This window comes from Lepidochelys kempii, chromosome 2 (assembly GCF_965140285.1).
Source record: "Lepidochelys kempii isolate rLepKem1 chromosome 2, rLepKem1.hap1, whole genome shotgun sequence".
In the NCBI taxonomy this organism is placed as follows: Eukaryota; Metazoa; Chordata; order Testudines; family Cheloniidae; genus Lepidochelys; species Lepidochelys kempii.
Genome location: NC_136381.1, coordinates 209,807,562 through 209,951,740, shown reverse-complemented (window position 1 = coordinate 209,951,740; position 144,179 = coordinate 209,807,562). Strand labels below are relative to the sequence as shown.

At 42.5% G+C, this 144,179-nt stretch overlaps 3 protein-coding genes across 9 annotated transcripts in view; all 3 read left to right on the top strand.

Annotated features, from left to right (window-relative positions):
* The window catches only part of CCDC126 (coiled-coil domain containing 126), an 11,913-nt gene extending 439 nt beyond the window's left edge, over positions 1 to 11,474 (top strand). For 3 of the 6 annotated variants that reach the window (XM_073333719.2, XM_073333715.2, XM_073333720.2), the window contains exons 2-4: positions 7,164 to 7,304; positions 7,887 to 8,282; positions 9,832 to 11,474. In XM_073333719.2, coding sequence (XP_073189820.1) covers positions 8,045 to 8,282; positions 9,832 to 10,016 — 423 coding nt within the window. In that variant the 5' untranslated portion in view covers positions 7,164 to 7,304; positions 7,887 to 8,044 and the 3' untranslated portion in view covers positions 10,017 to 11,474. The other 3 variants (XM_073333717.2, XM_073333718.2, XM_073333716.2) reach the window with 3 other exon arrangements.
* A 12,391-nt stretch (positions 11,475 to 23,865) lies between these two features.
* FAM221A (family with sequence similarity 221 member A) lies at positions 23,866 to 49,317 on the top strand. Of its 2 annotated transcripts, XR_012157515.2 has the most exons (8): positions 23,866 to 24,059; positions 28,192 to 28,365; positions 29,052 to 29,242; positions 33,481 to 33,687; positions 38,288 to 38,401; positions 39,143 to 39,231; positions 41,388 to 41,472; positions 49,133 to 49,317. XR_012157515.2 is itself a non-coding variant. In XM_073333711.2 (7 exons), exons 1-7 carry the CDS (start codon positions 23,995 to 23,997, stop codon positions 49,193 to 49,195), a joined length of 903 nt encoding a protein of 300 aa, XP_073189812.1. In that variant the 5' UTR covers positions 23,873 to 23,994; the 3' UTR covers positions 49,196 to 49,317. The 2 variants fall into 2 exon arrangements, 1 of the variants encoding a protein (XP_073189812.1); XM_073333711.2 differs by lacking the exon at positions 41,388 to 41,472 and having other exon boundaries at positions 23,873 to 24,059.
* STK31 (serine/threonine kinase 31) lies at positions 41,492 to 136,457 on the top strand. The gene is made up of 24 exons (XM_073333714.1): positions 41,492 to 42,125; positions 58,540 to 58,578; positions 58,658 to 58,710; positions 60,543 to 60,641; positions 61,439 to 61,513; positions 64,759 to 64,917; positions 66,459 to 66,817; positions 69,440 to 69,635; positions 73,745 to 73,860; positions 75,046 to 75,205; positions 85,165 to 85,287; positions 91,653 to 91,832; positions 96,614 to 96,730; positions 97,842 to 97,961; positions 98,420 to 98,551; positions 108,403 to 108,504; positions 113,265 to 113,345; positions 114,175 to 114,300; positions 115,430 to 115,555; positions 115,820 to 115,906; positions 116,649 to 116,798; positions 118,185 to 118,310; positions 130,358 to 130,426; positions 134,735 to 136,457. The coding sequence occupies exons 2-24, from the start codon at positions 58,551 to 58,553 to the stop codon at positions 134,960 to 134,962; spliced, it is 3,012 nt and encodes a 1,003-aa protein (XP_073189815.1). The 5' UTR covers positions 41,492 to 42,125; positions 58,540 to 58,550; the 3' UTR covers positions 134,963 to 136,457.
* Positions 136,458 to 144,179: the final 7,722 nt, after the last annotated feature.

Genomic DNA, 144,179 nt, shown 5'->3' with positions numbered 1-144,179 from the left:
GCAGGGATGGGGAGTGGCAGGGCCGGCCTCGGGGCGGGGGGGTTGTTTGAGAGGGGGCAGGGATGGAGAGTAGCAGGGCCGGGGTGGCGGGGGGGGTGTTTGAGAGGGGGCAGGGATGGGGCGTAGCAGGGCCGGCCCCGTTCCCCGGGGCGGGGGGTGTTTGAGAGGGGGCAGGGATGGGGAGTAGCAGGGCCGGCCCCGTTTCCCAGGGCGGGGGGGTGTTTGAGAGGGGGCAGGGATGGGGCGTAGCAGGGCCGGCCCCGTTTCCCAGGGCGGGGGGGTTTTGAGAGGGGGCAGGGATGGGGAGTGTCAGGGCCGGCCTCGGGGCGGGGGGGTGTTTGAGAGGGGGCAGGGATGGGGAGTGGCAGGGCCGGCCTCGGGGCGGGGGGGTGTTTGAGAGGGGGCAGGGATGGGGAGTGGCAGGGCCGGCCTCGGGGCGGGGGGGTGTTTGAGAGGGGGCAGGGATGGGGCGTAGCAGGGCCGGCCCCGTTCCCCGGGGCGGGGGGTGTTTGAGAGGGGGCAGGGATGGGGCGTAGCAGGGCCGGCCCCGTTTCCCAGGGCGGGGGGGGTGTTTGAGAGGGGGCAGGGATGGGGCGTAGCAGGGCCGGCCCCGTTTCCCAGGGCGGGGGGGTTTTGAGAGGGGGCAGGGATGGGGAGTGTCAGGGCCGGCCTCGGGGCGGGGGGGTGTTTGAGAGGGGGCAGGGATGGGGAGTAGCAGGGCCGGCCCCGGGGCGGGGGGGTGTTTGAGAGGGGGCAGGGATGGGGAGTGGCAGGGCCGGCCTCGGGGCGGGGGGGTGTTTGAGAGGGGGCAGGGATGGGGAGTGGCAGGGCCGGCCTCGGGGCGGGGGGGGTGTTTGAGAGGGGGCAGGGATGGGGAGTGGCAGGGCCGGCCTCGGGGCGGGGGGGTGTTTGAGAGGGGGCAGGGATGGGGCGTAGCAGGGCTGGCCCCGTTCCCCGGGGCGGGGGGTGTTTGAGAGGGGGCAGGGATGGGGAGTAGCAGGGCTGGCCCCGTTCCCCGGGGCGGGGGGTGTTTGAGAGGGGGCAGGGATGGGGAGTAGCAGGGCCGGCCCCGTTCCCCGGGGCGGGGGGGTGTTTGAGAGGGGGCAGGGATGGGGAGTAGCAGGGCCGGCCCCGTTCCCTGGGGCGGGGGGTGTTTGAGAGGGGGCAGGGATGGGGAGTAGCAGGGCCGGCCCCGTTCCCTGTGGCGGGGGGTGTTTGAGAGGGGGCAGGGATGGGGAGTGGCAGGGCCGGCCCCGGGGTGGGGGGGGTGTTTGAGAGGGGGCAGGGATGGGGAGTGGCAGGGCCGGCCTCGGGGCGGGGGGTGTTTGAGAGGGGGCAGGGATGGGGAGTAGCAGGGCCGGCCCCGTTCCCCCGGGGTGTCTGTGAGTGCTAGAGTGGGACAGGGATCGAGGGATGAGAGCTGGACTGCCCTGTGCCGGGATATGAGGCGATATAGGGGCTTCGGTAATTGCAGGTCGGTCTGAGATAGGGATTAGGTCATTGTGTGTGTTCTGTGAACTGGGACAGATATAAGTGTGAGTTTGAGAATGCGTACGGGATGGAGTTTGTTATACTAGGTGTTGGGGGTGGTCGCCGTTGTTGAGCAAAGTGAGGTTATTACCTCATTATCATCAGCATTTTATTTGGATTCTTCTTTATAGATGTCTCCTTGGTCCAGGTCATGCTCTTTTCTCTTTTCCTTCCTCCCCTCCCTGCTCCTGCCCACCCAATCTGTACATGCAATGATTTGCTTTTGCTCTGGTTTGTCCTGTTGCAGCAGTTCCTGGTGCTGGACTGTATGAGCACTTGGATTCTGATGGCAGGAGCAATCCCTTTTTACCCTCTCAAATCCCTGTTGTTAATACCAATGTAATGTTCCCTGTGTGCTTGTAAGGGAGTTGTTGCTGACCTCTCTTATCAGTGCCTCTGTGCAGTGTTCTATGGGAGCTAGCTTCCGTGACTCAGCCTTATTCTAGCATGGATCACCCAACTGCACATCTGTGCTGCAATGACCCTGAGTTGTCTTGGAGTGAGTCGGGGTTTTACTATGTGTTGTGCACTGTTAATAATGTATACTTTCCTAAATTGTCCTCTTAGGGATCGCAAGATCTGAGGATTACCAATTTTAGGTATATATACAATTTTAGGTATATATAGAGCCCTTGTTATCATAGAACCTGAGAATGTCACAATCTTTAAATGTATTTATCCTCACAACACCTCTGTGAGGTAAGGAAGTGCTATCACTCTTCTGTGGCTAAGTCCAAATATAACAAGTTATATGAATTATTGTTTGTTTTGGGGAGAACAAGGGATATATTGAGGGAATGATGCATCAAATAGTCAAGTCTTCTCTTACTACCCAAATCTAGAATTTACTCAGGGCGCTAGATTGGTGCTTCCTTAAAAGTAGTTTTGTGTTTCCTTCTGCATTTGCTATAGAATCACAATTTTACCCCATATAATTCCTAAACTTTAAGAACTGTACTATGGCTGCTGTGACTCTGAAAAACTAATGTGTTTGCTGTACTGTAAGGACCCAATCTAACTTTCATAGGGTCCAAGCATGTCACTTGCCAGAAAATCAAAGCAATGAGTCTTCTGTTACTGCTTAGTATGCTATTCCACAGCCTACCATACCACACTGTCATCTGTCTGTCTTTATTGTATGTAAACTTTCACGTATAAAATATAATTCAGTTACTTCTAGTGACAATCTCTTATACCTCCTTTAAATAACATTTTTCTTTCCTTGGAGTTTAACCTTTCAGATATTTATAGATTATTATCATGTCTCCTGTTTAAACAAGCTATATATATTTACCTTTTATTAAACTTTCTCTATAAATCATTCACTCCAACGTTAAACTCCTTTTTTGTACCTCATTATTGGAAAGATACAGATAACTAGAATGGAATGTACTTTTCCAGGTGTGATATAAAGAAGGATTTTCTCTCTGTTCTGTGATAATGACCTGGGGCCTACTTAGGCTAGTTTGCAGCAATTTAGTAATCTGATGCTTTTTCTTGGTGGCTCCAATCTTTGCTCCATAATCCAGGTTACTGTTTGTAAAATAAGCCCCTTAGGTGTTATATTTACCAACACAACCTTCCGAATGTGAACAGATTGTAAACTGATGAAGTTTTAGTTCACAGTTCTGAGAGGCGAGTTGTTCCAGTTAATCTCAATGTAGTATTACCTCTGGATCTAAAATATGATTTAAATATCACTTTTGTTGCTACTAGAGCTGTCAAGCAATTAAAAAAATGAATTGCGATTAATTGTGCTATTAAACAATAATAGAATACCATTTATTTAAATATTTTTGGATGTTTTCTACATTTTCAAATATATTGATTTCAATTACAAGACAGAATACAAAGTGTACAGTTCTCACTTTATATTTATTTTTATTACAAATATTTGCACTATAAAAAACAAAAGAAATAGTATTTTTCAATTCACCTAATACAAGTACTGTAGTGCAATCTCTTTATCATGAAAGTTCAACTTACAAATATAGAATTATGTACAAAAAATAACTGCATTTAAAAAAAATAAAACAATGTAAAACTTTAGAGCCTACATGTCCACTCAGTCCTGCTTCAGCCAATCACTCAGGCAGACACGTTTGGTTACATATACGGGAGATACTGCGGCCTGCTTTTTATTTACAATGTCACCTGAAAGTGAGAACAGGCATTCGCATGGCACTTTTGTAGCTGGTGTTGCAAGATATTTATGTGCCAGAAATGCTAAACATTCGTATGCCCCTTCATGCTTCGGCCGCCATTCCACAGGACATGCTTCCAGATTGATGATGCTCATTTAAAAAAAAAAGTGTTAATTAAATTTGTGACTGAACTCCTTGGGGGAGAACTGTATGTCTCCTGTTCTGTTTTACCCGCATTCTTCCATATATTTCATGTTATAGCAGTCTCGGATGATGACCCAGCACATGTTCATTTTAATAACACTTTCAAAGCGGATTTGACAAAACTCAAAGAAGGTACCAATGTGAGATTTCTAAAAATAGCTACAGCACTCAACTCAAGGTTTAAGAATCTGAAGTGCTGTCCAAAATCTGAGAGGGACGAGGTGTGGAGCATACTTTCAGAAGTCTTAAAAGAGCAACACTCAGATGTGGAAACTACAGAACCTGAACCACCAAAAAATAAAATCAGCCTTCTGCTGGTGGCATCTGACTCAGATGATGAAAACGAACATGCGTCGGTCTGCTGTGCTTTGGATCGTTATCGAGCAGAACCCGTCATCAGCATGGACACATGTCCTCTGGAATGGTGGTTGAAGCAGGAAGGGACATATGAATATCTAGCGCATCTGCCATGTGAATATATTGCAATGCCGGCTACAACAGTGCCATGAGAATGCCTGTTCTCATTTTCATGTGACATTGTAAACAAGAAGCAGGCAGCATTATCTCCTGAAAATTGTAACCAAACTAGTTTGTCTGAGTGATTGGCTGAAATAGGACTGAGTGGATGTGTAGGCTCTAAAGTTTTACATTTTGTTTTTGAGTACAGTTATGCAACACAAAAATCTACATTTGTAAGTTATACTTTCACGATAAAGAGATTGGACTACAGTACTTGTATGAGGTGAATTGAAAAATACTATTTCTTTTATCACTTTTACAGTGCAAATATTTGTAATAAAAATAATATAAAGTGAGCACTGTACACTTTGTATTCTGTGTAAAAAAACATCCAAAATATTTAATACATTTCAATTGGTATTCTATTAACAGTGTGATTAATCGCAATTAATTTTTTTTTGAGTTAAGTGCGTTTAATCGACAGTCCTAGTTTCTACTTCATTTCTGAGTAAAGTATAGAAGAAACAAGAGGAACAATATGAAGATAAGCACAATCCACTTGGAGTGGTATCTCCTCTTGGTGTCATGAGCCTGTGGGTTTTGGTTTGTAGGTAGAACGTGGAAAATTACCACTACTCTTGTCCCATTTTGACCCTCAGGATGTGATCCCCCTGTGTACACAGCGCATTGGCCCCGTGCCTTCTTATTTCTTGTATTGTGTATTCATGTCTAATTTGTTAATAATTTATTTACAGTTATTTTACAGCTCCTGGGAATTATGCAATGGTTTCTGAGTTCTCTAATCTAGTAAACAGGGATATTCCCCAAAACCTTAGTAGATAAGTGCATTTAAACTGCACTCTTATTGTTAGGCCCTTGTGTTCCCTTTCCTCAAAGAAAACTCTTCTTATCTTCTAACTGGTTGGTGATTCAATGAGAGGCTGTGGTATTCCTTCTGAGCTAATTCTGATCAAATGGTTCAGTAAGGTATTGAAGGTCACTCTGCAGCAAAAGATGTCACTTCTAGTAGAAGAGAGATACTGAGGTCATGATCACACGTATTAAAAATCCCATAACACTTTTCACAAGATTTAGGGGTGTTAATCCTTGTATCCTGTCTAAGTTATAACTTGAGTCATTATATGTTGTCTACTGTAATTGCTATAGGCCTGGTCTAAAATATCTGAAGACTAATGGGTACTGGAGATAGTCAGCAAAGAGTTTACAATAGAATTTATCAGGGCTTCTTGGGGTTTAATACTTAGCTGGTGATGCTGAACAAAATTAGCCCTGGTCTAAACTGACTGCTAAAATGTATTCAGCATTGTATAAGTTAGCATGGACAACCCTGTTCAGATGTGGGTGAAATCTAAGTGTGGTGTAGGCCGTATCTTTTCATTTGGATGTGAAGAGGAGTCTTCACTTCCTCTTCTAAACTTTCTCGTTAGGGCTGTTCACTGTTAAACAGCTGCTATATTCCTTCCAAGTGTAGAGGAAGTGATTCTCATACGTAATATTTTTGAAGGACTTTGGAATCCTTTGAGATTAATACTGCTTTGTAAATGTAATACTGCTTTGTAAATGTAAGGTGTGGTTATTAATTTGTCTAAAATAGTGCCAAATCATCTATTTAAGTTTTCAAACATTTTGTCATTGAAACAATCTGTTTTGTCCTTATGGTAGGGGGAAAGGGGCAGGCTTTATCTTGATTATATTCCTGAGCCTTGCATGTGTTACGAACAACAAAATACTTTGTCACTCAAACCACTATGGTCCCCATATTTAGCTCCTTTTTAATGTGATCACGGCTTTACTAAGATACATTGACTACTTCACCTAGTCAAGCTAGCAAGGATAATCCCAGAGGAACCGAAAGCACTGTCTTTGCCTACTGTGTGATTTTTTTATATTATTTTTTAAAATCTTCTGTTGGGTCAGTACGCTGTGTCAGAAGTAAAACACATTGGAAAGAGAAATTTTAACTACTTGTACACTTTAGAGGATTCTAAATTAACTTTGTTAACTCAAGAAAGGTACCTAGACATTGCTGTGGGCAGCCCAATGAAGACCTTGACTTAATGTGCAGCTATGGTCCAGAAAGCCAAGATGTTAGGATGCCAAAGGAACATGATAGAGAAGAATATGGAAAATACAATGCCATTATATAAATCAATGCTGAAGCCTCACCTAGAATATTATGTGCAGTACTGTTTACCTAATCTCAAATGGGATATTGCAGAATTGGAAGAGGTCCAGAGAAGGATAACACCTGATTAGAGGCATGAGGAAAAACTCATTTAAAGAAAGACTGAAAAAATTGGGTTTGTTTACCTTAGAAAGGAGACAAATAAGAGGGGATATGATAAAAATATGTCAAAGGTTGATCCAGAGTTTCTGTTCTCCCTGACATGACACAAAACAAGGGGATGTTTTAATGAAATTAAAAGATGGAAGATGCAAAACTTATAGAAGGAAATATTTTTTTCACACATTATTAAGCAGTAGAAGTCATTGCCACAGGATACTGTAGAGGCCAAATACTGAGTAAGATTGTAAACAAGGATTTTAAAAGGCAAAGTAGCTGCTTAAAAGAAGAAATCTTTGCCTGCCTTTCAAACAGAAGAAGTGACTTTATGTATGTGAAATTTGTGTTTGTATGTATGCTAAGCCACAGTATCCAGTTCCAATCGTTATTTTAGTAATTTTGGGCTTTCAGACATAGTTGCTTACGATTAGGCACTGCTCAACGTGAGGCTCCTCCTTGAAAATGTTGGTCTTAACATAATATGCAGAACTTTATTTGAATAAACTTTGCTTGACATGCAGAGCTTTCTTTGAAGATGTATGGCCGATACTACTCCATACCCTCAGAAGCTGGATATTTGGTTTATAAATACTGATATGTTCCTGCTGATCACTTCCCACCTGAAGTCATAATCTGTAGTGGCATCAAAATTGGTTGCTACGGTAAGGATTATATAACTAATGGATGATTATTAGCCAAAGTGCTATAAGGAGGTGTAACTTCATTATGTTTTATTAAGACACTGACTGTGTTTGATCCTGTACAAAAGCAAATGAGGACCTTACCAAAGAAACTTAGTCTAAATAAATTTTATGTTTAAGTTTCACCATAGCCTTGTGACTTTCAGTGGGGAATAAGCAACAGCTGCAGATGAATTTGCAAGGACTTTTTTTGTGAAAATATGGCATTATAAACAACCCAAACATATTGCTTACAAACTGAATAGTTTCTAAAGGGAAGAGTTTTTTACAGGTTTCTATAAGATTGAACGCAAATGCACTTTAAAAAGTTAATTACAATTACAGTAATTTAAAACTGAAGCAATGATGGTGGCATTGAAGTTTTGACTTGATGCAGAAAAGCTAAAAGACAAAGCTGTAGAAATAAGTGAGGTGGACAGTTATGTTTCTGCACAGATATGAATCCACAAAGAATTTCTAGAATATCTAATAACTTGAAAACTTTTTTGTTCTTTTTCCTAGTGAATGAGCATTTTGACTAATCTTGTAATACTTCAAATTTAGGAATCAGTTGACGTGGAGAAAATGTGTTTAAGATGGTCCACCCAGAAGATTTGTTACTTTGTGAAGATCTTGCTTTTGACGAATATGTAAATACCATGACAACTTCAAATTGAATTATTTTTTGTGAAATCAAGACTCATCTGTTGCCTTCATCAGAAATGTTTTTAACATTTTCAAGAAAAAACATGTCCCAGAAACTGAGTTTGTTGTTGCTGGTGTTTGGATTCATTTGGGGCTTGATGTTGCTGCGCTATACTTTTCAGCATCCAAGGCACCAAACCAGTGCTGAATTGCGTGAACAGATACTAGACTTAAGTAAAAGATATGTGAAAGCACTGGCAGAAGAAAATAAGAACATAATGAATGGTGGTAATGGAGCCTCAATGGCAGGATATGGTAAGATTAAATAAACCTGGCTACACAAACTGTTTTGTTCTAAACTGCCTTTGGTACAGCTTTTAAATCTTATTTTAAATGGTACATGGAACTCTTCAAAGTAATTTTGTATGTGCTGACTGTGTGTTTGCTCATTGATAGGGCTTAATTTTAAGGCATAACTTCTTTTAACACTTGTTCTTTAAACATAGTTGTATGTATTATAGTAATTTGACTGTCAGAATCAATACTAGGTTGTCTTGTTTCTCCACCAATTGGAAATAGAGCTCTGGGGGGTTTTCTCCACAGTAACATGAAGGACTACATTCATAATGTAGGAATTAAATGTAAAATTAAAACACTTCACTACCCAAACACTGTCACTTTGTGTTATTTCTACCTTTTTATTGCTTTTATCTCCCCCCCCCTTAATTTTCTTCTCTTCTACTATTAACAAACAATGAGAAGCAATCATGATGGTAGAATGGGAGAGATGGGGGAATGATTATGTATTTAGCAGAATCTGACCCTTATTTTACAGATGGCAGTAGAGTGCTCCAAATCTTGAGCCTCCATTGTGTTTGCATCAGCATATTCCCCTCTGACTTGACACCACTGTGCCCTGTTACCTGTGCACCCGCTATATGTCTATAGCCTATGCTCATCTAAAATGCAAGAGAGATCTGTGTGTGGTTTACTTATTGAGATCTGTTTAACGTAAACATTGAAAATTTCTCATTTCTGAAAGAATACGTACAGCAAAGTGAATTTTTTTGTTGAATTATGTTGATTACTGCATTGTTTGCTTAGTAGTCTTGCCCATTTGTGTTCTTCCTTCCCACACCGTGATTAACTGTCCTCTTCCACCCTGCTTTTTTTTCTCGATATATAGATAAGTTGATCTAAAAAGAACCTAAGTCTAAATCTTTACATCCAAGAATTTTAAAATAAGAAAGAAACTGTATTCCTTTTTTCTGCTTTAAGAATTACATTGTGTATTACAAAAGTGCTCTACCTTGTCCTGTGGCAGACAGCACGTTCTGAACTTGGAGAATAATTGGAAAGGAACTACAGAAGGAAATAATTAAGATCCATCTTATCTAGGGTGGAAAAACTAAGTGCTTTCTAATGCTGCCAAGTGCCAGAAGCTGTTATACAGGTTGAATTTATTTTGCCTCTACTGCTGCTGTGGGTTAAAGTCCAAAATATTACCCTTAAATAGTCACTTATCTTTTAAAAAAAAAATTGGGGGAGGACTAGGGGAGACTAATGTTATTTTATATTCTATGATTCAATTGGCCAATTCTCAGTTTGCTATTGTGGTAGTATCTTCAAGTATGCAAAAAATAAGAAATAGTACTTTTTAAACATATGGACAGCTAGAATCCATATGTTGGAGAATTAAAGCACACTCTACCTTTTCTCTATCTTCTCCAAACAAATCCAGGAAAAAAGAAAAGCAACCTTTGGAGACATAAGTTAGATGTCCAAATCTGCAAATTTCTCACACACTGCTGATAATGTAAATGAACAGTATTCAATGCTACTTTCTTTGTTTTGTTTTCTTCAGCTGATCTCAAAAGAACGATTGCTGTTCTTCTGGATGACATCTTACAACGTCTGGTGAAACTGGAAAACAAAGTTGACTACATTGTTGTGAATGGCTCAGCAACAAATACCACCAATGGAACTAGTGGTAATCTGGTGCCAGTAACTACAAGTAAACGTGTAAATGCAGCAAGCAATATTAGATAACATACAAGATCACCTTATATTTCTTTATCATCGATTTGATTGGATTCAAGAAAAGCTTTTTACCTCTGGCTAGGCAAAGCAATAGTTGACACTAACATATCGTACACTGTTCTGCTATAGAATGTGCTGAGTACATGCAGTCCCAACTTCTGTACATAAGGTTCTCAGAGGATTAATTTGTTGCTTTCAGAAAGTTCTGTTAAAGCAGTGCTGTACAATATCGTATTTAAAGATATTCTGGTAACTTGGTTGATGTAGTATGCCAAATGGGTGATACTTTATAATATTTGAAGTTAAACTAAAATGGAAAAATATATATTCACTTGTAAAATATATTTATTTAAATAAAAATGTAACATATCTTTTGGATAGATTGATTATATAGCTTAATCATTGTTTGTGTGATTGGTTTTAAACAGGTAACTAAGGATAATGTAATGTTAGAAGATGTGCATTTACAGTACAGTATTTTGTTACTTATTAATTTGCTAGTGATATGTTGAAGATAACATTGAGATGTTTTAAAAATTGCAACCCAAAGAATGTCTTTATTTGCACTACCTGCTAGAATAGCTAGAGAGAATTTATTGTATATTTAAAAAAATCAATTATAATGAAAATCTTAGGTAGCAACACTGTCCAGATATCTTTGCTCCAGAAATAGGTCAGTTAAATTATCAAAGGCAAAACAATCTCTGATATCTTTCTATGAAATAGCTATGTATGATATTTGTGTGTGTATTTTGTAACTTCAGATAAGTTATTTAAGAGATGGAAGTCAGTTTTCAGATATGTGAATATTTGTATTCATTGCTGTTTCTTTTCAATATTTTAGTATCTTGCAGTGTGTGACAAATATAGCACATCATCTTCTTAAGTTACTTTTTTAAACAGGAGGGAGTAGGTAAACGAAGTTGAAGGGAAGCAGAGCATCTTGGCATATACTAAAGAGAAGCATGTGCTAATGGTGTTTTATGAGGGACATAGGTGGGAGCTGAGGTTACGTTGCCTTATATCCACGTTAGCCTTACAGAAATGAAAATTGTAGTGAGGGTGCACTATATTTAAAAATGTGCTTTCTGCATCATGAATGCTAAAATGAAAGTGCCATTCAGTCCTATGTTTTTTAAAACTATATTGAGTGGTTGGGGTTTTGGTTTTTTTTTTTTTTTTAGAATTATGTTCAGGAATTTTTGCTTGAAATATGCTGTGTAATAGCTTTTCAATATTTTATTAAAAAACAAACAAACTGAATAAGACCAGAAGTGCTGGATGACATATGGTCTCACGGTTTTCTGCTTTTCTCCCCGATGATAGTCTGGACTGGTCTAGAGGAAAGTAGAATATATAAATAAAACTTGAGTTAGTGTCCAACTGTTTCTTATTTTGTGTTTGAGATGCTGAGTGTAAACTTTTTTTTCCAGGAAGAAAGAAAATAAAATTGTATTTGTGAAAGTTTTTTGTTTTGTTTTTTAATTAAGTGATTCACTTTTTCCTGTTTTCTACATGTAGTCTCTCTACGTACCTTGAGACTTTAAACTATTGATCTTTGTAGTTTATCACTAATTCTAAAGTCTGCTATTTATCTCATAGGCTATATAAGTAGAAGAATGGGTATAATTCATTTGGTTTTGAAACCCCAATATTTCTCAAAAACTTTTGCCTAGGTTGGAGGGGAGAGAAGAAAATATGACTGTGCAATAGTTTGGGGGGGGGGGGGGAGTTTTCGAAGGCACAGAAGACAGCTAGACACATAACTCCTGTTGATGCATTTGAAAAATCTCCGACTAATCTGAAGGTACGCTGTTTTTCTGGATACTGGTTGATTTCACCAGGCAAGTTTTAGTAATATTTAGTAATGCATATATAAACTGGTCGTTGATTACTCCTCTTGAGGAGCATAAAGTCCAAAAGAAAATTGTCAAGGACTACTAGACATGAGTGGTAAAAGTTTCAAAAGTAGGCAGATGGATCTCTTAGGACATAAGAACGGCCATACTGGGTCAGACCAAAGGTCCATCTAGCCCAGTATCCTGTCTTCTGACAGTGGCCAATGCCAGGTGCCCCAGAGGGAATGAAAAGAACAGGTAATCATCAAGTGATCCTCCCCTGTCACGCAGTCCCAGCTTCTGGCAAACAGAGGCTGGGGGCACCATCCCTGCCCATCCTGGCTAATAGCCATTGATGGACCTATCCTTCATGAATTTATTTAGTTCTTTTTTGAAACCTGTTATAGTCTTGGCCTTCACAACATCCTCTGGCAAGGAGTTCCACAGGTTGACTGTGTTGTGTGGAATAAATACTTCCTTTTGTTAGTTTTTAACCTGCTACCTATTAATTTCATTTGGTGGCCCCTAGTTCTTGTGTTATGAAAAGGAGTAAATAACACTTCCTAATTTACTTTCTCCACACCAGTCATGATTTTATAGACCTCTATCATATCCCCCCTTAGTCGTCTCTATTCCAACCTGAAAAGTCCCAATATTATTAATCTCTCCTAATACGGCAGCTGTTCCATACCCCTAATAATTTTTGTTGCCCTTTTCTGAACCTTTTCCAAGTCCAATATATCTTTTTTGAGATGGGGCAAGCACGTCTGTACGCAGTATTCAAGATTTGGGCATACCATGGATTTATATAGAGGCAATGTGATATTTTCTGTCTTATTATCTATCCCTTAATGATTCCAAACATTCTGTTCCCTTTTTTGACTGCCGCTGCACATTGAGTGGATGTTTTCAGAGAACTATCCACAATGACTCCAAGGTCTGTTTCTTGAATGGTAACAGCTAATTTAGACCCCATCATTTTATATGTATAGTTGGGATTATGTTTTCCAATGTGCATTACTTTTCATTTATTAACATGGAATTTCATGTGCCATTTTGTTGCCCAGTCACCCAGTTTTGAGAGATCCTTTGTAGTTCTTTGCAGTCTGCCTGGGGCTGAACTATCTTGAGTAGTTTTGTATCCTCTGCAAATTTTGCCACCTCACTATTTACCCCTTTTTCCAGATCATTTATGAATATGTTAAATAGGACTGGGACCAGTATAGACCCCTGGGGACACTACTGTTTACCTCACTCCATTCTGAAAACTGACCATTTATTCCTAGTCTTTGTTTCCTATCTCTTAACCAGTTACCAATCTATGAGAGAACCTTCCCTCTTATCCCATGACTGCTTACTTTGCTTAAGAGCCTTTGGCGAGGGACCTTGTCAAAGGCTTTCTAAAAATCTAAATACACTATATCCACTGGATCCCCTTTGTCTACGTGCTTTTTGAGCCCCTCAAAGAATTCTATTAGATTGGTGAGACATGATTTCTTTATACAAAAACCATGTTGACTATTCCCCAACAAATTATGTTCATCTAGTGTCTGACAATTTTGTTCTTTACTATAGTTTCAACCAGTTTGCCCGGTACTGGAGTCAGGCTTAGTGTCCTGTAATTGCCGAGGTTTCCTCTGGAGCCCTTTTTAAAGATTGGCATCTCATTAGCTATCCTCCAGTCATTTGGTACAGATGACAGTTAGTAGTCCTCCAATTTCACATTTGAGTTATTTCAGAACTCTTGGGTGAATACCATCTGGTCCTGGTAACTTATTACTGTTTTTAGTTTATCAGTTTGTTCCAAAACCACCTCTAATGACAGCTTGATCTGGGACAGTTCCTCAGATTTGTCACCTAAAAAGAATGGTTCAGGTTTGGGAATCTCCCTCACATTCTCAGCCATGAAGATTGATGCAAAGAATTCATTTAGTTTCTCTGCAATGGCCTTATCCTCCTTGAGTGCTCCTTTATCATCTTGATTGTTCAGTGGCCCCACTGGTTGTTTAGCTGGCTTCCTGCTTCTGATGTACTTAAAATTTTTTTTGCTATTACTTTTTGAGACTTTGGCAAGAAGCAGTCATTTAAAGTGCCAAGAAACTTTATCTCTGCATCCCTTCATAAGGTGATAAGTACGCAGTCAATATGGGGATAGTTGAAATCCCACATTATTATTGAGTTTTTTACTGTAATAGCCTCTCTAATCTTCCTGAGCATTTCAGTCACGATCACCATCCTAGTCACGTGGTCTGTAATATATCCCTACAGTTATATTCTTATTATTCAAGCATGGAATTACTATCCATAGAGATTCTATGGTGCTGTGTGGTTCATTTAAGGTTTTTACTTCATTTGATTCTCTGCTTTCTTTCACATACAGTGCCACTTCCCCACCAGCATGACCTGTTCTGTCCTTCTGATATATTTTGTACCCTGGTATTACTGTCCCATTGATTATCCTCATTCCACCAAGTTTCTGTGATGCCTATTATATCAATATCCTCATTTAATACGAGGCACTCTAGTTCACGCATCTTATTATTTAGACTTCTAGCACTGGTATATAAGCACTTTAAAAACTTGTCACTGTTTAGCTGCCTGCCATTACATGATGTAACTGAATGGGACTTTTTTTCAGTTGACTGTTTCTCCTCAGATTCCACCTGTATTTTATCATCTTCCATCCTCTCTTCCTTATTAGGACATAGAGAATCTCAATCGGTAGATCCTTCCCTAAGGGATTTCTGAACCACGTGCTCCTCTGCACCTGTCAGCTTTCCCCCCAGCCCTTAGTTTAAAAACTGCTCTATGACCTTTTTAATTATAAGTGCCAGCAATCTGGTTCCATTTTGGTTTAGGTGGAGTCCATCCTTCCTGTATAGGCTCCCCCTTTCCAAAAATTTCCCTAGTTCCTAATAAATCTAAACCCCTCCTCCCTACACCATCGTCTCATCCATGCATTGAGACCTTGCAGTTCTGCTTGTCTAACTGGGCCCTCAGTGTGGAACTGGAAGCATTTCAGAGAGTGCTACCATGAGGTCCTGGACTTAAATCTCTTACCTAGCAGCCTAAATTTGGCTTCCAGGACCTCTCCCCTATGTTTCGCTATGTCATTGGCACCTCCATGTACCATGACCACTGGCTCCTCCCCCGCACTACACATAAGCCTATCTAGATGTCCCGAGAAATCCGCAACCTTCGCACAGCGTAGGCAAGTCACCATGCAGTTCTCCCGGTCATCGCAAACCCATCTATTTATGTTTCTAATGATCAAATCGCCCATAACTAATACTTGTCTCTTTCTAACAACTGGAGTTCCCTCCCCTGGAGAGGTATCCTCAGTTCAACAGGATACCACAACATCATCTGGAAGTAGGGTCTCAACTATGGGATCGCTTCCCTCTGCTCCAGTTGGATATTCTCCTTCCCTGAGACTTTTATCCTCCTCAACAGCACAGGTTGTCAGACCGGGGGTGGGACCATTCCAGTGTCCTGAAAAGTCTTATCTGTGTATCTCTCTGTCTCCCTTAACTCCTCCAGCTCAGTCACCCTGCTTACAAAGCCCGTACACCGTCTCTGAGGGCTAGGAGTTCCTTGCACTAAATGCATATGTCACAGCATCACTGGGCGATGCTCTGGAACTACTCCATACGAAGCCAGTCAGGACTCTGGGGGCACCTCCTCTCCGTGAGCATACTGTCTCCAGGGCAAGAAGCTTACACAACTTCGGACTTCCTGGGGTTGACCTCAGAGCATTCAGCATCCCCTTTTCACACCGTGCACTTCCCACATCAAGTCCGCACTGGCAGGGCTTCTGGGGAAGCCAGAGGGCCCTGCACCCCAGCTCCGCAGTCAGACGTGACTCTCAGCCAACCAGTAAAACAGAAGGTTTATTAGACGACAGGAACATGGTCTAAAACAGAGCTTGTAGGTACAGAGAACAGGACCCCTCAGTCAGGTCTGTCTTGGGGGGCAGGGAGCCCAGAGCCCCCTCTGGGCATCCTTCCATTTCCCCAGCCAGCTCCAAACTGAAACCCTCCTGCCCCTCCTCTGGCCTTTGTCTCTTTCCCAGGCCAGGAGGCCACCTGATCTCTTTGTTCTCCAGCACCTTCAGTTGGCACCTTTGCAGAGGAGGGGCCCAGGCCATCAGTTGCCAGGAGACAGGGTGTCGGCCATTCTCTGTGCAGACAGCATCACACTGGCACTCTAGGGCTCTGCAACAATCACACACCCTAGATACTTAAGAAATGCGAAGGGGAAACGAAGGCACCCACACAGTATTCAGAGAAAACATTAAGAATATTCCCAGTTCATCACAGCACACATACGCCACCTGCCCATAGGGCAGGTAATCATACATGCTGCATTGGGTGCAATAAACTGGGTAGCCCCCACTTTGTTGCTGGACTTCTGCCTGCATTCTCTTTTTACTCCTGTCGCTGGTTCCTTTGTTGTTGTTTTGTTTTTATCACGGGATGTTTTTTAGCTTAAGTTTAAAGAAGTTTAGGGAATGTGAAGTGTATGTAGCCACCCACCCCACATTCCCCCTGTAAACTCCCTTGCAAAACTCCCCTGTTAACCACTCCTGTTCACTGGATCCTTGGGGCCAGGGGTGGCCAACCTGTGCCTGAGAAGGAGCTAGAATTTGCCAATGTATATTGCCAAAGAGCCACAGTATTATCTCATCAGCCTCCATCAGCTCCCCTGCCAGCTGCCCTGCCAATCAGCGCCTCCCCTCCCTCCCTGTACCTCACGCAGGATGCAGGAGGATCTGGGAGGCGAGGAGAAGAGCGAGGGTGCAGCAAGCTTCGGGGACAGGGCCTTGGGGAAAGGGGTGAAGTGGGGGCAGGGCCAGTGACAGAGGCAGGGGTTGAGCAGTGAGCATTGGAAAGTTGGTACCTGTAGCTCCAGCCCTGGAGCCCGTGTCTATGCAAGGAGCCGCATATTAACTTCTGAAGAGCCATATGCAGCTCCGGAGCCACAGGTTGGCCACCCCTGCTCTGGTCGCTTAGGAGCAGGCTTTTTAAAGCCCTGGTCTTCCTGAGTAGCCCCGCCCCCTGGTTAAGGGTTGATGGGTGCTAAAGGGACCAAAGCCTTGTTAAGAAGCTCTCAGCCTTGCCTAGCAGGCCGCTAGGCTCAGCACCCATACGGTCAGCACACAGTCCAGACCACAAACAGACCACACGGTACGTTTCAGTCCAGCAGCAAGCACACCACACCACACCACACCAAACAAACACACACACAACAGACAACAAACTTACCCCAAGGGTCATGTAAGCACTCCTCCTTTACCCGGAGAAGTCCCTCGCAAAACTTCCCTGTTCACTAGCTCTTTGCCCAGGCACTGTCGATAAGGGATTTTGATGACTGATGAGCTTGTGTAGATTTGTGTGCAATCATACAACTATTACAAAGCAGTTCTGTACTTTTGTAGTAAACAGTTGCACTGTCTTTCAGCTTTATGTAATACACGTACTCACTGGATATAGCTTATAAAAATACTAAATATTTAAGGAGAACTTGTAGATAATATATATAACAAATATTAAATTACTTTTGTGGATGGAACAGATGTCTCACTACTGTTTTAACAATACAGTGTTATACTTCTAATTTCAGGTTATGTCAGAAACCACAAAAGAATTGGGCTGTTTCAAACTGGTACAACACAGAATTTATTGATAAATAATTTTTTTAGCTGGTAACTACTCTGAAACCAACTGACTTTTTTTTTTAAATTTTACTGTGGTTTTCTAATGGACCTGAATTTTCTCAATCACAATCTGTTTCATGCCCCTTTTGGGCATAAAGTAATTCACGTATTCTTGCACTTCAATGATTGGCTAACTTGGGCAAGGAAAGCTAGTGAATTCAACACCCAAAATAAAGGTCATAACTTGCTAGGTAGGAATAGATGAAGGAGGAAAAAGTAGTCTTGGCAACTGCTACCTGGAGAGCCAGAAGCACCTGGGAATCCAACACAATCCCCAATATGTTCCAGACCTGATTACTATAGCAAGCACACATGTCCAATCAAGGCAACTGAAATAATCTCTCATTTTCCTCAGTTGCCTTCTCCAATCTGTGAATTACTTCAGTTTTATCCTGTTTGAGTCCGAGCCTGCTAGCCCTCATCTAAGATCCAATCTCAGCAAGCCCATGGGTCATTTGCTCAGTTGTGCTGTCCGTCATCTGAAATGGAGACTTTAACAAACTGCAGCCGCAATGCAACCACCTCTAACAGCTTTATGTAGGTGTGCATAGCACAATGGAGCCCTGAGCAAAAGTTGGGGCCTCCAGCTGTTGTTGTAATCCAAATAATATATGTTGAACAGGAGCAGTGGCAGAGCCTTGTGAAGCCCCATATTAGAGAATCATTGGAGCATACAAAATGTCCCCCTGCCCCCCACCAAAAAAAAGCCCCTCTGGGACCTGTCATGAAGAATCCCACCAACTGCTACTAGGTCACAGATGCGTGCGGATCTATTTTTATTTTTTTTAATAAAGACAAGGATGTAGACCTAAAAGTAAATGTAGCAGAACATCAGTCTCCTGGGCATCCAGTCATGTGCTTTAGCACTACTTTCTCCCTCTTTAATTGGCTCATTTTTTCTTGGGTACAATCCTCTTGTTTCTACAGCTGTTGTTTGCCAGAATCTTTAACAGGGAAAAATATATTAGTTCACCCTGAAAGTACTTGCTAATGGAGAAAACTATGATTTTTTTTAAATAAATGAGAGGCTTAAATTCTATTGCATAACCCAAAACACTCCCCAAAATCAGAATACTCCATGCTACAAGATGGAGATGAACTGAATAAATGAGGTCATTAATACATGAAGTCATTTCAACTGTTCTTTAAATAAGCAGACATGACCTTAGTACAGTTTTCAGTCTGCATCTTTAGGTGCCTAAATACCTTCGAAAAATCTGGCCCTGTGTCCTTCATCAGTCTCATCCTTTTCCTCCTGGTTTGTATTCATAAGCTTTTCTGCTTTATCAGCTTCCAGTTGGTTTCTCAACTTTGAACTAGTTCAAATTAAGAAAATATTGTTTCTGAACCTAGGAGAAATATTGTTTCTGAACCAAGGAGAAAGTCTGGGATACACACTAAAGCTATACACTATAGCTTAATTGAAACTAAAAGCTTTGGGCAAGAGCTTTTCTACACAACAGAACTAAGAAAGTATTTACATTTGCAAAAATGTAAATACCATAATTTGCTCCATTGTACAGATTGAAAATATAGATACTTAATGTAGTACATGATATTGTGACCTTTATAAAACTTGAGTTGACCTCAAAAGTTAAACATGTTTTCTCCCTGACCTATGCAGAAAGGCTAAAAGAAATCGGGCTTGTTTAATTCTGAGAAAAGAGTGGGTGGGACCTGAAACTAGTCTTCAAATATATTAAGGGCTGTTAGTAAGAGGATGTTCTCTATGTCCACTGAAGGGAGGACAAGAAGTAATCTGCTTACTCTGCAACAAGGGAGATATAGGTTTATATATTAGGAAAAACTTTCTAACTATCACAATAGCGAAGTACTGGAATAGGCTTCCAGAGTTCCAAGGGAGGTTGTGAAATTCCTGATGCTGGAAGGTTTAAGAACATGTTGGGTTCTCAGAACATTTTTGCATTTTTTGTGTCAAAATGCAGCCACCAACCCTTGCTGGTGGCAGCTCTGAAAATTTTTCCAAGCCCAAACCTTGCTGGCCCGGGCTGAAGCTCAAAGCCCATTGATCACACACATTGGCCCCATGTGTCTGGTAAGGCACTGCCCAGAGCCCCCATGAGGGTGCACTGTGCAGTGTACTGATCCTCTGCTGGCGGTGCCAGCAAACAAGGCAGCCAGGAGCAACAGCTGGGTACTGCAGGGAGGGACTGCTGCTTTGCCCCTCCCCCCCATTTCTGCCCAGGAGGCTGATGTGGCCACAGAAAAATCTGGTGGCCACATTTGAGAAACGCTGGGATAGACAAACACCTGTCAGCCATAGTCTAGGTATACTTGGTTCTGCCTCAGCCCTGGGGGATGGACTTGATCTCTTGATGTCCTTTCCTGCCCTACATTTTTATGATTCTGTGAAGCAGGCCATGCTGACTATTGAAAAGACTACACACAAAGCAAGCACACCGTAAAAAGTGTTTTTCCCATTGAAACTTGATTATAGTAATCTTAGGGTTATCTGTAAGTGCACTCAAAAATAAAATAACTTCACAAAGAACTATGCAGTTATGTACCCATGGTGGTCCCAGGATATTAGAGAGACAACAACCATAGGTATTAGGATGACTCCTCAGTATGCCAACCTCTTCATGGGCCACCTTGGAAAAGAATTTCTGGACAAATGCACCATGAAACTAATGGAATACCTGAGATACATCAATGATATTTTCATCCTCTAGTCTGGACAGATGACCTAAACTCCCTCATAGATTTCCACTACAACTTCAACCACCACTACCACCCATCTATTAAACTCTCTATAGAACATTCCGACAACAGCATCAACTTCCTGGACACCATGATCAGCTTCAATAATGGAACCCTACAGACAATTTTATATACAAGAAATCCATGTATCACCACACCTACCTTCTTAGATCCAGTAATCACCCCAAACACACCAAGAAATCTGTTCTCTACAGCCAGGGACACACGATACCGTAGAATATACTCCAAGGAGAAGGTCTGGGATATACAGCTTAACACACTCAAAACCACCTTCACCAAACAAGGCTACTCCACCAGAGAAGTAAATCGCACCATGGAATGGGCCACCCAAATACCCCCAAAGAATCTTCTTCGGCACAGAAATAAAACCAGCTCCGACCATACGCCCCTAGTTGTCATCTACCACTCCACACTGGAATCCATATGGGGCATTATCAGACTACAACCCATGCTCACTTGGGACACCATCCTGAAATAAATCTTTCATAAGCCCCCACTTTTGGCCTTCAAACAACCCCCCCAGCTTCTCCAAGTTCATCATCACAAGCAAGCTGCCCACTGACCAGGATGCACCAACTCGAAGTAGCACCAGACCCAGCCAGAAAAACAGATGCAAAACCTGCAGATGTATCTCCACCGCTACAATGGTCAACATCCCCCACAACACATCTTTCAAAATCCATGGGTCCTACACTTGCCTATCATAACATGTGGTGTACCTCATTCAGTGCACTAAATGCCCCAGTAGCAACTATGTGGGTGAAACAAGACAATCACTACACTCTCGAATGAACTCACACAGAATAATGATAAAAGACAAAACCACCATATCATCTTTATATCTGACCTATTACTCCTCATCCTCAAAGAAAATCTGCACAATACTTTCAACAGACAAGTCTGGGAGCTTAAATTCATAACTTTGCTAGACACTAAAAATCATGGACTGAAAAATGACCCTGGATTTATGGTTTATTACAATAATCTGCAACCCACTCTCCTGCTGGTAATAGCTTATCTAAAGTGATCACTCTCCTTACGATATCATACTCTCCTAGGATATCACACACATTGTAAGGAGAGTGATCACTTTACATAAGCTATTACCAGCAGGAGAGTGGGGTGGGGGGAGGTATTTTTTCATGCTTTGTGTGTATAAAAAGATCTTCTACACTTTCCACAGGATGCATCCGATGAAGTGAGCTGTAGCTCATGAAAGCTTATGCTCAAATAAATTTTTTAGTCTCTAAGGTGCCACAAGTACTCCTTTTCTTTTTGCGAATACAGACTAACACGGCTGTTACTCTGAAACCTATTATTATTTAGGTTAGTCTTTCTATCTACTCAATTGGACTCAGTGCTCAGTCTAGAACAGTCATCTCCAAAGTAGGGGGTGCGCAAGACCAACCCTGGGGGTGCATGGCAGGAGGAGCGCCACTGAAGGAGCGCTGCCGGCATGGTTTGATTTGATTCTTTGGTGGCACGCTGGCGGCAGCTCGGCTCTCCCTGCTCTGTCTTCGGCGGCACGCCAGCGGCAGCTCTTCTTCTTCTTCTTTCTTTCTTTTTTTTTTTTTGCTTCCCTAGAGCTGGCCCTGGGGGTGCCTGATCCAAAAAGTTTGGAGACCACTGGTCTAGAAGATACCATCAGAGATGCTTAGTTTTGCAGTTCTCAAACTGTGGATTTGTGTCTCCAGAGGTAACATGCTTGTTAACAAAGGCCACATCTGCAGAAGCACAAGAAACAACAAGCAGAAGCATGATTGTTAGTGCACTACCTGCATCAAATCATTATAGTAAAATACATCTCTTTCTGGGACAGGAATGGGCTCAAGATGATGCAAAGGGTCTAGGTGATTTTTTTAATGGGATCACTGCAAGCAACTAGGGACAAAATTGTAAATTCTGCCACCGTTTTCCACAGGCAGGGGTCATTGAAGCCAATATCTCACTCCTGAGCGTAACCAAGGTTGCAAGGGTGCATCTCCTGCATCCAGGCAGTTTCAGACTCAGTCCCTATGCTGCTTGCTTATGTGCTGTTTTGGTCCCTGCACAAGTGATTGCCGATTGGCACAGGAAAGTTTCCTACAACGGGGAAGGAAAAAAGTAGCTCTGCAAAGGAACCTTTGGCAGAGGATTGGCAAGTACCTTCTGGAGATCTCTCTGGAGGAGTCCCATGAAATCTCAGTGTGTATTAACACACTATTCCACCCCACTGCATAGTTGCACAGGGGAATGACAAGCTCATGCAAACACAACAAGTCTTGTACATTTCTATCTCTTAACCCACTTCTAGCATATAACAAAGCAAAGGACAGCTCTATTTCATAGAGCCCAGCAGGATCGATTCAAAAAGATCACTTACTTCCTCTCTGCAACACACATGTCAGAGACAGAGTGCTGGGACTGGCTTGAACCCTCCTTGGTTGAGAAGAGGTCCTGGCTTGCCATGGTACTAGATGAGACTGTTGCTTGTCCGATCTTGTCCTCCAACTCAACCTCCTTGTCCACCACTTTGTCCTTGGGGTTGAGTCTGCTCTCTCCCCTCCCCTCCCGAAGTATCCACAGGGCTCTTCATGGTGGAGGTGGGATCGCTGCCGAGGATGGCGTCCAGCTCCTTATAGAAGCAGCAGGTCTTCAGCACAGCACCAGAGCAACAGTTTGACTCCCTTGCCTTCTGGTACGCCTACCTCTGCTCCTTGATCTTCTCATGGCACTGATGCATGTCCCGTTTGTAGCCCTTATCCAAGAGGCCATAAGAAATCTGCCCATAAGTATCGAAGTTCCTACTGGAGTGGAGCTGGGACTGCACAGCCTCCTCTCCCCACAGAGCCAGCAGATCCAACAATTCAGGTGTGCTCCAAGCGGGAGAGCATTTGCTGTATGGCTGGCTGGGAAGATGCGATGTGAGCTGTCCACAGGGAGCAAACAGAAAGTGGAATTTCAAAAATTCATGGGCCTTTAAAGGAGGGAGGGGCAGAAGCCTGTGTTCCTGGGCGCGGGGCAGCAGAGTTCAGAGGGGTTAGGATGGACACCTCCTAGAGACCATTTACAGGGACATAACTAAGTGCAGTGTCTACCACTGACACTCTGTCAATATAACTTTGCTGCAAAAAGCTCTACCCCTCTGAGGAAGGTGGTTCTGTTATGTCGGCATAGCCGGGGAGTTCCATGGGCGGGAGGAGCCTTCCAGTGTGTACACCTCCACCCTTTTGTCCACGGAAGCTGATGGTTGTCCATACAACTCTGTAAGGTAGCTAAGCCCCTAGTGCGGCCCTGGCCTTATACCAGTATAAAGGCAATGAAAGCCTTGTCTGCACTAGAAACCTCTCGCTGGCAAAGCTACACACCCCTGTGGCTATATCACCAGCCCTTCTACCCCGCTGATTCCTCTCCCGCCGCAGAAAGACCAGGGGGATAAAACTGCCCCGGGGGGCGGGCTGGACTGAGGCGCCGGCCGCGCTGGGGGGATACTGCGGAGACTGGGCGGGCGCAGTCGGCCAGTCCCCGCTGGAGACCCGTTGAACCGGCGCCAGCCGAGCAACGGCCCAGCCGCGCGAAGGGCGGGGGCAAGCGCTCGTCTCCCGCCGGAGCCGCCTTCCCCCTCGGCTGGGAGGGCGGCGCTTCCGAGCGGGCAGCCGGCGCTGCGAGGCGCTCCCCCCCGTCCCGCCCCGGGCCTGGGAGACCGGCGCGGATGGAGCGGCTGCGGGTGCAGGCCGGGGGCGCGGCGGCGGTGGACGAGTACCTGGAGTACCGGAGGTGAGGGGCCGCCTGCCCCGGGACGGGACCGCCCTGAGTTTCAGAGGGCTGCGGATAATGTTAAGGCCCTTCCTGGTGTGTCACGGTCTCACCTGGCCCCGGGGTCGGTCCCCGTCCCCGCTCGGCTGGGGCTGGGGCGTGGGTCGCCGCCCCTCTCCTGGGGATGGGGGCGCAGGTGCCTGGGGTGTAGTTCGCAGGCTCTTTCTCCTGCCCCGCTTGGGGGTGGGCTGCGGGGGTCAGGCTCCCTATCCCCTGGGCTGGAGATGGCGGGTGCTGGTTGAAGAAGCAGGAGTGACTCTCCTCGGGGAACACTTTAATAAAGCTGAAATACCGTTTTACGAGGGAATAAACGGGAATCCCTGGCGGGGGTGGTTTGGAGCATCCAGGTAGGGGAATCCTCTAAATTAGAAGGGTTGGACACTGGGTAATTTCTCAGCCAAGTCAGCCTCTGCTGTTAGACTCGGGGAGGCGCTCTGCCAGAGTATAGAGAGAGGTTCCCCTGGAGGCAGGGTAGATAAAAATCAATGATTTAAAAAAAAAAATCAGATATTTGTATTTAAATGGGATTTTTTTAATAAAATGCTTTTTTTGAGGAAAAGACCTATCTAAAGATAGTTTTAATTAAGATACATTATAGCTCAAAGATATCTCCTCATGGAATAGGGATTATAAATTCTAATTCTGTAGTATGAGATGATATATTCATGTAATGTTTAAGAAAAGTTTTGTAAATGAGTTCCAATAGTTCATGGATTAGGGACCTAATTTTATGGGGTTCCACAGGCTTCTGGAGAGATTATTATTTAGGTTAATCTTTCTATCTACCCAATGGGACTCAGTGCTCAGTCTAGAACAGTGGTCTCCAAAGTGGAGTGCGCACCCCACGGGGTACGCAAGACCATCCCTGGGGTTGCGCGGCAGGAGGAGCGCCAGTGAAGGAGCACCGCCGGCATGGCGGCAGCAGCGCTCCTGGACCTTTGATTCTTCGGAGGCATGCCGGCGGCAGCTCGGTTCTTCCTGCTCCGTCTTCAGTGACACGCTGGCAGCAGCTCTTTTTTTTTTTTTTCGCTTCCCTAGAGCTGGCCCTGGGGGTGCGTGATCCAAAAAGTTTGGAGACCACTGGTCTAGAAGATACCATCAGGGATGCTTAGTTTTGCAGTTTTCAAACTGTGGATTTGTGTCTCCAGAGGTAACATGCTTGTTAACAAAGGCCACATCTGCAGAACCTGATGTCACATGGCAAATTATACCAGTATATTTTATCTGACAAGGTTCTCTTCTCATGCAAATCTGTCCCCATCCAAATATCTTTAGGAACCTGGAATCTTTTTTGTTTTGTTTTGTTTTTTTGAGACATGGGAAGAACGCTTTTTTCCTCCATGGAAACACCAAAGCAACAAAGCTTCTTGCTTAGCAACGGGAAGCAGTGTTTTGTAAATAAAAATGTTATTTAATACTCCACCTGAGGTTATAATCCTGGTGTTATCTACGTTTTGGTGTTAGACTTCTTTCTTTTCTTGCTGTGCGATATGCTACAGCTGATTTTTAAGTTATCATTGATTGAAATTCTGGATAGGAGAGCTCAGCAAAATTTAGGATTCACCAGGACTCTAGAATGTTTTAATGAGTTCTGTGGATACATCAGAACACTTCAGAACTTTAAAAAATGTTTCTTTTTCAAAGGCAGGGAGAGGGAAATCTTCCAACTACCCCATGCAATGCCTTTATCTCTGGTATTATGGCTCTATTAATATTTGTCTCATTGAGCTTTGTCTGTGAATATTTTGACATGCAAGTACCTTTTCTGTTGACATATATAAACTCATCTTTTAGATATATCTCAGTTGAAATATGAGAATGGAAATTATGTTTATGTTCCCCATGCCCAGGCGTGCTTGTATGCCTGCCATCTGCCCATGAGTAAACTTTTGTGAAATAGTTTGGGAGGACAGTAAGCCAGTTCAACTATTTTTTTCAGGAAATACAAATTGACACACATTTTATTTTGACAATTATAAAAATGTCCCCATTTGTAAGAATCTCTAGGTGCATCTTATTAAAATAATAACTTTTAAAAAACCGCAAAAGTGAATTAGCTCCTGTTTTACTTACCCTACGTGATGCAATACCTTGCACACTATTTTTAGCTTAAGAAAACATTCAGTAAAATATGAAAGATGCAGGTAATCATACTTTTTATCCATATATGTTCAAAATGCTTTAAAAAGGAGGGTAAATTTCAATAAATTGTTATATCAGGTGTTGATGAAATATATTAGCGCACATTATGTGATATTGTATGTTACTGATATATTGTGAATTTGCATATGTATATCCACACTGTAGCTTACTGAAAAACAGGCCTATGTTATATCTATTTGTAGAAAGTCTTAACACATGCAACTTACAATAATACTATAAATTTTTATAGCATTTTATAAACATGAATGAATGAAGTTTAACAACTCCATGAGGCAGGTAAGTATTATTTCTGTTTTACAAATGAGGAAACCGAAGGCCTTTTAGGGCTTGTCCTTATTGCAGAGTTAACTAGAATTATAACTTGAGTGTTGCCCCTTGAGTCCTGTCCACATACACAAATCTTGAGCATAGTTAATTCAAGTTGGCTGGCCTGTTGGGATGTAGGTTATTGCTCTGGTTAGCATGGCTCATCAGCTGCTTATAGCAGTGGTTCTCAACTGGGTTTCGCGTACCTTTGGGGGTACGCAGAGGTTTTCCAAGGGGTACATCAACTCATCTTGATATTTGCCTAGTTTTAAAACAGGCTGCATAAAAAGCACTGTCGAAGTCAGTACAAACTAAAATTTAATATAGTCAAAATGAGAAAATAAGCAATTTTTCAGTCGTATGCTGTGACACTTTTGTATTTTTATGTCTGATTTTGTACGCAAGTAGTTTTTAAGTGAGGTGAAACTTGGGGTACGCAAGGCAAATCAAGACTTCTGAAAGGGGTACAGTAGTTTGGAAAGGTTGAAACCTACTGGCTTACACAATCACTTTGCGCTGCTAATATACCATTCAATACATCTTGAGTGTTATTTCATGGTGTAGCAGCTGTGATTCAAGCTGGGTTAACTTCAGAAGAGTTAACTCAAGAATAGATAACTGGAGCGAAGACATAACCATACAGCAGTGGCCCCTGAACATTTTAGGGTCATGCCCCCCGCCCCTGAGCCAAGGATGGGAGTAGGGTCACAGCTCCTGGGGCAGGTGGGGAGACGTGGATAGGGGTAAGGGAGCAAGACTTAGAGTGGGGCTGGGGCTGGGAGCAGAGCCAGGGCTGGGGCCAGGAACAAAGTCGCGGCCAGGGGCCCAGGCTGGGGTGGAGCCACAGCTGGGCTGCAGTGGGTGCAGAGCTGCAGTGAGGCTGAGGCTAGGGCCAGGGCCAGAACAGAGTTGGGAGGGGGGGCTGGGTGGCACTTCCTCTCCACCCCCTGTGGGGGCTGGCCTGGTCACCACCACACCCCACCAAACATTCCTCCATACTCCCCTAGGGGGTCGTGCCCCACAGTTTGCGGACCTCTGCAATAGAGAGATGACGTGGCTTATTAGTGGTCATGCAGGAAATCTGCGTCAGAGCTAGGAAGACCTCAGAACTCCTGACTTGCAGTCCATTTTCTTCAACGTAAAAAGGAACTTGGTAGCTTGCCGCTCCACTCCATCCTTCCCTAGCCCTTCTTTACACACTTTTCATACCATCTTAATTAATTAGCCTCTTACAGTTGGTATGGCTACTTCCACCTTTTCATGTTCTCTGTATGTATATATATATCTTCTTACTATATGCATATTCTATGCATCCGATGCAGGGGGCTGTAGCCCACAAAAGCTTATGCTCAAATAAATTTGTTAGTCTCTAAAGTGCACAAGTACTCCTGTTCTTTTTTCCATACCGTTAAAGCCAGTTTATAAGCATTTGTTTAAAAACTTGAGTACAGTTCCTTACAAAGGCTATCTCTAGGGTACTATTATGGAAGATAAAATAATATTCAGTGTTGTTTACTGGTGTATCATTATATATTTTCAGAATTGCAATCTACCTTTGCCTCCCTCAATTTTACTGAAAGTTAAATGTAATTAAAATATTATGAAACACAATTATATGTTGCAGAATTGTAGGTGATGATGATAGAGGGAAACTCTTTACCCCTGAGCAATATGAAGAATACAAAAGAAAAATGTTACCAATACGATTACAGAACAGATTGTACGTGAGCTGGAGATCACCAACTGGGATGGACTGTAAACTTGTGGGCCCGGAAACACTCTGTTTTTGTACCCATAGGTGAGTTTTGTTTTGTTTTTCTTCTTGCTGCTGAACTTTGTTTTTACTTAGAAAATGTAAAATGTTTATAAAACGCAGTGTCATAGCAGTAGTTAACTCGAGAATCTGGGGTGAAAAGAGTGATGTAATTTAAGGAAGCATTTTTGAGACGAATGAAATCATTCTATAGTGATCTATAAATGCAATTTATGCTTGGAACTGTGAGTCTACCAGAGATTGAAGTAGTCAGAGATAAATTCAAGAGTTCAGAGCTTTGAATTTACTGATATATTTACACTTATTGTGTGGATCTATGACCATTTGATTCCATCACCACATACTGCTTTGAAAATATATACTTGAAATGGTGCCAAAGGCAAATTTAAAGGTCTGCCATATTTTTTCACTAGAGTATAACTTAAAAAGCACTTGAAACCCCACACAGCAACGAAACCTACCTTTTGTGAGAATGAGCACATTTTTTGTTTGTAGAAGAACTAAATGTATCTCTGCATTAAACTTGAAATCTAAATTATAAATTCCTTAAAGAAATTTTTAATGGTAAATGCTGAATGACTTTGAGCTATAATTGTTTGCAGTGTTGTTGCAGCCATGTTGGTACCTCAGTGACTTGGTCTCTTTGAACTATTAGGGTATTGTTATAGCCCATATGCATATGTACTAATTTATTTTTTTTCTGTTTTTAGGTATAAACAACACAAAACAGATTATGAAGAGATTCCAAAAAATCGTCCTATTTGTGTACCCTGTCGAGTGAGCCGTTGCCAGTGCAAATCCTATCACTATGTCCCTCTTAATGGCACTCAGCCCATTCGTTGTAGATGCAAGCATTTTGCTGATCAGCACAGTGCAGCACCTGGATTTTCCTGTAACTCCTGTAAGTTAGTTTCTTATAAATACACATGCAGTATTCGTTACTACTAACTTAAGCAGCATAGGCTTTAAATATAGGTATATTTTCTAAACTTAGCAGGAAATAGCACTTCATGCCCATGCAAGATTATTGGTAACACTAATTTAATATACTAATGGTTAAATTCAGGTATCACTCAGTTCAGTTGAAGTTTTGCTATTGACTTTAGTGGGACTAGGATTTGGCCCTAAAACAGGAATTATTATCAGCAGTTAAACTATGTACTCAAGTATCAGAGGGGTAGCTGTGTTAGTCTCTATCCACAAAAACAACAAGGAATCCGGTGGCACCTTAAAGACTAACGGATTTATTAAGGCATAAGCTTTCATGGGTAAAAAACCCACTTCTTCAGATGATTTTCTGTCTTTTAGAGCTCTTCAAATGATATATTGATGGATATTTTTAGCTAGATTTCTAGATTGCTAGTAAATTACTTGCATGAAGTATGAGAAATAATTTATAGAGGAAGGATCTCATAAACCAGTTTTGCTTGCAGCATGGGGAATAATATCTAACAGAATAATATACAACATTGATATAACAGCCTTTCAAGAATTAACTCTAAATCATATGTAGCAAATTAGTTTAAGTGTAACTGGATTGTTTCATACTGAATCTTTAAACTACAAACGAATATAATATTTTTGAATGACAGGTCATATTATGCTTAATAAATTTTCTAATGCTTCAAGTATATATGATAGTTAAGAGGCCTGGCTGTGTTTGAAAATTCTGTAGAAGATGTCAGGAATTGACCCCTCTCTTGAAAATTGTAGATTTTTATTATACTGGAGTTAGTTTACACAATCTTGGCTCTCAGTCTCCTTTGCCTTGTGACTAGAATATTTGGAACCCTGGCTTTTGTTTTTATACAAATCAGGGTACTTCCTTTTCTTTAAACAAATAAATAAAACCATCCTGGTTGCAAGCAATGGCTGTGATCGGTGAGGAACAGGATCAATACCGGAATAGTGTTGATGGATTTTTTGTTTTCTGTAGGAGTATATATCCACTGGGTTTATCCTATATACTCTTATAAGCTGTAGTATATATGTGTATAGAAATATAGAGTGAAGTGATTTCTTTGCTCCCAAAGATGGGACTAAGTCATCACAGTGCTCTTGATTCAATCATAAAGAAGTAACCGTGGTAGTAGTTTTTCAGATATTTCATTCTGTGGTCTACTTTGTAATAGAGACTCTTCGTAGCCTCTCTCCTGTTCCCAGCTTTACAGTCCCCCATTTCTTGTATCGCAAGTGTTCCATTTTGTAGAGCACCAAGAAGAATTTTGGGAGTCTTGAATCACAGTTTGAGTACCACTGTGAAGGTCCAAAACATGGCAGTGTTCTAATAAAATTTGTGGATGACAAAGTTGGGAGGTACTGCCAAAACAGGGGAGGACTGGAATATCACACAAGAAAATCTGGAGAACCTTAAAAATTGGAATAGAAATGGGATGAAATTTAATAGTTCAAGGTCATGCACTTAAAGACTAATAAGAATTTTTGCTATAAGCTGTGGATGAACCTGTGGAAAGGAACAGAGGAGGAGAAAGACCTAGGTTTGTTGATGACAGGATGACTATGAGCTGCTAATGTGATACAGCGGTGAAAAAGGTTAAATGCAATCCTAGGATGCATCAGGTGAGGTATTTCCAGTAGAGATAGGGAAGTGTTATTACCATTATACAAGGCACTGGTGAGACCTCATCTGGAATACTGTGTGCAGTTCTGGTCTCCCATGTATAAGAAAGATGAATTCAGACTGGAACAGGTGCAGAGAATGGTTACTATAATGATCAAAGGAATGGAAAACCTCCCTTATGAGAGGAGACTCAAGGGGTTTGGCTTGTTTACCCTAACCCAATGAAGCCTGTAGAGAGGTGTATGTTCTCTCTCTCACTCACACACCCCAGAGATGAAATGGAGTTATTTAAGTTAAGCACCGATGTTGAAACAAGAACAAATTGATATAAACTAGCCATAAATAGGTTTAGGTTTGAAATTAGTTGAAGGTTTCTAACCATTAGAGGAGGCAAGGTCTGGGACAGCCTTCCAAGGAGAGCAGTGGGGGCAAAAAACTTAACTGGTTTTAGTTTATGGAGGGGATGGTATAATGAGACTGCCTAAAATGGTGTATGACCCATCAGTCACTGCTAGTACAAATATTCCCAGTGGCTGTAGTGGGGACATCAGAGTGGGAGGCTGAGTTGCTACAGAGAATTTTTTCTCAGGTGTCTGGCTGGTGGGTCTTGCTGACATGCTCAGAGTCCAACTGATTGCCAATTTGGGGGTTAGGAAAAGGTTTCACCCCAGGGGGTTTTCCACTTTCCTCTGCAGTATGGGCGCAGGTCACTTGCAGGTTTAAAGTAGAGTAAGTGGTGGATTCTCTGTAACTGGAAGCCTTTAAATCATGATTTGAAGACTTCAGTAACTCAGCCAGAGGTTATGGGTCTACTACAGGAGTAGGTGAATGAGGTTCTGTGGCCTGCAGTATGCAGGAGGTCAGACTAGGTGATCACAATGGTCCCTTCTGGCTTAAAAGTCTATGCCTGTAAATAACTTTCCCAAGGTCACACAGGGAGTCCATGGCAGATCTGGGAAGTGAACTCAGGTTGCTAGAATCCCAGACTTGTGACTGATCAGTTGGACCATTCTGTGCCCTGATTTAGGTCCATGAATCCTTCTTGGCTGGGCATATGTTGGGCTACATGCTGCTGCTGGGTGTGACTGTGCCCATTCTACAGAACAGCTAGAGCCAATTGGCAAGGGAGGTGAAGAAGTCAGAACTATTGCTGCTATCCAGTGGCGTAGCCAGGTGGAGAAAACAAGAGGAGCGGAGATAAAAAAAAAGGCGCCACCCGCAGCGGCGCTTGAGGTCTTCGGCATCGGGTCCTTCGCTCGCTCTGGGTCTTCTGCAGCATTTTGGTGGTGGTGGTGGTGTTGGGGTCCTTCAGTGCCGCCGAAGACCCGGAGCGAGAGAAGGACCCAATGCTGAAAGACACGGAGCGCTGCCAGGTGAGTAAAAATTAAAGGCGCCAAAAAATTAAAAAGGTGCCACTTCTGCTCAGTGGGAGAGCGGCCGTTGCCCTGCTCCTCCACTAGCTACGCTACTGATGCCATCTGGGGGAGCATAACAACAGTGGATCTCACTCACTAGTTGTTACCTTAGCTCAGGGGTGGGCAAACTTTTTGACTTGAGGGCCACATCTGGGTATGGAAATTGTGTGGTGGGCTATGAATGCTCATGAAATTGCAGGTTGGGGTGCAGGCTCCAGCTGTGGGCTCTGGGGTGGGGCCAGAAATGAGTTCAGGGTGCAGGAGGGGGCTCTGGGCTGAGGTAGGGGGTTGGGGTGGGTGTGGGAGGGGGTACAGGTTCCAGGGTGAGGGCTGGGGTAGGGGCCCAGGAGGAGGTCAGGGGTGCAGGCTCTGGGCAGCGCTTACCTCAAGCAGCTCCCGGAAGCCGCAACATGTCCCCCCTCTGAGTCCGGCTCCTATGCGGCGGCGCGGCCAGGTGGGTCTGCGAGCTGCCCCATCTGCAGGTGCTGCCTCTGCAGCTCTCAGAAGCAGTAGTAGCAGCAGCATGTCCCCCCCCCGGCTTTTACACAGAGGCACAGCCCTGGCCAGGCAGCTCTGCGTTCTGCCCTGTCTGCAGGCACCCATTCCAGCCAATGGGAGCTGCAGAGCCAGTGCTTGGGGCAGGCGTAGTGTGTGGAGCCCCCCTGGTTGCTCTTACATGTAGGAGCTGGAGGTGGGGGACATGCCACTGCTTTCGGGAGCCACATGGAGCTATGGCACAAGCAGGGCAAGCCCCTGATCCTGCTCCCTGGTAAGAGATAGAGGGCTGGATTAAAAGGTTTGATGGTCTGGATGCAGCCTGCAGGCTGTAGTTTGCCCACCCCTGCCTTAGCTGAAGCAGCCTCCACCTCGTTTAAATTGTTGGACAAATTGTAGGAGCACGTGCACAATCAATCCTTCGATTTGCCTGGGACTGATTCCAGGAATAGAACTCAGATTCCCATGATTTAAGCACATGTTCATCCTTTTTCTTATAGAGCATCCAAATGGAAAGTGTGGTTGGGTACTTATGCATGGAAAGAAACCAGCAGTGCTTGGGAAAGCAACAATTTAGGGAAACTGTAGTGTGTGAGAGATAATAAATGAATAGACTCCATTATCTCACTCTGAATACTTTTTATTTAGGTTCTAAATGTTCAGGATTTCACAGCTGCTTTACCTGTGGGTGTGGTCAGCCAACATATGCTCATGAAACGGTTGTGGAAACTAAACAAGAGCGCTTAGCCCAGGGAAAACCTGTGGGGCAGGATGTTCCTTATGCTGCAATGGGAGGATTAACTGGCTTTAGTTCACTGGCCGAAGGCTACATGAGACTTGATGACAGCGGAGTCGGTAAGTGCAGGAGACTTGAGATAATATTTTGATCCTTTGTCTATTTAATTTTCTTATATGAAAGTCTCTTGAAATATGAAGTTTCAGGGCAAGTTAGACTTTCCAATAGGATGGGGACTCCCAATTCCTGATTTTTTTTTTTTTTATAGATTTAAAGGCAAGAGATGATCATCTTCTGACTTCTTGTAGAAAAGAAGCTATAGAAATTAGAAGATATGACATAGTTGGCATCATGGAGACTTGGTGGAATAATATGCATGACTGGAATATTGGTATAAAAGGATACAGCTTGCTCAGGAAGGATGGCAGGGAAAAAAGGGAGGAGGTATTGCCTTAAACAGGGCCGGCTCCAGGCTCCAGCTTTCCAAACAGGTGCCAGGGGCGGCAGTCCATGCATCATTAGGGCTGCATGGGTTTTTTCACCGCCATGACAATTTGGCATCAGCTTGTATCTTCACAGTTCCACGGTAGCAATTCGGCGGCAGCTCCCTTTTTCAGGTGGCAATTCGGCATGCTGCTTGGGGCAGCAAAAACAGTAGAGCCAGCCCTGGCCTTATGTATTAAAAATGTATACACTTGGACTGAGGTTGAGATAGAAATAAGAAACAGACTTGTTGAAAGTCTCTGGGTAAGAACAAAAAGGGATAAAAACAAAAAGGTGATGTAGTGGTAGGGGTCTACTGCAGACCACCAAACCAGGAAGAGGTGGAGGCGGCTTCTTTTAAACTAACAAAATCATCCAAAGCACAGGACTTGGTGGTGATGGGCGACTTCAAGTACCCAGACATCTGTTGGGAAAACACAGGAGGGCATAGATTATCCAACAAGTTCTTGGAATGTATTGGAGACAATTTTTTATTTCAGAAAGTGGAGAAAACTACTACGGGGAAGGCTCTTCTACATTTGATTTTGACAAACAGGGAGGAACTGGTTGAGAATTTGAAAGTGGAAGGCAACTTGGGTAAAAGTGATCATGAAATGGTAGAGTTCATGATTCTAAGGAATGGTAGGAGGGAGAACAGCACAATAAAGACAATGGATTTCAAGAAGGCAGACTTTAGCAAACTCAGGAAGCTGGTCGGTAAAATCCCATGGGAAGCAAATCTAAGGGGAAAAACAATTGATGACTGTTGGCAGTTTTTCCAAAGAGACATTATTAAGGGCACAAGAACAAACTATTCCACTGTTTAGGAAAGAGTCACTATGGCAAGAGACCACTCTGGCTTAACCAGGAGATCTTCAATGATAAAAAAAAAAAGTCCTGCAAAAAGTGGAAACTTGGTCAAATTACAAAGGATGAATATAAACATATGTATGTAGGGACAAAATTGGAAAAGCCAAGGCACAAAACAAGATCAAACTAGCTAGGGACATAAAAGGAAACAAGAAAACATGCTACGAATACGTTAGAAGCAAGAGGAAGACCAAGGGCAGAATAGGCCCATTACTCAATGTGGGGGGAGGGAGGGAGAGAGAGACTAACAGAAAATGTGGAAATGGCAGAGGTGCTTAATGACTTGATTTCGGTTTTCACCAAGAAGGTTGGTGGCAATTGGACATCTAACAGTGAATGCCAGTGAAAATGAGGTAGGATCAGAGTCTAAAATAGGGAAAGAACAAGTCAAAAATTACTTAGACAAATTAGAGGTCTTCAAATCACCATGGCCTGATGAATTGCATCCTAGAATACACAAGGAGTTGACTGAGGAGATATCTGACCCATTAGCAATTATCTTTGAGAAGTCATGGAATAGATTCCAGAAGACTGGAAAAGGGCAAATACAGTGCCCATCTATAAAAAAGGGAAATAAGGATAACCTGGGGAATTACAGAACAGTCAGCTTAACTTCTGTACCTGGAAAGATAATGGAGCAAATAATTAAGCAATCAATTTAAAAACACCTAGAAGAGAAGAAGGTGATAAACAACAGTCAGCATGGATTTGTCAAGAACAAATCATGTGAAACAAACCTGATAGCCTTCTTTGACAGGGTAACAAGCCTTGTGGATAAGGGGGAAGTGGTAGATGTTGTCTATCTTGATGTTAGTAAGGCTTTTGATACTGTCTTGCATGACCTTCTCATTAACAAGCTAGGGAACTACAACCTAGATGGAGCTACTGTAAGGTGAATGTATAACTGGTTGGAAAATCATTCCCAGAGAGTAGTTATCAGTGGTTCAGTCATGCTGGAAGAGCATAACGAGTGGGGTCCTGCAGAGGTTGGTTCTGGGTCTGGTTTTGTTCAATATCTTCATCAATGATTTAGGATCAGGGATCAGCAACCTTTGGCATGTGTCTCGTCAGGGAAATCTGCTGGCGGGCTGGGACGGTTTCTTTATCTGCAGCATCCGTAGGTTCTGCTGATTGCAGCTCACACTGACTGCGGTTTGCTATTCCAGGCCAATGGGGGCTGCGGGAAGCTGTGCGGGCTGAGGGATGTGCTGGCTGCCACTTCCAGGTCAACAGGGGCTGTGGGAACAGCGAACCACGCCCAGTAGGAGCTGCAATCAGCCGAACCTGCAGATGCTACAGGGAAAGAAACCGTCCCAGCCTGCCAGCGGTTTTCCCTGACTGGCTGCATGCCAAGGGTTGCTGATCCCTGATTTAGATAATAGCAGAGAGTACAGTAAAAGTTTGCAGACAATACCAAGCTGGGAGGGGTTGCAAGTGCTTTGGAGGATAGGATTAAAATTCAAAATGATCTGGACAAACTAGAGAAATGGTCTGAAGTAAATAGAATGAAATTCAATAAAGACAAATGCAAAGTGCTCCACTTAGGAAGGGGACAATGTTGCACACATACAAAATGGGAAATGACTGTCTAGGAAGGAGTACTGTGGAAAGGGATCTGGGGGTCATAGTGGATCACAAGCTAACTTTGAGTCAACAATATAACGCTGTTGCAAAAAAGGTAAACATAAGCAAGAGTATTGTAATCAAGACATGAGAAGTAATTCTTCTGCTCTACTCTGCACTGATTAGGCCTCAACTGGAGTATTGTGTCCAGTTCTGGATGCCACATTTCAGGAAAGATGTGGACAAATTGAAGAAGTCCAGAGAAGAGCAACGAAAATGATTAAAGGTTTAGAAAACATGGCCTATGAGGGAAGATTGAAAAAAGTGGATTTGTTTAGTCTGGAGAAGAGAAGACCGAGGGGACATAATAGTTTTCAAGTACATAAAAAGGTTGTTACAAGGAAGAGGGAGAAAAATTGTTCTTAACCCCTGAGGATCGGACAAGAAGCAATGGGCTTAAATTGCACCAAGGGCAGTTTAGATTGGACATTAGGAAAAACTTCTTAACTGTCAGGGTGGTTAAGCACTGAAATAAATTGCCTCGGGACATTATGGAATCTCCATCACTGGGGATTTTGGAAGCAGGTTGGACAGACACCTGTCAGGTATGGTCTAGATAATACTTAGTCCTGCCTTGAGTGTCAGGGACTGGACTCAATGATCTCTTGAGGTCCCTTCCAGTTCTATGAAATTCATTCATTTCTGTATCCAGAAGATTACATTCTGGTTGAAGGATATTGACATTCAATGAAGACATTGAAATGCCTACTTGATATTCCCCTGTTTATATATTAAAGAACTGAATTGGCCCTCTTATCCCAATATAGCTCTGTGGCTCTCATGTGCCACTTGGTCATCTAACCCATAAGGGTAAGTCCTCATTAGAAGCACTTCTTCCCAAGATACAGTCCCCATCCCGCATGTGTGATCTAATTCTTTGTTCTTTAGATGTATGATTTTGCATTTGGCCATACTGAAATGCATATTATTTGAATGAGCCCAGTTTACCAAATGATTCAGATCACTCTGCATAACTGACTTATCCTTATCACTGTTTACCATTCCACCAATTTTTGTGTCATCTGCAAACTTTACTAGCCATGATTTTATATTTTTTTCCAGGTCACCCGTACAGATGTTGAATGACATTGGGCTAAGAACAGATGCCCGTTAGAAACACTCCCATTCATTGATGATTCCCCATTAACAGTTACATGTTGGGGTATCTTTGTTTTCTCTTATTATTCATTTTAAGTTTTCAGCCTGACACATGCAGATAAATGATTTTTTTCCCCAGTGTAAGGCACAATTCATAGTGGGATTTCAAGCTGATTTGTATACTGAGTATTAATTGTAATCTTGTAACAAAATTGGGCATATGTAGAACTGGGTTATCATCTTACACCCCTGGTTCTTAGAGAACTTCTACATTCAAAACTACATTACAGGGGAGTAAAGAGAATCAGGAGTCTTTATTTTGAAACACTGTTGGTATTTGATTATATTTTAAAATCTGGGTCTGGTCTCCACGATCTTTCTGCAATGTAGTTCCCGTATAGTACAGTCACAGCAACAGGAGGAGAAGAGCTCAGCCATTTAATTTCTTTTCAAGCCATACTTTGGTTCTTTTACCACACCTACTTTGTTCTAGTGTTCTGGATGATACACAATGCATAATTTTTTCATGCTGTTTACTAAGTATCAGCATTATTTATTTTAACTGGTAAGTATGTTTGGTTTCCATCATGTATGATTAACTCTTCTTGTGAAGCTAATTTTTCCCCCCAATATGTTTTCTATTAGGGGCACCCTCTGCTGAATTTCTAGAGTCACCTAGTAGTGGCATGGACCATCCATTTCTAAAAGCATTCCAAGGCCCATCCAGTTCTGCACAAGCCAGCTCACAATTAACAAGTGGTAATGAAATGAACTACCATGCTTTTTTTTTTTTTTTTTAAATTGTTGTGTATTAATGTCAGATTGCCTTGATACTGAGTACACTGTATAATGTTGACTTTTTGATGTTAGGGAAAGCTTAAAGGTGTACATTAGAGTTCAAAACTAAAGCAAATATTTAAGACATTTCCTCTAAGAGGGGTGTATGTAATTAATATACAAACTTTTCTGTAATCAAGATTTTCAAAACAAGGGTTTTTTCATTGTTTTAGAGAATCTCTCTCATTAGTTTAATGTTTTAGAGAAACTAAATGATTAGTTTAAGAACTAGATTTTCTTGCTTTTGATGCCCTCCCCCGCACCTGTTTCCTTTAATAATGGAATCCTCTATTCACTGGAGTACTGTCTCTCCATTTTTGTTTCCAGTAAGAGAACACACTGTATGTATTTACTCAGTGTAATACTGGGCTATGACTTTCTGCCTATATCGACATAGCTGTAACGTCACTTCTGTCCCATGGCTAGTAAGATGGTAGTTACAATGTAGCTCCTCTGAGGCCTCTCATAGAGACTACTGGTCTTTTCATTCCAGACCTAGTTAACAGTGCTGCTTACTTGGCTGAAGGTATTGCTTTTAAGTAAAATAGGGCACTTCTCCCTTGTGCAGACTGAAATTTTCGTTTGAAAATCTTTTTCCAAATATAAAGCATATTGAAATAAAAACAAGTATTTTTAATAGACATTTGTTTTGTGTTTCTTCAGGTGGCTCTAGTGCAGCAAAGCAAGTTTCTAATTTAAGGAGTTCTGAAGAAGAGGACATGGCTTACTTTGAAAAACAGTACCAGCAACGGGCAAGTCATTGTATTTAGGTTTAATACAAACATGTTCCTTAAAAGTAAAGAGGCTCAATTTAAGGTGGATAAACTTAAAATTGAACTTGCCTACAATGGTGCACATTGCTTTAACTGGTATTCTGATCCTGAAAAATGTATTAGCATTTCAAAATGAGGGTTACAACATAAAGAACGAGGAATACTAATGGCACCTTAGAGACTAACAAATTTATTTAGCATAAGCTTTCATGGGCTAAAACTCACTTCATCAGATGCATGGAGTGGAAAATACAGTAGGAAGATTATATATATATATATATATATATATATATATATATATATATATATATATATATATATATATATATACACACATACACACACACACCCCCAACATGAAAAAATGGGGGTTGCCATACCAACTCTAACGAGACAAATCAATCAATGCCCCTCTGCCATGTACATTGGCCAAACCGGACAGTCTCTACGCAGAAGCATCAATGGACACAAATCAGACGTCAAGAATTATAACACTTCAACCTCTCTGGACACTCAATTACAGACCTAAAAGTTGCAATTCAACAAAAAAACCCTACAAAAACAGACTCCAACGAGAAACTGCAGAACTGGAATTAATTTGCAAACTGGACACCATTAAATTAGGCTTGAATAAAGACTAATGACCCATCCACTCCCAAACTAAAAACTATTTCCCCAGGCTAATTTTTCCCCCTACTGTTACTCACACCTTCTTGTCTACCTTTGAAATGGGCCATCCTGATTATCACTACAAAAGTTTTTTCTTCCTCCTACTGATAATAGCCCACCTTAATTGATCTCTCTCATATAGATATATCTACTGTATTTTCCACTCCATGCATGGTGATGAAGTGGGGTTTACTCCACAAAAGCTTATGCCCAAATACATTTGTTAGTCTGAAGTGCCACTAGTACCCTCGTTCTTTTTCCCCGATACAGAGTAAACATGGCTACCATTCTGAAAATGGTTATGACATAGTGTAGGTCCATAGGCCAATCATATCTGGAATAGTTCAGTGACCTTCTCACCGAGATCAGGCATATTTAATTTAAAAACTTAACTTGCTTTGGCCAGAGGAAAGCCAAAGCATAACTGCACCAAAATACCAAACAATCACAGAAACAAAAATATCAGTAATTGTTTTGGACAACTAGGAGAAACTGTAAAAACAAAATAAACCCACAAACCTCCTTCGGATACCCAGAAAAACATGGACTGCCATTCTCAGGCACAAAACTGCTTAATACCTCTTTAATTTATATGTAGTCATTCAGATTCTGGTTTAACTCCACCATCTTAGCCGGAAGTGAATTCTACCCATTCCTCTATAAAGTAATATTTCACTTAACTAGTTTTGATAAAGCCTAATGTTATGCTTGTTTCCCGCATCAGGTAGCGTTTGTTTCTGTGAGAACTGGTCTTTGAAATTGAATCTTTTCTTGAGAAACATTACAAAAAAAGAAAAGTGCTACAGATTTTGCAAATGTAACAGTTTATAGATATAGCATTACTACTAAGTCTCAAGACATTTTCAAGTATTTTCTTTTCCTTGGTGAAGAGGTAAGAATTTCAGATATTTGATTCAATTCTGCAAAGACTGAGGCATTTTCTTTTTCTTGAGCAAATGAGTAGTCCCACAGCAGGACTTAGCCGTGTGCATAACTTTAGGCATGTATGTCAAAAAAGTGAGTAAGACCCTGACCCTGCAAAGAATCTTCCCAATGGGGACCTAGCACCAGTGGCAGCAGCAGGGTCCATCTCTCGCTGGCCCCACACAACCAGCACCAGCTCTGGTCACTTACTATTTTTCAGAAAATTTCCTTTAATTTTCAAAAGATTAAAGTGGGGCTGTGATTCCTCTCCCAGTCACTCCCTCAGCTCAGGAACCATCCACAACCATCCTAAGGGCTGTGTTCTTTTAAAAGGAAGGTTTCAGAGTAACAGCCGTGTTAGTCTGTATTCGCAAAAAGAAAAGGAGTACTTGTGGCACCTTAGAGACTAACCAATTTATTTGAGCATAAGCTTTCGTGAGCTATAGTTCACTTCATCAGATCTGTAGCTCATGAAAGCTTATGCTCAAATAAATTGGTTAGTCTCTAAGGTGCCACAAGTACGCCTTTTCTTTTTTTAAAAGGAAGGAGACCCAGCCCTGCTCCTCTAGATACCTCTCCACCTGCTGGCAGGCTACTTTTCAGCTCTTACTCAGACAAGACTAAAAGGTAAGTGCCATTTCTCACCCTCTACATCTCCCTCCCAAAGCAGGTAAGAGCAACAGGGGTGTCATGACAGACAGTTTATTTAAAGGAAATGGATGTCTGATGCCATTGACACTTCCTCTTGCTGGACTCAGCCCTATTATTGTCATTTATTACAGTTTTCATTCCTGTTATGCCACCTTGCTTCCAGCATACCCATCACTGCTCCAGGGAAACACTGCTCTGCCTCTTCCCAAGACTCAGCCAAGTTACAGATCCAAAATATATCCAACAGAGCTGCCTTTCCTATGGCAACTGGTAAACCAGACAACCCGTTCCTGCACTTGGAACATCCCATGGCAACATGTACTTCATTACCTATCACAGTTCAAATTGGGAGGACCGGTCCAAGAAAACAGGAAAGCAAAAAGAAGCTAGCTGCCAGACATAACACACCTGTATGATGCACAGGTCCACTACATAGTCCACAGGTCAGAAACAGACAGCACAAGGCATCACAAACTAAAGCGGATGTTGATCAATGCAAGACCTACTGCTAACGAACAATACACAACCACATCAGTGATGAGGCTCCTGATATAGCCTGCATCACCAAGACCTGGCTGGATGACAGAGCAAGTTCTGTAGTAGCCAATCGCATTCTCCCAGGATACTTGGTACGCCCCGACCTAGAAATGACAAAAAGCCAATTGGTACTCCATTCATTTTCTTTGAAAACAGACCACCACAGAAAAGGATTCATGAAGGAGCTCACTGGCATGCGGTTGGCAATGGTGGTAAAATACCCCAGTTGTCCTGGGAGATTTCTATATTGATACTAACAAGACCACAGATACAACCCCCGCAAAACCCATCTCCTCACTTGTCTCCCTAGGACTTTCACAGATCATGTCTGGCCTTTTTGTTTTCATTTTTAACCAAAAAATTCCTAGGTTTTATAAAAGCAATTATTTTTCCCCACCCAAATATTGGAAGGGCCAGAACTTCCCACCTCCCCTCTCTCGAAGGTGAGATGGTGGCTCAGTAACCTGGGTGGCCCTAGTTTCTGATCCACCATCTCTTTTTCCAGAGTGGGGATGGGGATGGATCAGAAGTACTGGAATGACTTGAGCGCTGATGTGTTCTGCTGTCAATCCCACGCCCATCCCATACTTATTACCTGTTCTACCGATAGAATGGATGTTTATAGCATTCAAAGCAAATAAGTTAGTGAACTACTTTTCATACCAAAAGTAGTCAAAAATGAAAAATTAGGGCTGTTTTGAAAGTTAAAAAAACAAAAACAGGAAAGAGGAGAGTGAAATTTATACAGAAAACTGCAAAGTTCATTTTTTGCACTGATTTTTCACCCCTTTTTATTTTTTGTAACAAATGTGGATAAATTTCCAGAAAATTTAAACAAAATCAGAAAATGCAGGGCCTTACCCACATAGCTGACTCGTACTCCAACAAATTCCAAAGCCTGCTGAAGGAGAACAGCACCCCGCCCACGGGGTGAGGAATCAAGGACCTGGTGAATCATTCTACACTGGCCTCTGCCATTGACGTGTTTGCCCCCAAATGACCCCTTCTCCCCATTGGCCACACAGATTATCTTGATTTTCTGACACCCTGTGCTGGATGAAGAGAGAGGGTGGAAATACAAAGACTGATTCCGACAGGATGAAACAAATTCCTCAAAGCCTATACTGAGGCTGTATTTCAAGCCAAGAGCTTTCCTATCAGCCTTCTTTGAGGCTGCCAAATCCCACGCCAAGGAACTAGCCAGAGTGGTAAATTCCTTCAATCCTGAATGCCTACAACCTGTAGCAGAGCCAAGAACACCAAGCACCACAAAAAACTATCCTACTTCACTAAAACAATCACACACATTCAGGAAGTCTTCTCAAACAGCATGGATCTGCTTTGCCTGCACTCACTAACTAAGAACCAACTGCATTCTCAGAATTCAGTACATTGACTCATCGAGAAGTTTTGGACACCCTAAAGGAGTCCTGATCCAAGACTTGTTCATGACTTTCACAAGCCAGGAAGGGCATAGGTCAGATTCACAACTAGTGCCACTCCTGAGTGAAATAGCCAATGCTTTGGTCATGCTGTCTAGAGTGGTTCACAACTGAGTGCCAGTCTCAGAGCAGACAAACTGATAAAGGCAGGGCAGATATCCCAAACTAGTGGTATGTATCATAATTAGATTTTACCAACCCAGTAACAAATGTGAACTTCTGGATCACTGTAACAGTCTTACTATGTAGTCACAGACCATCCCCTTGGGCTCACCAATCTATATTGCCACCCAGGCAAGCTGGATTTAGTGATAAATGGTCACTTACACCAGAAATCATAAAACATTTAGGTTGTGACCAGTCACTTTCCTCAGATCAATTTGTACCGTAGATCTCACACCAAAGACAATGCTGGTAGCCAATCCCATAGTAAATTAACAGAGGATTTATTAACTAGGAAAAAGAAATGAGATAATTTACAGGTTAAATGAGTTCAGCCTATGGTTCCATGTCAACTATCTTTATTTCCCTCTTGCAGCATTCCAACTCACGGGATGAGACCCTCTACATGTACTTCTCCATGGGTGGATGGGGCAATTAAAGCTTTTGTCCTACAATGGCTCACAACTTTGATAGCCCTCCTGGATGAGCCACTCTTCCCTTCCCAGTTCACAAGTTTGGAGCAGGCATTTTTAAACTTATATTTTACCTTGTAACATGGTATACAAACATTACAATTATAATGTTAATGCATGCAGCAACTTAGTCTTTTTATAGCACCTAAACACATCCTTACAAGTCTAACACTTATCTAGAACAATATTAACATATAGGTGAGCTGGTTTGGTTTCCAGCTATGAATTTCACAGTATTCAGCAGACATCTACAGACTCTGCAAGAGCTGGCACTTGGTTTACCAGCATCACAGCCTCATTCAGAGAAGGAATCTTCCCTTCCTCCTTCAAACACAGAATAGTTGGACTAAACATTGAAGAAACCCATGCTGGCTAACCCAATACTAGCCAACTATCACAGAGCGTCAAACCTCCCGTTCCTGAGCAAACTCGGGGTACGTCTACACTACAAAATTAGGTCGAATTAATAGAAGTCGGTTTTGTAGAAAGCATTTTTATACAGTTGATTGTGTGTCCCCCCACACAAATGCTCTAAGTGCATGTAGTCGGCGGAGTGTGTCCACAGTACCGAGGCAACCGTCGACTTCCGGAGTGTTGCACTGTGGGTGGCTATCCCACAGTTCCCGCAGTCTCCGCCGCCCATTTGAATTCTGGGTAGAAATCCCAGTGCCTGATGAGGCTAAAACATTGTCGCGGGTGGTTCTGGGTACATATCATCAGGCCCCCGTTCCCTCCCTCCCTCCGTGAAAGCAAGGGCAGACAATCGTTTTGCGCTTTTTTTCTTGAGTTACCTGTGCAGACACCATACCACGGCAAGCATGGAGCCCGCTCAGCTAACCATCACCGTATGTCTCCTGGGTGCTGGCAGACGTGGTACTGAATTGCTACACAGCAGCAGTTTATTGCCTTTTGGCAGCAGACAGTGCAGTATGACTGGTAGCCGTCATCGACATAGTCCTGGGTGCTCTTTTAACCGGGTGCCTGGGCAAACATGGGAGTGACTCAGCCAGGTCATTTCCCTTGTTTCATCTTGTGGCGATTGAGTCCTACCGGCAGTGCACTGTCTTTTAACCTCCAGCTACCAGAAGATGATGGCTAGTCGTCATACTGCACCGTCTTCTGCCGAGCACCCAGGAGATGATGATGGCTAGCTGTTGTACTGCACAGTCTGCTGACAGCAAGATGTATAAAGATAGATGAAGTGGCTCAAAACAAGAAATAGACCGGATTTGTTTTGTATTCATTTTCTCCTCCCTCCCTACCTCTGTGAAATCAACAGCCTGCTAAACCCAGTTTTGAGTTCTATCCCTGAGGTTTTGAGTTCTATCCTTGAGGGGGCCATTCAGTTTCTTGCAAAGCCACCCCCTTTGTTGATTTTAATTCCCAGTAAGCCAACCCTGTAAGCCATGTCGTCAGTCGCCCCTCCCTCCATCAGGGCAACGGCAGACAACCGTTCCGCACCTTTTTTCTGTGCAGATGCCATACTACGGCAAGCATGGAGCCTGCTCAGATCACTTTGGCAATTAGGAGCACATTAAACACCACGCGCATTATCCAGCAGTATATGCAGCACCAGAACCTGGCAAAGCGATACCAGGCGAATAGGCGACGTCAGCTCGCTGACGTGAGTGATGAGGACATGGACACAGACTTCTCTCAACGCACGGGCCCTGGCAATGTGGGCATCATGGTGCTAATGGGGCAGGTTCATGCTGTGGAATGCTGATTCTGGGCTCGGGAAACAAGCATAGACTGGTGGGACTGCATAGTGTTGCAGGTCTGGGACAATTCCCAGTGGTTGCAAAACTTTTGCATGCGTAAGGGCACTTTCATGGAACTTTGTGACTTGCTTTCCCCTGCCCTGAAGTACAACAATACTAAGATGAGAGCAGCCCTCACAGTTGAGAAGCGAGTGGCAATAGCCCTGTGGAAGCTTGCAACGCCAGACAGCTATCAGTCAGTCGGGACTCAATATGGAGTGGGCAGATCTACTGTGGGGGCTGCTGTGATGCAAGTAGCCAACGCAATCAAAGATCTGCGGATATCAAGGGTAATGACCGTGGGAAATGTGCAGGTCATAGTGGATGGCTTTGCTGCAACGGGATTCCCTAACTGTGGTGGGGCGATAGACGGAACCCATATCCCTGTCTTGGCACCGGAGCACCAAGCCGGCGAATACATAAACCGTAAGGGGTATTTCTCAATAGTGCTGCAAGCATTGGTGGATCACAAGGGACATTTCACCAACATCAACGTGGGATGGCTGGGAAAGGTACATGATGCTCGCATCTTCAGGAACTCTGGTCTGTTTCACAAGCGGCACGAAGGGACTTTTTTCCCAGACCAGAAAATAACTGTTGGGATGTTGAAATGCCTATAGTTATCCTTGGGGACCCAGCCTACCCCTTAATGCCATGGCTCATGAAGCCATACGCTAGCAGCCTGGACAGTAGTCAGGAGCTGTTCAACTATAGGCTGAGCAAGTGCAGAATGGTGATAGAATGTGTATTTGGACGTTTAAAAGCGCGCTGGCTTTTATGGCATAAAACATTTTACTATGCCATGTCCTTTGGCTGAAAGTTCATAGCCACAATTAGTCAATTCAGTCTATAGTCTAGGAGTACTCTTGGATTCTTTGCCAACACTGAGCCCTCATCACAACAGTCACCACAAGTAGCACTTTCAGCTGTGTCTGGTTGTGTGATGGGGTCCACTCACTGCATGTGGCACCTCCTGCTGGCAGCTCCAGGGATTGGTTCGTGCCAGGCACTGCTCTTCTCTGTTAGGCCACAGAGTGAAAGAGACTATCTTGCTGTCAGAGCTGCAGCTTCCTGTTCATGGCAGGGCCCTCCAGCCAGGTCACTAAGGTCCTCCCCATCCAGAGAAATCAAAGACCTTCCAGACCAGCTGTCTGGCTGGTGTCCCCAGTGCCCTCTGCCACTTCCCAGTGGCTGGAAGGAGAACCCAAGCCCACTCTCTACTCTGGATTCCAGCCCAGGGACCCTATAACAGTGGCTCTCAACCTTTCCAGACTACTGTACCCCTTTCAAGTGTCTTTTTTGTCTTGCATACCCCTGCGTTTCACCTCACTTAAAAACTACTTGCTTACAAAAATCAGACCTAAAAATACAAATGTGTCCCAGCACACTATTACTGAAAAATTGCATATTTTCTTATTTATACATAAATTAATTGGAATATAAACATCATACTTACATTTCATACTTACTTACATGTATAATATATACAGCAGTATAAACAAGATATTGTCTGTATGAAATTTTAGTTTGTATCAACTTCACTAGTGCTTTTTTTGGTAGACTGCTGTAAAACTAGGCAAATATCTAGAGGAGTTTCCGCCCCCAGTAGGAAGACCTCTGCATACCTCCCCCCTAGCTGAGAACCATTGCCCTATAACAAGCAGCCAAGGTCTGTATGGTCCAACTCCTTGCTGCTATTACTGTGGACTTCTTCCTTTAGCTTCCCCCTTTTTCTTGGTTTGCGCGCGCGCGCGCGCACACTATAGACTACTTCCTTGAAGCCTCTTGTTGCTTACAACTTCTGGGCTTTATATAGGCTTCTCCTGTTCCTGCCCAGCTGAGACCATTTCCAATTAGTGACCTGCTCCCTGTCTCCTTCTCCAGGTGCAGCCTGGGCAGTTAATTGGTCTGCTTAGCCACTTTAACCCCTCCAGGTCTTGTGTGGGTTGGATCCCCAACACAGCTTGGTTAGGAGACTCTTTTCCATCCCAGTGGAGGAAGACTTGGCTGGACTACAGTAATGTAATGTAATATACCTGAACATGAAACCTTTGCACTTAGAAAACTCCACCTAGTACAAAATGCTGCAGCTAGTCTCCCCAGCAACACAGGCTACTGTGAGCATATCACACTTGTCTTATTGGAAAAACCTGGGAAGTGGGTGGGCGCCACACTTGTCCTCTACTCTCTACACTGGCTTCCCATAGAATTTTGAGTTGAGTTCAAGGTCTCAGTTCTTATCTTCAAAGCTCTCCATGACCTCAGCCCAGGATACCTAAAAGACTGTGAGATGTTCTGGGATGAAGACAATGGTGGACAATTTCACTTCTCTGGCACAATGGAACTCTCAACAATAAGAGTAAAGCTCATCTGTGCGGGAGACATAACTTTCTTCAGGAGTGGTCTGAGTCTGGAATGAACTCCCCCAGGGACTAAAAACCATCACAAATCTCATCACTTTCCATTCCAATTGCAAGGCGTATTTCTTTGACCTTGTCTTGCCTAATGTAAACACATAGTAACAGGTGTATTTATTTAACAAATATTAAAAGAACCCTACCAAAACAAGATACTCCACTTCAAGAATACAATAAAATTACAAAAGGGACACAGGTTAAATATGTTGCTTTAAATCTCCCCAACCCCTCTTTGATATCTTCCCCCCCCCCGTCTCTCAAGGCAGTGCAGTGAACACTTATACACCAAAGATCCACACACCTTCTCAATACAGTTATTCAAAATAATGTTTAATGTACCCATGCATCACACTCCAGTGAGTGCTATAGACCAATTATTGGCTTCCAAAGCTATGGTATATACATGCAAAATTGAAGGAGTTGCTATATTGAAATTGCAGTGGGATGAATATAAATCCACAGTAAAAAAGGGTAGTCAGGTACATATTTTGGCAAATCAAAGCATGCAATAGGAAACTAGTGAGGGGAAAATCAATTGGGAGGAAGAATGATCTTGTGGTTAAAGCAACAACCAAGAACTCAGGAGAGCTGCCGAGACTTCCTTTGTGACCTTGAGTATGCAAGTTAGTCTTTTGGTCTGTGTTCCACATCTGTAAAATGGTGTTAATAGAATTTCTCTTCATCTAATGAGTGTGAGGATAAACTCATATTTGTGAGGTATTGTGGTGTTGGGGGCCAGGTAAGTACCTAGATTTCTATTATAAAGTAGTAGCTTAATTAGTACTGCATGGTTGATTTGTTGACACACTAGTGCTTGGACCATTGCTGTTTTTCTTTTATTGCAGCTGAAAAATGAGAAGGCTGCTAAACAGAAAGTTAAAGGTCCACTGCCATCAAATAATCCATGAAGATTAATGAAACAAAGGAGTTTTTGTAATACAGAATCGTTTATCATTATATTTAAGTGTATTTTCATGGTGTTTATTGCACACACATATTTTCTAGTTTCTCAATATTAACACTGCTATATTAAAGTATTGATTAAATTCATTTAAAAATACTTGGTGATTCTGGTTCTTTCAAATAAAATTGTTACTTTTTATCAAAGTAGCTTGACATACTATCTAAGCTCTCAAATATTGCTGCATGAGTCATATGTAGTAGAAAATTATGGTTTTTAGAGACTTCTAGAATTTTTCATTTAGGCTTTGATCCAGCAAACACACGCTTAAGTGCTTTGCTGAATCAGAGCCTTAGGACAGCAAGTAAAATATACATTATACACCACATCATATCATCAGACTTCCATTACATACTTGCTTCTTTATATGTGGACTTAGAGTTATTCTTGTTCCTAACTTTCTACTCATTGGGGTTGTAGTTTTAATATTTTCTTAAAAGACACAGACACTGCTCCCTTCACTGGCTTCACATCTTCCACATCAAATTCAAATTGTTTTTTCTCACCCTCAAGCTTCTGCAAGCTCTGTCCCTGCCAACATATATTCTTCTCTCACCTCAGGCTCTGCATTCAGCTAATTCTGCTTCCCTTCATGCCTGTTTTGTATCCTTCTAATACACTCACCTCTGTAAAAAGAGCAGGAGTACTTGTGGCACCTTAGAGACTAACAAATTTATTTGAGCATAAGCTTTCGTGAGCTACAGCTCACTTCATTGGATGCATGCAGTGGAAAATACAGTGGGGAGATTTTATATACAGAGAACATGAAACAATGGATGTTACCATACACACTGTAACAAGAGTGATCAGGTAAGGTGAGCTATTAAAAAAAAACCTTTTGTAGTGATAATCAAGGTGGGCCATTTCCAGCAGTTGACAGGAACATGTGAGGAACAGTGTGTGTGTGTGGGGGGGGAATAAACATGGGGAAATAGTTTTACTTTGTGTAATGACACATCCACTCCCAGTCTTTATTCAAGCCTAATGTAATGGTGTTCAGTTTGCAAATTAATTCCAATTCAGCAGTCTCTCTCTGGAGTCTGTTTTTGAAGTTTTTTTGTTCAAGAATTGCGACTTCTGGTCTGTAATCGAGTGACCAGAGAGGTTGAAGTGTTCTCCGACTGGTTTTTGAATGTTATAATTCTTGACGTCTGATTTGTGTCTATTTATTCTTTTACCTAGATACTGTCCGGTTTGGCCAATGTACATGGCAGAGGGGCATTGCTGGCACATGATGGCATATATCACATTGGTAGATGTGCAGGTGAACAAGCCTCTGATAGTGTGGCTGATGTGATTAGGCCCTATGATAGTATCCCCTGAATAGATATGTGGACACAGCTGGCAATGGGCTTTGTTGCAAGGATAGGTTCCTGGGTTAGTGGTTTTGTTGTGTGGTGTGTAGTTGCTGGTGAGTATTTGCTTCAGGTTGGGGGGCTGTCTGTAAACAAGGACTGGCCTCACTTCAAGCTATCTGGTCACTCTATTACAGATAAAATCTCCCCACTGTATTTTCCACTGCATGCATCTGATGAAGTGAGCTGTAGCTCACAAAAGCTTATGCTCAGATAAATTTGTTAGTCTCTGAGGTGCCACAAGTACTCCTTTTCTTTTTGCGGATACAGACTAACACAGCTACTACTCTGAAACTCTCCTCTGTGATTTTTCCCAACCTTCCTCTACACCACTATTATCCTCCTTGATCCTTTATGTCCTACAGCCTCCCCAAAATGACCATCATACTCCTGCCAAACTAATCAAATATAAATTAAGAAAGAAGGGACAAAATATATACTGCATGAAAACCAGCAACTATTGAATCTTGTTTTCTGGAAAACCTCCCGCTGGCTAAATAGGTTTTTCTGTATCATACCTTACCCAGTTTAGATTGTGAGCTCCTTGAGGCAGGAGATGTGTATTTATTTCTCTGTACAATGCCATGCAGAGCTATGACATATTAAGTATGTCAATCTATTTAGCTAACACACTTATTAAATTCATTAAAATGCATAATAGGATAGCCCATATCCATTTAATGTTAAATATAAATATATATTAAAAATCTCTGCTGCTGAGAATTTTTAAAATAAAAATAGCTAACTTTTATGTGGCACTTCTGGAGATGAATTTAAGCTCCCCCTGTTGATTCCAGCACAGTGTTATCTCATGAACAAGCACTACAACATATGCTATGCTAATGCAGAAACTTTGAAGTAAACATGAAGTTACATGTTCATTTTGAAAACAATGAGGAGTCTTTGTGGCATCTTAGAGACTAACATTTATTTGGGCATACGCTTTCGTGGGCTAAAACCCACTTCATCAGATGCATGGAATGAAGAATACAGTAAGCAATATATATATATATACTCCCAACTCCCAAATATGCCCAAATAAATGTGTTAGTCTCTAAGGTGCCACAAGCACTCCTCGTTGTTTTTGCTGATACAGACTAACACAACTACCACTCTGAAACCTATGTTCATTTTAGGCTCACTAGAAATTGGGGGAAGGAAACAATTTGTAATTAAAAAAGGAAAAATAGGGAAAGACACTAAATTTAATCTTCAAAGTGGGTATTGTAAACTAAGGGTATGTCTTCACTACCAATATTAAAGCGCGCCGCGGCAGCACTTTAATGTGGTTGTGTAGTCATGGCAACAGCGCTGGGCGAGAGCTCTCCCAGCACTGTAAAAAAAACACCCCGATGAGGGGAGTAGCTACTAGTCCTGGGTGCACAGCTCCCAGTGCTGGTGTACTGTCTACACTGCCACTTTACAGTGCTGAAACTTGCATCACTCAGGGGGTTGGTTTTTCACATCCCTGAGCAAGAAAGTTTCAGCGCTGTAAAGTGGCAGTGTAGACAAGGCCTAAGTGGGTTTTTCATTGCCATTTTAAAATGTAAAGGAGTACTTGTGGCACCTTAGAGACTAACCAATTTATTTGAGCATAAGCTTTCGTGAGCTACAGCTCACTTCATCAGATGCAATGGATGCATCCGATGAAGTGAGCTGTAGCTCACGAAACCTTATGCTCAAATAAATTGGTTAGTTTCTAAGGTGCCACAAGTACTCCTTTTCTTTTTGCGAATACAGACTAACACGGCTGTTACTCTGAAACCTGTCATTTTAAAATGTCTTTCTTATCCTTTGTTTGCAATGTTGTAGCTGTGTGGGTCCCAGGATATTAGAGACACAAGGAGGTGAGGTAATATTGTATTGAATCAACTTCTGGTGGTAAAAGAGACAAGCTTTTGACCTTACAGAGAGCTCTTCAGGTCTGGGAAAGGTACTCAGTGTCAGAGTTAAATACAAAGTGGAATAGACTGTTCAGCAAGTTAATTAATGCATAGCATAGGCGCCAACTCTGTGGGTGCTCGAGGCTGGAGCACCCATCAGCACCAGGAGAAGTTGGCCCCTATGATGCATACTGTAAGAGACCATTCAAAGTGTTTTGTTAACATCCTTGCAGTCAAAGAATAAAAAAATGGGGAGTGTACCTTCAAAAGATGAGTCTGGAAGCTTAAATTCATAACTCTGCTAGACACTAAAAATCATGGATTTAATAAAAACACTGGATTTATGGCTTATTACAACACTCTGTAACCCACTAACTCCCCCAACACACCCCTTTTTGTCCTATGGCTGCAGAGGCGTTAACTGGCCACTTCACCTTGAATGGTCTCTTACAATGTGTTTCCACAGTATGCATCCGATGAAGTGAGCTGTAGCTCACGAAAGCTTATGCTCAAATAAATTGGTTAGTCTCTAAGGTGCCACAAGTACTCCTTTTCTTTTTACAATATGTGTTAACTACTTATGCTAAAGAATCTGTTCCACTTTGTATCTAGCTTTGACATTCTGAGTACCTTTCACAGACCTGAAGAAGAGTTCTTTGTAAGGCCCTGTCTATACCACAAACTTTGATTGACACAAGTTACGTTGGGTGTGGGCTCTGGGCTGGGGCAGGGAGTTGGGGTACAGGAGGCGGTGCAGGGGGGCAGGCTCAGGGAGGGAGTTTGGGTGCAGTGTCTGGGCTGGAGTAAGGGGTTGAGGTGCAGGAGAGGGTGAGGGGTGCAGTGCTTACCTCAGGCGGCTCCCAAAAGCGATCCGCACCCCCTCTGGCAGCAGCTCGTGTTGATATTGTATACTTAGATTTTCAGAAAGCCTTTGACAAGGTCCCTCACCAAAGGCTCTTAAGCAAAGCAAGCTGTCATGGGATAAGAGGGAAGGTCCTCTCATGGATTGGTAACTGGTTAAAAGATAGGGAACAAAGGGTAGGAATAAACAGTCAGTTTTCAGAATGGAGAGAGGGAAATAGTGGTGTCCCCCAGGAGTCAATACTGGGCCCAGTCCTATTTAACATTTTCATAAATGATCTGAAAAAAGGGGTAAACAGTGAGGTGGCAAAATTTGCAGAGGATACAAAACTACTGAAGATAGTTAAGTCCCTAGCAGACTGTGGATAGCTATAAAAGGATCTCACAAAACTGGGTGACTGGGCAGCAAAATGGCAGATGAAATTCAAAGTTGATAAATGCAAAGTAAAGCACATTAGGAAACATAATCCCAACTATACATATAAAATGATGGGGTCTAAATTAGCTGTTACCACTCAAGAAAGTCTTGGAGTCATTGTGGCTAGTTCTCTGAAAACATCCACTCAATGTGTAGGGACAGTCAAAAAAGTGAACAGAATGTTGGGAATCATTAAGAAAGAGAGAGAAAATAAAACAGAAAATATCATATTGCCTCTATATATATCCATGGTACGCCCACATCTTGATTACTGCATGCAGATGTGGTCACCCCATCTCAAAATGATATATTGGACTTGGAAAAGGTTCAGAAAAGGGCAACAAAAATTATTAGGGGTATGGAACAGCTTCCATATGAGGATAGATTAATAAGACTTTTCAGCTTGGAAAAGAGATGACTAAGGGGGGATATGATAGAGGTCTATAAAGTCATAACCGGTGTGGAGAAAGTAAATAAGCAAGTGTTATTTACTCCTTCTCATAACACAAGAATGAGGGGTCACCAATGAAATTAATAAGCAGCAGGTTAAAAACAAACAAAAGGAAATATTTTTTCACACAACGCATAGTTAACCTGTGGAACTCCTTGCCAGAGGATGTTGTGAAGGCCAAGACTATAAAAGGGTTCAAAAAATAACTAGATAAGTTAATGAAGGATAGGTCCATCAATGGCTAATATCCAGGATGGACAGGGATGATGTCCCTAGCGTCTGTTTGGTAATGGACGACAGGGGATGGATCACTTGATGATTACCTGTTCCGTTAATTCCCTCTGGGGCACCTGGTATTGGCCACTGTTGGAAGACAGGATACTGGGCAAGATGGACCTTTGGTCTGAGCCAGTATGGCTGTTCTTATGTTCTTAAGTGCTGCTAATGTGGATGTTGTTCACCGACACAAGGAGCATAGTGTGGACATGCACCAGTGGTTTAATTATAGTGGTGGCTTTACATCAACATAACTTAAATTGACTTAAATTTGTTGGGTAGACATGCCCTTAGTCTCGTTGGAACTCACCCAGCACACTCTGAAGTTGTCAGACCAGCTACATTAGTTCTTTATAGGCACTTTAATGTACTCATCAGTGTACTATTGTGAATTCCTCTGTTATTCACCTGGACTTATTAAAAGTTTGTGGCTAATTCAAAGGAATCTGGAGTGGGAGAGGTGTCTTGCTATCCTGGAAGTGGTGCTATTCAATACATTTCACAACCCTTAATCAGCCCTGAAGAATGCTTTTCAAATAGTTTTATTTCTAATAAAATAAAACCTTTTGCCTTTATTATGCTATAAATAGGGTAAAACCACCACTGCTTTGATGACTTTTAACCAATATATGTAACTATTCCCACTCCTAAAGCTTTTATCTCAGGGATTTTTTAAAAATGTAGGATGAGTAATTATGCAATCTCACCTCAAGTAGAGATACCTAGTCATAACTGTTTTTTTTTAATTTACACTGTCCATTTTTAAAGGCAAGTTGTGCATGTGTAATTGTCTGGGGAATTGGGGTCTATGTGTGTTTAGGGTTTCTGGAATGTCTCATCTGAAAAATAACTCTGGTTGCTTGGAAGAGATTGTTTGGTAGGATAGAATTAGAGTTCTAAATTTTACATCATTGCTAGGACATTGTTTAATACAAGACTGAATTCCAGTTGTCTAATTTCAAAGACCGTATCATGTATGTATATAGCTAAAGTGTGACTGAGGGACCCATTTTTAAACAAATCAGTACAGCCATGCTAACAATGGGGTCTTTTCCACTAAAAAATATCCATAGCCTGCCAAAGCACATGTGCTGGATAGCTGTATGCAGACACTGGCTGTGGAACAGGACAACCTATTCTGGAGGCATGTCCGCTTCTTGCATATAGCCAGAACTTAAAAAGAAAAAAAGCCATCTTCAGAATTCAGGAACCACAGAGCCTTCCATATTCTGCCCTAACTGGTTTCAGACTTACTAGCACCTGTCCATCCTTTTTTTAATGTTAATTATTTTAAAAAATGATAGGCGATAACAAAGCAACACAATTATAAATCAACTAAGTATATGAAATAATTATTTCACAGCTAGTAGAAGAGAAATCAGAGATCAGAGCAACACACATTCATATGTTATCTGGACAAGAGTGTACAAGAAATATTTATCTAGGAGTCTGACTGCTTCCATTAAGTTATTTTATTCATATTCCAAAAATGGAAACCAAATCATCAGCCTGTACTGGGTCCTGTTGTCTAGTCATGTGTGAGTTTTTACATGATTAGAGGTTTCCATGCTCTTCTTTTACAGTATTATCCAGGGGTTCTTTTCCTGAATGCAATCAGGATGAGACATGTTAAGATAGTGATGAGTTTCTGAGGTGTGAGTCTTAATATTTTTCTTTTAAAAGAAAAGATTAATTGTATGAGAACATACTTGTATGGGAACTTTTAACAGGGTAGTTTCAGTTAATATTTATGTTATGGTAGTGCTCTCTTGTGCTGGGTGCTGTACAAACATAGAGAAAAGAAAAAGCCTGTTGTCTCCCTGAAGAGGAGGTAACATTTCTGTCTACTAGTAGGAGTTGTTCTTCTGGTCAAGTAAAAAAACTGCTGTATTTTTCACAAAAACATCCACAACATAAACATGGCAGTTACATTTGACCTCTCGTGATCATGAGCGTAAGGCAGTGTGTCTGCCACAGTGCCTTCCGTGTCACACCCAGGGTTAAGTATTCGGGTTGCCAATTTTGGTTGGAGGTATTCCTGGAGGTCTCCTCACCACATAATCTTTGACTGAAGATTTAATTATGCACACTTTAGTTCCTGGAGACGCCAGGACAATGCCAGAGGGTTGGCTACCCTACATTAAGCACGGATGTAACACCACATGAAAGCAAAGACTTTCAAACTGGAAGGAGCATCTTCTGTAAGGGACACGCCAGGGAAGGGCTCAGAAGAGAGACCCAGGCGCCTGCCGAAGGGTGGGCGGGGGAGCGGGTGCTGGGAAGTGACACTGCAGGGGAGAGACTTGTAAGGGAGGCTGCCATGCGCTGGCGAAGCCGGGGCCATGCGGGGCAGCAGTGTCGGGCGGGGGATACCACCAGGCACGGCCTCGTGCTAGGGGTGGTGCGAAGCCCGTTGCTGGTGTGGGCGGGGAAGACGATTTTTTAAAAAATCCAAATATTTGCTCTGTTTCTGAACTAAATCCCCGTGGTGACAGGGGCGCGAAGCCGCCCCCTGGTCTCTGCCCCTCGCCCCTGCTAGCGCAGCCCCCGCTGAGGCCAGAGGCCCGCGGCGGAGCCAGAGGCGCGGAGCCGCTGACGGCAGCGACCTTCCCGCCTCGCAGCGCCACGAGGCCTCTCAGCATCTCGCCCCCGGCGCGCGCGCCGCTTGACGCGTCTCGTGAGAGCGGGCACCAGCGTGGCGTGGGCGGGTTCCCGTGCGTGTGCGTATGCGCAGGGCGGGAAGGGGCGCGCTCCCTCCCTCGGTCGCGGGGTAGGCGGGTGTGTGTGAGTCTCCCGGCCCGGCTGCCTCTGGAGGCTGAAGCTGCACGTGCGCGGGGGGCTCGCAGCACGGGCAGCGCGCGCTGCGGGTAACCTTCCCCCGTCCCCGCATCCGATACCTGCAGCCACGGGCTGGCTCCTCGGTGTCGGGACCGGTGCAGCGCTCCTGGGGTTAATCCTGGCCGCTGTCGCCGGGGATCGGGTGCAATATGTGCTGGGTCACGGGTGGTGTAAGACCAGGGCATGCTTCTTCCCGTTGGCCTGCGGCACTGGGGTTGGTGTGAAGGGCAGCAGCGGGGACGGCTTTTTGCAACTCCTCTTGCATGAGTTCTGGGAGCCAGGCCCCTGGCAAGAGGCCACGGGTCTCCAGGATCCACTCCCACTAAATGCTCACAGCAGCCTGGGGTTCAGCACTTAAAAACCAGGCTGCAGGGGTCCTTTCCATGTAAAAACCAGTTGGTTGCAAATCACGGTAAACTGCATTGCTGTAAACCATGCTAGGTCAGCTTGGAGCTTGTACTGGTGGAGCTGCCATAGTCAGATGAAGGCCCAACTGGAAAAAGTTGAAATGCAGATTAATGATCAGACACTTGAATGTATTTTCTGGAAGTTGGCAGTTGAGTCAGTGGTTTAGGACTATTAAGATGAACAGACAATTCTTTATTGATGGGATTTCTTGACGACCATTAGACTTTTTCCACGCTACAGTTGTACCTATACTAGCAACAGTTTAGGTAAAGCAGGATTTTCTCTGGGGAAGCTGCCATTTTGCCATCTAGATCAGAAGTACAGTACAAAGTTGTTGTTTCCATAGGGCCATGCTTAAAATATGCCCTCTTTACACACAGTTGTAGATTTGATGGTAACATTTAGATGCTATTAGGCGATCCTAAACCATATTCATACAATTCTAATCAGGGAAAAATCCTCCAGGTTATTAAATACAGTTCTTAGAACAAAGCCCTCTGCTCTCTCATATATATTGGGGGAGGAGAGGAGAATGGCGCCGCTATTAGTTTTGATGTCTTTAGGAAAAATGTCCTCTCCTTCCATTGTTGGTTCTGATCGCACTATTTAGCGGACAGATTCTATTTCCAGATCTACAGTGTAATTAAATTGCATTTAAAGTCTGAAAAGAGACTGGAAAATGTCATTGTGTGGCTCCATGCATGTCTCCGTGAATTCCAGATTGATTTTACTAGTAAAGTGGTTATTTGTTCCTTAATTTCTACTATTAGGTTAAACTCTAGATGTTTTGTATTGTTTCAGGATTTGTCGTAATGGATGAAGACACAGGATACAATAAAGGTACTGAAGGAAAATAGATTGTTTCTTTGTTAACACTGAAATTCAGAATTGATTTAAAATATTTTTTTTTCCCTCCCAGTTGGAGATGTGGTTGGTTGTCATGTTGAAGACGCTGTGACATTTTGGGCGCAGGTGATGTAAAAAAACCTTCTTGAATAAGATATTCCAATAAGGTGTTTGTTTGTTCTAGTTTCACACAAAAATGGCAGGGATGTACTTACACAAAATTTGAAATGCCTGATGGATATATGAATGGGACTTGGGGTAAAAAACAAACTCCTTAGGCTCCAAAGTTGAACATCCAACAATGTGGTTAAAATATTCCATCCAGCTGTTCAGTTGCTTAATACTGACATAAACAGGAGTCACATATTGCCTTCTGAATTGGATTAGAAAACTACTGACCATCAGCCAACTTGGATTTTGCATGGACTTACTCTATTCAGTGTACAGTAGGTCCTACATAAAAGCTTGAATGTTAGAACTATCAGTGTTGGATCAGGAATAGTATGGAAAGTTGATCTTGGGGCCTTTAAACTTTTAACATGACTAACTTTAACATTCTGACAAAACAAAAATAATGGAAAAATCTATTGTGATTCTCAAGTTAGAATGGGAAACAGCACACCAGGTTGGAGGTTTCTGTAACTTTTTGTGGCTTTTAATGAGAACTTGGTCTGTGTTGCCCATCCCCAGGTACATAACTTTAAACAATGGACATGCTATCTTTTGGGGATGTAGGTGATACATGTGTTTTGTCAGGTGTGTGGTGTTACAAGTAACACTTAAGATAACTGAAAAATTAGGAAAAATATTCAGATTGTCTTGTTTTTACTTTGTGAATTTGACAGGACTTTGTTTATAGTTAGTTTCACTTTCCTGTATATGGCCAATATCCCTAATTCTTCATGTGGGCACACAGTGGCAGGAAAAGCAACACTTAAAATAGAGTAAATGATTGTAAAACCCAAAACTGGTAGGGGGACTCAGTGGCAGATGTGCTACCTGAAACTGCTTTTAACTTTTTTTTTTTTAAATTCACTAGATATCATGTTGATGGTGTCCTTTTTAATTACAGTATTCTTAATTACTTGGAAGTCTTTTCAAGTATTGGCTTAACTGTATGTGTACTCACAGACTCATTATGATACATGAGTTTATTTAAACTACTTATAAATTTATGCATTGACTGTTTTCTTCTAAGGAGATCATTAGAGCTATCACTAGTAATAATTTCCTTCTTTAGAATTTGAATTTATTCATTCTGAACTTAATCCAAGAATTTTTCTAGTGTTCTGTACCCTACTATTCTTTTAGTGAATAAGCAAAAGTCATTTTTATTACACTAATTTTTTCTCTCCCTCTCCACACTCTTTATTTTCTACACTTTGAACTTAAAATAAAATAGATGTCTCATCATCTGTAGTTGATACAGGTTTTTACAACTTGATAGACCAAAATACAATTAAAAGGACTTGTTCACATCAGTCAAACCAAACAGTTATTCCTACAACTAGGAAAACAAGATCTAAAAAAGTTGTGACCTTTTCCCATGACGTTGGAAGAGGAGTGCTACATACTTCGTCCCAAAAATACATGAATGCTTACATTATATGAGTTTTAAAATCAGATTTTTGCAAGGTCTTATGACTGTCATTTTCACAAAATGTCTAAAAAAAAGTTAAGCTGTTAAAGTAAATATTTTTTTCAGACCAATTTTCTGCTAGAGTGACATCTCACCATAGTATGTTCCCTAACCCCTGAAAGTCGCTTTCCAGTGTTGGAAATAAATTGCAAACAAGCTTGTATATACAGTTCAAGATTTAGAAGGTGAAACTTGTCAGGGCAGTGCAGTGGTGTCAGGATTAGTAGATGTTTTGACTTATTTATTGGCTTTTGAAACAGATGTTTAAAGGCTTTCAAATGATAGCTAACACTTTTTACTCTCCCCTCCTACTTCTTAGAACATCAGTAGAAATAATGACATCTTGAAATTAAGTCATGCACTGGCTGAAGTTTGTCCTCAGGCCAACTCAGTTTTTGGCAATCCTGATTTTACTAAGGTAAAGGGGGGGTGTACGTGTGGAGTGTGTGAATTTATAGTTTTTTTACACATATGTAAAAATCTTTATTCTACACAACTGATTTCTTAGATTTTTTTTTTTATTATTTTTTGTAATATAACTTTTATTCTGTCAACTAAAAGATAAACCCCAGATACTCAGGGGGGGGAAAAATGCAAAATAGAGTAATAGTGAAAATTTTCTAGGGGGTGTGTGTGTACGTATATCTTTATATACGTACATGAAAAAAGTACGCATGCCCACACTTATGCTACTTAAGTTTACCTATAACTTGCTTCATAGTAGACTACCTCATCTCCTGAACTGCATATGGTTGTGCAGGTAAATTAGATTATTCTTATGATCACCTTTTTGATTTCATTAAAAAAATAAAATCCAGAAATCTCTACGATATTGTGGTTGGCATTTACCTTCTTCATGTCTATTATTATTTTTATTTATTATTTATTTAGTATTGTCTGTAAAACTGTGTAGCATGGCACATAGCAAAAGCTCCATGAATCCAATACATAACATGTTTTGCAGCATGATAAAACGTTTCTTCAAAGTATCGTATTGTGTAACAAGATCTATTGAGGATTATATATTTTGAAGCATGCAGCGTATGCTAACATAGGAGACAGGATACTGAGTTAGGTGAACTGCCACTTTGTTTCAATATTGTGCAAATATCCAGATTACAAACTTTTGAAAAATAAGTGTTGTAATGGACTGTGGTATATAATTTTGAGGTGCACTTATGCTTATAGAATGCCACTTTCTCTTCTGATCTACAGATCTACGGTGGATGTTTTTCTGAAGATAAATGCTGGTATAGATGCAAAGTACAGCAAGTGATCAGTGATGAAAAGGCAGGAAATACACTTAAGGATATTATTGTTCTTTACTGCTGAATCACTTTTAAAAGCAAATATATGGAAACAAAAAATGATATACTTCTGAGGCGTATCGTTGCCTAAAAAAAATCTAAATCTGTGGTTACTTGCCTGGGGCATACGTTAAAACAGGGGTGGGCAAACTACGGCCCGTGGGCCGCATCCGGCCTGTCAGACCTTTTAATCTGGCCCTCGAGTTCCCGCCGGGGAGCAGGATCAGGGGCTTGCCCTGCTCTGCGCAGCTCCTGGAAGCCGCAGCATGTCCCACCTCCACCTCCTACATGTAGGGGCAGCCAGAGGGCTCCGCACACTGCCGCCACTCCAAGCGCCAGCTCTGCAGCTCCCATTGGCTGGGAACTATGGCCAATGGGAGCTGCAGTGGTGGCGACTGTAGATGGGGCAGCATGCAAAGTCGCCTGGCTGTACCTCCACGTAGGAGCCGGAGGGGGGACATGCCACTGCTTCCAGGAGCTGCTTGAGGTAAACAGTGCCTGGAGCCTGCACCCCTGACCCCCTCCCATGCCCGAACCTCATGCGCCAGCACTGATCCCCCTTCTGCCCTCTGAACCCCTCAGTCTCAGCCTGGAGCACCCTCCTGTACCCCAAACCTCCCAGCCCTACCCCAGAGCCCGCACCCCCAGCCGGAGCCCTCACCCCCCTGGCCCGGACTTGATGCGCTTCCCGCCCGCCGAACCCCTCAATCCCAGCATGGAGCACCCTCCTGCACCCCAAACCCCTCATCCCCAGCCCCACCCCAGAGCACCCAAACCCCTGCCCCAGCCCAGAGCCCCCTTCCACACCCTGAATTCCTCATTTCTGGCCGTACCCAAGAGCCCACACCTTCAGCCGGTGCCCTCACCACCCCCGCACTCCAACTCCCAATTTCGTGAGCATTCATGGCCCGCCATACAGTTTCCATACCCAGATGTGGCCCTCAGGCCAAAAAGTTTGCCCACCCATGTGTTAAAGTGATAAGTCCTTTTGGAAGCTTTAAGTTGATGGGAAGGTTGGTACAGTTTGTGTATACCTTTTGAAGTCATACATGCACACTTGCCAGGGTTATCAAGCAGCACCATTTCACTTCAGAACTTCTAAGAAGAGAAAATGGGAGTTGGGATCTGGCTGATAACATTCACTGAAATAATATTAGAGCTGAAACTGATGGCTTTCAGGTGCCGCCTCCCCCTGCCCCCCCCCCCCTTTTTTTTTTTTTTTTAAAGCTCCCAGGCTAGGGTTGTTTGGTAATTTTGATGTCCAAACACAAGAGATTTATTACCCTCACTTGAAATGGTGATGTCCACATGATTTGGGAGCTTCCTTTAATTTCACCTCTGCACTCAAAGACAGTCTGATTTCACAACTTTTCCTATGTCATTTCATAGCCAGATTTAAAACTGGAAAAATTATCAGTGAAAAGCTGTTTTGTTCTTAAAAATAAAGTTTAAATTTAGAGTGAGGTGCTACATTTGGGATTTTTTCCCTAACTCAGTGTTTTTCAAAGTTTGGGTCGCGACCCAGTACTGGGTTGCGGCATGTAAGGCACTGGGTCGCTCTGGTCAGTACCGCTGACTGGGATGTTAAAGAGTCCTGTTGGCGGTGCTGCCCAGCTAAGACAGGCTAGTGCCTACCTGTTCCGACACCGCGCTGCATCCTGGAAGCAGCCAGCAGCGGGTCTGGCTTCTAGGCAGGGGGCCACGGGGCTCCGTGTGCTGCTCCCACCCCGAGGCTTGCGTGCCTCTGCCTAGAAGCCGGACCTGCTGCTGGCCACTTCCAGGGCACAATGCAGTTCACGGTGCCAGGATAGGCGGAAAGCCTGCCTCTGCACCCAGGCTGCGCTGCTGACCGGGAGCCGCCGGAGGTAACCCTGTGCCCCTATCCCCTGCTCCAGCACTGAATCCCCCCCCCCAAACCCGGAACCCTTTCCCGCACCCCAAACCCTCATTCTTGACCCCACCCCAGAGCCTGCACCCCCAGCCCAGAGCCCCCCCAAATTCAGACCCCCCCCTTCCTGCATCCCAGACTCCAAATGTAATATGAATACATATACCAATACATATACTTCCTTCCCAAAAACTCAAGCTGCTAGCAAGCCAGCACTTTAATTATTAGAAGAAAAGTAAGACTGAATGTGTTTTTTCATTTAAAAAACATTGGTACATGAGCTGTTGAATTAACATAAGCAAATTGTAAAAACACCATGGAACTTGCTTAACCTTTGAAATGTCCTGCTTTCAGACCTGCTTTTAATCATCAAATATATCTCCTTCTTGGAAATACCACAAAAACTGTAGCCTGCACTGTGAGACTTGAATGGGCTGAAGTGGACTCATGAAACAACGAATGGATATTTATAAAGATTGTTCAGAATTTTTTTAAATCGTATACTTACTTAGTAAATATTTAGCTGTTTATGCAAGATATTAGAATAAAACTGCCAAAGATTTCCTTTGATAAGCCCGTTGTAATTTCAGGCACGCTTATTGCCTTTTGTATCTCTATCTTACTGTGTTGTTTTTTTAATATTTGATACCATTTTTTCTTCATATATTGAAACTGTAAGCTATTTCTTAGTTGTTTGTCAAGGTCTTTTGACACCTGTCAATTGGGAGCTTGTTGCACTGAAATTGATAGTTTTATACTTGAGGAGAGGTGACAGTTGCTTCCTCTAAATGACATCATTGTTCACAGCTTAAGGTAAGGGGTGCTATGAACAATGATTATTCTGGATAGAGAATAGATTTACACTGGAAGAGATGAGGATAATAAATGTTCAGGTTTCAGAGTAACAGCCGTGTTAGTCTGTCTCTAAGGTGCCACAAGTACTCCTTTTTTTTTTTGCGAATAAATGTTCAGGATTTTTAAACAGAAAATGGAAGAGCTTTGACCTTGAAAACACATTATGCTGACCATAAAAATGGCACAGTAACTTAGGACAACAAATTTTATATTTGTAAATTAAGATTTTATTTTAATTTTCAGTTTTGATGGGATAGTTTGAGCTATGACTTCTCCTACCTAGTAGCTTTGCTTCTGTAAGGGCGTAGCTATCTTTTCTGTATGTTGCCCTTGATCAGATGTAGAACTCCCTTTAGGACTCACACACTAGCATCACAAGTGATACATAGTCCTCTAAGTACTGTATACTTTAATACATATTACTTAGTATGTAATATGTATTACATATTAGCTATGCTTATTTATGTTTTATATTATTGCCACAGTGTCAAGTATTATACATTGATTATGGAAATTCTGAGATTCTAAATCGATCAGAAATAGTTGAGATTCCAAAGAACTTGCAGTTTCCCAGCATTGCTAAAAAGTATAGACTCTGGGGACTACAGATTCCTCCTGACCAAGATTTAAATCAATTTGACCAGGTAAGTGATAGACTTCTAAATGCATGGATGATGAACTGTGTAACACATAAAGCCAACTATCTACAAATTTTCATGCTTAGGAATCCATAAAAGATGAATGGGGAGAATGTCTTTACCCATCAAGCTGAGACTCATGGGGGATATCTGTAAGATAGTCACATCTCTCACTGTTAATGAACTTTAAAAGCCAAAATGGGCATCTTAAAAAAAATCAGTGAAGATGCTATCTAGATAGCCAGTAGTAGATGAAGGATGGTCTTGGGAGCTCTAGGTTCTGTTCCTGGCTCTGTCACAAACTCTCTGACCTTGACTAAGTGATATGGCTCTCTCTCTCTCTGTTTCAGTGTCCATCTTTAACAGAAAATAATACTTCCCTAAATCAACAGGGAAGTATTCCCTGTTGGAGTGGATCATGAATCCATTGATGATTGTGAGTTGCTCAAGGATGATGATGATGAGTGCCACAGAAAATATTTAAATAAATTAAATTCAGAGGAAAGAATGCTGGGTTGATGGATGGAACTAGAAAATACCTGCCCTCTTGCCATCAGTGAGCGTGAATTTGCTTCGTCTTTGGCACTTATACATTCAACTGGTGGCTTAGAGGAGAATCTGGAGATTGTTGTTAATCTTATAGTTGGAGGTAGTAACAATGCCTCTAGTAAAGGCTGCCTAAAAAATTCCATTGTAACCCACTGTTTCCAGTTACTTATAATTGTGCCAAACTTTAACTGTTAGGGCTAAATTTTTCCATATCTGCTCTCTGCCTCAGGCTGAATTTGTTCACCCCCCTCCCAAAAAAAATCAGCAAAAACAGCTTATTCAAAGAAATGGCTGAGTTAAGGGTAGTTTTTTCTCTGTTAAGTTGTTTTCAGCTTGTTTTCAGCCACTTTTTTGAAGGGCTGTACCACATCCCATTCGTCTCAGCCTTCAAAGCTGCCAGTGTCTGACACTAGCAATCAAACTATCATTTCTGGTTTGATTGACATTTCCTAACTTTTGAATGCTTGATTTTTCAGTCTTGACATTTCAATTTTGATATTCACAATGTAGATTTTTATATGTAGCAATGTAATTACATTTGCATTCCATTTCCAGTGGTGGATATGTAGCTGATCATGCATTTTTATATAATTTGCTCTGTAGTAGTAAGGACTTATTTAAATGGGAGATATTTAGTGCTGTGGTTCAGCTTTAGCCATTTCATTTAAGTGACTCTGACCAATGTGGATAAAATGTTGACAGCTAAAATGGCAGGGGGAAGGGGTTAGAGGAATGGCACAAATCACATTATTATTTATAATATCTTTTCCTGTATTACTGAATGGTTAACCTTTTTATAATGCTGTTAAATATTTGGCCTGGGATTTTCAAAGTGGCCTAATGTAGTTTGGTGCCCAACTTCCATTGAAAGTCTAACTCCTCTAGGCTCCACTGAAGTCTTCAACAGATCTGTTTGCTGATGGAAAGTTAGTTCAGTTAAGCAAAGAGAAACTATTCACTATGAGCAGTTTTATAACTTCTGTACATTTATTTTACAGGGGAGAAAGTTCTTATGCAGTTTAATTTTTGAAAAAGAAATAAAAATGCGACACAAAGCCACATACCAGGATGGTACCGTTGTTGCCCAGGCAGAGTATGGAAAAGTGGATATTGGGGAAGAGGTGGCTAAGAAGGGGTTTGCTGAAAAATGCAAATCCCCTATAAATGCTAACAACTGCAAAGAGAAAAAAATAGATGTCGTTCCGTACAAACCCTGGAATGCAAAAGTTACAGCTCCAGCATGGGAGAACAGACCCAACCCTTCAGTATCCAATCGACTGAAAGGGCGTTTTGGTGACCAGATAGGTACCAATATGAGGAATGAAAATCATACTGGGAACCATATGCCTTTTGCGAAGTAAGACAGCGTGGAGTCTGATAGTGAATGTGTCACTGTTTTGATATAGACTCATTACTGAGCAGTGTGTATGTAGGAGAGGAAAGTGGAAAAAGCAAAAAGTGAGCAACTAAAGACAATAAATTTCAGCCCTTGCTAAGTGGATATTTTGTCTCCTAAAAGCTCCATTTACTAAAGAGAACATTTTGGAATTTTTTTGTGGATTATATGTCCAATGGTTAGTTAAGGGATAACTTTTATTATTTTATATTGCACAAAACAATAAATCGCTGCAGAGATTAAGCCATTTATGTGCCTTGTCTTTGCTTAATCCCAAAAGCCATATGTTCTGCATATACTAGAAAGCAAGAGATGTTACTGCCATCATACAACAAACTATAATTTGCACAAAAATATTATTAGTTTTAAAAATGCTGCACTTCTTCTGGGCTTTCTAGCAACATAATGAGTTATAAAGATAGCCTGTTCTAAATGATTGATTAAATTGGAGTTCGCACTCAAAGGGCTGGCTTTTTGAAACTGGGCTGTGTTTATGTACACATGGTGTCTCTTTCTCCCACTGTATATTACTGCTGCCGTGAATTGCAAGGGAAATTTATGAATGACCTGTGGACGTGGGTACAAAACTGACCCTGCAAAAAAGGAAGCCTGGTATGAAAATCAGGCCAAAAGTCTTTACACAATTCCGAAGAGAGGTCTGTACAGAATCAGGTTGGAAAACAGAAATTTTTTGGCATCCAATAGAACCAAATATAGAAGGCATGGTAAATTGTTCTCTTCCATCTCCTAATTCACTCCTCTTTCGTGTCTTCATTTTCTTTCCTTCTTTACTTTTATGTATTTTAAAAAAAAGAAAGATTCCATCCTTCTTGAGAAAGTGCTTAGTGTAGGAAAGTGCACCGTGTAGGAAACTCCAGCCCCTTTAAGGGCTTTCAAGTTGGTCATCCAGAATTACTGGACACATTTCAAATCTTTGCCTGATACTCTTAATTATTGTTTTTATTTTCTCTAGCTGAAGCTTGTCTTTCTTATTAAAGATGGTTCTTCTCTGTGACTCATTTCATTTGAGCTTTTATTCTCTTCAGTGTTATTACTCTTATCTTTACTATTTTATTAATCTGCACACTTGTGTAGCAGAGAGAGAGAGAGGGGTCATGCAGTGAGAGCACAGCTAATTCTCTATGTATTAACTATCTGAAGAATGTCCGTCCCTTCTTCCCCCTTCCCCCTTGCTCTTGGAAGAGCTTGGGGCCTGGCTGTTAAGAAACATTGATGAAAGTTGGGACAGTGGTTCCAAGGTAAGGGAGAAGATGATGTGCAAAGGTTTAGTTGAGGATTGAAGTTGCAAAGCATAGGTTCCCTGCCATAGTTTTGCAAAAGAGACAACACATTTATACATTATATAAGTATGCACTCACACATGTTGTTTTCAGCTTGTGATAGAGCATATTGGTTACTTGCGCTGGAGCTTACCTGATTTAGTCAGTCCATGTTAATTTTCCTGAATACTAAAAAAATTCACTGTCTTAAAAATAGAGTATAAAAGTATATCTTTTGTCTGTTGGGGAAGGGAGTACAAGAGCTATGCTCAGATGAAATAAAGCCAAGTGTTCTAACTGGAAGTAAGTATGTGTCTGTACCTCTTGTGCTTACAGTGACAAGAGCTGGTGATGTTGGTCATAAATCTTTAAAAAGACACTCGTGGTAACTAGAGTTTCCAGGGTTACAATTTGCTGAAGAAGGGGAATGTGGGTGGGAAAGATGCTGCTCAGCAACCGAAAATATTAGACAGCAGAATAAGTTAATGTCTTCTAAAAATATATATATTTGAATTTCACTGGCTGTTCATATTTTCCTGATCTCCTCTGTCTATTTAGGAATTTTATAGAGAGCCCATCACTGAAGCATCTAAGGGCATGACTTCCCCCATGTTATGTGTTGCATATGCATGTCCACTATGCATATCCTAAACTTTATTTAATGAGGTCTTTTGTACATATATGCCCATGAAGGAAACTCAGGCACAAAGAGGTTGTGGCATACCCAAGGTCACAAGGTAGTTTATGGCTGAGGTGGGAACAGAACTGAGATCTTTGATCTCTGATAAACTGTTTCAAATCACTGTTCTTAGATATGGGGAATAATATTTCTTGCCCATCTTTGTAGAGGTTTACACATGACCACTAATTGTAAAGTGCTTGGGTCCATTTTACAGACAGAAAATCTGAGTTACAGCAGGTTTAGACTTCCCAGTGCAGCATGTGATGTACTGAGTCTTTTGTTTTTTGGGAGGGCAGGGGGAAGAGAGAGGAATTAGATTTAAAATCTTTTACTGAAAATACTTGAATGTAGAAGAAGGTTTGTCCCAAGCAAGTGAAACCAAGTAAAGGGGTGTGTGTGCCTTTTTTCATTGATGTATACAAATCTGTTTGAAGACCAGCGTGGGAAGGTCACACTTCCAAAGAGATGTGGCATAATTTAATCATGTATAATTGCTTATACAATAGATTTCTATTCTTGATCTGTATGACTAAGGTGTTCTTGACAGTCATGATTAAAGAATTGTCGTACCATTCTAAAATAAGCATCTTGATTCTGTTAATATTCATTTATTTTTAATAGGGAAAAATTGATGGCTTGTGACTTTATTATGGGGTCAAACATCAGTTTGGCAAAAATAAAACAGGATCAGAAACTGATTGAAGAGAATGAAAAGCTCAAAAAGGAGAAAGAGATTCTCCAGGAGGAGAATCACATTCTCCTCCACAATTATAAAGAACTAGAATCGACGATTGCACAGCTGAACCATCAAGTGCAGGTACGTGAAAAAGCGAGGGAGATTCTCCTGGTGCCCTTTCCATCCTCACCATTAAGATTGCTTTAGATTGGTAACTTCATAATCTTGCTGTAGTAGGATACTGACTCACCTGTCTATTAGGCTTATCTGATTAATTTCTATGGAAATCTGTCTTCCACAGTAGACTGAATCTTGCTTCTGGCATATAGACTGAAACTTCTTTCGTACAGAGGAGAGGTCACGTTGGCTTTGAAAACATCAGATTATGTTGACTCATCCACAACTTGAGTCACATAACTGGATGAAATAGATTGCTTCTCTAACTATGGTGCCAAATAAAACAGAAGTGTATGTGTGTTATACTCCACAGTAAAAGATGTTTGTTCTAATTGAGAAACATAGTACTTAGTACCAGACTTACTGATTGATTTTGAAAATGGATAAGTGGAATATGGTGGGAAAGAAGATGCTTGACCCAAATTATCAAAATGAGAGCGTGTCTCCTATGTTAAATGTATCTTGTGTTAGCTCAGGTTTGAATAACATGAGATATGTACATTTCAGAACTGTTGAAAGAGCTGGTTACCTTTGATCTGATTCCTTGAGGTTGGGCAGTTGAGGTGGGTGCGTGTCTACGTCCCATTCTTCCAGAGATGTGCATTTATGGAGGCCAATTGTCCACTGTGAATACAGGTTTTGGGGTATTGATAGAGTAACTGGCACACAGGCGCCTGTCTCCTCTCCCGTTCCTACTGGACAGCAGATCAAACTGAAACAGACAGGGAGGAGAACTCAGGACTGGGAGTGCAAGTGAGAGGGAGCAGGAATGTTCAGACCCAGCTTTGCTGCCCAGTAGCACTGCCATATCCTGTGGTGAATTGCCTCTCTTTAGGAGGGCAGCTTTTCTTGCCTCATCTCTCCATGACTGATCAGTATGCAAAAGTCATCACCAGCGCTTCTGTCCTCTGAAGATACTATCAGATCTTTGACAGGTTTCAGAGTGGTAGCTGTGTTAGTCGGTATCAGCAAAAACAATGAGGAGTCCTTGTGGCACTTTTAGAAACTAATAAATTTATTTGGGCATAAGCTTTCATGGGCTAAAACTCAAAGTGGGTTTTAGCCCATGAAAGCTTATGCCCAAATAAATTTGTTCGTCTCTAAGGTGCCACAAGTAGTACTCGTTTTTATCAGATCTTCGTAACTCCAGATAAGTCGGAGTAACGTTGGTATGTCTACACTGCCGTTAAAAACCCACGGTACCAGTGGACTCTGGCTCGGGATAAGGGGTTGTTTAATTGTGGTGTAGATGTTTGGCCCAAGCCCAATGTCTACACCAAAATTAAACAGCCTCTTAGCCTGAGCTGTGGAAGCCTGAGTCAGCTAGCATGGGCCAGCTGGAAGTGTCTAATTGCAGTGTACGCATACCCCTTAACAAACAAGGTGGCAGCCAGTGGCCTGTAAGTGAAGTTGTTTGAATGCCTGGAGTACAGATGAGCCCTTTTAAAGGAGATAGAATCTCTGCTTTCTAAGAGTTCTGCTGGCTTTCTTCTCGCTTCCTAAGATGAAAGGTTGAGTGCCTTTTTGTTAATCATGCATAGAATCATAGGGTTGGAAGGGACCTTAGGAGGTCATCTAATCCACCCCCTCCTCAAAGCAGGACCAGTCCCCAACTACATCATCCCAGCCAGGGCTTTGTCAAGTCTGACCTTAAAAACCTCAAAGGAAGGAGATTCCACCATCTCCCTAGGTAACGCATTCCAGTGCTTCACAACCCTCCTAGTGAAGAAGTTTTTCCTAATATCCAACCTAAACCTCCCCCACTGCAACTTGAGACCATTACTCCTCTTTCTGTCATCTGGTGCCACTGAGACCAGTCTAGATCCATCCTCTTTGGAACCCCCTTTCAGGTAGTTTAAAGCAGCTATCAAATCCCCCCATATCCTTCTCTTCTGCAGACAAAATAATCCCAGTTCCCTCAGCCTCTCCACCTAAATCATGTGTTCCAGCCCCCTAATAATTTTTGTTGCCCTCCGCTGGATGTTTTCCAATTTTTTCACATTTTTCTTGTAGCGTGGGGCCCAAAACTGGATACAGTACTCCAGATGAGGCCTCACCAATGTCGAATAGAGGGGAACGATCACATCCCTCGATCTGCTGGCAATGCCCCTATGTATACATCCCAAAATGCCATTGGCCTTCTTGGCAACAAGGGCACACTGTTGAGTCATATCCAGCTTCTTGTCCACTGTAACCCCTAGGTTCTTTTCTGCAGAACTGCTGCCTAGCCATTCGATCCTTAGTCTGTAGTGGTGCTTGGGATTCTTCCGTCCTAAGTGCAGGACTCTGTACTTTGTCCTTGTTGAACCTCATCAGATTTCTTTTGGCCCAATCCTCTAATTTGTCTAGGTCCCTCTGTATCCTATCCCTACCTTCCAGCATATCTACCTCTCTTCCCAGTTTAGTGTCATCTGCAAACTTGCTGAGGGTGCAGTCCACGCCATCCTCCAGATCATTAATGATGATATTGAACAAAACCGGCCCCAGGACCGACCCTTTGGGCACTCCACTTGATACTGGCTGCCAACTAGACACGGAGCCATTGATTGCTACCCGTTGAGCCCGACAATCTAGCCAGCTTTCTATCCACCTTATAGTCCATTCATCCAGCCCATACTTCTTTAACTTGCTGGCAAGAATACTGTGGGAGACAGTGTCAAAAGCTTTGCTAAAGTCAAGGAATAACACGTCCACTGCTTTCCCCTTTTCCACAGAGCCAGTTATCTCGTCATAGAAGGCAATTAGATTAGTCAGGCATGACTTGCTCTTTGTGAATCCATGCTGACTGTTCCTGGTCACTTTCTTCTCCTCTAAGTTCTTCAGAATTGTTTCCTTGAGGACATAACCATGTTTAAATTAAAAGGTTGTGACATAGTACATAAAAGACAAGTCTTCCCTTCCCATGGCTGCATGCTGGGTGGAGCAATTTAGATAATTGATTTTAAAAAATCCTCTTGATTTATATCAGTTTGAGGTTTTCTAAAACTAATTGGAAAATGATTATTATTGCAACTTTAGATTAAAATTTAATATGAACTCAACTATATATGCTGTTTGTTCTGAATGGCACTCCTAGTAGGGTATCTTATTTAAGTTTTACAAAACTGGTACAGGCCTCCCCTCCGCGCGCCCCCCCCCCCCCCAAAAAAGCTGAAAGTAAAGGACCTGATCCTGCTAATAGTTAAGCAGGTATATAATTTACTTACAGATGTTCCTGTTGATGACATTTTAATGAGCATAAGTATTTGCAGCGTCCAGGGGTAAATTGCTTTTATTAAAAACTGTACTTAGCCTTTGACCCTTCAAAACAAAATTTCTGTGTTCAAAATAAGCTTCTAAATAACTTTTCATGGTTAATTCTTTAAATATACATACACCAAAGTTTTCAAAAATAGGATAAAATTAGGTGCCAAGACATGGATTTAGAAGCCTGAGTGTGATTTTTTTTTAAAAGCACCTAAATGATTTATGTGCACAAGTCCAGTTAACTGCTAGCTGCAAACCCTGATCAAGGAGTGTAGCCTGGTATGAGTTTTTTTCATCTTCATTGATTTGTGGAAGTTCAGTATATTGGAAGAGTGATATTGATTGCAAATATAGCACAGGGTATTTGCTTATCAATTGGTGTTTGCATTTGTGGTGTTCTGACAGTAAAAATGTTAATGGGGTCCTGGACTTGTTTTTTTTCAGCATCGATGAGCGTTTTAAGTGTAATATTTCTTAGTGGGAGGAAAATCTCAATAAAATCTGAAATTCTGCAAACAGTTAGGAAACGGAAGAAGTACAAAGCATCCCCTTCAACGATTTAAGACTAAAAGGGGAAGAAAGTAAAGAACTAGCAATATTTAAATACAAAAATATAATTTTTTAAAACCATTATTTTCATCCACCATAGGTGCATGATCATATATAGCCATTTTGTCTGTGCTGGGCACAGACGTGTCTGTATTTCATTTCTAGTTAAAAATCCCAATAATACTGTGTTTTAGTAATCTAGGCCAATGATTTAACCATTATTTGTGTCCTTTGTCACCCCTTCTCTGTCCCCACCCGCCAAAAAATCAATAATGCAGGAAGAAAAGGAAGCATCTAAGGAAACTCTTAAACATTTGGGGGAAACTCTGCATACGTATGTAGGAACTAAACTGAGAAGTTTGGCTGCCCAGGTTGAGGTACTGAAAGAAGTTAGGTATGTACACGTTTTTTAACTGTACCAAATTACCACTGCTGTATTTTTTTCTTTTAAAATGAGTGCATGCTATTTGTTCCCTCATTCAGTTTTAATTTTTGTAGTCATTATTTTATTCTGCTATTTTCCTTTTAACAAAACTAACACGAAAAGCTGTAGAGAAGTCTTTTGGACTTGCTACTACAATCCTTGACTGAAATCTGCAGCTTTTGTATCCAGCTGTCAAGTTGGTAGACTAGTCCCTGCCTTCCAATGTTGGTTGGATAGATCTGAAGATTTTAGTTAAGATCTTAGTATTTCTTTCTTACTATCATAGCAAACAGTTTGAAATTCCTATTCAGAGTCCTCAGGCAGTTTCTGATTAAAGTTGTTAAAAAGTATGAGCACAGTGAAATACTTTCACTGCTGATCATCGGCTAGCCATTCAAATTACACACCCTCTATCTGGGATGGGCTTTTAGAGCGCATGCTACTATTGTTATTCAAGCTAGCTAGATCAGAGCTAACTCAGGTATGGTGCAGTGTGCTGTGGCCACACCTTTGATTGCAGTGTAGACATAAGTCTTTCCTGTGGTTCTCTCTCTGTGCTGCTTTGTTTTGTGTTGCCTTTTTGTTGTGTGTAGGTTGCAGAGTGAAACAAAATGAAGCAGTACAGGGCAGCTGTGGAAAGGGGCTGTGCTGGGAGAAGTCTAGGATAGAAGTGACATCAATTCTAGTGAGAAGGAAGTCACTATAGTGTGTTTAAGAGATAAAATGGATGAGCTTTTCAAAGAGAGAGGTGCCTAGGGTAGAGAATAAATCTAAGAAAAATGAACAGACAAAATATAAAGGGAGAGAATGAGAAAGCACAGAGCAAGAGAGAACGCAAGTGTAGCCTCTTATACTATTGAATATTCATATATACCTGTTACTTCCTGCAATATTGTGTTACTTGCTGGCAGATGTCATACCGTTTCATTATCTTCTTTTTTGAGATGGGAGTGGGTGAGAATACCTGCAGGGACAAGTGAAAGTTCTGCTGACTCACTGTTATTGGATATGAAATTAGGTTAATGTGGCAGGTTTTAAAAAACAATTATGTGCACCACTATTGAGTAATATTGTTCTAATATTGTTTCAAGCTATGAAGAAAAGTGTTTTCCAGCTAAATATTCTTGTTTAATTCTTTCTCTCCTCACCACCCAGGTGTGCAAATATGAATGTTCATTTTGGAGATGACCTCTTCAGAGCTGTAAAGGAGGTTACTGAAAGGTGTTTCATTGTTCCGTCTTCCTTGGGAAAGTTGGAGAAGATTTGGGCAGAATATAACTTGGCTCAAGAGATGATTCAGTTGTGCAAAAATGTGGTGGGTTGGATGTTTTTTCCTGAGAGCGGTAATTTATAGCATGTTGATAGAGTACATTAGTCTTATAAAGTGAACTGTGGTATCATGAATAGAGAATGGAAAAATCTACCTTGCCTCAGGAAACTGCAGCATTTTCCAGGAATGATAAATTTGGATTGTTTGCTTCATTTTGAAGAAAATTAAACTTTTGACCCTCCTGACTTAAATGAGGCTTTTGGGGCATTCAGAGCCATCAGAACATGGCAGGTGAAGGTTATTGGTATGCTCCTTGCTCAGAAGGCGAGAAGATGTGGTATGGGTTTTAACCAGGCTGCAACTTTATTAGTCAAATTACATCCAAGGTTCCCATTGGGGAACAGTCCAGTGCAGTGACTTGCACCCCATTGATCTTTTGCCTTTTCTTGGGGCTCCCACTACAGAGGGAGCCAATCATCAAACTAAGAAGTTCTCTGTGCTCCTCCACTCGCTCTCTAGCATGTCCCCTTTGGTGGTTGAGGCGAGAGGGGACCTTGGCACCCCTCTCCCCCCCAGACAACATTGCTATCAAGCACATTGATGGGGCAGTCCCCGTGCGGTAGTATCCTAGCCCCTGGTTTCTACTTGCCCTCTGGGGGTTAGACACATGCCCCATCATTGGGAGGCTGCTATGTTACCTTTTTGGATCTGGAGCCTAAATCAGCAAGTTCCTGCACTGGGTACCTGCCAAAAGTTGTGGCAAGTGAATGTCTCTCCAATAGATCCAAACTTTGCCCTCCGGGACAGGGAGAATCCCAGCCCTCTGGTTGCCCAAAACTCAACCCCTAGATTTCATTGTGAGGAAGGTGAGAAAACCTCACCAACCTTGGCCAGTTTATGGTATGTAGAAACATTCCTTCCCAGCCCCAAAGTGGTGATTACCACAGCCCGCAGCAACCTAGATAAGGGAGGGAATGTTGGTTGACTGCTGGAAGCCAGCAAACAGAAGTGGCCTTGAGCACGGGGATCCTATCATGGCTGCAAATCTTGTGCCAAATCCCGTGAGACCGTAAGCCCACCCTGGAAGTTCTGAGGAGGCTGGCAGTCTTATGGGATCCACTCCCTGCTGTTTGCCCCCTCTTGTTGTGTTAGCCATCAAAACACACCCCTTCCTAGGCTCAGGGCTCTTTTGTGTTGTTATTAAAGTTGAAACTAGTTTCCTATAACGTTGGAGATTGTGTCTCTCTGTCACACCCCACAAGTGATCTTTGAGACAGTATGCTCAATACAGGAGAGCTCTATGTTCCCTCTGTGTAGTAGGGAGAAAACAAAAGTGTTAATGATACAGAAATGGGTGTGGTGATCTAGTGTAGGAGAGAGCATGCCACCCAGCATAGCCATTGGCAGTCTCTTTACGTCAGTTACCTTGATTGGAGCCGACCCAAGTCAGGGAAAGTTCTAGTTATGTGCTTTACTGGTGATTGATGGGCAGGACAGGGTGGAAAAGGGGGATCCCCCTCTCCATGTCCCCCATGTATGGCTCCAGCATTGGGAGAAATCAAAGAGAGGAGTGGTTGAAACCAGTGTTCCTTGGAGTCCTTGGAACGAGCAAGAGAAATCAATGGTTTGTATATGTTTTGGGGACAAAGATGAGGGGATTATACTTCCGCTAGCAGGAGGCTGCTTCTACCTCAGGTACTTCTCCAAAGCTACCCAGGAGAACGGGGAAAGGAGCCGTTATTCACACAGCACCCCTCTCTCCTCCAATGTGCGCGCACACGTTATTTTCCCCTGATTGCGCTCCCAAGTGGCAGCTTCTTTAGGCTTCCCTTACAGGCTTCCTGTGCATTACATCCCTCTTTGGTACTGGCTTGTGCTGCTGCATGTTCTGTAATGTTTACCTTCCTCATAATTCTGCTATAGAGGCTAAAATAATGTTTGCAAGGAGTCTTGAGTTTTTTTTATATGGAGGATGCTGTAATATAGCTTTATCCATTATCTCAAAGGACTTTGCAGAGTAAGGTAAGAGTATCATAAGTGCGAAGTAACTTTTGTTATTAATACATTTATCCCTTTCTGTATAACCTACCTGGGAGAATCACTATGACCAAGTTCAGCAGTTCTGCAGATAAAGTGAACCCTCAGGATTCATCATTGCTAGAAAAGATAACTTTATCTTACAAAATGTGAGACCAGTAGACAATGTGTCATGAATTTTCTCCTAAATTTAAGAAAAAACATTTGAAGTAAGTCTATTTACTTCCCAAGCACTGCAGAATTATACTGATGCATTAGCTCATGAAATGGACTAGAAAATTACTGTAAATAGAAGAGAAACAAGTCCCTTTTCCTCACCATGCATGAGCAATATTTAAACTAAACAATAGTTAAAAAGAAACTCTTTTTAAATTTTCAGCTTTTAATGATCCAATAGGTTAATTGTAAACAACATAAAGAGATTTGTTTTTAAAAATAGTGTTTAACTTTGCTCTGCGTGAGTAACACCCACTACGAACACATATGTTAACAGTAAAACAAATGAGCTTGTTATAATTTGTTTACAGAGAGGTGGTCAGTAATGAAGAGAAATAGGTTGGTTGCCATTGCTTTGATATTCAAAGTTGTTTAAGAGTAGCAGCAGAGAACAAAGAGAAAGAAGGAGCTTACAGGCCTAGAGCAGTCTTAAGGATTTATTTAAGTGACTTGTCCTTGGGAACATCCTTCATCCCAGATGAAGCAGCAGCAGTTGAAATCTTTTTGAGATACATGGGTTAATCAAATATGAGCAGCAGAGGACAAATAAAACAAAGATCCAGACTAAGAGTGAAACCAGCTCTTGAGTGATCTGCAGAATTCATTTTAAGGTCTCCCTCTCTCACCATCTCTGATTTGCTACAATTCATTTATGGAAAAATCACTTAGGGAAAATAAGCTGAGCAAATGCTAGAAGTGACCTGATGCGTGAAGAGGATCTCTCTAGTCTCAACAAGTTCGTTCTCTGTGAGATAATTGGATAAGTTTGGAACTGTCTGCAACCAGCCTGTAATTTTCTGTGAAGAGATTTTGTAATAGTGTATTACAGCACACCGAATTGTTACATGATAAACATCATGAAGGGAAGATCTCTTCACATGGCAACTTTTTGTTAATCCTGATATGCTTTAATTGGTGGGACATAGCATTGGGGTTCCACTCCCTGCTTGTTGTGGATGGCTAACAGTATGACAAATGCTACACACCCAGTAGAAAAGTTTCTTTTTACAAAACTATACTTTGGATCATGTTTGACCTGATATGTCTCCAATTACATAGAATCTAGCTATCATCTTGTTTGGAATCTTGTTTGAGCGCTCTGACTTTGCAGTGAAGAGAACAAGAGTTCCTGCGGCAGGGTTACAAGTAGCATGAAGAGGAAAAGTTGAATAGACAGGTAATAGTGCCAGGGGACAGGCAGGCCTGAGAGGAGCAGAGGACATACAAATGGGGAAGTGTGTTCAGGCTTAGAGCAGCCTGAAGAATTAATTTAGACACCAATTCCCCAGGTGAAGTAGCAGCAGCTAGAGGCAGAAAATTTTGCAGCTCCAGTGGGGCAAGTACCTCTGAAGTCTTTGGGAAGTGTAGAAGAAAGAATTTGAGTTGTAGTGACTCAATACCAAAACACTTTTCTTAAATAAAAAAATATCTTGTTTTTAACAAAAGCTGTCTTGTTTTTAAAGGACATAGAACTTTTCTAATGAATTACCTAAATTTAAAATCCATGTGTAAGTGGAATAACACACTCCATAGAGTGTTAGTTAAAAATCACCTCTATTGGGTTGATGAAAACACAAGGCATGCACCTCAAAGGTTGATTAATATACACCTAATCATCATTACATACATCTAAATAATTTTGCTCTAAATGTTGACTTTTAATCTATCTACAGTTGAACAGATCTCAAAGATTGAGAAATATTTGTCTTCAAAATTGTCTGATGATTTTAATTCCATATGCAGTTTGAAATGAAGTGCATAAAAACCCAGTGAGCCCAAATAGGCAATGGACAGAAAATTTGTTGATTATGTCTACTTGCTCATTCTGTCCATTTAACTCATTAAAACAATTTTTATTAGCTCCTTCATGCTATGCACTAGCCTTAGGAACATTATTGATATTTCCTCAATTCTTCCTTCTCTACCCTCTCTGCTATGTTGGTACTTTATCTTGTCACATCTCTAATTAGTTTGTAAGATCTCTGAGGCAAGGATTTTTTCTTTTTTTTTTTGGCAGGCACATAACATAGTAAATAACACATGGACAAGTAAACCCAATACAGGACTGGTTGCATGAGGAATATAATGCTAGTTGCAGGGCAAATTATGTAATATGATCTTAATTTTCAGCATCTTTACTTCCCCCAGTTTTTTTAGACTGACTTAACTAGATTCTTCCAATTTTTGTGTGTACAGCCTGCAATGGGTGGCTTTTGAGCCTGTATAGTAAGTGTAAGGTAAAGCAGACCTGATATGGAATGAGATGTATCTAGATGCAGTTTGGCAAGTTCTTGACCCCATTTTTTTTTATCAGGACTGGGTTTATGTACACTGTGAAGGTCTTCCCTTTCCTAGTGGGCCTTGAGAGTTATATCTCTGCCTTAGTGCTCCATGTGGAAAGTCTCTAATTTTGGTGTTTTTTGCCTCTGGCACAAGTGAACAGGCACAAGTGACCAATTAAATGGTAGACATTTTGGGGATACTAACACTATTGATCTTGAGCCGTTTGTTGGTTTCCCAGACTTATTATGTTGAGGGAGGGGATATAACCCCCCCCCCCCGCACCACAGTAACATTTAACTTTTAAAAATAGGAGCTACACAAGAATGAGGATGGCAGTTAAATGACATATTAAAAAGAACAATCATAAGGGTAACATGCCTGCAAGCAGCATGAGGACTATTTAAAAACACCATAATAGAGGCTCAGAGTAAATATACATCCCAACATCAAAAGAGACAGGAGGACCAAAAAGAATGGCTAAACAGTAGAGCGATGGAGGTTGTTAGAGACAAAAAAGGAATCCTTTAAAATTTGGAAGTCTAATTCTAATGAGGAAAATACAAAGGAGCACAAACTCTGGTAAGCAAAATGTAAAAGTGTAATAAGGCAGGCAAAGAAAAAATTTGAGAAGCAACTTGTTAAAGATGCAAAAACTAACAGTAAATTTTTTTTTTAAGTACATCAGACCCAGTAAGCCTGCCAAACAGGCAATGGGGCCATTAGACAACAAAGGTGTTAAAGGAGCACTCGGAACATGAGGCCATTGCAGAGATGCTAAATGAATTCTTTTAATCCCTCTTCACTGCAGAAGATGTGAGAGGGAGATCCACATCAGAGCTATTCTTTTTGGGCAGCAGTTCTGAAGTACTATCCCCAATTAATGTGTCACTAGCAGAGATTTTGAAACAAATTGATTAACTTAATGGTAATAAGTCACCAGGACCAGAGGCATTCACCCAAGAGTTCTGAAGGAACTGTGTGCACATGAAATTGCAGAACTACTGACTCTAGTATGTAACCTATCACGAAAATCAGCTTGTGTACTAGATCAGTGCTTCTTAAGCTATCTGATGTGGGGGACCAGCAATTTCTTTTTTTCCAATGTGCACGCAGACCCTCAGCCGGTGGCTCATGGACCGGCAGTGGTCCGTGGACCACCACTTTTAGTAGCACTGTACTAGATGACTGGAAGGTAGCTAATGTAATGCCAATTTCTAAAAAGGGCTCTAGAGGAGGTCCTGGCAATTACAAGCCAGTGAATGCAATTACAAGCCAGTGAACGTAACTTCAGTACTGGGCAAATTGGTAGAAACTATGCTAAAGAACAGAATTAGCAGACACATAAACACAGTTTGTTAGGGCAAAGTCATCATGCCTCATCACTCTAGTGTGTATGTAGTTAGTGTACATAGTTAATGAAAATAGATCTTGTTATTTGAGGGACTCTTTCGCCCCAGGGGCCGGGCATATCCCAGTCTCCAGACTTTAAACCTTGTGCCTCCTCCACAAGAGGAACAGGGTTTTATTTCCAATATTTACTAATCCCAAAGGCCAAAGGGTGCCTCTGGCCTATTCTGGACCTGCATTGCCTCAAGAAATATCTCAAGAAACTGAGGTTCCACATGGTCTCCCTGACCTCCATCATTTCCTTCCTGGATCCAGGAGACTGGTATGCTTCCCTCGACTTAAAGGACGCATGCTTTTACATTTCTCTCTTCTGTGGCCACAGAAGATTTCACAGGTTTGTTGTGGGTTAGCGCCACTATCAATTCAGTGCTCTTCCTTTTGGCCTATTGGTGGCCTCCCAGGTCCTCACGAAGTGTAAAGCAGTGGTAGTAGCAGCCTTCCTCAAACAGTGAGGCATCTAAGTCTGCTCGTATCTCGAGGCTCGATGACTGGCTGATCAAGGGTTGGTCACAGACTCACATTCAGAACAGCAACAACACGGTCCAAGCCACCTTCCGAGTGCTGGGGTTGCTGCTGAACTAACAAAAGTCAACTCTTGTTCCGGCTCAGAGAATAGATATTATTAGGGTGGTTGTGACGGGTTGGATCACAGAAACCCCCTGGGAGCTGCCACCTGATGTTCCAAGACTACTTCTGCCCCTGTTTTCCTGCCCAGCAACTTAGGACTTCAGAGTACTGCCTGGTTTGAGCCAGACCCGCCTGCTACAAACTCAGACCCAGGTCTGAGCCATGTCCCCTAACAGATGTAGGCTTAACTGAAAGCAGTTTACAGAAGTGTGCCTGTCTTTATCATTCAGATGTCCAACTCCCAATAGGGTCCAAACCCTAAATAAATCTATTTTACCCTGTATAAAGCTTATACAGGGTAAACTCATAAATTGTTCGCCCTCTATAACACTGGTGGAGAGAGATGCACAGCTGCTTGCCGCCCCCCCCCCCCAGTATTAATACATACTCTGGGTTAATTAATAAGTAAAAAGTGATTTTATTAAATACAGAAAGTAGGATTTAAGTGGTTCCTAGTAGTAACAGACAGAACAAAGTGAATTACCAAGCAAAATAAAATAAAACACACCAGTCTAAGTCTAGTACAGTAATAAAAACTGAATACAGATAAAATCTCACCCTTAGAGATGTTTCAGTAAGTTTCTTTCACAGACTGGACAGACAGTACCGTGGCCATTTCTATATCACCAAGGAGGGAGGTGCCCAGTCTTCAGCCCTGTGTCAGGAGGCTATCCGTCTATGGGACTTCTGAACAAAGCAATCTATTCATCTCAAGGCGTCCCATCTCCTGGGAGCCCAGAATGTACAGGCAGATCACATCAGCAGATCCTTTTCCTCTTGACATGAGTGGTCCCTTCATCTGGAGGTCACCAGGTTCATATTCTGAAGGTGGGGCCTCCCCAGGTGTACCTGTGTGCTACCAGAGAGAATAGGAAATGCCATCAGTTTTGCTTGGTACATGGGCACAGCCCATGCTCCCCCTCCGACGCTTTCCTGCTCCCATGGAAGCAGATCTCCTATTGTACATCTTTCCTCTAATCCTTTGGGTCCACAAAGTCCTTCTAAAAGTCAAACGAAACAAGGCAAGAGTTACTCTGGTAGCCCCAGCATGGCCACGCCAACACTAGTTCGACACACTCTTGGACCTGTCAGTAGCAGCTCCACTCTATCCAGGGCCGGCTCCAGGCACCAGCGCAGCAAGCAGGTGCTTGGGGCGGCCAACGGAAAGGGGCGGCACGTCTGGCTCTTTGGCGGCAGGTCCCTCAGTCCCCCTCAGAGAAGCAGCAGTGGTAGAGCTGCCGCCGAAGTGCTGCTGATCGTGGGTTTTTTGTTTGTTTGTTTTTTTGCTGCTTGGGGCGGCAAAAACGCTGGAGCCGGCCCTGACTCTATCTCCCATTCTGTCCAGACCTAGTCTCAAAGACTACAGCCGGTTGCTTCACCCGAACCTTGCCTTCTTGCACCTAATTGCATGGATGCTGCATGGCTGAATCCAGAAGAACAGACTTACTTGGAACAGGTCCGGCAGATTTTGCTAGGTAGTAGAAAGCTGTCCACGAGGGCTTCCTATCTGACTAATTGGAAACTCTTCTTGACATGGGAGTCTCTCAAGCTCTCTCTCTGTCTCAATCTTTCCTTCAGTCTATCTTGAACTACTTGCTCCACTTAAGATGCGAGGGCCAAGCCCTTCTACTTATCAAAGTGCAGTTAGCAGCCATCTCAGCCTTCCACCCACTGGTGAACAGTAGATTACTGTTCTCCCATGAAGTGACAGGGGCTGGAGAGGCTCTCTTCTCAAATCCATGAGCCGATATCCCCCCAGGGGACTTAAACCTGGTTTTGTTGAGACTCACAGGTCCCTCCTTTGAGCTGCTACCATCATGTCCCCTGCTGTTTCTCTCTTGGAAGGATGCCTTCTTGGTGGCGATCACCTTGGCCAGAAGAGTCTCTGAAATCAAGGCCCTGACATCAGAACTGCCTTACACGATATTCAAGGACAAGGTCCAACTTGGCCCCCACTTGGCCTTCTTTAGAAAGGTGGTGTCACAATTCCATAACAGTCTGGCCATTTTTCTACCAGTCTTCTTCCTGAAGCCTCATAAGAACTCTGAAGAACAGAGGCTTCACTCACTCGACGTTAGGCGTGCCCTCACCTTTTATATTGAGAGGACTAAACACTTCTGCAAATCAACACAGCTCTTCGTCTCAATAGCGAAAAGGATGAGGGGGTTCCGTGTGACGTTGTCCTGAATAACTGCAGGTATTTTGGCCTGCTATATGCAAGCGAATGTCCCGCCTCCATCCATCTTAAACACTCACTCCAAAAGAGCCCAGGCTTCGTCAGTAGCGTTCCTCGCACAGGTCCCAATCCAGGACATCTGTAGGGCCACAACTTGGTCATCTGTGCATACCTTTGCATTTCACTATGCCATTACCCGACAGGCCCAGAACGATGCCAGTTTCGGGAGAGCAGTGTTGCTGTCAGCATGTCCATGAACTCTGAGCCCACCTTCTGGGGTACTGTTTGAGAGTCATCTAACATGGAATGAACATGAGCAAGCACTTGAAGAAAACACGGTTACTAACCTTTTTGTAACTGATGTTCTTCAAGATGTGTTGCTCATGTCCATACCACAACCAACCCTCCTACTCTTCTGTCAGCGTTAACGGCAAGAAGGAACTGAGAGGGTGAGTGGCTGGCAGCACCCTTTATACTGACGCATGCTCATGCGGCTCCAGAGGGCACTAGAGCTGGTGTGATTGATACCACTGAGGGAAAACTCCCTGGCAATAGTGTATGCGGCATGCACACACCTAACATGGAACAGACGTGGGCAACACATCTTGAAGAACAACAGTTATGGAAAGGTTAGTAACTGTTTTTTCTTCTCACTCTACTAGAAAGGTGGGTCAGAGAAAGCTGAGGTAAAACTGTGGAATTGCAATATTCTACGTTCCACAGTCACAAGACAGTTTCTAAATATTCCTATGTTGTAAATTTTTTGGAGCAAGGACTGACATAGTAAATGTGTGTACTACATCTAGTCAAATGGAACCCCTAATCATTGAAAGGGATCTCTCAGTACCACTGTAATATAAATAATCCAAAAGAAAACTTGTACATGTTAGATGTTTCAATAGCAATCAAAATCCACCAGGTATGAACTCAATCATACGGAAATCAACCACTGTGTTTGTACTCTACTAGCTTGTATTGTAGGCATGCTTAGATGTGATGGATACAGCATTTCCAGCGGTGGATATAACAGGAATGCTGATCCCCTGAAATAGTGCCTAAAGCCTGTAATTTCATGTGTCACTCATTCCTATTCTAGTGTGATGCATTGTAACCTAACTAGTTAAGCTCACTTTTTATAAACAGGAAGCAATTTTACTTCATAAGGAATCTGAAGGCAAATATCTTGATATCATTTCTTTTTATGTTGTGCTTGCAAGGAGTTTAGAAGTGATCTCTGAGTGCTGTTTCTTCTACATAGAATGAAAGTGATGTCTTAATTCTCAAGAGAAATGAAGTGCAACAGAATTTGTACTCTGCAGTGGAAGAATTCATTCGGGAAGTAGAAGAGCTACCTCTCTCTGAGCGTTCAACTATTTTGCAGGTTGGAAAGAAACTTCTTGCTATTATTATTAAACACCTCTAATCTGCTCTTCAATTTTTTTTGAAGTTCAGTGTGTTAGAATTGGAGGTTTCAACAGCAATAAATTGAGCTTAGTGTATTACATGACTAGGCAGTACAACTTTTTCTACACCTTTCTGCTAAATTATCTCTATCATTTGATTTACTCCGTAATCACAGCAACTTGCAATACACTTTTTAAAAGTTCTAGTCATTTTTGTTCAAAATATGTAATTAGTCCTGTACTTTTACAGTGTATATGCTGAGGTTCCCTGTAGTGTTGTTTGTTTTTTTTTCCGCATGGTAGTGGGAAATTTTTTTTTCCACATGGGAAGGTAGTGGGAAATTACTTAAAACCATATACAGACATATTTTAAAATATTCAAAAACAGTTCAGCACTGAAAAATGGTATCAAACCTGTATTCCTGTTTGTGGAGTTCTTTCATTTGAAGACAAAAGAATGTGAAAACTAAGAATTGCTATAATCCAAAATCATTAAACACTTTTCATCTCTGTATTAAGCCTCAGCCTTTAACAGTTTACTGTTCTGACCCATAAACCATTAGGAAAATGACCAATTGCTGATTGTTTGTAAGCAGTGTGTCCCTGTAACCCCAGGAACTCTTCATTTGGTGTTGAAAAGGGTTTAGGCAGAGCAAACCAGTGTTCAGCACATTCACAGAAACCCAGCGAAACTTGGTTTCAGTCATGCTATCTCAGTCATGCTTTCTGTAACAACTTTGTCTGATCTCTGTTAGCAGCTAGAATGTTCTCAACACCATTTGAAGTGGGGAAGAGTGGTTAGCAATGGGTTGTCTTTTCTGGGGCAGACAAACCCTAATGTGTGTGCTACTTTTCACATCACGTGTGAATGAATGTCAATCAAGAAGAAATAAGTTGTGGTGATCAAGCTCAGTTCCCCTGTAACACATGATGGCTTTGAAACCTGGCCTGTGAAAGTGAGTGCTAGTATTGTATATTAGCTCATGGCCACCTAGGGCACATCTGCAATACTTTTTTCCCCCATTTTTTCCTTTTTTACTCTGTTGTGATAGACACACTTGAAAATGTGACTAAGTTTTACATTTGCAAAAAATTCTTTTATAACCAAAATTTCAGTATGTTTGAGGGATTTTTAATGAAGAAACTTTATTGTAGTGAATAATGACAAGCAAATATACATTCTTCTTCATTAAGCTGTACCACTCAAGATCATAGTAACAATGAGTCATCTGAGTACATGCAAATAAATGAGAACCCAAACTTCGGCCAACCTGTTCAAGTCTGGCACGGATCTGATCAACATGTCAATAAAAATTAGCATTAGTTGAAAACATTTGAATTGGGAGTGTTTTTAAATAGTGCATTCAGAAGTACAGTTATATCTAAAAAATACTTGTTTTTCTGATTCTGCTGCTCTACTGCAGAACTGGATGTTCTTGATTCACTAGAAAATGAAGTCATATAAAGAGATTATCTGGGTCTGGCATCATTGGAAAGAATGAAATGTCTTGATCTAATAGTTTCAAATTAGAATAAAACTGATTATTTTCCTAGATGCATTACAAGATTGTGCTTCTTTAGCTCCACTAGGTGGTAGTCTTTAAACATTTTTTAGATTCTGCACCAGAATAGAATTGCAGCGAGATTTTTTTCAGATAGTTAATAGTGTTTTGAATGTTGAGTGCATTCAGACCTTCTCCTATTATTTGTGTTCAACAAAATAAACTTTTTTCTTGTTCTTTAAGATAAGTCTGCTGACAGACTCAACTAGTATTGGAAAACGGAGGGTGAAAGACTAAAATAATACTTCCAAATGCTAACACTGCCTTCATTATAGACTAGTCTAACACATAGCTGCTTGGGTTTTCAGTTACTGTGTTTACTCAGTAAGAGCAATTATGAAGAAATAAGATTCAATTTACAGGATTGTAACAGGAAAGTTTTCCTTGATAGCCTGATTCCTCATACAGATTATTTCTTCTAACTAGTTTTTCAATGTGACTAGTTCCAGACGTATTTATTACAGGTTTGGGAATAATATTGCAATAAAACTATTTCAGTTCAGAAAGTATGTTGTTACACAGACCTGTTTTCAGGTGCTAAGTAGCACTCTGAAATTAATTTTCTTTTCCAGATGAAATGTCTGTTTTGTTTCTGTCTGCTCTCAACCCAGAGGTTACTTCTCCAATCTCTTCACCAACCCCTGTGCACAAAATAAATTGTGGTAAATTCTTGTCCAGCTGTTCTTGAGAAAGTGTAAAAAAGGGTTTTCATCAGGCAGAAATTCTTCAGATGACTTTTGTGTATTCAAATAATTCAAATGGCTGCTATAAATTTGTCATAGACCTACCCCTTAGTTAAGAGAAGCATATTTTGCATATTTGAAGAGGTCTGGTTTAGAATGAAGTAGTAGAAAACCATCTGTTATGCTTGCGTGAATCTTATTCACTACTATCACAGTGGTCAGGCACACTTTTAAATAACAAAATAAATTCAGTGTCCCAAACTGTAGCAGTGTTGCATGTTTTAATATTGGGAGGTTTATTTACGGTCCCTACCACAGCTAGAAATCTGTTATGCTGCACATTTACAGTATAAGAGTCTAATTGTAAAAATATAATCCTATACAATGCTAGGTACATGTAATGAGGCTATTCTAGTTGTTGGAATAAGTATTTTCTGTCTCTTGTGTATCTAAATTCTCAGCCATCCTGTTGCATAATTTTTTTTTGTATTACAGTATTATATGTTATCGTATCTTGTGCATTCAACAAAGATTTACATCTGGTACGTTAACCTTGTAAGTTATGTTGTAGCAATGTTAGTATATATTATTGTTTCCAAAATCACTGGGGAACTGGACATGATCAACCAATCAGAATTGTGTGATCTACACCTGCAAGAAGGTAAGGAGTCAAAAAAGGCTGTTTTTCAGGGAAGGGTACCCGGCTAGTCTCCTTCCTCTTCAGTCTTTTTTTTTTTTACCTCCTGAATGTATAGGTGATGCTTCAACCTTCTGATCTATGAAGGACAGTTAAGAGACAAGTATGTTATGAAAGATAATTGGAGGGGATAGTTTGCCTATAGCTAAATCCAGGTCTGAGGCACTGGCTGAGACTCCCCCTAGGAATAATCTTCTTCCCATGCTGCTGTCTCTTTCCATTCACCAGTGGCATGGAACACCTCTGCTACGTTTGGGTAAGGCCTCTAATGTTGCCACCCTGTGTGTGTGGGCGGGGGGGGGGGGGAAGCCCAGGCTTCGCCTCTGCCTGTCCTCAGCTATCACTGGTGTGATGGGAGAACTTCAGCTATAGGCTCCTCTGTTCTCTATAGCTTCTGGTGATCTTGGGCTCCTTTCCACCCCCATCTCATGTAGCAGCTTATTCCTAAGAGGGAGGTCTGGATCAGGTACATACATGCCTCTATCCTGGTTTCTCTCCAGCTTGCTCTGTCAGCAGCGAGGGTAGTGGTACTAAACTTTTCCTGTCACACTCCCCTCTTATCAGTAATGGAATCTGGCTGTATCCCCCCTCCATTACTGCACAGTTGGCTCAGCAGAGGAGTTTGGGTGAAACTGGGCCTGGGGGAGCAACTGGGGCTAGAGGTGGAGCTGGCCTGGGGGTGGAGAGGGAATGAGGGCAGAACTGTGGCTGGGGGCAGAGTGGAGCTGTGGCTGGGGGTGGAGCTGGTCTGGGCACCTCGGCCTTGAAAGTTCCTCCATGCCTCCTAAGGGGGCATGCCACACAGTTTGGTGACTACTGAGCTAGGGGAACCTCTTAGTGACTTCTGCCACTTGGAAACGTATAATGGCAGGCAGCTGCCTAAGTTCTCTGCTACAGCAGGAAGCCTTATACAGGTTGCCCTTTCCTGTGGTTCCTGTTGTGCCATTGGGCCCTTTGTTGTGATAGCCTTGGGTTCTGCCAAGGGTACCCAACCCCTTTACTGAGCAGGTGCAGAGCCAGCCTCTTCTGGCTTCATACAGATCCATGCATTTCTTCATCCACAGTGGGTTCTTTGCCTGCTTTCTCCATTGTTTGCATCCACGGCAATGTGTGTATGTGTGGGGGGTTGTTCTGACTGTAGTCGGTTTACATTGTATGGGACGGATCATCAGTCAGCCAAGGGAATCTCCTTCAGCATACAACAACTTTCTGAGTTCAGTGCTTCATCCCTCTTTCCTCAGTCCCAGTTTTAAGACTCCGATCTGTGCTCCCTCATCAATTTCTCCTTTCCCACCCTCTTGATGCTCCAGTCCCTCTTGCTCCCTGATTCTTGTGGAGAGACCCTGTTGGCATGCCTCTTTGAATCCTGGAAGAGGACAGCTTGCTGGAGCCGTGTTAGTGGGAGAGTTGGGGTGGCAGTGTGAAGTACTATGCCTCTGATCAAGCAGAAGCTCTTATTGCTAGGATATTAGCATCTTTGGAGGAAAACAGCCATCTCTAAGAGATGCTGTTCAGTTCCCCATAGTGTTCCCTTTTTGCAAGGTTGTCACTGTTGGTAAGTGTCTTACTTCTCCCCAAGTGGCCAATAAGTATTTCTCTGACCTTAAGGTCAAAGTAGTGGGTGTCGCCTCTAAATCTGCTCTGCCTACTTTCTCATCACACCAGTGATGCTATTCATCCATAGAGAATCTGGGCCAGATTTGCAGTTGCTCTCCTTGCTGTCCTGGTTGTCACCATTTAGCATTGATCGCTCGAGTGCTGCAGTCTGGTCTTAGCAACTGGGTCACAGAGCTGACTGTCAGGGCCACAGAAGTGATCAAGTGGTCATTGGAAGACTCCAGGCAAGTGACATAGTTCTTGTGTAATGTCATTTTTGGTAGTGCCCAGTTGGCCGTCAGCTCTGTTGGTGTCTCCAAGCTTGGCTGCAGGCGAGTTTAGCTCTGGGACTAGAAGGATGACCTACCTGCAGAGATAAAGCTTGCTGCCAGATTCTTTTTAAAGGAGCTGAACTCTTTGGAAAAGGCCTTGGTAATATAACCTGAGCATTTTGAGGCCTAGGAAAACCCATTGTCTCAGTTTCCAAAACACCCTGCATCAAGCAAGCCTTTCAGCCTCATTCTCTCATGGTTATATTAAGTCCTTTTGATGCAGGGAACAATCTAGACAAGTAAAATCAGCAGTTCACCACCTTTAGAGCTCATGGTAGGAGCTTGCAAGCTGATGGGAAGGTGTTTAGCACAAAAAATACTGTCAGCCATTCAAATCCCCTTTTTCGGGGAGCACTTTATCTTTTGGTCAGAGAAAATCAAATGCCATCATCAAAAAGGAACGCACAAATATTCCCCAGTATGGAACTTCTTATCTAGGTGCACAACCCTAGGTTCAGAAAATAGCTTTTTGCCAGGATGTATCAGCAGACAATTGACCTAGCATTTTCTTCAATTTATTTGTCAGATTTTTTTTATTTAAAAGTGTGGGTTTGCTCCCTAAGCTTTGGCCTGAAAACCATCTCTTTCATGCTGACTTAGTCGTCTCCCCGTCCCCCCCAAGTTCCATATATGGAGGGAAACTCCACGTTTCAAGTATTTATGTTGTATTTAGATTGAACTGGAAGTTTCAGGATTGGAAAAGCCCTGTTTATTAGGGTCTTGAAAATGCATGGGGTAGGCGCCTCAGATACTGCAGTTTCTGTGTGGGATTGTTCTCTTAGATTATGACCAAAAGAGCTCAGGAGAGATTTGACTAGAGACCTGTGTCTCCTGGCATCAGTTTAGAATGTCAGAGCTGTTATGTGGTTGACACATCTCACGACCCACTTGTTCTCTGCATTTGGACCGCTCTGTAGGGAGCAATCTAAGGTGAGCTCCTTTTTTCTTAGTACTATTGGTCACATCCACATCCAGTTCTTGGTCACAGGGAAGAAGAGATTTGAGAAAGGGAAAATTACTTTATTGTAGTCTCTTCTCTCTCCCGCCCCCTCCCCCCACCTTCTGAATCCTGCTTTGCTCTCGCCTGTCTTTTGTATGCTATTAGATATGTCTGAAAGTGCTTGATTGGAAAGGCAGGAGCCTGGTTATGTAGATGCCACCATGATTCACAGACTTTTTGACATCTTACCTCTGGCAGGTGTGAGACATAGCACAGCCAGTTCTGAGAGGAAAGGAGGAGACTACACACTTAGTAGTAAATAATAGTGTAATTTGCGACTTGAGTAGGGTGTGGGTCTAGATTTTCAGAAGTGAAAAGTGCTGTAGTGAGTCAGCACACAAGCTTAATTCTTTCATTTGTGATCATACATTAAATGTCTTTTAATGGCCTATTTATAGGACGTCCATCAAGTTCTTTTCTGTTTGCATACCTGCTGTTTTTTTTTTTTTGTTGTTGTTGCTTACCCTGTACAGGAACTGTCTGCTTCTCTGGAGGCAGTATATGGTCAAGCTAGTGAAGCAGATGACTCTGAGGAGGCATTTCAGCAGTTTTTTGAGTGGAAGCAAACTAAACGGGAAGAATTCAGTCGTGTCAGAAGTGGTACAAATGCTTCCCTACAGATTCTTGCAACATGGTTCAGTGGCATGATAAAGGTAGAACAGACTTTACTTCTATCCTGTAATGTATGTGAAAAAGACAGTTCTGCATGCAGACAGTAATCTTGTGCAATAGATGTTTGTGCCTGATAGGCTGACATTATGGGAGAGCTAAATACAAATTTCCATAGTTGTACTTATGAAGAGTGTGATTTGCTGCCAGTGTTTCAGTGCAAAAAGGACAGCACTCAGTGAGGACCAGATTACTATTTTAGCTCAGTACCTAATACGTATTGGAGTCAGCTGGTACAAAATACAAATGCATGCTCTTGGGTTAGAGGACATGTTTTGTGGTTCAGTTAAGTGTTTTCCTGGTCTGACCTAATATAAGCATATCATGGGGGGAGAAAGAACTGCTCAGTGCATTAAAATAATCTGTTCAGACTTTTCTGATGATTAAACAAAAACATCCTCATTGCTCCTTTCATACTACTTTTGAACTAAAGACTTGAAGGTAAATTAAAGGAATCTAATCAAACATCGGTGCTGAAATAGTCTGAGGAGAGAGAAACAAAAACAAGGATTACCAAATAAAAGAACAGGCTGTTTGTGATTTTAAAATGCTCTAGGTACAGATTACCTTTTTCTTGCCTTGAATGTTAGATGGAGGAATTAATTCAAATTGGAAGGTTGTTTGGTATTCTATTTTTATGTAGTATTGTTCCTGAGCTGATGTGCTGTTTTAATGCTATCTTATAGCTTCTTACAACAGTGCTTAGTCTATATCCAGCAGTTTACTCACAGTACATTGGGTAGGGTTCAGTTACCTCCCCTTCCTTCTCCACCCCCAAAAGAAATCAGAGAATCCTCTTTAGAACTTTGCCAGATCAGAATACTGACCCTTGCACCGCTGATACAAGATGATGTGCTTTAAGTGCATACCAGAAATAGAGCGTTATTTTGTTTTACTGGCAGTCAGGTTTATTTTCCTTGTTGAATTGTGGTAGTGGGTGCCGTAGAGGTTTAGAAGATGCTCCTGAATGGTGCTGTTGCAGCATTTTCTTTTAAGCTCTTTGGGAACTAGTCAATAATATTGTGGAGCAGCCTTTTGGATATATCTACACAGCCACTAATTGCCAGTGGCTGGCCTGGCTTGCAGGACTCAGGCTGTAAAATTGCTGTGTAGACATTCAGGCTCTAACTGGAGACTGAGTTCTGGACCCCATGAGAGAAAAGGGTGCCAGAGCCTGGGCTCCAGCTTGAGTCCAAACATGTACATCACAATTATACGGCCCTGCAGCCTGAGCCCTATGAGCCAGTCAGCTGACTCTGGTCAGCTGTGGATATTTAATTGCTGTGTAGACATACTCCGTTAGTCTGGAAGGTGTCAGGCAGTGGCTGCCTGAAGACAACTGCTTCTTAGGAGCAGTTGGACAATGGTTTGGGGCCAGGGAGAGGTAAGACTAAGACAATAAAAATGACCTGAACTTCCAAGGATGATTTAAAAGTGAAAAACGCAGTCTGCTTGGATGAGGAAGGAGAATATTATGAAGGTGAGCCATTTATTAACCATTAATCGTTTCAGCCACTTAGGCCTACTCCACACTATAGTATTTTACTATGCCTAAGTACTGCTGTGAACAGTTGGGTTACCTGACATGGTGAATGCTTTTTTGGTCGTCAATATAGACTGGAGTGGGCTGCATTCAGCATGATGTCAGTTAACATAATTATTCACAACTGTGTTGAGTTGCAGTTCAAGTGTACCAGACCTTAGAAACACAGTTACAGTTAAAGCAGTTTTAGTTACGTGACTGATATTATGTATGATCCAAAATAGTAATATTATCAAGGGGTATTTTTGTGTGCTGGTGTGACGGCACAAGCTGATGCATTCATTCAAATCTAAACTCTGAAAATAGTTCAGGGAGTTGGGGAATTTCCAGATTGATGTAGCTGTGGTTTTGGATGGGGGAGGGAGCTTTCAGCCCCTAGACCTTTCATCAGCTTCAGATGTGATTCCAAGATTTCTCCATTGCAACTGGCTGGATATTACAGTTCCTGTTTTTGTGAAAAAAGGGTGACCAAACTGGACAGAGAAACTATTTTAGTTTTTGTTTTTGTTTTGTTTTTTAAGTTCCTTCAAATGTTTACTACTTTCACTGCAAATCCATTCTTAATATGAATCCATGTCTGTTTCCATGAAACCTACAATGAAAATGGCAGACCACAGCAGAGACATTGTGGCTATCATTTTCAGAGGTTGGGTGGTCATTTTCAAATGTACTACTCCTGACTTTTTGAGCCAATGTGTTCTTCAGGCCTGCATTGTTACATACCTACTATAATTTTGTTACATACCTACTATAATTTTAGCTTTTTATTTTGTGAAGTTCTTAAAATTAAAGCAATAACACATTTTCAAGATCTGCAGTTATACTGAATATCCACTGTTATGAGATGGTTGATTGAATGAATCTGAATAGGGCAAGTATGTAGTATAGCTTTCTATCTCTGGTGCATATGCTGTGTATTAATTACAGAGATCAGATTCCCATGTTAGTGTGGTCGCTGCTGTTAATTTAATACTCCTACATGCACAATGAGAGAGAAAGCTATTTATCTAAAATATTTGGCATAGCAGTTAATATTTGGTGTAGCCACAGGCTAATCTTGCTCCATTGATTTATTCTCTGCTCTATGGCACCCTAAACTTCATGCACAGGGGCAAGTTAAATTGTTTTCTTTGCAGGAAAAGCCTGTGCTTCATGTTGTGCACATCTAGGAGTTCATATAGCACAACAAACCAGTCACTTGTGTGCTCCTTTACTGTGATCTCTGGAACAGCCTTCGGTGTAGGAAGTACAGAATTCCTCCTATTTCGGAATAACACCTCGAGAGCTCCTTTACCTCAGGGCTCACTAGAATGTTTTAATTTTGGAAGTATGCAGCTCTTTTCATTCCCCCACACCCCGATCCACCAGCTGTTAAAATGTAACATGGACCCCAAAATACATTTGTGCACAATCTGCTTCTTATTTTTCATTAAAATGGTTCAGCTGCTTTGTTCACTTCACTTAAAAACGACTTGCTTACAAAATCGGACCTAAAAATATAAAAGTGTCACAGCGCACTATTACTGAAATTGCTTACTTTCTTATTTTGCCTGTATTAAATTTTAGTTTGTACTGTCTTCGCTAGTGCTGTTTATGTTTCCTGTTGTTAAAACTAGCAAATATCTAAATGAGTTGATGTACTCCCTGGAAGATCTCTGTGTTCCCCCACGGGTATGTTTACTCCTGGTTGAGAACCACTGGGCTAATTTGTTAGTGAAAATGTTTTAATCCTGTGGTGATAGTACATTGAAAAAGCTGCGCTAAGCACAGTTTCACCACACTGAGTTCAGTAACCAAGCAAGCTCTGATTACAGCCTTTGTTTCTGTAATGAAAGGTCTGGGTAATAGAATACATCAGCTATCCATGTGTCCGTTTCACTTACAGTTAAGCACTATGCAAGAGCAAGGTGTGCATTCCTGGGCTATTGGTACAAAACTTGTGTTTTGTTAAGCATGAGGCAGAAACAAGCATCTTTGGCCACTTTGCACCAAAGGCTCTGAAGTGCTTTTTGCTGTTGGAGCTTTTTAAAAAAAAAAAAATCTTACAGCAACTTAGAGCAATTAACAGCTTCAGAAATATTTCTTTCTCTCTCTCTCTCTCCCCTGCAAATATATCTCCACTATCCTTTTTTCACATGTGGCAAAAATTGCTTAATTTAGCTTTGATGTTGCTTTATCTCCTTTTTTTTTTTTTTTTTTTTTTTGGATTTTTACAGAGGGAGAAGCCAACTAACAGCTGTTTAAGCATTACTAGATGTTGTCAAAAGGTTTCTCAATAATGAAACCTAAAAGTGCCTGTGTAGAAACATGAAGATGGGGAAGGGAATGGGTTTAACTGAAGACATCCTCTTTATTTTTCTCTGGAAAGATGATTAAAAACACAAAATGAAAGGCTCTGTCAGAGAAACTAAAGGGTTGTTTAACCTGTACCCCTTTCAGGAAACTGATTTGCCTTTTGTACCCCCAAGTTTCACCTCACTTAAAAACTATTTGCTTACAAAATCAGACATAAAAATACAAAAGTGTCACAGCACACAAGCACTGAAATATTGCTTACTTTCTCATTTTTACCATATGATTATAAAGTACATTTTGACCCTCAGGTTGAGAAAATCTGATATAGTATCTAGGGCAGTAAAAATAAATTGTATGAAATTTTAGTTTGTACTGACTTCATTTGTGCTTTTCATGTAGCCTGTTGTAAAACTAGGCAAATATCTAGATGAATTGATGTACCCGCTGGAAGACCTCTGCTTACACCCAGGGGCATGCATACCCCTGGTTGAGAACCACTGGATTAACCTACCAGTTTTGTTTTGGTCATTTTCTGTTTCATTGTGTGAGTGAGAAAATATGTTGTTTTCAACATCAGAGACTCAACAGGTGATGGATTTGTGATTCCTCTGCCACTTACATTAGGTTTAGTTTGTAATTTAGATAAAATCGGGATGAGGTTTGGAAAAAAGAACCGGAGGGAGGCAGGATTCAGTTTACATTTCTTTTCTAGTGATGAGGCACAGTCTATGGTGTACATTTTCTAGGAGTTGTATCAGCTACAAGTCTCAATCAGCCAATAAGAACCTGGCATTAGACTCTGATGGCCTGATTTCCAGAAGCGTTTGGCATTTGTGCCGAAGCCCTGTTTTAATAGGAAGTACTAATTCTTTGCTGGTATTGTGCATTAACTTGTAATTATAGCATTCAGTTCTCTTTTCCCTCAAGTTTTTTGACCTGACATCAGAAGTATCTTTGAAGTCAGAAGAAGTGGTTGGTAACGTGGATGAAGTTCTTGAGAAGGTTGAGTCAGATATCTGCAAAGAGCTGGAGATTTCTCTAGTTGTAAGTTCTTATCTCTATTTGTGCGTACTTCTGAATGTTTTACACAACTCTGATCCCAGTTACAACTTTTAATTTATGTATGGGTTGCTATTAATCATTGCAACTTAGGCAGTATCTTTTTCACAGAAATGAGGTGGAGAAGGCGTATTAAGTGTTACATAGGTTGTCCTCTGGTGATGTAAGTGCCAGCATTGTACAGTGGCCTGAGCATAGGAGTGGGAACTAGGAATTCCTGAGTTGTAATCTCAGCTCTATCTCTATCTTGCTGGATTGCCTTGTGAAAATCAGTGCCCCATCTGTATAATGGGAATAATACTTCAGAGTGCTGTTGTTAAGTTTAATGTAAGTGTGCTCTGAAAATGTTAAGTGTGTTAAGTATTGTAGTAATTTAGATAATTTAGCCTGTTTCCATGCTAGCTCTTACTACAGTATATTCTCTAGTGCTTTGTCCAGTCTTAAATGGTTTCCACCACCTCTCCTTAAAGACTTACTCCAGTCTGCTCTGATTAGGAAATGTTTTCTGATGTTCAGCCTAGTTTTATCACTTCACTTATTTGTCTTTCATGATAAAGAGGATTGCCCCATTCTCTTCATTTTGATAATTCTTCTCTGAACTCCTTGCACTGTCTCAACAGTACAAGTCCCTGCTGTACCAAAGAGAAACAGCCAGGAACAGAAATTGAATCAGTCTCTTGATAACATAATGCTACTAGAACATCAGTTCAGTCAACACTTATTTTGACTGCAGTCTGCAACAGAGCAGGTGACTTGCTTTTTAGAGGTGAAGATGATGCACATCTTGACATTTAGTATCCATAAAAACTAAGCTGTTAGGCTTTCTTATACAGTACAAAATATAACATGACAAAAATGAAGCTTTTGTATGGAAATGCCAATCAGTCTTTATTTTACTGCAACTCTTTGGTGAACTTGTAAGACTTGTGAACTTTCCATTTCCAGTCTCCTCAAGAAAAGAGATAAAAATCTGACATTAGAGCCATTCCATTAACATTGGTATTTTCAGTAGAATTTTATATCTTAGATGTTGACACTTACAAATTGAGAATAACTGCAAGCCTTTTATCTACTTCTTATGTGTAATTCTACCCAGGCGCAAGATGAGGCAGATAAGGAAATAATCTTAAATGCTTACAATAAAGTTATACAGAAGATCCGTCAGGAGCAACATCTAATCACTGTAGTACAGAGCAAGTATTTAACCAGTGTTGAGGTCAGTTTACCCCTTTACCTGCTTGTCTGTCACACTGTTCGATATTTTCTGAACTCATTTCTTTTTTAGGGTGTTCTTTAACATTTCTTTTTATATTGAAGATTATGTGTGTCTGGTTCTGGTGGTAATTTGCTTTTTATTTTGGAAATAAGAACTGCTCGTCTCCTATTCTTAACTTAAAATTTAGAAATGCTTTTTATAAATAAGTAACTTAAGATCTGAGTCTACAAACTCTTTTTAAAAATTCATGAAGTATAACTTTAAGGAGACTGTTGGTAGATGACTTTTTCCTGAAAGATGATTTAAGATTGTACTTGTAAAGAAGCCTGCTCCTATAGGCAAGTAGTAATCTGTCCTACAAAAACTAAATTAAATAGTAGACTTCAGCCAGTCTTTTCTAAATGTATTAGGACATGTATGTAAATACATTCACTAACTATTTCATTTTTTAAACTTAGTTTAAAAAGCAGATTGCGGAATGGTTGAATAAAAGCCCCAACATTGACAATTTGTTCTCAATTAAGAAGACTTTGAAAAATGTAAAGGCACGACTCAGATGGAAGTTGGTTGAAAAGAGCAACTTGGAAGAAGTATGGAAATGTTCCCCCTTTTTTTTTTTTATTTGGAAACATATTACAGAGACATTAAATTGCTTATCCCAGTTAAGTGGTAACCAGTGGTTATAGTTTGCTAGATTGGAGATGTTTCCTTTAAGTTCTGACTAAACAGGCATTTATTTGAAGACCAATTTTAAGTTAAGTAGTTTTGACTCAAAAAGCTGTGGAGCTTTTCAAATATATTCCATAGTCCAGGCCTGGGTAGCTTTGAAGTCAGCCCTTTTTGGGAAGGGAGAGAGTTTTGTGTAGTGACCCAGTCATATTTCATGTCATATTAAGCAAGAATATCATCTATCTTACTTTCCAGTGTTCACTGTGTGATCCCTTTCACCTTACTTGGTTTCTCAGATTCCACTTTTGTTCACCTTCCTGTGGGTTATACTTTGGTGTTCATCTGTCACTTCAGGTTTTTATATGAATATTTTGTGTCTCCCCTATTTAAGTGTGCGAAACCATCCCTGGGTGACACCACTGTTTACCTTTCTCCATTCTGAAAACTGACCACTTATTCCTACCCTTTGTCTGCTGTCTTCCAATTTTTAAAGGATGCCGTTTGTCTCTAACCTCTTATTTTACTTTTTACTGCAGAGTTCCAAAGGGATCTCATAAAACTGACTGACTTGGAAACAAAATGGCAAATATAATTCAATGCTGATAAATGCAAAGTAGTGCACATTAGAAAACATAATCCCAACTATACATGGAAAATGATGGGATCTATATTAGCTGTTACCACTCAAGAAAGAGATCTTAAAATCATTGTGGATAGTTTTCTGAAAACATCTGCTCAATGTGCAGTGGCAGTCAAAAAAGCTAACAATGTTAAGAACCATTAGGAAATGGATAGATAATCAGACAGAAAATATCATAATGCCACCATATAAATCCATGGTGTGCCCAAACATTGAATACTGCATGCAGTTCTGGTCGCTCCATCTCAAAATAAGATATATTAGAATTGGAAAAGGGACAGAGAATGGCAACAAAAAAGATGGGCTATGGAACAACTTCCTTATGAGGAGAGATTAAAAAGAATATTCATGTTGGAAAAGAGATGACTAAGGGGGCATGCAATAGAGGTCTATAAAATCATCAATGTTATGGAGAAAGTGAATAAGAAAGTGTTTTTTACCCTTCCACGTAACACAAGAACCAGGAGTCACCCTAAGAAATTAATAGGCAGCAGGTTTAAAACAAACAAAAGGAAGTACTTCTTCACAAAACGCACAGTCAATCTGTGGAACTCGTTGCCAGGGGATATTGTGAAGACCAAAGTATAACTGGGTTCAAAAAAGCATTAGATAAGTTCATGGAGGATAGATCCATCAATGGCTATTACTTAAGAATGTAAAGGATGCAACCCCATGCTCTCGGTGTCCCTAAGCCTCTGACTGCCAGAAGCTGGGAGTGGATGATGGGATGGATCACTCAATAATTGCCTTGTTGTGTTCATTTCCTCTGAAGCATCTGGAATTGGCCACTGTTGGAAGACAGGACAGTGGGCTACATGGATCATTGGTGTGACCCAGTATGGCTGTTCTTATCTGAAAGAACAAGAACTCTAGATATATGTGTCTTACTACTCCCAAGAGTTTATTTACAGAAGACACCATCCTTACCTCCAGGAGTTTACAATCTTGAGTTTTAGATGTAGCACAGGTGAGAGTGACACACCAAAAAGTAATTGGGTAGGTCGGATGATGGTTACAGTAATGCCATCGTGCATATATTCAGTTTACACATATGCACATTTTGATGTTTTTTTTAAACCACATATGCCTCAGTGATTGTGAGCACCGTAGAGTCGAGCTTTCAAGAGAGATTTAAAATGAGAGAGGCTAATGGACCAGAGAAGGAAGATGATTCCATATATAGGGAATGGCATACTCCCTGCCCCCACCAAGTGATGCTTATGGGAGAAACAGGTGAATGGGCTATGAAGACTAGCGTCCTTGGTAGAGAAAGGTGGAGCAATTACACTATAAGAGACAGAAGGTTTGGCAATTGGAAGGGAAGAGTTAAGTAGGGCCTTGAAAAGGAGGACATAAGTTTTTTAGAACTCTAGTCATGCAGATACCTGAGGCAGTTCAGACTTTTCCACGATACTCTTACGGTTTTGTGTACATTCCTTCCACCGTCTCACCAGATTCTCTTCCTCTGGACTGTGAGACAGAGAAGCGATTCAGCACTCCCTCCTTATCTATCACAGCCCAGCATTTAAAGATGATTTTGAGATCACTGTCTTCTCTTCTTTATTGAGCCAAAATTTCAGGGCCTTATTTCTCTGAATAGCATCACTTGCCATGCACCTTTCTTCTGTTAATTCTCCTTTCTTCCAGCATGGCAGAGCTGGCCAAAGGAATCGAGCTGAAAATCAACCTCGTTGTCTGTCTGCAAGAAGATATTCAGTGGAGCCACAGAAGAGAAGTTCTGAGGTGATTGCTCCCAGCCCAGAGCCCTCCCTGAGTCAGAAGGAAAAGGCTCTTTATAGACAGCTTGTTGAGGCTTCTGTGTCTCTCAACACCAGCCAGAACTCCCCCAGAAACACCTCCACTGCTTGGTCCTACTCAGCTCTTGGGAGTCTGGAGAGATCAGTGTTGTCACTGATTAAGAGTTCTTCAAGGGTAAGGCACTAAGTCGCCCCTAATCCAGTCTCCCTCAAAGGGAGAAAAAAATCTCAGGTTTGCATCTCAGGTTTTTAATGGGTTAATTGAGTCGTCAGTCAAGGGATCCGTCATCCTTTCAGACAGTTGTTCTTCCCAAGAGGAGGATTTGGGATCTCTTAGGGGCAGTCCCCTCCACTTCCTCCTCAGTTCTGTATTACATGATGAGGCACAACTGGGCTCAAAACAAATTGTCATTGCCCAGGCTAAGACTTCAAAGAGAACACTAGGCTAGGAGAGACTGATCCTCTGGGGATTCTTGCTCTGCAAAATACATTAGAAATCCAAAAAAGGCTTAAAATAACACTGGAAACAAGCACAGCAGGTCTTCAGCTCCTTGGGGGACCCTGAAGTAGGGGAACTGTTAGTTTTGGATCAGGACAACACCGAGGAACAGATGTGCTTGAAGATTGGCCTGAAGGTCGGTGGGCACTACTGACATCTAGTCGGAGAAAGAGGACGTGAAAAGGGTAATATTTCTTCAATTCAAAACTAATAATTTGCTATCTCCTTATTTCTCCTTCAAGAAGATCACAAGGAAGAGCTGGAAAAAGGCCAACAAAGGGAAGAGGCTGAGTCTGATAGCCTTCCAGGTTCTAGAATTCCAAGATTCTCTCTTCATACTTCCTCAGCTGTGGTGTCCCTGTAAAGGACATGTTAATTTCTGCCAAGGGGAGATGTCTTCAATACCTTCAGGCAGGAAGATGGAAGCTGCCCTTAGAAGAAAATTAGAAATGTTAGCATAGCCCTTTGAGTCTCATTGGTCATTGCGTGCTTTGTGCAGCCTCAGTATTTTGATGGGATGCCCTTAAAGAGCTTTGACCCGCACCCCCCAAAACAAACAAACAAACAAAAAAAACATGTCAGTACTAGATAAAATATCCCTGATGATGTGTTCATGGAGGATAGAGCCATCAGTTCTGTGAGGCTGGCAGCAAGAGTTATGAGAACAAACTAAGTAGTCAGGTGCCAACTCCTACCAGTCCAAAAAGTCAGTATGTCTGCATCTGAGCGCCAACCTCCATCCAGCTTCCAGGCCATCAGGCAGGATCATCCTACTTCTTAGACTCCTGGTTCAAGCAGTAGCACAGAAAACTACAACCAAATTTAAGTGCTCTTGTGACCCCATGTGCCAGGTTGCAATATCACTCCGATATGGTCTGGCTGCCTCTCCATTATGCCAGCAGGGAGGGGGCTCGTCTGTTACACCACTCAGATCTGGTGAGAGGCCAGCTGGGGAGGGGTGGGGACCCCCTCATGTTGTGTGCCTCTGCCTAGTTCTGATTCTCAAAAGGTGGGGGCTTGTCCCCCTGTTTAAATGGGGGGGCATTGCCCCCCCCCCCGGTCTCTAGTACCCAGGGGTTCAAGTTGTCCCATGCTGGAGGGTGTATTAGTGAAAAAGTATCTTGTGTTGTATTCTGGAGCTTCAGGCTCCTGCACATCCTTTCTTTTCCACTCTTTCCAGCCTCAATAGACAGTGACAAGCACCCTCAAGGAAATTTCACACCTTCTAGAATTATTTGCGACAGAGGCTGTTCCTCAGAGCAAAAAAGTCAAGGGCTCTAATCTCTTTTCTTCACAGAAAGAAAAAGAACTGACTGAGTCCAGGTGCAGTTAGACTTTAAGAGGCTGAGTGGATTGGAGGAGAAGACTGAATACAGGATGCAGACTTTCACTTCCCTTTTGCTACACTCTCCCTCGGAGAGCTGATAATGGACCTGGCAGGAGCTTATCTGCATAGTCGTGGAAGGCCCTGGTACACGCAGTTCCTTCAGGATGCTTATAAAAATAGCCACTGTCAGTATAAAGTGTTACCATGCGGTCTGCCCTCCACACACAGAATGTTAACAAATCTACTGAGAGAGATAGTGTCCTGTCTGAGGAGTCTAGGGACTCAGGTGCATCTTTTCTTAAACTAAATACTTACCTCGTACAATCTTACAAGAAGCAACCTAACCAGACCTGCATGCTGTAGGGACATTTGTCTGTGTCAAACTTAAAGAAGAGCTCTCTGATTCCCTTTCAGAGAACCATCTGCCAGGCTTGATGCAGAGACAGCATGAACATAGCACAGGAAAGGGTGACAAGATTCAGGCACTGATCTCCTGGGTGTCGAGGAATACCATGTGTATTCATCCGTACCAGCTCCTAGGGTTTCCAATCTCTTTGCGGTAGGGGTTATTCCCTGGGTAAAGCTGCACTAGAAAGATTAAAGGATTGATTTTAAAGGCCTGTAACAGTTTCCAACAGGAGATGGAAAGGAATGTGAGGATACCATACAGTGATCAGGTCCCTAAGTTGGTGGAAACAGCAAATCCATGTGATGGTAGCATCCTTCCTCCACAATCCAGAATCCAAAATTGTTACCGTGGATATTGATGTTGCAGGTTGCTGACACACCATGGGGCACAGGGGAAGTCATCAAGGTCAGAGAGGCTCCTGAGAAACTAATTCCTAGAGATCAGAGAGGTGCTAATTCTTTGAGACTTCCAGGACCGTCTGAAGGACGACCATGCACTCGCTCAGTTAAACAACTCAGTGACTATGACATACATAAAATGGCAAGGGAGCACAAGGAGGTCAAGTTTAAACACTGTAGTAACACACAGACTTCTTTGAGCAGAATGTCTCCATTAGAGAGATTCCACATAAAAGTGATGCTGAACACACAAGCAGACAACCTCTGCAGTCAACAGATGAACCACTCAAATGGTCACTGAACCAAGAAGTTTTCCAGCTATACTCAAGTAGTTGGGGTACCTTCCTCCCGTTTACCTATTTATATCTAATCCAAGCCCAAGAGCGAGAGTCATCTGTGGGGAAGGAGGTACAAGATCACTGGGGACAGATGCTTTGGCTAATCTCATTTCTCTTTCCTTCTAATTTTTCCTTACAGAGTGCTACATCCCACATGGAGGGGAGGGTAAGATCCAGAATGGACAATTGTTAATGTATTACCTTTCCCTTATTGCCCTCTCCCCCCAAATTTGTCCCACTCAAGATAAGGCCTTCAAGTATCCTTTGTGATGGCCTCTTCCATGCATGTCAGTAATATAATGGAATAAGGCTTTACCATGAAGCTTATATTTAATCTGTTCATAAGAATTTAGTGTTTCCACTCAACACTGGGAAATAGTCATCTGGAGAGAGTATGCAGTGTTGTTCATCCCAGGATATTAGAGAGACAAGGTGGGTGAGGTACTATCTTGTATTTGACCAATGTCTGTTGGTGAGAGAGACAGACTTTTGAGCTACAAAGAACTCTTCCTCAGGTGTCAGAGGAAGTGCTCTGTGTAGCTCAAAAACTTGTCTCTCTCACCACAGACATTGGTCCAATAAAAGATATTACCTCACCCACATCATCTGGAGAGATGGCAGAAGCGGTTTAGCCAAGCACTGGCACCTCAAGAATAAGTCTTACTCTCTAGCCTTAGTTATTTGCAGGAAGATAGGTGCAGCTCATATATTTTTGAATGTGAGATCAGTAGAAGAACTGATCTGGTAAATCTGTTACCAGATTATTTCCATTTATTTTAGTAGAGGCTAATGGAAAAATTCAAAGGGTGATGTAGTTTAATTGGGCTAGGAAGATACTTTTAGCTGTCACGTTTTGGGTGGACTGGATGGTGATATGTAGGGGGTGGAGATCAGAGAGGAAAGGTAGAGGTAACAGTTGAGATGAGAGATGTTTAGGGTATGGATGAGTGTTTTCACTGTCAGGATATCAAGGACAGGTTGGATCTTCTAAATGTGTAGAAGTACTAGCAAGTTTTAGGAGAATGAGAGAGGAGACCAAACTGATTTAAAATTAGAGTTGGTCAGAAAATGCAGTTTAGTCAAAACCAAAAGGTTTCTTGAAATTGTGTAGATTTCACTGAAATTTTGTGTGATGGAATTTTTCTTTTTTTTTTTCTGCAGTGTCAAAACATCCTGTTACTGCACTTTTCGAACTAAACATTTTGATTAGGGCTGTCAATTAATCGCAGTTAACTCACACAATTAACTCAAAAAAATTAACTGTGATTAAAAAAATTAATCGTGATTAATCACACTGTTAAACAATAGAATACCAATTGAAATTTATTAAATATTTTTGGATGTTTTTCTACATTTTCAAATATATTGATTTCTGTTAAAACATAGACTACCAAGTGTACAGTGCTCACTTAATGTAATTTTTTGATTACAAATATTTGCACTGTAAAAATGATAAAAGAAATAGTATTTTTCAGTTTACCTCACACAAGTACTGTAGTGCAATCTCTTTATCATGAAAATGTAACTCTGTTGTAGATTTTTTGTTACATAACTGCACTCAAAAACAAAACAATGTAAAACTTTAGAGCCTGCCAGTCCACTCAGTCCTACTTCTTGTTCAGCCAATTGCTAAGACAAACAAGTTTGTTTACATTTATGGGAGATACTGCTGACTGCTTCTTATTTACGGTGTCACTTGAAATTGAGAACAGGTGTTTGCATGGCACTTTTGTAGTTGGTGTTGTGTTGGTGTTGCAAGGTATTTACGTGCCAGATATGCTAATCAGTCATATGTCCCTTCATACTTCGGCCACCATTCCAGGGGACGTGCTTCCATGCTGATGATGCTCTTTTTAAAAAAAAAAAAAAAAAGTGCGTTAATTACATTTGTGACTGAACTCCTTGGGGGAGAACTGTATGTCTCCTGTTCTGTTTTACCCGCATTCTGCCCTATATTTCGTGTTATAGCAGTCTCGGATGATGACGTAGCACATATTTGTTTTAAGAACTTGCACAGCAGATTTGACAAAATGCAAAGAAGTTACCAATGTGAGATTTCCAAGGAAAGCGAGAGCACTCAATTCAAGGTTTAAGAATCTGAAGGGCCTTCCAAAATCTGAGAGAAATGAGGTGTGGAGCATGCTTTCATATGTCTTAAAAGAGCAACACTCCGATGCGGAAACTACAGAACCCGAACCACCAAAAAAAAAAAATCAACTTTCTGCTGGTGGCATCTGACTCAGATGAGGACAATGAACATGTGTCGGTCATCTCTGCTTTGGATTGTTATTGAGCAGATCCCGTCATCAGCATGGACGCATGTCTTCTGGAATGGTGGTTGAAGCATGAAGGGACATATGAATCTTTAGCACATCTGGCACGTAAATATCTTGCGATGCCGGCTACGACAGTGCCATGCAAATGTCTGTTCTCACTTTCAGGTAACATTGTAAACAAGAAGCGGGCAGCATTATCTCCTGCAAATTGTAACCAAACTTGTTTTGTCTGAGCGATTGGCTGAAGTAGGACTGAGTGGACTTGTAGGTTCTAAAGTTTTACATTTTTAAAATTTTTGAAGGCAGTTTTTTTTGTACATAGTTCTACATTTGTAAGTTCAACTTTCATGATAAAGAGATTGCACTACAGTACTTGTATTAGGTGAAATGAAAAATACTGTTTCTTTTGATTTTTACAGTGCAAATATTTGTAATAAAAATAAATATAAAGTGAGAACTGTACACTTTGTATTCTGTTTTGTATTGAAATCAATATATTTGAAAATGTAGAAAACATCCAAATATATGTAAATAAATGGTATTCTATTGTTTAATAGCACAGTTAACCACGCAATTAATTTTTTTAATCACTTGACAGCCCTAGTCGTAACAAAAGTGATATTTAAATCATATTTTAGATCCAGAGGTAATACTACATTGAGATTAACTGGAGCAACTCACCTCTCAGAACTATGTACTAAAACTGCATCAGTTTACAATCTGTTCACATTCTGAAGATGGTGTTGGCAAATATAACACCTAAGGGCCTTACTGTTTAACAGTGCGATTAATCGCGATTAATTTGAATAACAGTGCGATTAATCGCGATTAATTTTTATAATCGCTTGACAACCCTAATTTTGATTTGTCCGTTTGAAAGGGCTTTTTGTTTCTATTTTTTTGTTTTATATTCTGAATTATAATATAAAATTTTAAAAAGTCAAAGTGAATATGTAACACATTTTCTTTCACAAAGTATTATGAAATTTTCAGGTTTTGTTCCAAATTGGAACATAAACAGATTTTGAAATCTCAGACTCCTCTGTGAAATGGAATTTGCATTTCTTTCCCCAGGTCTATTTAAAACATTTCCTATTCCAGGCCTAATCTCCTGTTGCCAGATAGGCAAGTGTTTGCGTTCCTACTGAGCAAGTACCACCTGGCTTGATAAGTTCACGCTTAACCATGTAGATACACAAATGTTGATTTGCGTATTTGCATCCATCTGTGTGGTTTTCAATATAAAGAAAAGTTTCACTGTTTGTTTCAGAGTAGCAGCCGTGTTCGTCTGTATTCGCAAAAAGAAAAGGAGTACTTGTGGCACCTTAGAGACTAACCAATTTATTTAAGCATAAACTTTCGTGAGCTACAGCTCACGATGTAGTGGGCTGTAGCTCACGAAAGCTTATGCTCAAATAAATGTGTTAGTCTCTAAGGTGCCACAAGTCCTCCTTTTCTTTTTTCAATGTTTGTGTGTCCCTCACATGTCTTTCTAGGCCAGTGTGCCTGCTCTGGGTCTGAAAATCGGACTCAAAGGTTCTAGTAATGTATCTGATAGAGAATGGTTTAAAAAAAATTATAGGAATCCTATGGAAAAAAAAAGTTCCTCCTCAGAGAGAAAGAGAGACGGATCTCCAGTGTGTGCTACTGAAGTGAACACACACCCTCCAGTCTGATTTTTTCATCTCTCTTCCTGTCCAGGTTCTGTAAAGTTTATTTCTAAAATGAAGCCAGTGGCCAGGAACTTTCAGATAAAATCTAAATCTAGTGTAGCATCTTGTCCAGTCATTCAAACCCCTAATTTTATTGTAACAATAATTTAGACTACCCACCTGGGTGAACTGAATGCCCTTTCTAATCATTAGATTTTATTGGTGTCCAGAGGATTTCCAAAAAGGAGAATGAAGAAAATTACAGCAAATAGGTAATTTAGAAAAGCAAAAAAAGAGGTCTGATGATGTTCGTAACTTTCCTTCATCCTAGAATACTTTTGAGAATAAACTGCATTCTCAAATTATAATGTGATATGGAAGCTACTTTTTAGGTCTTATGTACTAGGTTACATTATATAGTATGATAATTTCTTGAGAGACATATACGATGGTAATTTTATTGTTTCTGCATTCAGTCTGATGATTACAGTGAGTATGAAATAACAAAAATAAAAGAAGAAATCACTGGACTGAGGAATAGTCTCATTCAGGAAATATACAATGAACAAGAAGAATATGTAAGTATCAATTATGTAAGCAGCTTAAACTATGTAGTTTATATGAGCTGCATTTACATATACATTTATAAATAAATAAATTTGTTATAAAATTTGTTATATAAATAAATTTATTAGTCTCTTTGTTAGCCACAAGGACTCCTCGTTGTTTTTGCTGATGCAGACTAAAACGGCTACCACTCTGAAACCTATTTACATTTCAATTGCTTTATTATATACATTCATTCTCAGTAAAATCTAAAGAATGAATGTTACAGTACTGAATGGAAAGACTAAAGACACACTCATATTCAGTAAAGCCTCTGAAATGAAATAGTACTCTCTGAGGTGGAGGGAGATAATCATCTCTTTTTCCTCTTTTCCACCTGATACAGCTTTTTTCAAAGTGAATTGTAGACAAAAATCTGGAAGTGTGAGGTCCAGTCCCCTCAGCAGAGCAATAGGAAGATGATCAGGCAGCACAGTGGCTGAATTCAGAGTAGCAGCCGTGTTAGTCTGTATCTGCAAAAAGAAAAGGAGTACTTGTGGCACTTAGAGACTCACAAATTTATTTGAGCGTAAGCTTTCGTGAGCTAAAGCTCACTTCATCGGAGGCACGAAAGCTTATGCTCAAATAAATTTGTTAGTCTCTAAGGTGCCACAAGTACTCCTTTTCTTTTTACAGTGGCTGAAGAAGGCCTTTATCTGTGTGATATGGAGGATAGGATCAGGACAGTGAAGAGGGAGGTTCTTCCTCCAAGTTGAAGGCAAGACTGACACCAGTGATCTCCCACTTCCTAAATACTCTGTTTGGAGGGAGGAATCCAGAATCCGTGGCCACTCCTCTTTCGAAGTAGGAAGGGGGAGGGCAGGAACAGGACCTCTGGTAATGCAGTGCTGAGCATGAGTAACAGTAACTCCTAAATGTTACAGGTTTGGGGTGGCTGGAGGTGGCAAGAGCTGTGGCCTGTTTCACCAACTCTAAGGTTTGGCCACTTGGCTTCTAATTTCCCCTGCTTGCTCCTGCTGAGGTTGGGCTGCCTCTGGTGGTGGTACTGGGGTTCTTCTTCGAGTGCTTGTTCATGTCCATTCCAATCAGGTGTGTACACGGGCACGTTGGCTGGAAGATTTTTCCTCTAGCAGCATCTGTCGGGTCAGCCTGGGCGCCCTCTAGAGTCGCGCCTTCATGGCGCCCAATATAGATCCCTGCCGACCCACCACCCCCTCAGTTCCTCCTTACTGCCAGTGATGGTGGCTGGAAGTTCCCCTAGCTCTTGCTCAGCAAGTTCACTCTCTATCCGGTTGTATATAGTTAGTTGTTAGTTTTAGAGTTTTTAGTATAGTGTTTGTTGGGCGTGTCCCCCCCCACTCCAGTTCGAGGAGCCATGGTATGCTGTGATCCCTGGGTTTCCAAAAATGTTTGGCGTGTGCCAAGTGCTTGCTGAAGAGTGACCCACACTCTCTGTGTCTACGCCTGGGGGAGACCCATCAGAAAGATCACTGTAAGATCTGCTGCAAGTTCTGTCCAAGAACTCTTAAGGAAAGGGAACAGCGGCTCAAGGTGATCCTTATGGCAGCAGCTCTACGCCCCCACTCCAACCTGGACTAGGAGACCTGACCCCTCTACATCGTCCTCGTTGTGGAGTGCTCCGGCGCTGTTGGCGAGCTCAGCGCCAAGAAAGGACTCTTCCTGAGACCCTCGGCACCATCACTGCTCCTCGCAGGGCCTGTCTGAGAGTAGGCTCTGCTCCCACTTACCAGTGGCTCAAAAGAAGAAAAAGCCAGACGATTGCTTTCCGGAGAAGCCACGAGATGTGCAACCCCAGGTGGGCTGCCACTCAGGATCTCCTTTCGGGACCGTGTTGACTCCTGCCCAGGTGCGGCAGTTAAGTCCGGCCCCGCCTCGATCACCGGTGCCTACACGGCACCTGCAGCTCCTGTCCACGCCGGAAGCATAACAGGCTGCTCAGGACCTCCTCCAACTGACGGCATCTTTCTCGCCTGCCAGGGAGGAGCCCTCAGTGTCAGCGGACCCGCGTCCTCGGGTGCATTTGAAGGGGAAGCTGCCTGTAATGTTGAGATGCTCCCCCTCGCCATGTCCCTTGGCGCCTGCCTGCTCCGACAGAGAGCCTACCTGCTCCCTGAGCTTTTGGCGTTGGAGGCACCAAGGATCGGCTCCTCCATGGTCTTCAGTGTCTGAGACTTTGGTGTCAGAGTCCGACTCCTATTGCTCTGGTAGGAGCAGAAATCATAGGTTGAGGTACAGAAGAGAGCCCCAGGCATGGCCTCTGCAGTGGCAGAACCTGCCTCAATGGCCCTTCTGGACCCCCTGGGCTTTTCACCAGGGCCAGGAAGGAAACCAGGTCCATGCTCAGCAACATCTTCCGTTGCCTCTGCCACCTTCTGCTGCGCATCTGCCCTCGGCGCCTATGGTCCCGATGCCTCTGCCTCAGTCTCCATCATTGACTCTGGCATGGTGCTCGGCTCCGACCTTCGCACAGCCTCTCATGGCGTTGACGCACCCGTCTCCCACGCCTGCACCATTGTCGACATTGACCTCGATGCAGGCACCTTTGGCCCAGTGCCGGTGTTGGCACTGGGCCCCCTACTTCCAGTGGTTCCTGTGAGCGTGCCGATGCAGCTCCCTCCCGTAGGACTGATGCCGATGCCTGTTCCAACGCCCATAGCCCCAGCACTGTCAGTGACAGAATCGCAGCCCAGGCTCCATAGCAGATGCATTCCTCCTCCATTGGGGAGAGGTTCTTCTGTATGCCTTCCCGCCGATAGATCGTGCTTGGGTTTTGCTGATAGCACCGGCCTGGCCATGTCGGCATTGGTACACATCTCTCCTGGACAGGTCTGTGGGAGCCCCAATTACCTTGCTGCTCTTCCCAGACTTTCTCACACAGGATCACGGACATCTCCAACACCCAAACCTGCAGTCGCTCCACCTCATGGCACGGAAACTCCATGGTTGAATCCATCAGAGCTTTCCGGTTAAGACCAGGTTAGACAGGTCCTCATTTGCAGGAGAAAACCCTCAATGAGGGCCACGTACCTTGCCAAGTGGAAGAGATTTTCAGTCTGGTCGGCGCAGCGCGATGCGCCCCCGATGCTAGCCTCAATGCCGCACATTCCGGACTATCTTCTGCACCTGAAACAGGAGGGTCTCTTGTTGCCTTCTGTAAGAGTTCACTTGGCTGCCATCTTGGCCTTCCACCCGGGTGCACAGGGCTGCTCGGTTTTTGCTAACCCCCTGGTCAGCCGCTTCCTGAAGGTGCTCGACAGGTTGTACCCACATGTGCACCAACCGGTTCCTGCCTGGGACCTCAACTTGGCCGTCTCTAGGCTCATGGGGCCCGCCTTTAGCAACATGCTCCCTGCTCTACCTCTCTTACAAGGTCGCATTCCTGGTGGCGATAACCTCGGCCAGGAGGCTGTCTGAGCTCATGGCCCTAACTTCAGAGCTGCCCTACACCGTATTTTTTAAGGACAAGGTTCAGCTCAGGCCCCATCCTGCTTTCGTCCCGAAAGTTGTGTCGCAGTTCCACATCAACCAGGACATTTTCCTCCCAGTTTTCTACCCTAAACCTCATTCGAGCAGCAGGGAGCAGAGACTCCACACACTGGACATCCGCAGAGCACTGGCCTTTTACATTGAGAATAAAACTGTTCAGGAAGTCGGTTCAACAATTTGTGCCAGTGGCGGACATGCTGAAAGGTCACGGTTTCAGCCCAGCGCATTTCATCATGGATTGTGGCCTGTATCAGCGAGTGCTACAATCTAACGGGTTCCTGCGCCTCCAGTCAGAGCGCACTCTACCAGGGCACAGGCTTCATCGATGGTGTTCCTGGATTAAGTTCCCACCCAGGAAATCTGCAGAGCTGCGACATGGTCATCCATACATGCTTTCACCGCGCACTATGCAATCATCCAGCAGTCCAGAGACGATGCGGCCTTTGGAAGAGCAGTACTCCAATCAGTGGACAGCTCAGACCTCACCTCCTGAATTTGGCTTGGGTGTTACCTGATTGGAAGGGACACGAACAAGCACTTGAAGAAGAAAAAATGGTTACTCCTCGTAACTGTTGTTCTTTGAGATGTGGTGTTCATGTCCATTCCAATACCCACCCTCCTACCCCTCTGTCAGAGTAGGTGGCAAGAAGGAACTGAAGGGGTACTGGGTCAGCTGGGCTCTATATTGGGCGCCATGAAGGCGCAACTCCAGGGGGTGCCCAGGCCGACCTGACAGATGCTGCTGGGGAAAAATCTTCCGGTCAACGTGTACATGCACGCGCACATACCTGATTGGAATGGACATGAATAACACATCTCGAAGAACAACAGTTACGAGAATTGAGTAACGGTTTTTCCCCCTTCTTTGTCCTTTGAACTATCTTCAGGTTGGGGAAGGAGAGGAGAGTAAGTCCAGCTGCCCTCCCCTTGCTACTTTGATGAGGAAGCTCAGTTTATGGTAGGGGGTGGATCATATTTTTCTAAAGGATGGGGGCATCCAGAAGTCCCTAAAATTACCACACAAACCCTGTTTTTAAAAATACATCCAATTGGGCTGTTATAGTACTGATGCTGTGAAAAAGTGAAAGCCAGTTGCATTCTGAGTGATGTGACTGGAAGAGGGTAGATTCCACTCTTCATATTTTCAGAAATCGATGTTTTGTGGGCATACAGTCCAAACTTCAGTTAATGTATTTTTTTGGTATATACTTGTAAGTACTGCATGCGGAGGCAGTCGGCATTGATGAATGTATCCCTAATTCAGGAGAGGCTTACTTGCCTGGTACAGAAATGGTTCCCTGAGCTGCCACTCCTTCACCCGGAAGCAGGAATTCTGAAGTATATGGTAAGAAGCCCCTGCTGTGTTTCTAAGGGCAGGGAACTGAGAGTATGTATTTGAGAGTAAGGGAAGTAGCTTCATTAAATATGCCTTAAAGCAAGAGCTGCCAAAGATTCTAGTAAGTGATGAAGTCTTTAAGGGCAGTAGTCAGATTACAAGTTAAACAACTGAACGTATTGTCATGGACCAAATGAAAACTTTAAACAATAAATGAGAGATTTTATTATTCACATCCCAAAGAGACTTCTGTCTCACACACACTTGCAATGTCACCCACTCATGCCAGTAACTAGAAAATAATTTCAAATATGGTGTTCAAACTTCATTTACTTACATTACACATTCAGCTTTACTGGTCATGTTATGGTTTAATTCACCAACAGTAACACCTAAATGCTGGCCCAGCTTGAAATGCTGAGACTGGCAGTGTCTGGGGCAGGGTGAAGGGAGGAGAAAACAAAAACCATGTGTTATGCATGTCAGGAGCGTAGGTTTTTAATGTCTATAAAGTAGATGGCCGGTCAGTGGCTCATGTAAATGACACTGACAGATTAAATCCAAATTATGTGCATTGAAGGAATGAAGGTCACGTTAATATGTTTAACACAGAGGGGAGGAAAAAATCACCAAATGGAATCTCTCTTTATTTTAAAAAAGAGTACTTAATTTAAACCTAAGTTTGACCTTCCTTACATTATGGTCAGTGTCCTGCATTATCTGTGGTGGCAGATAAATATTAAGCATTCAACAATGCCAAGATTGTTTAAATATATGCAGTGTCTGGATTATTTAGGTAGTTGGTGGCATTTCAGTTGTGTTTGCATGTGTACTCCAGAACTCTGGTGGACTTCTGACAGTCAGCTTAGAACGGGACCTCCTCGATGCTGAACCCCTGAAGAAATTGAGCACGAAGCACCCATTAGTGTGTTCAGAAGTTCAAGAACAGAAGGTTCTTTTAAAGGTAATTTTCTGTCACTGACTTTCAGTTCTTAGCTGTATGTGGAGCTCTTGGTAACTTAAAGAGTATATTGATCTGCTTGTACTCAGTAACTGCTTCTTTATTACTTTCAGTAGTACCCTTGTAAATGCTAATTAATTTGGGTTAGACTCTTGGATCACAACCAAAGCAGTGTTAGTTTTTTACTGTTTGTCTCCATCTCTCTTCTCCTCTTTCACTTCTCTGGGAGCAGCTGCAAGCGTGTTCCTTCCTTTTGCTGACTGCCATTCCTGTGAGTCAGTGGGCCCTCCTCTTACTGGCTATCACTCCCTGTTCTTGGTGCAGTCGTAGAATCATAGAATATCAGGGTTGGAAGGGACCCCTGAAGGTCATCTAGTCCAACCCCCTGCTCGAAGCAGGACCAACTTCAGTCTCCATCCTACTCATACTAACACCTTCCCTACTGATTTCCAGGTGTCTCCTCTGCTTTCCACTGCCACGCTTCCCCCTCCTACCCACCAGCGTTCGGGAGATCAAGAAGTAATGAAGTTAATGTGGAACAGTGTAAACCAGTGGTGGGCAAACTGCGGCCCATGGGCCGCACACAGCCCCTGAGGGTAATCCGCTCTTGGGCCACGAGACAGTTTGTTTACATAGACTGTCTGCATGCCCGGCCCCCCACAGCTCCCAGTTGTCACGGTTCACCATTCCCAGCCAATGGGAGCTGAGGGAAGCAGTGCGGGCCTCAGGGATGTGCTGGTTGCTGCTTCCCACAGCTCCCATTTTCTGGGAACGGCAAACCGGAGCCACACCTGTGGACGGTCAATGTAAACAAACTGTCTCATGGCCCGCCAGCGGATTACCCTGATGGGCCTCTGGTTGCCCACCACTGGTGTAAACACTGCTCGTTAACTTGGCTATGATACTGTTTGCGCAATGGGAACACTGGACCTGTATTGCTAGTCCAACAATTTAAACGTTTACAAAGAAAATTTGGGACTTATCTCTCAGATCCCAGGTTGAGCATTATAATACAATGTAACAGGAGGTCACTCAATAGAATTTGTCTTGTAATTGTTCTAAAACATAAAATATAGTAATTCCACATTAACAATGTTAAATTAGGAATCATCTGAAAATTCTTTGTTTTCAGGGCTATTCTGTAGATGTGAACACAGAGGCAAAAGTGATAGAAAGAACAGCCAAATATCACAGAGCTTGGAGTGAATTTAAGGAGAAATCTGGATTATTACAGTTGATGTTCCTTTTTTTGTGCAAGGTAAATTCCAGATTGACATCCTTCTTTGATTGCTATTTTTCATCTAGAAGATTCATAATTTGTTGTTAAAGCTTTTTGTTTTTTAACCAAAGCTTTGCATAGAAAAACTGCCATGCAGAATTTACATAAGCAGTCAAATAAAATTAATTTGGTTTAGTGAGGATTTAATATGTGCTATATGTTGACTTCGCAGTAAATAGATATTTTAACTGAAATCCCCTTCTTTATCAGTCTATTGTCCTTGAGTTTTTTTTGTTTTTTAAGTCTGATCCTTTGGTATATCTGATGGTCCCATATTACCCAGGAGCAAGTCTAGGAGCACTGCAAGCTAGTACACCTTTAACTTCAGAAGTAAGTAATAGGGTAATTTATTCAAAATCTCAGCAAAGTTTTTCAACAAATATTTAAACCAACTTGATCCTCTCTTCTCTTATTTCACCTTTTTCTTTGCTGGCCAGTGATATGGCAATGTAACTTGCATTCACGGTGAGCACTGTTGAGAAAACCCTGCAAAGGAATAGGCCAGTTTGTGTTTTTATGAATACCTCAATTTAGTGTCCAGTCACTGGGGCTGGGATTTTCAAAGGACCCTGGAGGAGGGGACCTAACTCACGCTCCTTTCAATATTCCAGCCTTTGTTGTTGTTGCTATCCTTTAAAAAATATTGGCAAGCAAATTCTAATCATGATTAAAATGATCATGATTACTCTTGTCTGCATTTTCATCCTGTCATTTTCTTTCTTACCTTTCCTTCCCCAAAATGACTTCCAACTGTAAACAAGCCATTTGGACGCATAGCCTTCTTTTTAAATAAGTGGTCATAAGTTTTGTGAATGGCTTTTTCTCTTGCATTGCTTGTCAGGACAGAGCCAGGTATGAATCCATATATCCAAATGGGTATTTACATTGTGTGTTAAAAATGATTAATTCAGGTGTGCCTGGGTTCTTTTTTGACTGGCTCTGCAACTCTTCAGAATCTTACTAAGTGTTGTGTAGTTTCCCATTCAGAATACTTGCAATGGTTCTGCAGTGGAAGCATGCTGAGTTTTTTCACTTGGCTCCTTCAGTTTCTAAAATTTCTTCTTTTCATCAGGAAATATTGAAAGTGATGGAAGGAGTGGCTCGTGGTCTGCATACGCTGCACAAAGCTAATATAGTTCATGGATCTCTGCATACAAATAATGTGTTTGCTCTGAATCGAAAACAAGGAATTGTTGGAGATTTTGACTTCACCAAATCAGTGGTAATTTTTTTTTTCAAGTATATTCAGGGGTTTCCTTAATCTCACTCAGAATTCTTCATTATGAGTTATAGCATGAATGCCTTTGCTATTTTTTTTGGTACCCCTTATTGTGACAATTTAAAGGTAGGTTTTATTGACAAATTCTTCATTTGCCAGTGTATTTTGCATACTACTTCAAATGTGAAAGCATGGTGTATGCAATGATTCTGAATAATTCCAATATAGTGTTATAAGTACTGGTGGAATAAGTTTCTATAGGCACTATAACCTGAAAAAATATGATCTTTACTGAGTATGGCCCTGGTTCAGCAAAGCAGTTAAAAAAGAACATGGGTATTGTTGTATTGGATCAGCCTTGTCCAGGTCTAGGTTTGTCTAGTCCAGTATCCAGTCTCCAACAGTGGCAGTTAAATTCCCTGAAGATTGTGTCTGCACTGACCATGTTCCATCCAGGGGCTGCAGGAGCTGCAGTTATTACTCCTGGCACTCATGGAGTCCTGTGCTGGGCACAAGAACTGAGAGCAGGAATTCTCTCTGCTGTGCTCTAGCTAATCCTGGAGTCCAGGCGGAGGAGGAGGAGACATGCAACTGACTCTGATGTGGACCTGAGACAGAAAAAGCAGGAAGCCTGACAGAAATGAGACTAGAACCTAGTTCTTCTGAGTCCCAGTCCAGTGCTTTACTGCAAGGCCCACCTTCCTTCTCTGGGCTGAGAAGGAATGCTGCCCCTCTAGAGTTATATACAATAAGGCAGCCAGCTGGATATCTACATACCTCTTCAAATTTCTGCAAATTACATTTTTGATGAGTGGGTCTTGTATTCTGTAGTCTGTTAATCTGCTTTGTGGTTACCTACCCTTTGTTCTGGAGTTGTATGTTTCTATCAAAGTTATGTCTGTGTCTAGAATGGCTTAGAGAAACAGTGGAAAACAGTAGCTTTTCAAATTTTCTTTATTTCAACCTTAACATCGCAGTCGTTTCTCATGGTACTGGAGTATCTTTTCATGTGTAGTTTAGCTCACGAAAGCTTATGCTCAAATAAATTTGTTAGTCTCTAAGGTGCCACAAGTACTCCTTTTCTTTTTGCGGATACAGGCTAACCCGGCTGCTGCTCCGAAACCTGGTATTAGAATTGTTATTTTTCATGACGTGTGAGCAAGAATCGCCTAGTCCTGTGTTTTAAGAGTGATACTTCATTGCCTTTATTCCCCCTCTGCTCCATTTTTCGTAGTAGGAGGCCTTTACAATCCCGTTTGGGCCATCATTGAAGGAAGAAATGTAAGGCAAAGGTGTTCCTGTGAGATCATGGGGAATGGGAAGGAATGTTCATTTTACTGGATTGCCAGTTCGGCTTAAAATTGCTGATTGTAATGTTGTCCCTTCTAGGATCAACGTGCCTCTGCGAACTCTATGGTAGTTGGTAACTTGAACTTAATTTCCCCTGAATTAAGAATGGGACACCTGGCATCTCCATCCTCTGACATGTATGCCTATGGCTGCCTTCTATTCTGGGTATGTTATTGTGCATGAAAATGACATTTTGTTAATATAATGAAAATATAGTAGGCATTATAAATAGCAATAAATGTTATGTCCCTCTTCTATTTTAATCTGTCCTATTGTAATGAATGCTCATATTTTAAATTGAGTGCTGTGAGCAGAGGGAATGGGAATTAGATCTGTGAGCAGAAGAATGCATTTTTCAGTACAATTTACAGTGTGGCTTGTCTCCCTAAACAGCAGCACTTAATAAAATGAGGCTTTTGTTCTGTACACTGCAGCTTGTCAGTAGTATTATATTTCTCATCCTTTCTATGTAAGCTGCTTTCTCTAGCTTCATCTGCAAGTCAGTAGATAGTTGCCATCATTTTCCATCCCTCCTGTGATCTGAATCAAGAATGGGATTGTCAGGTGCTGTTTTTCCTGCAGTATCACTTGGATTTCCATCTTCTGGTATTAAGTCAAGGAAGAGAAAATGCCCCATTTTCAGTTAGTTACTGGGTTATGTTAGGTAATATGCTCTGCAGTAACTCATGCTGCCCTCATCCACCCTGGTTTTCTGTTGCTTTACTTCTGTGCTCCCTTGCTTAGGGTTCTGAGGATTCTAAGGACATAAATGTGGCAGTTGTAGAGATAGGTTTGTGCAAAATTCTACTTTAGAGGGGCTCAGTCATAAGGGTCAGTATTATGAATATAGGAATTTGGAGAAATGTCTAGGAAGCAGGGGTGGAGAACACAGTGTAGCTGTGCCCAGCAATCCACCACTAGAAGCTCTCTAGTTTGTTTTTAATAAAATTTGTATTCCTATCTCTTTCACTGATTTTCTGTTTAATGAGAACCCCAAGATTATTACATGGTGTCAGAAGTGCTATATGAAAATGAGACACTAATAATTTTGAGGTTTACTCCTGTGTTTGAAACAGAAAGGGGAACACGTGGAGCAGCAAATAGAGAAGAATAAAGGCTATTGTATGTATTTTATGAGCACAAAAGTAGCTCAGCTAGCTTAAGAAGGGAAGAAAGCCAAAACTGGATGTGTTGCAACCTCCATCCAGTCTGCAGTTGACAGGCAATGCTTCAAAGAACTGAAAAAAATTCCAACAGATTTGCTTAAGCAGCCACAGAGGCAGAGGCCAAAAATTATGAAGTGAAATCATCCATTTTTAAAGGTTGTTGGTGAGGATGCTTTGGATATTTGTAACAATGTTAAGTTCTTCGAGGGCTTGTTCACGTCCATTACACATTAGGTGTGCGCGCGCTGTGTGCACAAATGTTGGAAACGTTTTCCCTTAGCGGCTCCCTGTGGGCCCCCCCAGGGGCGCCACTGTGCCGTGCGTATATACCCCTGCTGGCCCGACCCCCTCCAGTTCCTTCTTCCCGTCCGTGGTGGCGTTGGAACAACTTCTCTCTCTCTCTTTCTCTCTCTCGTAGAAGAGTAGTCCCTTAGCCTTCAGAGTAGCTGTTATCAGTTAGTTAACATACCTTTATTGTGGACGCTTAAGTGATTAGGTGCTTGGAGGCTTCGAGCACCCACCCCGGGCATGCCACAGGCCCACAGCTTCAAGGCTTGCGCCACGTGCTGCAAACCTATGCCAGTTAGTGACCCCCACAACTCGTGTCTACATTGCCTGGGGGATGGACATCAAACTGAACGGTGTAGGATTTGCAAGGCGTTTAAACCAAGAATAAGGAAAGAAAGAGACTTTCATTTAAAGCAGCTGTTGATGGAGGCTGCATTGCAGCCACCGGGCCCAGAGTGCCCGACGCCAGCTAAGGCTTCCTCGGTGCGTAGTGCCCCGGCACCAGCTAAGCACTGTAAACTGTCGGCCCCAGAGCGCCAGGCTAGGTCCTGGCACCGTTCGTCCTCCCCAGTGCAGCCCCCGGTGCAGCCGAAAGGAAGGCACAGTCGTGCTCCGCACAGGAGGCTGGCGCCTTCCAAGGCCCCAAGCGCTGATCAGAGCGGGAAGGCTGTGGTACTGGTGCCGACACCAGTGGTCCCGGCAGCACAAGCCCCACCGAGCCCAGACCTAAGTAAGCTCAGTGTGGACGATGGGCTTGAGGGCATAACGGATCAGCCCTCTACACCTGGCACCTTTTGAGGCTGCAAAGGACCTCATTGACCTGTTGGCAGCGAGCCCCCTCCCGTATGGGGAGAACCCTCTGGCACCCATGCCTTGGGTGCCGTCGAGGGGTAAGCTGGCAATGGTGTGCTGCTCGAGGACACCATCCCGGCACTGCTCCCAGAGTTGGTCCTGGTTGAGCTCCGACTCTGCGAACTCACGGTTGCTAGCGGCCCAGAAGGAGGTTGCAGCACCGGGAGTGAGTCCGCGCAAGGAAGCACTGGAAAGGGCACACTGCTCTCCGGCACCACCCAGAGACTGTCACTGGGAGGAGTTGAGACGGCCCTCGCCAGAGGACTCCTGCAGATGGTCCCGGTCCAGGTCCCGGGGATACCGGTACTGCTCCCTCTCAGCCAGGAGCCGCTTGTTCTCCTGCTGGCGCAGATCATTGGTACTGCCGTGGCCTTTGTGATCAGCGTCGCCACAATCCGGTGCAGACTCCGGCCACTAAAGCTACCCGCACCGGGCCCCAGACAGCAGGGACCCTCAGGTGGGCTGGCAACACCAATGGGGGCTGCCAGGTCATTGGCCCTTCTGGACACCCTGGGCGGAGGCTACAGTATCCAGGCCTCCAGCATCCCCCTAGGATAAACCGGAGAGACCAGCACCGAGTCTGGTGCCGTCCTATGGAGTCCCGGCCCGAGCCGGAGGCCCCTCCCACAGGAGGAGGGGAGCAGGAGGACCAACCAGAGGGGGTCGAGCAGTAGCTCATCTCCTCATCATCCCCGGATGAGGCGGTGGCGGGTACAGAGGTGTCCGGCCCTCCACCGGTAGACCATAGAGCCCCCCAGGAGTTCCTGCGTATGGTCGCCCAGAACTTGGGGTTGCAGGCTGAGGAGATGGTTGAGCAGGAGGACCCCATGGTGAACATTTTAAGCCCCAAAGGTCCATCCAGAATAGCGCTCCCACTCATTAAGACCATTCAGTCCAACTATAAGACCATATGGCAGACCCCAGCGCTCCAACGGCCAAAGGAGTGGAGCGTAAATACTTTGCCCCATCTAAGGGCTTTGAGTTTCTGTTCTGCCACCCGAGTCCATGCTCCCTAGTGGTCTCAGCGGTAAACGAAAGGGAGCGCCATGGACAGGAGGCCCCAGCCCCTAAGGCCAAGGAGGCGAAACGCCTGGACCTTTTTGGCAGAAATGTGTACTCATCTGGGGGCCTTCAATTAAGGATTGCGAACCACCAGGCTATCCTCAACAGGCACAATTTCAACTCTTGGGCGGCGGTGGGGAGGTTTAAGGACAACCTTAAGGACAACCACAAGGTTCCCAACAGGAGTTCATGGCCCTGGTGGACGAGGGCAAGGCAGTAGCCAAGACCTCTCTCCAGGCCTCCCTGGATTCGGCAGATGTAGCGGTTAGAACAGTCGCGTCGGGGTGGTCATGAAGCACTCGGCATGGCTCCAGGAGTCAGGCCTGCCACTCGAGGTCTAGAATTCACTCCAGGACCTCCCCTTCGAAGGGTCTGGACTCTTCTCAGACCAGACAGACACGAGGCCGCACAGCCTTAAGGACTTGCGAGCTACGCTTAAGTCACTGGGTATGCACACCCCGGCGACCCAGAGGAAGCCCTTTAAGCCGCAGCCTCCCCCTCAACACCAGTACCTGCTTTGCCATGGGCATGAGCCTTACCGTAGGTGAGGCAGGGATAACAGGCAGCAGCGCAACAACAGTAACAATAATGCGCCGGGCCAGAACCAAGGCCAGCACAAACCCCAGCTGGGCACTAAGCCAGGCTTTTGAAGGTGTGCTCGAGGACAGCGTACCAGACCAGTCACCGGATCTGTCCCTTTGTTTATGTAACTGCCTGTCCCGTTTCTCCTGAGTGTGGTCCACCGTTACGTCAGATCGCTGGGTCTTACACACGGTGCAGAACGGGTACTCGCTGCAGTTCGCCTCCCTCCTACCCCCCTTCCCTGTCCCTCTTCAGGGACCCCTCTCACAAGCATCTCCTAGAGAAGGAAATCCACTCACTGCTAGAGGTGGGGGCGGTAGAGGTGGTGCCGCACAGCCTAAGGGGGAAGGGGCTCTACTCCCGGTACTTCCTCATCCCCAAGGCCAAAGGGGGTCTTCGCCCCATCCTAGACCTGCGCGGGCTCAACACGTTCCTGGTCAAGGCCCTGTTCCGCATGGTCTCTCTGGGCACCATCATACCTTTCTTGGATCCAGGGGACTGGTACGCTGCCCTCGACATGAAGGACGCGTACTTTCATATTGCCATCCACCCAGCACATTGGCTGTTCCTACGCCTCACTGTGGGCCAAGAACATTACCAGTTTGTGATTCTCCCGTTAGGTCTACCTGCGGCCCCACGGGTGTTCCTGAGGTGTGTGGCGGTGGCCTTCTTACGGAGGTAGAGAATCCGGGTGTACCCATACCGTGACGACTGGCTCCTGGCGGGCTGATCCAAGGCGGAAGTGCGGGGCCATGTGGAGGTGGGCCTGAGATTGTTCCGCGAGCTGGGGCACCTGGTCAACGTCCCCAAGTCCACGCTCGTACCCACGCAGAAAGTGGAATTCATAGGGGCAGTCCTGGATGCGGTGCAGGCCAGGGCAAGCCTTCCAGTATCCCGATTCCAGGCTATCCAGCAAGCGGTGGCCTCCCTGCACCAGTTTACGACGACAACGGCCAGGTGCTGCCTGCGGCTGCTGGGCCACATGGCAGCATGCACGCACGTGGTCAGGCATGCCAGACTGAGACTCAGGACTCTGCAGGCGTGGCTTGCTCGGGTGTACCGCCCAGGCAGGGACGCCCTGGACTTGGTAGTGACAGCCCCAAGGGACGTGCTGGACTCCCTGCTGTGGTGGCAGTCCCAGCCTGTGGTTTGCAAAGCTATCCCCAACCGGACCTGACGCTGGTGACGGACGCTTCAGACCACGGATGGGGGACTCACCTGGGGGACCTCATGATGCAGGGGTTGTGGTCCGGAGCAGAGCGATCGCTCCATATCAATGTGAAGGAGCTCAGGCGGTTCGTCTCGCCTGCCAGACCTTTCACGCCACTCTGAGTGGTCACAGCGTGACAGTTCTGACAGACAACACTACTGCCATGTTTTATATAAATAAACATGGCGGGGCTCGTTCCTCACCACTCTGTCGCGAGGCTCTCCTCCTCTAGGATCTTTGCATAGCCCATGCAATTCACTTCAAGGAGTCTCATCTCCCGGGGGTATGGAACGAGCTGGCAGACTCCCTCAGCAGGTCATACCACATGCATGAGTGGATGGTCAGGACGGATGTCGTGCTTTCGCTCTTCCGCAGGTGGGGGTTTACCCAGGTAGACCTGTTTGCCACCAGGGCCAACGCCCAGTACCCACGGTTCTGCTCGTTCTAGGGCCGCAGTCCGGGCTCGCTTGTGGACACATTTGCGATCCCGTGGAGTGGGGGCTTGATGTATGCCTTCCCACCGCTCCCCTTGGTACACAAGGTCCTACTCAAGGTGTGCAGGGACAGGCAGATGGTGATCTTCATTGCCCCAGCCTGGGCCCGCCAGCACTGGTACACATCGCTCCTAGCTGTCGGTGGAGGCCCCAGTAGTCCTGCCCCTTACACCGACAGCTCATTATGCAGGACGGCGGGCGGCTTCTCCACCCCGATCTACAGTCACTGCACCTGATGGCGTGGAGGCTTTGTGTCTAAATGCCCTGGAGAGCCAGTGCTCCCTTCCCATGCAGCTGATCCTGCTTGGCAGTAGAAAGCTCTCTACCAGGGTGACCTATATGGCCAAGTGGAAAAGGTTCTCTTGTTGGTGTGAACCCCGACAGGAGCAGCCATGCCAGGCCGCGGTGCAAGCCATCCTGGAGTACCTCCTATACCTCAAGTAGCCCTGTCCTCACTCAGAGTACGCCTGGCAGCCATCTTCGCCTTCCATCTGGGGTTCTTGGGGGGGCTCGGTGTTTTCCCACCCAATGGTGGGATGGTTCCTTAAAGGGTTGGAGAGGGTGTTTCTGTACTCCCGCCCCCCAGTCCCTCCATGGAACCTTAACTTGGTCCTCTCTAAACTCATGGGACCTCCTTTCGAGCCCCTTACTTCCTGTTCTCTCCTCCACCTTTCCTGGAAGGTGGCATTTCTGGTTGCCATTACCTCGGCCAGAAGGGTGTCCGAACTGAGGGCCCTCACTTCTGAGCCACCGTATACAGTATTTCACAAGGACAAGGCGCAGCTCCGGCCACACCCCAAGTTCTTCCCTAAGGTGGTCTCCCAATTCCATTTGGGCCAGGACATTTGTCTGCCAGTGTTCTTCCCGAAACCGCATATGGACCCGAGTCACCGCAGCTTGCACACCCTGGATGTGCGTCGAGCGCTGGCGTTCTATTTGGAGCGCACCAAGCCCTTTCACAAATCCGCACAGCTGTTTGTGGCTGTAGCCGAGAGAATGAAAGGCCTCCCAGTGTCGGCGCAGCGGATTTCGTCTTGGATTACAAGCTGCATCCGGGCATGCTATGAGCTCGCAAGTGTTCCGGCCCTGGCGGTCACAGCCCACTCGACCAGGGTGCAAGTGACTTCCACGGCGTTCCTGGCACAGGTCCCGATCCAGGAGATCTACAGAGCAGCCACCTGGTCCTCGGTGCACACCTTCACGACCCATTATGCGGTCAAACAGCAGGCCAGAGAGGATGTGGCGGTTGGCAGAGCAGTCCTCCGAGCAGTTGTTCCGTGACTCCTACCCTCCTCCAGAGGTAAGCTTGTGATTCACCTAATGTGGAATGGACGTGAACAAGCACTCAAAGAAGAAAAAACGATTACTTACTTTCTCGTAACTGTTGTTCTTCGAGATGTGATGTTCACGTCCATTCCACCACCTTCCCTCCTGGGAAGAAATGCTATAGAAGATTGTTGAGGATCATTTAGGAATTGAGAAGTGTAATTGTTTACAACGAGCAAGAGAGAGGTGATGTGTTGGCTGTGGATCAATCACAACATTACTAATGTGGTAGGAAACAGCTTTTCATGCTTAAAATATAAGTCATGCCAACAGGCAGAGCCACTAAGACCTCAACCAGTTTCACAAAGAGCTTATGAGAAGGTAGGCCTTGATTTATTTAGCGGGCAATCAAAGGATTATTTAATAGTCACAGATTATTTTGCACACTGCATAGTACTAATATTAAGTCAGTGATAGCTGCCATGAAGGGACTCTTCTCCAGACATGGAATTTCAAATGAAGTCTTTAGCTATAATGGAATGCAGTTTTCCAGTGCAGATTTTAGGCAATTTGCCATGGATTGGGATTTTCATCATAAAACATCATGTCCAAATTACCTCCAGTCGAATGGACTTGTGGAAAGGTCGGTATGGATGGTAAAGAACTTTAAAAGAAAGACTTTTAACAATGGGGGTGATTTGTATAAAGCTTTGTTGGTTTACCAAAGTACACCTCTGAAGAATGCCTCTTTTCCAGCTCAGCTGTTGTTGGGAAGAATGATCAGATCTAATTTAACAAGTACTGATATCTTGCTGAAATCTCATAACAGTGAAATCACATGGAAGATTAAATCAGAAGAGGAAGCAGAAATGTTATTTTGACAAAAGGACCCATGATGTCCTATCTCTTAACCTAAGTGATAGTGTGCCTGAGGAATCACACTTACAATACTGGGGCCAAAGGGGTACCATTAAATAGCATCTGCATCCAAGGCCTTACATAGTCCAGAAAGACCAAGGGGACACATTTCAGCATAATTAAAGGAAGCTAAAAGTAATCCCAGAAAGTTACAAAACATCGACAGTAGATGTGGACTCTGGCATTTCCCAAACCTACTTTTGCCAATTTCTCCTTTATCTGTTGATGATAAACAATCAGCAAGAGAACAACTCAGACTCTAATGAAAGGCTGATACAGAGAAGATCAGAGAGGCAGATTTTAAAGTCCTAAAAGACTTATGGAGACTTGATAACCTGCAAAAAAGGAGTATTTGAGGAAAGTGAGTGGTAAAGACTCACTCTAGAGTGATGTGCTGATAATGTCCCCTGGGTTGTTGGGTTTATGGAAATGTACTAGATGGCTTATTTAATGTATGTGTTGTTAGATAGTTGGGGTGTGTGTGTGTGTTTATATATAATATACATAAAGCCATATACATATATATACACATATATAAAGCTAATTTTTTAAAGGGGGAAGATGTAGAGATATGTTTGTGCAAGGCTCCCTCATAAGGGTCAGTTTTATGAATATAGGAATTTGGAGGCATGCCCTGGAAGCAGCATGAAGAACACAGTGTAGCTCTGCTCAGCAGTCCACCACAGAAGCTCTCTACTTTGTCTTTAATGAAACCTTTATTTTTTCTGTCTCATTCACTGGTTTGTTGTTTAATGAACCCCAAGATTATTGCAGCAATGGTCAGGTATTTAATATGAAAAATGACATTAAACAGCTGTGGGTTAATTTCAAGCATCCACGTTCCCAAGCTGTGATTTTAGTAGGAACGTTCCTGACATCTCATAACTGCCTCACCAGGAGCCAGTTACAACTGGCGGTAAATAACTGGGCATTCCTGACAACTCTCAGCAGGTTAAAGAGGTCCCACTCCATCAGTTGCAGTGTGATAGGTTTGATAATAGCTTCTATGCCAGAGCATCATAGAGGACTTAATTATAGACTTCACTTTGGTAACTGACCCTGGACCTGTTGCATGGATGCTTGCAATGAGGAGATCTTAATTCCCTGTGCTGAGCAGGTAAAAGATTAATACAAAGCTGTTAGTGGTTAGACTGGTTAGTTAATGTCACTTTTCAATATGTTTTCTTCTTGATTTTATTTAGGAAATGATAGGTAAAAATGAAGCAGTCTCCATGTTTGTAAATGGGATTATTTCTAGTAAAATAAGAAATTCTTAAATCCAAAACTAACAAATGTTTAATCACCATGACAGCAGCTAGTTGTAATGTATTAATGCGATAGGGCTTATGTATGTTTTCAGGAGTTTAAAGTCACATTAAAGGTGGTTGAAAAAATAGTTTTCATTGTATAGGAGGGCTGGGGGCGCTTGGCATAATAAATAGGTTAAATACATGTATTCCTGCATGTAGGGGGTAATGTGAATTTTGTATACAAAACACACCATTCTTAGAAGAAATGAAAAGAATGCAACACAAGCTTTAGGCCAAAACAAGTTCAATCCTAAATTCATCATTGACGTAAGCAGGTGTTGCCCCTATTTCTCAGTATTGTGGAAAGAGGGTCATTGATGGAGTTAAGCATGGAGGGGTAACATCTACTGTGCCTTTATCCAGCACTGACTGCTAAGCAGTGCCAGTGGCCACTGGAATGTTGTTAAAGAACAATTTTGGTACCGGCGATGTTTCTTCCTGGTGAATTGTAAATTCTGTGTCCTTGGCCTGCATAACTACTGGGAGTGTATATAGGGGAGGGAAATCGCCTGGTACTTTTCACAAGAAAAGAAACCCTTCTACTCCCTAATCACTTAAATATGTTGTTCATAGCTGTAGGAAAAATCAGCTAGGGTGTTCCTAGTGGGTGCAGGAGTTAGTGGTGGCTGGCAGGGTGAAGCAAAAAGGTGTGTGTGTGTGTGTGCTGAGGAGTGGCAGACAGATTGTAACATGGTTAACAGTTGCAGCTGTACCAGTGACCCTGGAAAGAGGCAGGAAAAAGTGACCAATATGGGAGGAGAAGGAAAGGTGAATAAAGAGGTGCAGAATTGGCTGGTGAAGGCTGGCTCTACATAAAGAAAGGTTTGTAATATGATGTGACAATAGCAGCCCTCTGAAATCTCATCAGTTCCATAGGTACAGCTATCTGTTTCCTGCCCAAATTCCAGGTTGGTTAATACACATCTAATCATACCATTGCCCCCTTGTAATTCAAATTGGTATGGTAGTATCACTATAACTCACTGGATCACAGCTGAGAATACCACATTCAGGACAGACTTCTGAGAAATAGGGCAGACTCATCCCAAACTGATGGTTATTCTATCATTAGATTATACCAAGGTGTGATAAATGAAGGGGTCGGGGGGTTAGCTCCCTTTTATGGACACCCAGCCAGCCAGTTAGCTATAAAGTCCCTCTTGGTGGCTGTTCTCTGCTTGCTTTACCTGTAAAGGGTTAATAAAGTCCCCCAGGCAAAGGAAAGAGAGTGGACACTTGACCAAAAGAGCCAATGGGAAGGCTAGAACTTTTTAAAATGGGGTGGGGGAGGGAAAACCTTCCCCCTTGTCTCTGTTGTGGTTCTCCTGGAAAGAGGGGAACAAGGAGCAGTTATACTATGAGAAGCTTGAAGCCAGGTATGATCGCAGATCATCAGATCATACCTAGAACTACTTATCTGGAACCCCCAAATGTGTAAGTAGATCAGGAATGTTTAGAAAGACGCGATTAGGTTTATTTCTGTTTGTTTCTTATGGCTAGTGGACTCCTCTGTGCTAACCCCAGATGCTTTTGTTTGCTTGTAACCTTTAAGCTGAACCTATTTTGGGTACTTAATTTTTGGAATTGCTCTTTTAAAATCTATCAAAAGCCTGAGTTCCAAATGTATTTTCTTTCTTTTTGTTTTTAATAAAATTTACATTTTTTAAGAACAGAATTGGATATTTGGTGTCCTAAGAGGTTTCTGCATATGTTGTTTAATTAGTTGGTGGCAACAGCTAATTTCCTTTGTTTTCTTTCTCAGCTCTTTCCCAGAGGGGTGTGTGTGAAAGGGCTTGAGGGTACCCCACAGGAAGGAATTCCGAAGTGTGCCTTCCTGGGTTCCAAAAAAATGGGTTTTGCATTTGGGTGGTGGCAGTGTTTACCAAGCCAAGGTCAGAAAAAAGCTGTAACCTTGGGAGTTTAATACAAGCCTGGAGTGGCCAGTATTAATTTTTAAAAATCCTTGTGGGCCCCCACCTTCTGCACTCGAAGTGCCAGAGAGGGCAATCAGCCGTGACACAAGCCAATAACAAAAGTGAACTTCTGTATCACCAGACTGGTTAACAAGAGGTTAAAAATGCAGACTCCATGGGCATTCCAGCCCTGGGCATTCCAACCCTTGGCTCACCACCCAGATGCTGGAATTCATGATGAGTGGTTATTGAAAACCAGTTTTATCAGATATAGGGCCTTTCCAAGTCCAAGGTATCAGCCACATAGCCAAGTCAATATATAACTCAGATCTTACTCAGTTACGCTGATACCAATCTTTAGTAGCTAAAAACTAAAGGTTTGATAATATAAAAAAGAGGGAAAAGAAGAGAGTTATTGAATAGTTAAAGGATCATAGACATACAAGTGATTTTCAGTGTTCATAGATCAGGATCACAGCAGTAATGGAATAAACTACTGGCTTGCAGAAGTCACTCTCTAATCAGATTGGGCATCACCAGTCCTTGTTTAAAGCTTCCTTGTTAGAAATCCAGTCCAGAGAAATGAAGCAGGAAATGAAGACGAAATGAAAATCTTTCAGGGGTCTTTACAAGGCAGTCATGACAAGAATCTTATTGCTCTTATGGGTAGGATATATGTGTGACTGAGGGGTGGCAGACAGGGCTAATCATCTTACAATATACTAGTAAGGCTTCTTCTAGTAGTACATATACAACCAGATCCAGGACTCTGGAGTTTGAATCTCATTTTTAAAAGGCTCTGCTCAGCTTTCCTTGGAGCCTCTGATGGCTTTATGTACTTTTGATACTAAAAGTAAAATTTCTAGTGGTTGTTATATCTTTACAGATAATGTAGGTGGCTTGGAAGCCCCTGTGTGGGTTTTCCAGTACTATGAATCTGTACTTAAGATTTTTGGAGACTCTTAATTCCAAAGCTAGTATTCCCACTTCATTTGGAAAAAAAGATCTCCTTGACCAGTGTTTACCCCTCTGTAAAACTAGAGGTGAGATATTAGCATAGCATGTTTTAGAGATGGAACTCTAAATTTTTTTCTCTGAACAATACACAGTCACATTTGAATATATGCAGGGATTGTATTTTTAACTTGCAGCTGTTTGTTGGAGACCAAGAATTTAAAATTAAGGAAAATGGAACCCCTGAAGTGGATGGACTTAATATGGTATGTGAACTTCCTTATTTGGCAGCTGAGTGAGACATACAGAATATAGGCCAGTGCTGTTTAGCTGGTTTTATTAAATGTTTGATTAAAATGCCATGTTTATAAAATGTTTAATTGACAGTTTGGCTGTAAGAATTCTCAATAGCATACACAAATGGAATCATTATTGAAAAGGTGGAAGAGGCTGAAGTTCTCTTCATATTTGACCCTGTTCTCCACGAGAAGTAAAACACTTGCCTCAAATGTGTTAATCTAATAAAGCTAGTTTACATACATACAGGTTTAGGGCAAAATTTTCAAATGTGGATGCCTTAAATTATGCACCTAAATAAGGATCTGATTTTTTCAGAGGTGCTGAACACCTACATTTGAAAATGTTGGCTTTAGTGCTTCCTGACAGCTCTAAGAAGTATGTTCTCATGTTAATGCTGAAGGATTACCCCATACTTCTAATGGACATTGCCTAATCTTTTAAAAATGTTTATTGCTGTTACAAAAATTTATTCTGTGCCCTTCACCATGTAATTTAGCTGTCACTATCAAACACACACTAATTTAAATGAATATTAAATTAATATTTTATTAATATTAGCCATAAACAGGAATTCAACTATTTTATTGGTAATGTCAATTTTAACAAACCGTTACTATCTATTTGAAAAACTGCAAACCAGAATTGAAGAGGTGGTCTATGAAATAGCCTGGCCCTATTCAATTTAAGACTTCATTGATCTCCTTCCTTCTGTCCCTCTGTTTCCGCTCTTTCCTATGCATTTGTTTCCCCATATACTTGTTTTTACCTAAGTTTTCAACATCCTCCCAGCAAAGTACTGTGCCTGATTCACAATAGCCTGTTTGCTGTTGTCACAGCTTTAGTAAAAGTAAAAAAAAAAAAAAGTTTCACGCTGTATTTATGTAATGATTATGCGTACAAAAGTGACTGTCATCTAGCAATACAGTGTTTATTACAGATGTGAAACATTAACTGGGGAATAATAATAAAAACTTCACTTTGGCTGAGAAGGCATTCTTTAAACTAACAAGTTTAGCATATCATGTGTGAAAGCTGTGCAGATTTATTACAGTTAAAGCGATTAGGCTGTTGTGAAAACAATATTGTAAGACAAAAACAAAACTGATTACTTCACATGGAAATATCAGTTCTGACTGCCCAAGGATTTAAAAAGCAAAACAAAACCCAGAGTTTACCCAGAACCATTTGCCCAGTGTATATTTCAGCACATTGTTATGCTAGAGGAGACAGTCTCTTTGAGATGGGAGTTTGCTGAAACACCTCACACCCAATGTCAGGAAGGCTAACATAGCAGGATAAAGAAATCTGTCTGCAGTTCAACACATAGCAGGCATGATTATCCACTATCATGCACCTTGCATAATCACTTGCATCTGTGGAAAAACGCTACCACAGATATGAGTGGAGAATTCTGATTCTGTATCAGATTGCACTCACTTTGCACAGAAATACATGATTATCCAGAGTGCAAGGCAGTGGAGAATCATCCCAGCCTCTCTAAAACCTGTAACATTGTTTAATCCTTAAATACTGAAAAAAATTAACTTCTCTCTTGCTACTTAAGGCGTACAGAAAAACCTTAATTTTTCAGGAAAACAGAAATAACAAAATCCTCAAGAGATCAACAGTATCATCATCTGGGTCAACAGTAGCTGTCATATGATATCTGCTGTAATAAAATACTAATTTTATCAAATGTACTCTGAATTACGTGCATCCAGACTCAAATGGGTGATTCCAGCTTGCCAAACTTTGTTTGCTTTCCTCTGATCCAATAGTTTAAATACATTTGGAGATGTGAAGAAATGCTTTTTCTACCCAAAACGAATTAAGAATCCTTGAGAATAGTAATGTATAATTTCCTTTTATAGTTTTTAGCTATTAGAGAGCAAGATTTCCTTTCATCAGTGAATAAATTAGAATGCACCAGGCAATATGGTTCCAATCGGTATATTATCATGGGCAGTTTGAGATTCATCCCTTCCGTGTTTTGTACATGAGGCATCTGAGTCCAGAGGGAAAGTCATCCATGCTGCTCTTGGATTACAAGAATTTCAGTAAGAAAACTTCGAGTGCTTGCTCATGTCTATTCTAATGAAGGTGTGTGCACCACTGCTGGGAAGTTTTCCCCTGTGGTATCCAATGGGTCGGCTCTGCTGCCCCCTGGAGTTGCACTCTCATAGTGCTGGTATATAGTGTCCTGTCGAGTTGCTGCCCCCTGAGTTTTTTCTTACCGCCGATGAAGTTCTGCTCGTCCTTGCATTCACGCAAGTACTCTCCTCAGTTGATTTTGTCTTTTTTTCCTGTATATAGTTAGTTATAGTAACTAGAATTTACAACTTTGTGTTACTTAGTAGTTATTAGATTAGAACCTCGGTAAATGTGGTTACCTCGGTACCGGGACATGCCTCGGTGCCTGGGGTTTAAACTATGTGTGTTTTACCATAAGCCCATGCCCATTACTGATCCCCCTTCTAGCTGCCCTAAGTGCTTGGGGGAGGCCCACCTACGGGACTGCTGTAGGATTTGTAAACTGTTCAAACACTGTATCTTCAAGGACAAAGACCAGAGATTTAAAATCCTCATTATGGAAGCAGTTCTCCACCCCTCAGAGCTGAGCCAAGCCATCTTGGCACTGAGCACCTCTACTTTGGTGACAAGTGCACTGGCTTCTCTGAGAGACAGGTAGTGCAGCTTGACCTCACCAGCACCGGTTCAAGAGGTTTTTCTAGGGAGCGGAAAACCATCCCTTTGGGTCACATACCTGGCGAAGTGGAAAAGGTTCTCAATCCGGCCAGAAAGGGGTCTCGCTCATGTGATCATCAGTACTGTGTATTCTGGACTACTTGCTGGAATACCTGAAGCAGCAAGGGCTACCAACGTCTTCAATTAGAGTCCACTTAGAAGCAATCTCGGCTTTTCACCCATGGGAGAGCAGGTTCATCTTTGCATACTCACTCTGGTAGTTGCTTTCTCGAGGGGCTGGATAGGTGACAGCTGATCCTGCCCTGGAACCTTAACCTGATGCTGTCAAGACTCAAGGATCCCCCATTGGAGCCCTTGGCAACGTGCTCTGATGGCTATCACCTATGCCAGAAGGGTTTTGGAAATCAGGGCTCTTATGTCAGATTCTCCATACATGGTCTTCTTCAAGGATAAGGTCCAAATGCGCCCTCACCTAGCCTTTCTCCCAAAGGTGGTGTTGCAATTCCACAACAGTCAGGACATTTTTTTCCCGTTCTTCTACCCAAAGCCGCAGCCAGAAAGGCTCCATTCGTTGGATGTCAGGTGGGCACTTGCCTTTCACATAGAAAGGACTAAATCATTCAGGAAACTACTCAGTTTTTCATGGCGGTGGCAGACAGGATGAAAGGCCTCCCAGTCTCAACCCAGAGAATTTCATTGTGGATCGCTTCTTGTATCTGCGTCTGCTGCGATCTGCTGAAAGTCCCTGTTCTGATCCTGATGGCACATTCCACAAAGGCCCAAGCGTCTTCAGGTGTATTTGTGGCACAGGTTCCCATCCAAGATATCTGTGGAGCAACAATGTGGTCTTTAGTCTGTACCTTTGCAACTTACTATGCCATCACTCAGCAAGCCAGAGACGATAACTTCCTCAAACCTAAGACTCTGTTCTATTCCTCAGCAACTTTTAATGTGTTAAGCTTTGGACTGTAGAGTCCAAATAGTCTAAGGTATAAATGCAGGGCTGAGTATAAATTTAGCCACTGTTGGTTTACTTTCCATTTTTTCTTTATCTGTCAGAGGTGGGACTAACAAGTGGAAAAGTAAATCTTGAACATGACAAAAATTACAGTAACTAAAATGAATGTAGTGGAGGACACAAGACCGTTTTAATTGACCTTTTAATTGCCCTACTGGTGTTCAGGATTTCCCCGATGATGGCAAATAAAAACAGTAGAAATCATCCATTTATAATGGCTGTGGGAACTGGCACTGTGGGCCATGACATGTTACTGAAGAAATTGCCCGAGTGTGAGATTCACAAGCGTTAAAAGGTTAACGGTGCTTGTTTTTGTCAAGTTGTTAACAAGTACCACCTCTGTTTAATGTGTTCAGTATTGGAATTATATTAGGTTAGCACTGTTTTTTGCATGTGTAATATCTCTGGGCTCCAAGTACTTGGAAGAAGCATTGAGGAAATATTTGATTTGTTAATGGACATTTATGGAGTTGGAGACCTGCGTGTTTCTCCTGCTAAGTAACTCTTTTCACTCGCTTTCCCCTCCCTCTTCCCTTTTATTTTCTCTTAGGATAATAAGGTTAAATCTCTACTCTTGAATCTGATCTGCAGTAATAGAATGACAGCTGAGCAGGTGCTGAATGATGAGTGTTTCTTGTTCCCGGATGTGATCCCAGCTCCACCGCAGAGTGAACCTGGTGAAGAACTTGAATGTGAAAAGACAGAGGAAAAAGGCGAGGACATTATCAGTTCTGACAACAAGACAGATGACAATGAGGAGATTGACCCTTCTCAGTAGGCCAGAGGACTCGCCAGCCATTTGCTTCAGTTATTTTTATTTTGTTTGAGTTCTAAAAAAAAATAAAAACTTGCATGGGATCTGAAAGTAGTTGTCCTACACTCAAATATTCAAAATATAAAAGGGTTTGGTAAGCCTAACCATTTTTGTGTAATTACAGGTGTGGTCCCTTTGTTGGGATTTCTTTTAAAAAAGTATGTTGCTGAATAACTCTTTGAATAACTGTTTGAAGTTAAGAGCATGATGATGCTAATTGAGGCAATAGCAAAGAGAAATGCTCTAAAGTTTGGCAACGCTTTGCTTTATCACTTTGACATTCTGAGGACCTTTCGAGGGGATGTTATCTACTGGTGGTAGAGCTGTTAGCCAGATACCAGGAGATCAGACGTGTGAAATCATGACCCCTTTTCATGCCACTGTCCTCTCCCTCTTTCTTCTGCTCTGCTCCCTTCCAAGATGTTCCTGATAAAATAGATGACTGCTGCTCTTACTGAGGGGCCAGTGATGTGTTTTGTCAGATAGCCAAGCAGATATTCCAACAGCAGCTGCTTCCAAGACAAAAACCACCTGTGGTGCCTTGAGAATTGGTCAGCAGAATGTACTAAGTGGAGAGAGCTATCAAACCTATTTTCCCTCCCCAGAATCCAAGCAAGGTATGTTTGAGCTCCTCTGATTGAGTTGGCAAAAGGCCGAGGACATTGTGTCTGTCTCATCTTTGCAGTGCTGCCACCATGCCACCTGCCTGGCCAAATAAAATACTATGCCTTGTATTCTGCTTGTTTGTTTATAAAAGCGGGGGAAGGGGGAGCGTGGGCGTGTTTTTTATAGGAAATCATTTAATATCTTTCAGGTTTTGATGCATGACAAACATAAATAAGATTTCTGAATGTTTGTCTAAATATATTTTGAAGACTGCAGATTCTTACCATGGTGGGAGGGGAGGGTTGTTTGAATGAACAAAAGAATAAAAACTCAATTTTATGCAAAATTTGGAACAAGTCTATTTATAATTACTGGAGTGCAAGAAGTCACTCCTGACTTGCATGTTTATTGAAGCCACTGCTGAGTCACTCTTTCATTCAGTGGCGTATTTGGAGACTGAAATGGGAAGGAGGGAGCAGCAATGGAAAAGAAGAAGGGCGAGAGACATAATTCCTGTAAGAATATATCTGGCCACAGGGTGTTGCTCTTGACTGGTGATATTGCTCTTGGACAGCGTTTTAGCCAGAGACTAGTGTGTGTAGGGGAACTTTTAACAGAATTGGCCATTACCATTTGAAGAATGTACAGTGTTGTGTTTTTGTTTTGGGGAAAGACTAGGAAGTTTCAGGTACAATGATACAGTCAATACTAGACTTAAGATGCAGTCTTGGAATTGCTTCTGTAACGTTAAAGAATGTTTTGCTGGAGGTGGTATTTCAGCTTTAATTGATATTTGACTTTGACTTTGTTTTGTTACAGAATATTTGATTAAAATGTTGTCTTATTTTTCTGATTAGAGGACACTGATTTTCAGACATTTGTCTAATAAAAATCAGTGATAGAAAAATCTTTGTAAAGTGGTTTTGGTTTTAAAATTGTTTAGGGTTGACAAATTAATTTTGATTACAAAAAAGTCACAGATGCATAGTATATTAAAATGTGTATTATCATTAGAGTAAAACAACAAAATATACAACATTTTAAAAACTTTCATATTGTTGAATAAAGCATTTATTAATTCAGGGGTATGTTTTAAATACATGCAGCAGTAAGCATCATCTAGAGAGCTAACCTAATATTTGGGTTTTACTTTAGATACTGCGTTTAGAGTTCAGGTTGGGGAGGTATAATATACACAACTCCCTCCAACATGCTTTCTTGTGCCCTAGAATCTAAACTGTAATCTTATTATTGCTTACACTATGGTTCACCTAGGAGCCCCAATCATGAAGAAGGACCCCGTTGTGTGAGGTGCTGTACAAACATGAACCAAAAGATGGTCTATGCCTCAAAGAACTTACAATCTAAAGCTTGCATCTTGAATAAAAAATTTGTTAGGCCTTGTGGTTGTGAAGAAAACCTTCAAAATATGAACCAAGTGTGACCAATGTAGTGGTGATGGAGTTTGCAGCTAGCCTGAAACAAAGGTATGAAAAAAGGGAATCTGTTCCTGTTCGTTTTAATGAAAGTTAGCATCAATGCCTAATGATAATTTAAATGTCATTAACTAGTTCACTGATGAACAAGGCATGTAAGAGAGTAGAGGCTGGATGGTATTCTCTATCTACTGTGCATAACATCTCATTCTGGCACCATGAGGAGTGGTACTTGTAAGAATATCACGACTTATTGTGGAAGCTGTTGTTGGGTCTGCATCACAGTGAGGCAGAAGCCAATGATGTGGAGTCTGAGTATATTCTAAATGTGCCTTGTTTTATTTAAACACATATACCAATCCTGGAACAGCGGTAGCTACAAACAACATGCTGGTAATATTTTCTTTCAGAAATCTCATCCTGTCACCAATGGCCTGTTCTCAGAAAAGTTCTGCCTCAACAATTGACTTCCGTGAGACCTAGGCAGAGAGCAGAGTCTTCTGCTGCTTGCTCAGTTCCCTCTACAGAGAACCTTGCATACCAAAAGTAATACATAGCATGTCTTCCCAAGACTGAACATTTGCTTGCACATTAAGAAGAACTTGGTAGACTGTGTAACAGCAGCACCTGATGACACCTGCCTTAACATTTTTACCCGATCAAGAAAGGGCTATGCCTAATAAGCTCACCAGTGTGCATAATCATATTAGAACTTTTTACACAATCTAGTGAGAGTGGCAACTCATTTGTGCCATCTTGGCTAAGTGGAACTTGGTTTGTGGGAGAGTATTATTGCTCTTGTTTTCTCCTTTTGTTTTCTTCTTTTTGTGTGTGTGTGGGGGGGGGGGGCTGGTTTAATTCCTGACTTTATTTTCTATGTGAAAGCATAGATTCTGGAGCTCATGATAGCAACCTTCAGAATAAAGTACCTGTCTGCTAATCCCCAGTGACCACTCAGCAATAGAATCAGATCTGAAATAGAACCAGAACAGAATCTTGTTAGCAATTCATTTAAAAAAAGAAATTCAGATGCAGTCTCAGATATCTGGAATATTGTATTCTCCTACCTGTCGTTTGATTATGCAGCTACTGTGATGTTTTGGGTTTTTAGTATGATTATTCAGGCATCCAGATTCACCAGTAAGGACATAGACATTAACTATATGAAGGAAAGAAATGTAATATATATGGGGGAAAAAATTATTCCAAGTGAGTTGCACAGTCAACTTCTAATTGAATTGCTACACTATGTATAACGCACTATAATTTAAAATAGTAAGAATCTGAGTAAGATGTGTTTTAAAAAATGAAGCCCATAAGTAGGTACTTGTGCAGTATCATCTAGTGTATAGAGCACTGGACTGGAACACAGGAGAATGGCTTCTATGCGCAGCTCAGCTTGTGGTCTGCTGGGTGATTTTGGGAAATCACTTCATCTCTTTGTGCCTTTGGTTTCCCCATCTGTAAAATGGAGATAATGATACTGCTTTGCCTTGTAAAGTGCTTTGAGATCTATGGAGAAAAAGTGCTATATAAGAGCCAGACAGTGGTGGTGGTATTGTTTGTTGTTACATATCTTGTCTTCATAGTCCATACAGTTTAACTGATACGGAATTAAAAAGTTACTTTCACAAGATCTTGTTTTACTCATTTTTACTGTTTTCTTAGGGAGCTGGAGATTCAGGTCTTTTCCATTTTTTTCTTTCTTGTAATAAATGTGTGTGTAGCTTTAGTTAAAGAATTTGAGTATTGTCAAAGCTATTTGAAGAGGTTTTCTTCTCCTAAAAATATTTAAATTCAAACAATCAAAATGTTTGTGTTTGCTATGTCCAAGAACTGACACGCCAACAGATGAAGACAGAATATGGGTTCTCTTACAGTATCTTGCCATGGTATATCTGACACTATGAATTATTTGGTGAGTATATACCTGTAGAGTGATACTGATGTATTGCTAGAGACAGGAGAAGGGTACAGGACAATTCTGGGGGATTACTACTTGACTTATAGTTAGGGCCCTACCAAATTCGTGGCCATGAAAAACGCATCATGGATCATGAGGTCTGGTCTCCCCCTCGTGAAATCTGTTCTTTTGTGTGCTTTTACCCCATACTATACAGATTTCATGGGGGAGACCAGTGTTCCTCAAATTGGGGGGCCTGACCCAAAAGGGAGTTGCACGGGGGTAACAAGGTTATTTTAGGAGTGTTGCAGTATTGCCACCCTTCTGCGCTGCCTTCAGAGCTGGGCGGCTGAAGAGCGGTGGCGGTTGGCTGGGCACCCAGCTCTGAAGGCAGCACCCTGCCAGGAACAGTGCAGAAGTAAGGGTGGCAATACCAGACCACGTCATCCTTCCTTTTGCGCTGCTACTGGTGGCAGCTCTGCCTTCAGAGCTGGGCTCCCAGCTAGCAGCTGCTGCTCTCCAGCTGCCCAGCTCTAAAGGCAGTGCCACCGCCGGCAGCAGCAGAAAAGTAATGGTAGCAGTACCACAACTTCCCCTACAATAACCTTTCAACCACCCACAACTCCTTTTTGGGTCAGGACCCCTACAATTACAACACTGAAACTTCAGATTTAAGTAGCTGAAATCATGAAATGTATTATATTTAAAATCCTATGACTCTGAAATTGACCAAAATGGATTGTGAATTTGGTAGGGCCCTAGTTATAGCTATGACATTGGCTCTCACACACAGTCAGGAAGTGTAAGCCAGATATATATCTCCAGTTTCTCTCTTTTTCTGGGTCTTGCACTCGTCTGTGGGAAGGTGGACAGAGGAATATAATGTGGAGGAGTTTAGAAACAGTTCTTGTGTTTGGAGGCAAATTGATGCTTGGGGACAAATTCTGGAGGCAAATTGATGTTCACTTCACACTAGTTGTCCAAGACTCCTTGTTCAAGATATTTGTAAATTCTGGTTGCATTCATTTGTGATGTCAATGATACAGGATGCTTCAGTACATCAAAGTGATTCTGTAGCTGTTCTCTTTGGTTTGCTCATGATCAAATATCTGAAATGGGGAAACTGAAAGAAATTCTGTAGCTAAACCATTTTTCCTTCGTAGTTAAATACTTAAAACAACGGTATCATCTGAGAAGAATTAAAACCTGTTATTGCTGCGTCCAATTTGTAGAAAAGGAGGAGAAACTATGGGATTGTTTTGCAAGAACAGATTACTCTACAATGCTTTGATCCAAGTGTCATGAAGGAAACATGATGAATTTCCCCAAATACATGCCTGCCAATTTATAGATATCCAGAGTTGCATGAGATGGCTATTTAAGCAAGCTTCTCTGAAAGTGCTTATATTTGCAAACAGATCTTTTCTTTTATAACTTATTTCAAATTAAAAGTCAACAGTTCTGTAGGAGACTCAAGTCTGTGTTTCATAATGCATGTGGCCTCTCAGTGATTAATATGAAGAAACTAGTGGCAAAGGTAGCCCTATTAGGCTGCAGTGGATGTGTGGTAGACATGGCTTCCAGAAGTTTGGCCACTGGTCTAGTCATGAGAAGAGACTCCTAGCTGCAATAGTCATTCAAGTCTCTTTAATGAGGAAATGGACAAATCCCTGCACTCACTAAAACGCTCAAGATTGACTCTGCATTCCCTGGGGATTTCTCTGACCTCAAGATAAAACACCAGAGGCAGCCCTATAAACCAAGGCCATCCCCTTCTTATGCACTTTAGTACCAGCGCACAGCTGAGCCGTCACACAAATGTAAGAAGATTCAGCCTTGCTTCTGAGTCCTCTTTACTCTCAAGCCTCTACTCTCACACAACCACTAGCCAAGAGCCACTTTTGACATGGTGGAGACCCATGTACCACCACTGATGCCAACCACCTCGTCCCCTTTTACCTTTGGGGGCAGTCTTGCATTCTTTGGCTACAGCTGGAACAAGATCACTGTGGATAATCCACCAAGGATACTCCACAGAGTTTCTCCTCTTCCCACCTCACAAACCCCCTTCCTGGTCCCCTTTGGGGACCACTCTCATGAGGTAATTCTTCAAAGGGAAGCAGAATCCTTCTTACAAGAGTGTGTCCCACCTCATTACCATGGGAGAGAATTCTACTCCTCATATTTCCTAGTTCCCCAAAAAAGCAGAAGGTGGAGACCTATCCTGGACCTTTGGCAACTCAACATCTCTAATTGAAAACTGAATTTCCAGATGATTAGGCTGGCATGTGTAATCCCCTCTCTTCAAGAAGGGATGTAGTTCATGGCTCTTGCTATAAAGGACTCATATTTCCATGTGAATATTCACCCATCATACAGGAAGTTCCTGTGTTTTATGGTAGGCCAGGAACACTTCCAGTTTCAAGTCCTTCCCTTTGGGCTAGTTATAGCACCCAGACTATTTACAAAGGTTTTCTCCATGGTAGCAGCTTAGATGAGACACTATGGCTAGATGGTATTCCCATACCTGTATGATTGGCTCCTGGGAGGCTGATCTTGTCAGGAGGTCAGGTCAGCAACAAGGTTTCTCATACAACTTTTAACTGCACTAGGTATTTGCATAAATGAAGAAAAGTCCATTTTGTTACCCACACAGGCAATAAACTGAGTAGGGTGAAGGTTGGACTTGACTTCTGTGAGAGCATCTTCTCCTCATGCACTGAGCACCCTGACGTCACACATCACTTGCAGACCATGAACCACAGTGCATAAGTGCTTCTCACTGTTAGGCCATGTGCACCTGCATAACTCTTTTTGCCAGAATCCACTTATGGTGCCTGCAGGCTTGGCTCCATTTGACCTATCAAACAAACAAGTACCATATCAGCTCCAGGGTGGTCATTCCTATCAAAGTTGTCACTCTTATAACTTAGTGGCTCAACTAGGAAAGGTCATAGTAGGAGTTCCCTTCGCCCCTTGTACCCTCAGGGCCATCATTGTGACAGGTGCCTCCGTTCTGGGGTGGGATGCTCACCTGGACAATCACACTGCTCAGGATACTTGGACCCCCGCGAGACGCCAGACTACATATAAACTTACTGGAACTGAGGATGGTCCACCTTGTGTGCAAGGCCTTCCTTTGTCTGATATGCTTGTTCCATATTCACATAATGTCAGACAATATGACCACAATGGTCTATGTAAGCATACAGGGAGGAGCAAGCTCTCATCCTCTCTGCCAGGAAGCTGTTAGACTTTGGAACTGGTGCATCAGAAACCACATTGATGCACAAGCCGGATATCTTCCCGGTATGGACAATTCCCTGGCAGACGAGTTAAGCAGAAGCTTCTTGATAGACCACAAGTGGGAGATTCACAACATGTTTGTGAGCGAGATATTTACACAGTGGGGTACTCTGCTATGGGATCTCTTTGCATCCCAAATGAAAAGAGAGCTTCCTCTGTCTTGCTCCAGGGGAGCCATGGGTTATGACTCCAAAGATGATGCTCCACTGATGTCTTGGACAAACAGCCCAAGATACGCCTTTCCTCCCATTCCTATTTCCACAGGTTGCAGGGAAGATATGTCATGACAGTCAACACTATTCTCCTAGCTCCCCCCAGCCCAGTTTTGGTTCAAGCAATTTCTAGCAATATCTGCCCATCCACCAATCAGGATCTGCCTGTTCTCAGATCTCCTAGCCCAAGACTGGGGGGACCAAGCATCCCAATCCAGGTTTACACCATGTCATGGCCTGTTTTTTGGTTGAGCATCAGAAATAGAACATGTTCAGCCCCTGTTCAGGTAATCCTTAACCAGAATAGAAAAAGAGACTACTAGAACCTTCTATCCAGCCAAACATTTAGCAGCAATTAGTGACTTCCTCCTTTCAGTGAAAGGGAGCTGTCTTTACTCACCCAGCCACAGTACAATTCATGAAAGGCCTGATTGGGACCTTCCCACCAGTGCTTAAACCTACCCCTTAATGGGACCTTAACCTTATCCTGTCCAAGCTCACTAGTCTGCCTTTTGAACCCATGGCAATTTGTACCATGGCCCATCTGGCCATGAAGGTGGCGGTGTTAGTAGCTATCACCCTCCTTATACAGTGTTTCACAAAGAAAAGGTTTCTCTTCGACTACTCTCCAGATTTCTCCCCAAGATTATTTCCGAGTTCTACATCAATCAAGTGATACACTTCAAACTGTATTTTTCCCCAAACCGCACGCCTCTTCTGAAGACAAGAGACTTCCTGGACATCCAGCATGCCCTGGCATTCTACCTGCAAAGAACCAAACCTATTAGGAAATCACAGAAACTCTTTATTGCCATAACAGAGTGGTCACATGGGCAAGCCATAGTCTCCCAGAGAATTTCTAAGTGGTTTCAGAATGCATATTAGAGTGCTACAAGGTCGCAAACATGCCTCTCTCTGGGAGTGTAACATCTCGCTCCATGCAAGTACAAGCTGCCTCCATGGCATCCCTATCAGACCTTCCACTGCAGGACATCTATACAGTAGCCTCTGGAGTTCGATCCACACATTCATGCTGTTCAATTCCCTTGTTCATGCCATGGCTGCAGATAAAGTGGTGGGGTTGGCAGTAGAGCAAGCATCTTTGCTGCCAGCTTCCTTGCATCTGTCTCTAGTCTGAACACTGCTTGCCAGTCACCTACATGTGGAATACACATAGGAACCAGCACTTGAAGAAGTGGAGGTTACTTACTGTAATTAGAGGTTTTTTGAGATATGTGATTTCTGTCTTCCACTACCCACCCTCCATCCCCTCTGCTTTGGATCCTGTTGGATTTGTGGTAAGAAGAGAAACTGGAGAGGTGTCAGCCTGTGCTGCCTTTGATATCCTCAGTTGAGAGCATGTGGAGAGCCACTGCACATGTGCAGGCCAAAGACGCTGCTTGAAGAACTTCTGGATGTGGGCACATGGCAAACTTGCCTACCCATGTGTGGAATACAGATAGGGACCACACATCTCAAAGAACTTCCAGTTACAGTAAGTAACCTCCACTTCTCTCTCTCATTTTAAAGCACTGTGTATTTACAGAATTCTGTTAACCAAACCACCATGGCATTGCTCACATTGAAATGTTCAGTGAAATATCTATTTTTTCCACTTAGGATCCCAATAAAATATGGGAAGGTGGGCATTACTTGTGTGTGAGAATATAGAAATTAGATGCAACTCTTGGGCTCCTGGCAAGTTGCTAATGCAGCCC

Bases quoted from the DNA above. Each gene is read 5' to 3' on its own strand.
- FAM221A (XM_073333711.2), top strand. From the start codon at position 23,995: ATGGAGCGGCTGCGGGTGCAGGCCGGGGGCGCGGCGGCGGTGGACGAG. The intron at 28,366-29,051 runs GTGAGTTTTGTT...TTCTGTTTTTAG, and splicing joins CTCTGTTTTTGTACCCATAG to GTATAAACAACACAAAACAG. The intron at 33,688-38,287 runs GTAAGTGCAGGA...GTTTTCTATTAG, and splicing joins ACTTGATGACAGCGGAGTCG to GGGCACCCTCTGCTGAATTT.
- STK31 (XM_073333714.1), top strand. From the start codon at position 58,551: ATGGATGAAGACACAGGATACAATAAAG. The intron at 58,711-60,542 runs GTGATGTAAAAA...CCTACTTCTTAG, and splicing joins CTGTGACATTTTGGGCGCAG to AACATCAGTAGAAATAATGA. The intron at 116,799-118,184 runs GTAATTTTTTTT...TGTCCCTTCTAG, and splicing joins TTGACTTCACCAAATCAGTG to GATCAACGTGCCTCTGCGAA.